Source organism: Coturnix japonica, chromosome 1 (genome assembly GCF_001577835.2).
Source record: "Coturnix japonica isolate 7356 chromosome 1, Coturnix japonica 2.1, whole genome shotgun sequence".
Taxonomy (NCBI): Eukaryota; Metazoa; Chordata; class Aves; order Galliformes; family Phasianidae; genus Coturnix; species Coturnix japonica.
The window spans coordinates 1,187,359-1,321,805 of record NC_029516.1 but is presented as its reverse complement, the minus strand read 5'-3'; the positions used below and the strand labels follow the sequence as shown (position 1 = coordinate 1,321,805).

The 134,447-nt window shown below is 44.9% G+C and overlaps 4 protein-coding genes across 11 annotated transcripts; 3 read left to right on the top strand and 1 right to left on the bottom strand.

The window, feature by feature from the left end:
- Positions 1-14,680: 14,680 nt before the first annotated feature.
- Positions 14,681-100,730, top strand: LOC107325293 (collagen alpha-1(VII) chain-like). 7 transcript variants are annotated; one of them, XM_032448635.1, is made up of 88 exons: positions 14,681-14,925; positions 22,872-23,005; positions 25,547-25,727; positions 26,181-26,340; positions 26,703-26,796; positions 27,880-28,053; positions 28,639-28,799; positions 29,875-30,004; positions 31,425-31,541; positions 32,013-32,168; positions 32,464-32,580; positions 34,248-34,394; positions 34,735-34,851; positions 35,471-35,629; positions 36,157-36,300; positions 36,594-36,743; positions 37,203-37,340; positions 37,831-37,977; positions 38,636-38,755; positions 41,056-41,202; positions 41,428-41,613; positions 41,686-41,825; positions 42,427-42,550; positions 43,872-44,015; positions 44,334-44,524; positions 45,097-45,228; positions 45,533-45,607; positions 45,875-45,955; positions 46,044-46,070; positions 46,186-46,230; positions 46,741-46,809; positions 46,920-47,015; positions 47,439-47,465; positions 47,632-47,685; positions 48,722-48,802; positions 49,336-49,395; positions 49,593-49,628; positions 50,096-50,131; positions 50,797-50,829; positions 52,134-52,205; positions 52,801-52,860; positions 53,715-53,750; positions 54,255-54,335; positions 55,007-55,042; positions 55,801-55,845; positions 55,966-56,037; positions 56,589-56,624; positions 57,178-57,219; positions 58,043-58,096; positions 58,954-58,992; positions 59,289-59,324; positions 59,721-59,846; positions 60,778-60,897; positions 62,201-62,329; positions 62,600-62,716; positions 67,817-67,897; positions 67,994-68,050; positions 69,014-69,049; positions 69,170-69,214; positions 69,922-69,966; positions 70,402-70,437; positions 70,566-70,601; positions 70,967-71,026; positions 71,431-71,556; positions 71,809-71,880; positions 72,048-72,083; positions 72,602-72,661; positions 74,204-74,248; positions 74,639-74,674; positions 75,475-75,510; positions 77,754-77,810; positions 78,002-78,073; positions 79,094-79,165; positions 79,466-79,501; positions 85,341-85,421; positions 85,756-85,809; positions 86,135-86,188; positions 86,979-87,041; positions 87,462-87,524; positions 88,256-88,372; positions 90,696-90,773; positions 91,035-91,088; positions 92,258-92,306; positions 93,366-93,404; positions 95,421-95,585; positions 98,002-98,073; positions 98,558-98,728; positions 100,398-100,730. In XM_032448635.1, exons 2-88 carry the CDS (start codon positions 22,939-22,941, stop codon positions 100,409-100,411), a joined length of 7,482 nt encoding a protein of 2,493 aa, XP_032304526.1. In that variant the 5' UTR covers positions 14,681-14,925; positions 22,872-22,938; the 3' UTR covers positions 100,412-100,730. The 7 variants fall into 7 exon arrangements, with proteins under 7 accessions (XP_032304526.1, XP_032304562.1, XP_032304546.1 ...); XM_032448671.1 differs by having other exon boundaries at positions 34,732-34,851; positions 36,157-36,285; XM_032448655.1 differs by having other exon boundaries at positions 34,732-34,851; positions 98,005-98,073.
- Positions 100,731-109,564: 8,834 nt separating this feature from the next.
- UCN3 (urocortin 3) lies at positions 109,565-116,876 on the top strand. Its single transcript, XM_015859981.2, has 2 exons — positions 109,565-109,795; positions 112,718-116,876. Exon 2 carries the CDS (start codon positions 112,727-112,729, stop codon positions 113,186-113,188), a length of 462 nt encoding a protein of 153 aa, XP_015715467.1. The 5' UTR covers positions 109,565-109,795; positions 112,718-112,726; the 3' UTR covers positions 113,189-116,876.
- Positions 116,877-117,309: 433 nt separating this feature from the next.
- On the top strand, positions 117,310-121,044 carry LOC107312375 (tubulin alpha-3 chain). 2 transcript variants are annotated; one of them, XM_015859862.2, is made up of 4 exons: positions 117,310-117,348; positions 118,791-119,013; positions 119,193-119,341; positions 119,924-121,044. In XM_015859862.2, the coding sequence occupies exons 1-4, from the start codon at positions 117,346-117,348 to the stop codon at positions 120,881-120,883; spliced, it is 1,335 nt and encodes a 444-aa protein (XP_015715348.1). In that variant the 5' UTR covers positions 117,310-117,345; the 3' UTR covers positions 120,884-121,044. The 2 variants fall into 2 exon arrangements, with proteins under 2 accessions (XP_015715348.1, XP_015715264.1); XM_015859778.1 differs by lacking the exon at positions 117,310-117,348 and having other exon boundaries at positions 118,785-119,013.
- A 2,246-nt stretch (positions 121,045-123,290) lies between these two features.
- LOC107312307 (tubulin alpha-8 chain-like) lies at positions 123,291-129,876 on the bottom strand. Its single transcript, XM_015859648.2, has 4 exons — positions 129,760-129,876; positions 126,968-127,211; positions 125,749-125,897; positions 123,291-124,722 (listed from the first exon to the last, which is right to left on the bottom strand). Exons 1-4 carry the CDS (start codon positions 129,760-129,762, stop codon positions 123,739-123,741), a joined length of 1,380 nt encoding a protein of 459 aa, XP_015715134.1. The 5' UTR covers positions 129,763-129,876; the 3' UTR covers positions 123,291-123,738.
- Between the last annotated feature and the right edge of the window lie 4,571 nt (positions 129,877-134,447).

Genomic DNA, 134,447 nt, shown 5'->3' with positions numbered 1-134,447 from the left:
TCCCTTCCTTCCCTTCCCTTCCCTTCCTTCCCTTCCCCTTCCCTTCCCCTGCCCTTCCCTTCCCTTCCCTTCCCTTCCCTTTTCCCTTAACCCTTCCCTTCGCCCTTCCCCTTCCCCTTCCTCTCCCCTTCCCCTTTCCCTTTCCTTTCCCTTTCCCTTTCCTTCCCCTTCCCTTCCCCGTTCCCCTCCCCTTCCCCAACTCCCAAGCTGATGATGCATTGCTTCCAAAGCTCCCATATTTAAGATCTGGGAAACCAAGACTGGTTGGGAACACGGGTTTTGATGGTGGAACTAGATGACCTTAGTGGTCTTTTCCAAACTTTATGATTCTATGTGACCTCAGGGCTTACACGACTTCTGGATGAAAGCTTAGAAAAAACTATGGCAATGACATCCAGGAATCCTTGAGTACCTGCCTGAGCTTGCCTACACATAGAAGCTTGTATTGCTTGATTAAAAGTAACCAGAGACCAAGCGAGTTCTGGGGTCTCTTTTGCTCTGTAGTTGGCTAAAGTTTCCTGTTCCCCTTTACTACAAACAGAAAAAACAACAGTGAGGTTTTCTGACCTCACTTCAGGTAGAAATGCCTCAGCTTACTTTCTCAAGCTTCCTATCAAGCCCTTTTAAATGGCTTATATATTATTAAAAAGCACCATGGTTCATTAGCAACAAACAAAGAAGGTTGCTCAGGCTTGCTGGCTCTCTGTAACATCTCCAGGGTTTTCCTGCTTCCACATCCTCAGCTGCTGCATAGGTCAGAATGATCGATTTTTATGTTTCCCTTCACTAATAAGATTTTTGCTACCGTAGGTGCTCGGCTTTCTTCGCCTTTCATTTGCTTTCTTTGTGCTTCAAAGGGTAAGGGGTGGCTGAGGTTGTTTTTCTGCCACAATAAATGTGCCGCACCTTCGTTGCTAAATGCATTAAGCCACAGAACAAATTGCTTCTTTTGAACTGCTCCGGTGTAACAGTAAAACCCAAATCTCAGCTCATAAAGCATTTTTGAGCTGTGCATTGTAGCCTGACACCTCTGGGAGGGCAGTTCTGTATGGCTTAGTGAGTACTCAACATCTTTTCTAATGTTATAACTACAGGGTAGGTTCTGGGATGAATTGTCAGGCTGAGTTTATGCTCTGATTCTTCAGGGATGGAGGCTCACATCTATGCAGAAACTCTGAGGTCATCTCAATGCAGGATGGACTGTGTCATTCTTGGACCTGCTTTGAAACCCAGAGAGGCTGTGGATGCCCCATCCATCCCTGGAGGTGTTTCAGTTGGATTCGGGCCCTGTGCTGCAGCCTGTGCTGGCTATTCAATGTGAAGGTTGGTGCTCTGCCTGTTGGTGGGGGTTGGAGCCTTCATGATCCTTGACGGATCCTTTCCAAACCCAAGCCATTCTATGATTCTTGCATACCATGATTAGACTATTGCTCTCAAGGCCATGTTCTGCAGCTGGAACAGTCTAAACACACAGACAAGCTGAGGTTTGTAGATCATAATAATATAGCTGAAAAATTAAATAAGCTTTCAGCTATAGGATAAAAGCTTTTTCTTTTTCTTTACTGTTTATCTGTATTTTTTTTTCCCTAACAACAGCAGATGCTCTTAGAAAAGATATTACTTTGGAAACAACATTGTGAGTGCTTGGCTGTGTTATCAGCAAGAAAATGGAAACAAAGCATGTAAGAAGCCAGTTCTGTTTGGTAGTTTGTTTGCCTCAATACACAGTCAGTCCTTGACTCCCAAGGACATAGATATTCAGTCTTTGCTTTAGGAACAAAATGCATGATGAACAAAACCAGACAAAGCTGTGAGCTTCAGTATGAAAAGTTCTTGTCTCATTTCCAGGGACGAATAAAAGAAACCCAAAAAACCAAAGTAAACAAATGTTTAATTGAAGCATCTCTGAGACAGTGAATTCTTCAGTCCTGGCCAGTCATGATTTCATAGATGCTTTCAGCTTTGATTTTGTGGATAAATGGATATACCATAGGATACACCATTTAGAGACATAGGATACATAAGGATATGCCATTTATAGAGCCTCTGCAAATGGAGACATTAACTGAGCAGCCTGGTTTGGTGGTTGGTGACCCTGCATGTAGCAGGGGGGTTGAAACTGGATGATCATTGTGGTCTTTTTCAACCCAAGCCATCCTATGATTCTATGATTTTATGATAGATGGTGTCATTCCTGGACCTGCTTTGAAGTTCTGTCAGTTTGGGGAAGAAAATGCAGAGGATGAACACATGGGTTTATTTCAACTGTTTTCCATCGCAATCATGTTCTTTGAATAGTGTGTGGCCAGGTAAGAGAGTGGATTGAGTAGGATAGCAAGCAATGGCGAGACCTGATGTGTTGAGAGTCTCACTCCAAGAGGAAGCATTACTCTCGTCTCCTTAGCACCTGTGAGCAAACACAGCCATCCTATGACCAAGATTCCATTACTCCTCATCTAATCATTTCTCAAAGGGCAAACCCTTCTAGTGTAACCCACTGTAGAGGGGGCTGAGCTGCATCTTTTTGTCTACAAACTAGGAGCTTCCAGGATATGGCAATGGAAACTCTATTTTCACCAGTTTTGTTTGAAATGCCCCCAACCTTTGGGCTTTGGCCAGGGGAAGAGTCTTTTCCTTCTCTGTTGGGAAGGTTTTTGTGGTAGTCAGCTTCAAATTTCCTTATCTTTTGTGATTTCACATCACTTTTTCAAATGTAACTAAAATAAATCACTGATGCATTTTAACGAGCATTACGAAGAGGCAAGGACTCTCTCCTTTCCTTAAATTGTCACATTCCTTGGATTTATGTGTTCAATCAACTTCCAGGTCCCCCAAACGTTCCTCCCTCCCCCAGCAGATATTTTCTCAGCAATTTCAGGTATTTGCTAATTGCATCCCAGCTCAGCAACATGCACATTTCCTGTACAGATCAGAAACGATCACCGTTTCTCTGAACAGAGCAGGAGATATTCCTGCTGGCTCAACCATTTCATTTTCAGTGAGTGACATGAGCTGGTTTGCTCAGAAATGTTTTTCTGCATGCTCAGAACTTGTCACTTAGTAGTGTAAAGCAGCAGGGATCCCTTAACAAAGAAAAGATGCTTCAGCTGAGGATCTGGTCCCCCTTCTCCTCTTGTCACTTCTTAAACTCCCTCTCCCTCTTTTCCTTTTCCTTTTCCTTTTCTTTCCTTTTCCTTTTCCTTTTCCTTTTCCTTTTCCTTTTCCTTTTCCTTTTCCTTTTTTCTTTTCCTTTCCCTTTTCCCTTCCTCTTTTTTTTCTTTTCTTTTCTTTCTTCTTTTCTCTTTCTTTTTCTTTTCTCTTTTTCCTCTTCTCCTTTTCCTTTTTCTTTTTCCTTCCCCTTTCCTTTCACTACCCTTCCCCTTCACACCCTTCCTCTCCTCTTCACTTCCATCCTCTTCACATCCCTTCCTCTTCTTCCTTCCCTTCCCTCCCTTCCTCCTTCCCTTCCCTTCCCTTCCCTTCCCTTCCCTTCCCTTCCCTTCCCTTCCCTTCCCTTCCCTTCCCCTTCACTTTCCCATTCCCCTTCCCCTTCCCCTTCCCTGCCAGGTTTTATGTGGGTGATTTCCAAGGCAGACCCACACCATCTAGCAGTACCAGTGCTGGAATTGCCTATATGTGTTTCTACATGTCAAAAATGGCAAAAGCTATAAACTCCAGGCATATTTGGGGGACTGCCTGGGGGTAAATAGCTTCTTTTTTTTCTTTAACTGGAAAGCTGGAAATAGCTTCTTTTTTTTCTTTAACTCTCTCCCCCTTCCTCCTCTTCATTCCTTAGAATCATTAACTTGACATCTCTTTACATGAGCTGGAAGAACTTCAACCTGAAGCAGTTCTGAGAATCTCCCTGCACTGAACGTATCTCTCGGTGCTGGAGGTGAATGAACATAACCTTCCAGAGGTGATTGATGGGACCTCATAGAAGTGTTCTTTCAATTAAAATAACCACCACACATCCAAAGATGGGGGAAAAAAAATGTGAGTTTTCACTATTACCTGGAAAGTAAATCAAAATTAGCTGCATCCAAACAATGATAAGTTTTCTCATCTTGTGGAGCCTCGCCTTTAACTGGCTTCCCTCCCAACACCCATTCCTGATCCCCAGCACTACCTGCTTTAACACATCTTACCCCTGGAAAGCAACACTTCAGTGAGCTCAGCTTATCCTCTCCATTAAGTCGTGCCAATGGGTCTCCTTGCACACAGCTGCTCCCTTTCTACAGCGAGAGGGCTGGCTGTTCATAAAGGGTTGCAGGCGCACAACCTTGAGTGATAACAACAGGATTCATATTTTTTCATATGATTTAAGGCTGAGTTTGGCCCCCCTCATGCCCTGAGAGGAAGAATAATGCACTAATTCACTATACCCTCAAGGCATCAGAGAATCATTATCATTAAACATCTAAACTATGCATTCACCCCGGGTAGAGCTTGTTGTTTTAAAAGCCTTTAGTGACAGGGAAATTTAAGAGAATACTTCTATAGATAGTAGGGAGCTGTGCAAGCTGTGGCATTGCAGTCCACTGCTCAGACCTTCCTTTCCTCAACGTGCTGTAAATGGTTGCCCCAAAATTCACTTTTTCTTCATTCAAAACCATGGAAATCATCACTAAGATGTCTTTCCAACCTTGATAATTCTATGATTCTTTTTATTGCTTCACTTGTGACTTCTGTTCGCTCCTTTGGTATGAACACAACTGAGGCTTCTAGGTTAATGGATGGTCAACTTGTTCCATGGTTAGCACAGTCCTTGACATGCCTTCGATCAAAGTGAACTATCACCCTCCCATATAATGCATACCCTAGAAAGGACCAAAGACCAGGCAGTGCCAATATGATTCCTGTTTGGTGCTGGTGGGATTAAGATAGTGCATTTCTATGGGCAGAAATGATACTGTGTCTTTTGGCCTCAGAGCTGGAAGACATTCCCTTACTCCATTTTCGCCTTGCAGGCAGTAGATTGCAGCAAACTTCATGAATACAGGTCAAGGTAGAGAAATGAAACATTCTCTGGGCTCCTATTGGCAAAAAGATGCCAGTTTCTCAGCCTTTATTAGACTCAAGAGAATCCATCCCTGAAAGAAAGAGCTGGGAAAGACCTGAATCTATTTCCTCTGAGCAAACTCAGTTTATTCACTTGTTGCTTTGCTGCTTGGAATTTCTCCATGCATGGGCCCTGAGTTTACTTGCGTGGGTGGGGGGTAACATAGAGGGGCCATAGGCAGTCTAGACATAGGTGGCCTCCTGAAGGCAATCCATCTTCATTAAACACTACAGAGCCCAGCAGCTGGGAGATGAGCCGGGAAAGGAGCTATCTCTGGGTAGCACTGCATTTAACCCTTCAGCAAGCAGTGCAGCAGCTCTCACGTACCTTCTCTTTATGTATTTCTTACCAAAATGGATAATTATAAGTCTATTTCCAGCATACAGCTAGGAAAATACATAGTGTGATAAGTGAGCAATTGGCTCAAGGAGTGATACCAAATGAAACCAAAGGTTGGACCCAATGATCCTTGCTGGTCCCTTCCAACTTGGGATATTCTATGGTGCTATGATTCACATGGGATTCAGCTAAGTACACCTCTTTTGGGGAACCAGCCAATCTGTCTTCTTGTGGGCTTTGGAAGAATCAGATATTCAGTAAAAAATAAGAAGGAAAGTTCACACAGGGTTTTGAATGCAAAGGTATTTCCAGGATGAAGTCTATCATGTGGCTTTAAACTAAAAGGGGGAAGATTTAGACTGGATGTAAGGAAAAAAAATTGTTTACAGTAAGGGTTGTGAAGCACTGGATCAGGTTGCCCAGAAAAGTGGTGAATGCCCCATGCTGGGGACATTCAATGTCAGGCTGGATTGGGCTCTGAGGAACCTCATGGAGCTGTAGGTGTCCCTGTTCATTGCATGGGGGTTGGACCAGATGACCTTTGAAGGTCTCTTCCAACTCAAGCCATTCTATTATTCTATACAGTCCCTAAGTTATAGGTCACTGGAGACTGGAAAGATGGAGCTGTCTCCATGAGCTTGTCCTGTTCTTACACTCCTGTTAGCCATTGGTCGCTATAGGAAGCACACACTGCACTGGTTGCCCCAACCTAGGACTGCTGCTCTCATCTCTTTCTCCATGCATTGCTCTCAATATCTGCTGTCTTTGCATAAATATTTCACTGGCACCAGCTGCAGCTCTCTGGCAGAATGAGAGCCAGCAGGATTGACACTCAGCTCTCTTAGCTTCCCCAGACTCTGCAGGATTTTCACAGCATCCTCCAGAGAGGTTGGAGTTTTTATCTTCTTTCTCCAGGCTTTGTCCTTGGTGAGGTTTCAGAGGGAGAAGCAGTCTGGAACACATTACAGGTGCATCAGATGCACCCTCTTATTGACAAGGTAAGTGAAAATGGAATATAGATTGTAGTCACTGTGAGTCACAGTCCAAACGTTCTGGAATAATAAACTGAGGAGATGAGATGATGTAATTCTCTTTGTGCTTCTTCTGAGTACTGCAAAACAAATATTGCCAAGGGGGGAAGTGAGGGGCATTCTATATATTGCTATTGCCACTGTACTGGAGTGTTCTGTGACACTGTAATGAATTTTGCAGTTTGGAAAGTCCTTCTTTTAGCAAGATATGTTTGGAAAAGGACAAAAATGAGGAGAGCTGTGAGGTCCACCTTTGGAAACTTGATTTCAGGAGATGTGAGCTGGTTACAATGCTCTTTTTGGGATAACTTGCTCCTCAGCATTAGATCCAATCTTACAGTTTAATACTTACAGAGTATATACAATTTGAAGCAGAGTCTTAAAATCTCATGTGTAAGAGTAGTTTTAAGCATTTTTAATAATCACTGCTTGTTATCTCCATCTTTATAAATGAGAACTGCAACCTATACACAGTTGAGCTCCTCTACCAGGTCTGTGTTGGGTCACTGTCATCAAGGCTATGATATCAAAGGGGATAGCAAGTAAACGACGGCCACAGTTAGCCCTGGAGTCATTCAGCATTCCTAAATCCCTGTGCCATCCCAGGAAGCCTGTGGAGGTGATGTCCTCTCCAACTCTTCATCCATGTGGGTTATGTGGCCAGATGTCTCTTGATGTTGTGAATACATGAGCTGAAGCAATACATGGACCAGTGCTCTCCAATTCAGGTTGTTGGTATGGAAGACTGGGGTCCTTTGTATCTGTATAGGATAAATCTGGGACTCTATACATATGACATTGAAAGGCAACTAGTGAACATGACACAGTATGCTTTTGGCCCTTCTAGGCAAGGTTATGCACAGCCCACCCGGGTCCAGTAATAGGACTGAGTTCTCTCTTCCCCACTCAGTGCCTTTCCTATCAGGTATTGGAGGACCACTCCTTTTTGGTCTGTCACTGCATATAAGTGGTCCCTTAACCATATGGAGCATCAAATAGCTGATAGGCGCTCATGGAGCTCAGCTGTGAGCAGAGATGAACAGATAGTCCAGAGGGGAGATGTTTCATAACCCCTTGGCAGTCTCCATAGCCATGCTACTGTTGCTTTAATAACTCAAGCCTGAGCAGAAAGGTTTTCAGAATGCCTGTACATACGTTTTGATCATTGCCTGTTGAAAATGCCTCAGCTAGTTTGTGACCCGTCACAGGCTGGAAGTGGTTGATTTGGTTCATGTACTCCAAACAATGTACGGGGAAGATATGAGATATTAAAATGTTGAACCTTTCATTTTTGCTGGATTTTGTTCTCTGCTTTCATCTGTGATCTTGACTCTCCTCCCTTTGTGTGCAGTTTCTTCTGTGGTCTGGAAAACATGGTGCATTGCCCTGAGTTGAGGCTGGTGCCTCCAGTCTTCTCTCCATCAAAAATGGAGCTGTGACCAGGGATTACCATAAAACTTGGCAGAGGAATAGTAGATTTTTCTCATAGTGCCAAGTGAAGTAGGACATGAACAGCTGAACGTAGTATAAATTGCTGAGATTTGGGATTTTCCAATGAGTACCAAATCCTCAGGTGATAAAACCTTAACATCTGTTGGCTGCAACCCGATTGCAGTGTCCTCAGACATAGGAAGCTCAAGAACATTGGAGGATGTGATTCCTAATCCGGATTTGACCTTCTGGTCTACATCCTAACCCAAAAAGGTACTGGTTGGACAGATCCATGCATCCTTTGTTGGAATGAACACAGACATGGCTTTGTTCAATGCAAGAACACATACAACAGTGGTAATTCTATTGGGAACATGATTAGATGTAGACCGTGTCCTGTGGGAGATACCCATGCCAAAGGGAGGCCTATGCTAAAACTTCATGGATACAACAGGTCTGCAAATGTAGGGTGATGAGAATGGCTATACGAGAACTTCTAGGAGCTGAGATACTCTCTTCAGATGTTGGGACCTCCATAGACGTATGTTCTGGCCTCCATGTACAACCATAGAGACAACATGGTGATGGTTGGACTAGTTGATCTTCTAGGTCTTTTCCAACCTTGATAATTCTGTGATTCTGTGATTCTGTGAACATGAAATAAATTTGGGAGAAGACAGTAAGAAGAGGCTCTTCTCACACAGCTCTGGCAACCTATTGCCAAGAGCACCTGTCTGTTCCTGCATGGTCTGGTCAAGAGGGCTGAGGAGAAAGGATTGTGATTATGGTCCACCTGAGACATGCCAAATCCTCTCCAGTTATGATTGTATTGCACAATCTTGAGGGCAAACCACAGTCATCAGTTTCTCAAGAGTCACTTCCCCATCCTCCCCAAGGGGATAAGTGAAGAAAGTGAGATGTGCGACCCTTCCTACCACTTCCACCCATGTATCCTAGAGCAAGAGGAGGCTCTGAGACCTTGGAGTCCCTGTTCATTGCTTAGGAGCTGAACTACATGACCTTTAAGGGTCCCTTCCAACTCAAGGTATTCTATGATCCTATAAGTGAACAGGTGTTTAATTCTTTCCTTTCAGGTGCAGGAATGGCCGGGGCTGTGGGCTGCTGAAACATGCAATTTGACAGGAAAGATTAATGGACTTACTGAGTGACATTAAATATAAAAAAGCCCAGGAGCTCCCATTTCTGCTCATGTCTCCAAATTGAGTTTGGAAGCTGTAATTTTAAGTTGGCACAGAACAGGAATGAATGGGAAGGTTGTCAAGTACAGGCAGTGTCTGATGCTTGAGGGGGAAAGAACTGATGTAAAATGTGATCTCAGTGATCAAGGAGCCCCAGGCTGAGCTATAATACACCAGCACATGCCTCCTTTCCAAGAAATGCACATAAAAAGGTGGGGAAAGAAAACCAAAATTGAGTAAAATGGGTGCTGTACTTAGCAGCATGTCCTTACAGCAAAGAAGACCGACCCCATTGTGTTAGGAAAAGTGAAGGCAACATGACCAGGGAAGTGTCCACAGGAGTTTAGATGATGCAAAGGGGCTCATGAATGTGAAAGAGCTTTTTGAGGTTGCTTGCTCATTTATTTCATTTATATCTGGTTTGCAAGCAGGGAAATAGCTCAAAATTTGAAATGCTTCCAAAGAACAGCTGTCCCAGCTGACCAGTGGCACTTCTTATGGCACTAAATGCCCGTTTTTAGGCAAAAGAACCAAGCCTGCTCTGCCTTAGGAAGTTGTTGGGCACCAGCTGAACCTACACTGCTGTGCACATTGCTATGTGCACGGTCCTGAGCTGTCCATGGCCAGTATGATTTAGAATCATGGAATAATTAGGGTTGGAACAAACCATTAATCTGAAGTCCAACCATCAGCCTGTCAAATCTAAAGCAGATGAGTTTGTTCCTATTCCTCTGTGCCTAAAACAGAGCACTCTTCCCTTGTATACACTCTGAGCAAGAAGCATTTTCCTGCTGCAATGCTTCCTCTCCACGTGGACATGACGTTTCATTAAGCCATGGCAATTTGCTCATGGATTTAAGACCTAAATCTCCCTGGCTTTTATTAAATGATACAACCCACAAAGATTTGATGTTGTTTTGGTTTAAAAACATAACATTTCCACATATTTAAAGTGCATAATGTTGCAGTGCTTGAGCAGATGCGGGCAGAGTCAAGGGTAGGGTTTTGACTGGGCCTCTGCCCTTCATTGTGTTGTTGGTACTTAAAGGCTTAACTTATAGGTACTTATAGGCTTAACCACAGTTGAATTCTCTGAGGGCTTTCCTTCATTTTATTTCCTTTTTCATTCAGTAAATGCTAAAAAGGGAAAAGGCAAATTTTGAACACGGTTTTGGCTAACTGCAAATGTACTTGAAATAAATGGCTGCACGTGACTTTATTCTATTACAAAAGCAAGGCAGGCAAAATTGCTGCTGAATTGTAAGCAAGGGGTCACCCTGCTCTGCAATTACCTTGGTCCCTAATGCACTGAATTGCAAATAATATCCGTTCCTGGAGTGTAATGCTATCTGGCTCTGCATGCCAGACGAAAATGAGCTCATAGACCAAAGCAGCCTTAGAAAACAGCTTTTAGAGGAGAAGGGAAAGTGGCCGTAATCTCCAACCCAAGTGGGAAAGTAATCACCCTCAGTTCCTTAACTCTGCAAGGAAGACTTTGTACAACATAGAGGGACAAAGGCACCACTTGCAAGCAGTGCTGGGTTAACAGCTTCACTGCTGGATGTTGCTGGGCTGCTGTAGGATGTGTCAGAGACTGATTTCCCATTGGTGTCAGGATGAAAAGGCTTGCTGGGAACATCTGAAATGATAGATTTCACCATCCTGGACTCAAAGATGTGTTTTGTAATGGTGAAAGTAGATGTATCACGTGGATAAAAAACTTTAAATGCTTCAAGTCTTCAGCCAAAGTTAAGGTGTCTTTTGGTTTGGTTTGGTTTGGTTTGGTTTGGTTTGGTTTGGTTTTGTTGTTTTTTTCAACAGCTGAATCTTTCCCTGGTATGTCCTGTTCCCATGATGGAGTGGCCCCAAATTCTTTCTTTACTTCCTATTTCTAAGCTAATGAATAATATAGACAGGGAACATCTAAAGTTGTTTCTAATAGGACACATAAAGAGTGTCGTGCTTTGGTAAGTACCAGTGTTGCATACCAAACCCCTGCCACATTTAACTTCCCTGTGCACGTTTGCCCTGATATCCCATGTGAGTGGCTGTGCTCAGTTTCTTACTGGAAACTTAATGTGGCTCACTGCCACAGACCACGTAGGGAAGTCACGTCAGTCATATCATCTTCATTTTCTAATTCTTTTTCCAATGAATTGAAGCAATCTTCCACCAAAAAAAACCAACATGTCACTGTTTTAAGGGGGGGCTGCTGTTGTCTCCCTTGGAGCTGGTGTCTTGTTGCCATCAACATTTCCCACAGAAAAAAAAAAGAGCAAATCTCAGCTAGTAATAAATAAATGAAAAGGTAACACATGTCTGCGGGGAAAACCATTTAAAACTGCACGGGTCAGAATGACCCACTTCTTGTATTACCATAAATCATACGGTCATCATTAAGATTGGAAAAGAGTCATCACTAAGGTTGAAAAAGACCACTAAGATCATCTAGACCAGCTGTTGACCCATCACCACCATATCCACTAAACCATCACCCTATGTGTATGTGTACGTGTTTTGTTGTCTGTATTCAATGCTCCAGGTTTCACTCTGGTTGTTTTTCACTCAGAGACCTTATTATGCATTAGAAGGAAGCTAAATATCCTCATCTTTGTTCTATGTCTCGGGTAATCCATGTTCATAGCATTGAGATGGTTTGCCATGATGAGACATGGAAGAGAAGCAGAGGTGTCTCTTCTGTTTACATTTGTTTACACTTCTTTTACACATGGCATTAATTGACATTTCTTCTTGAAAGAGGAGTTGAGGATGAAATAAGAGACAGGTCCAGGAGCTTCTTGAAAAGACTGTCTGTGTAGAAGTGCAAACATCTGTGAAAGGAGTGACCAAGTCTATGTTCCAGATAGTTAAAGACACTTATGGAGGATCTTGGGGCTGTATAAAGATGTTGAAGTGCCCTGGGAAGCTGAGGAAAGGCAAATAGAGAAGCAGAGGAAGAGGCTGAAGAAGTGAAGCTGTGGAGGACCTCTGTCAGGAGTGAAGCAGTGGATCAATGGGATCAGAGGGGTACAGTCTGCAAGAGGTAGTGGTGTGGTGGGAAAGCTCAGCAAGGAAAATTGTGAGGCTAATCTCGGAGAAGAGGAATAGCGGCTCCAGTGAATTTGGGGCTGAATTTATCAAAGCTGAATGAGTGCACTTAGCTTGAAGTGGGACTGGTAAGAACTACTCTGGGATCTGGGCATTCTCAGGGCACAACTGGTTTGGATGAGAGCTCATGTAACATCTTGTTTTCCTTCAGACACCTTGTCCAGACTCTCAGCTCAGTGAGGACATTGCTGTGTCCATACTGGTTCCATCACTGCTTCCCAGGCCTTGAGCCAATGAAGGACAAGGGCATGAGAAACACAATCTGATCTCTTTTCTTTTGCTTTTTGAGGCAAGAAGTGGTAAGGGATCAGAAAACACTGCTGGAGTGTTCCTAGCTTTTATCTGATGAATTATGTGTGAGTGCTGAGACATTTGGCTAAATATTAAGCCTGAACTTTAGAAAATGGAAAGTCTTTCCTCTCCAGAAAGGTTGGCATTAAGGTAAGTGACAATTACACATGAATGATCCTCTTTGTTTGCCTTATCTTACTTTCACTTGATTGCTTGAAAATATTGCTGATTGCTCAAGTAGATGAGAAGACTCTCCTGGAAATCTACCAAATATACTTCAGAGCAGGTTTTTTTTATCCTCATTTGGTCTGAGTTTGGTATTTTGTTCATATTTTATTTATTTATTTTCTTTTTTTACAATTAAGTAACTAATTTCACTCTGTACCCTTGCCCCATCCTTTTAATGGAGGCTGTAGGATTTTTGTAACGATATGCCTCACCATTCAGCTCTGTGTTTTCACATCACACCCACCTACTTCTCAATGATCCAACTCAAATCTACAACATGACCTGAGACCATTTCCTTGGGTAAAGGTAACCAGTGACATAAAGGTTAAAAGGGCCTCTTCTCAACAGCCCAATGAAGATGCTGGACATCCTTAGGTTCTTCTTATTGCTCAAGACTCTGTACATTACAACCCAAACATGGATGTGATACAAATGCCTACAGAGATGCCTTTTCTTATAGTCGCAGATCCCAAAATGTGAGTCGAAACTACAATAAGGCTTCTGAGTGTTGTGGCTTTGGTCCAGTGTTACATGCAGACTTGTATACTCAAAACACTTCACTAAGTCTCCTTTGAAGTTTCATAAATATGAGTTTAGAAAATGGGATTTTCTGTCCACCACTTAATTGTCTCCTCGTTTGTTCCCTGCTGCCCTATTCTGATGGGTTGTTTAGGCTGGAAGGGCTATGGCAGCCTGGAGAAACAAGGTCTACCTGGTTCTACAGCCAAAGCCCTGCTGGAACACATTCAAGATGCATGGTATAAATATGTCCTGTCTGCCCCACTCCAAGGATGTGAACAGATTTAATAGCTGAATACAGCAATTGCAATTGAGCCTATTCAGCCCAGTTACAAGGCATCCAGGGATTTAGGATTTAATTGAATCAATTAGATTCAATTGTTAAATCCAAGCCTTGTGGTGCATTCTCTTGAAGTTCAGGATCTTCAGGCAGTCCTACCTTGGTGTAATCCTAGAAAGCTTTGGGTGTTTTGAGGCAGGAATGGGGAAAAAATAATCTTTTTACTGATGTGTGTGAATTGGTCACTTATTATTGAGTCTGTGATGCTCCCATAAACCGTAGCAAGATAGAGCTCCAAGACCACTTTATGCATCACGTTTTGACTTCAGGTTGGGACAAGGTTTCACTCACACTTTGCTTCTCAAACCAATGGCCTTCCTTTACCAAAAGAGGTTCCCATTTTTTCACTCTTCTTCTGTCTTTCACCTTTTTAGCATGCTTATCTCTTGGCTGTGAGGTCTGCAGGGATGGATGGATCCAGCCATGGTGATGCATTGGAGATTTTGGGACACACAGCACTACAAAATAACCATCAGTGCAGGGAGATAACCTTGGTGATCACCAACTTCAAACAGCTCAACTTCTTGCAGTATGAAAGCTCTGGTTCTTCTGAATGTCTTCTGACATTCATGTCTTCTCCTATATTTATGTGCTGTGACTTCCAGGGGTGGATGATTTTCACCCTCAGATTGGGTAGCCATAGGATGCAGCTCCTATGGATGCAGGAGATGGTGGGAGTCTTCAGGGGGTAATTTCCCATATATGTCAACTGGACATCCCAGTTCCTTTCATCGCCCTGTACCTCTCAACTCCTTCTTTTCTATCAATAGCAATGCTAATGCATCTAAGAGGCAGTCTTGTAGAAAGCTCTCTGGTGCTGTGCAATGGAACAAAGTGCAATCACAATTTTATTTGAGATATTTTGATTCTCCATTTTAAGATGCTTCGACAGGCCTCTCGTACTTGAGCCATAAATTAGATTTGCACCCTTCTCCTTGGGTTTCCTTCCTCACCAGCAAGGGAAAAACTCCTTCACTGCCTGCAAACAGAGACTTTCCCCCCTCCCTAACCTTTTCCCCAACCCGGCCCCTTCCTTTTCAAACATCCCAGTTATTTTATTATTATTTTGTGCCCACGAGGTAAAGATATATATATATATATTTCCCCTCCCCTCACTTTTTCTCCCCTCCTCTCTCCCACATTCTTGCCAAGAGCACACAGGGCAGCATCCCATGCCCTGTTCTCGTCCTAACTGTGAACAGTGCAGAAGGAGCTGGAGGTGGGGGGATACCCACAGCAGCCCCTCCTCCTGCCTCAAAACTCCTTCCAAGTGTGCAGGGAGTTGCGCTACAGCCTGGCTGACGTGTTCACAGGCTCTTAGGGCTGCCAGCCCCTCTCACCCATGGGGAGAAGCCAACTTGCAACTGATTTGTGCAGGTAAGCAGTGCCGTCCGCCTGTGGCTGTCTGTCCATCTGCTCAGGTGTTGGGTTTTGTGTCTGGTTGTGGGGTTGTGTTTTTTTTTTCCACTCTTCCTGTTCTCAGGTTGCAGTTCAAGGAGCGATGGCGTGAGAATGGGCTGGGGGCTGTGGGGAGGGAGAGACGAGTGTGGATGGTAACACAGCTTCCCAAAGCACCTAAACCAGAATTTGGGGTTGACTTTGGGTTCCTTATGATGGCAAGTGACTTTTTGGCTGGTCTCAGAGGTGGTGAAGAAATGTTGTCTTTTTCTTTTTCTTTTGAGGGCTTCCTGGGGGGGGGGAAATTGGGTTCTGACTGTGTAATTTCATGTGCCTGGAGGGTCCAAGCATTGCATTGGGCAGAACACTTCCCTGATAATCTTCCTGCTGGTGGAGTAAGAAACCGTATTTCTCTTGTTCAATTGAATTGTGTGAGGTGGATGCTGGTAAAATAGCTAGCACTGAAAGCAAGTCCTGGATCAAAGCTGCGACAACAGAGCAGACCCCTCCAGGACTAGTTATAATTCCAGACACAGTTAATATTTCAGTGAGTTATGGGAGAAATAGCAGAAAGGGTTGGTCTGAGGCCATTCCTGGCTGGGGAAGATATATTCTTTCAAGGGGAGAAGCTGTATACACCTGGGCTGGATTCTGCTTTCCTACAGCTGTATTGGTTGTAGCATCCAATAAACTGCAATGAATGCAGTGACCAGTCAGATGCAGGTTGTGTTTATAAAGTTTCACACTGTGGGTCTGCTCCTTTCCTGATCTTTCAACTGGTCACCCCAAAGGCTTTCAAGCCTCGGCAGCAAGAGTGGTTATGGTGACTGAGATCCTTCAGCCCACCATTTTCCCCTGTCAGCTCTGAAATTGATATCTCACAGGGAACAGCAGTGATGAACAATTTCATTTGGCTGTAAGCCATCACAGGCCCAAAATAAGGTAATCTCTGCTTACAATCAGGAATTACAAGAAAATGCCTTCCTTCCAGGGAAAGAGAAAAACTGGCTAACAAGCAGGTGATTCACGGGGTGCCTGAAAAGTCTCTGTGGCTCTGACGAGGAGACTGGGTTGTCAGATGGAGTGTGCATCTCATTCTGTGTGTTTGAAGGAGCAGATCTATCCAAAAAGGGGGTGGATGGTGGATGCTGTTTGGGTTCCCTGATGCTCCTGCAAAATGGTCCCTTCTGTATGTCCTAAAAAACATCAGGTTGGTTATGGGTGAGGAGATGCATTGGGCTGGAAAGTGCTTGGGGTAGTTTGAAGGGATCACAGAATCACAGAATTGAGTTGGAAAGGAACTTTAAAGGTTATCTGGACATGCTTCCCTTCATTGAACAGGGACACCTACAGCTCAGTCAGGTTTCTCAGAGCCTGCACCAGCCTGGCCTTGAGTGTCTCCAGGGATGAGACATCCACAACCTCTCTGGGCAACCTGTTCCAGTGCTTCACTGGCATAAATAACATAAATATGGGGATATATCCTTACCCTCAGGTCCTGGCATGGTCTCACAGAAGGAGTTAACCTGGCTGAGGCAGGAGCTGAAGGTGTGATGTTTTATACAGTGTGAGGCTGGGAATATCTGGGGGGGAGGATATTTCCACACCAGAGACTGGGTCCAAATCTTCCCACAGACGCCATAGGTTGGTTGTTGAGAGCTCCAGGACTGGATGCTCTTGCACTGATTGGGGAATAGATGCTTTGTTCAATCACTCCACATTATTATCCAACAATCCTTCTCTGGTGTCTTTCTGAGCACAGACCCAGCAGGGACTTCTGTGAGAGAAAGATCCAAAATGGGATTAGCTGCATCTGTAAAGACTTTGATATGAGCACCTTGTGGTGCCCCACAGAGGACGGATAGTTGTTCTGGGGAAGGCTTGTACATCAACAGAACCCTCAGTCACCAGCATCTCACCAATTGATTTTGTTTGTACAGCCAGTCCATAAAAACCTAACCTGACACTAGACATAGAAGTGAAGCCAGTTCTCCTTTTGTTAACCATTAATGCCTGCTTATGGTGGACATAAAATATGATTGTACCAGATGGCAAGGAAGGGTACAACCAATTTTTATATATATATATGTATAATAAAAACATATAAGTGAGGTAAAATCATTAATTATGTCATGTGCTGTCTGTTCATCTGTCTGTCATAATCCAATTGCTCCGGTGCCCAGAGATGAAAGTTCAAATCAACACGGCCATCCCTTCGCACCATCATTGCAAGTCTGTGATTGGTGTTTGCTTCATGATCATGTCAAGAGATCCTAGGGAAAACTGAGGGTCAGTTCTTACTGTAGGGCCACAATCTTTGGTTCACCAAGAGCAGAACGAATCTGTCAGAGGCAATGAACCAGCATTGGTTCAGCAACAACAGGGGGGAATTCTTCCTGCCCCCAAACCGAGATTCCTCTGCTCTCAGGGGATGTGGCACCTGGGCTGGGATCTTGTTCTGTCTCTCCACTCCCCCCCAGCCATGCTGAGGGGCACTTTGCAAAGCGAACAGCCTCCTGGATAGCAGCCAGCCTGCAGAGTGAGCAACGTGAGAAATGCAGACCTGGCTGCTGGCCAAGCAGTCAATCCATTCATCCATTGACTTCCTTAACCCTTTTATGTTTAACCTCCCCTTCTATCGATCTCTTTGCCTTTAACATCTGCATGCCCACCTGGAAATATTGCTTTTCACGCTGCTGATGCATAATCTTGCAGGGCAGACCTTTTGCCTCCAGTATGGGAAGACAGATTAATGAGTAGCATCTCATGATGGCAATAGGATGATGCAAATAAGCCTCAAGCCATGTGTGCTGGGATACCTATTCAGTAGGCAGCTTACATCTTTGTGTCTTTGCTTGGGAAGGGATTCTCCTAACCTTGCAGCCTGAAGCAGGGTGCCTCATTTCAAAGCAGAGTGATAAAATGAAGGGAGGTGGAAGGAAGAAGCTGAATTGTTTTGGAGGTGTTTTCTGTCTCAGGTGATTTGTGCAACGATGGTTTGAGTGATGCTGTGTGTCTCTCTTCGCTTTCTTTGAGTGAATTTTTCACTGTTTAAGTAGGATCTGCATTGTGTTTCTAGCTCGTGGACTCCGCATTGGGAAGCCACTGGGGTCAAGGCAGAGCCACTTGTATTATGTGGACCTCTGGTGACCATCAAAACTCTCCTTCAGAGACATCCACACCAAACCTTTACTGCACCCCCTGCATTATTTTGCAAGGAGAAATTGAGGGCAGCCACCAAATAAATTCAGTCCCTTCCAAACAGGATCTCTTGTAGAAGGAGGTTGGGTGGAGACGATCATCACAGCCAACATCCAACTGCAGCTCTCTGAGCAATTCAGTGATTCGGCTTGGAAAGTTTTCTAGATTTAGCTGAGAAGGTATTTTTACTATTGTTAATGTGAAAACCTGATGTGCGGGGAAGTCACCAGGGTGTGGAAAAAAGCAGAGGAACGGTCTAGCTTTCATTTCCAGGGTTTGGGTTTATAAGATATTTTGCTGCTTTTCTCCTTGATTTTCAGCTTTTAAGCTGAAACCTTCTATCCAGCAGTCCTAAAAGCTGCATGAATATTTTCTGTAGGGTGTGGAAAATGGCAGAACCAGTCCCAATTGGATATACTTTCCAAGTTGTTCCATAGTAGAAGAGCTATGACCTACCCGTTACCTCCAGTTAGCTGCTTGTCACCATTTCATCAACTTTTCTACCCCCTTCCCAGAAAGGAATGCCCAAAATGTCCACTGAGGCCTCTCCTCAATGTGTTTTTGCCCCAAGTGGATGTTTCCACTGGATATGTGCAAATCCTAAGCTGTGCTTTGCCCTGTGTTGTGTGATGCTGATGGGAACAACTGCAGTGAGTTATAGAGAAGGATACTGGAGATGCACTGATGCACGGGGCAGAAACTCCCAAAAACACATCTTTCACCCTACAGAAAAGCTGTAGCCGGACCTTGCCAAGCTCTCAGTAGTCCTCCTGAGATGTTAATCTGTCCTCTTTTAATATCTAGCTCCATCTTTCCACAATGACATTCCCTAGGGAATCAGCAGCTGTGGGGTTTGAACCACAAGTCAGTGGGGCTGGGTAGTAGGCACAACCCTTTAATGTCGTTGCCTTTAGACAAAGCAAGCACGTTCAGTTGGGTGCTGAAGTAGAAAATAGGCTTCTTCCTGCTCTCACTTCATCTTGTTTTATTGAGCAGCCTCGCCGGATTCCCCCCCTTTTCTCTCCATCTCTGTTAAGCATTACTAGGCAGAGCAATCCCTTTAAATTTGGAAATCAATGATATTTATATTAAAAATATATATATATCTACAAAACACTTGCTCAAAGCTCTTGCTCTGAGAGAGGGAGGGGAGCTGTTTAGCCATTTACCCATTCTGCAAGAAGCAGCAGTTTCTTCTTACTGCTGATGCTGCTTTTTCAACAGACTCTGTGCTGCAGCGTGCGCTCCTTTCATTGCTTTAAATTTCTCCTGTTTCATGGCAGAATTACCTGGAGCAGAGAAATCAGGTCCTCCAGGATGGGAGAACCACTGACCCATCACCACCATGGCCAGTAACCACGTCCCTCAGTTTCACATCTCCACATTCCTTGAACACCTCTAGGGAAAGTGACTCCACTTGTTTCCCAAGCTGCCTGTTCCAAAATATGAGCATCTGCATGAGGGATGCCTTAATGTATGCTCCTGTAGAAGCTTCTTGGCTCTTCTGGTTTCCTTTGGGACATTCTTTATGGGGCTACCTTGACTAGGGATGGTGCTGGATCAAAATTTGAGCTTGGTCAAATACAGCCACCTGGGGTGAATGGATATGTGTTACCCAAAATGTCATCTGGCAAGAGTCTGAGTAGTTCTGGGGTGGAAGAACTGGGTTAGGACCTCAGCTACCTGTTAACACTGATGCCATCAAATCTTGGACCTTCTTCACATCCTTATCTTGCTGGCATCCTTCCTGCTTCCACATCCTGAAGTTCCCATTAATTCCTCATTTAGGGCAACCTCAGTGCTTCTATTATACTTCTCAGTGTGATCTCCTGTGGGGCTGCTGAGCTCTTTCTCAATAGATTTTGTGATGTCCCTGATAATGCTTTATGAATGGAAGCCCTAGAGTGCTGAGACTGCAAATAGGTGGAGGATCTACCTGGTTGTGTGACATGCACCGCGGCACAGTGGTAGGCTGTAGGATGATGAGTTTGAGTGGATAGTGTGGAAAGGCTGTGGGTGCCCAGATGTAGCACTGCAATGAGGGTTTTTTATCTGTATGCAACAGGGATAGTTATTTAGTAGATGGAACAGCTGCTGTGGGAGATCCTGGGATGGGAGAAGCATAGGATCCAGCTGGAAATGCAGCCAAACAGGAGGCAAGCATCAGCCAGATGGGTCTGCAAACCCACTGAGTCCCATCATTTTTAGACAGACCTTGCTGACGGGAGTTATTTATTTATCTCCATATTTGTTGGCAAAGCAAAATGGAATATGAGTTTATTACAAATATATGTGCAGGAAGGATAAATACAGAAAAATAGCTCAGCCTCTGGCACTGCTGTTTAGCACGTGAGACCTGTTCCTTCCTTCCCCCTCTTGTTGTGCTTTTCACTCTTCTGTTCCAGGTGAGGTAAAGGGAGAACCCAGTCTATCAGCTCTTTGGAATTTGGAGTCTATTTGTTCTGCTGGAAAACCTGGGGACATTTGCTCCTGTAGATTATTTACCAGGCACTGTAAAAGATCAAGGAAAATGCTGGGATTGCTTGCATAACCCTGAAATTTATGAGTTCATTGCCCTGTCCCTACCAAAGCTGGTAGCTCTCTGTGATGGTTTAGGAGGTCTTTAACAAGGGTGATGACAGTCAGTGTCTACAATGATGAGCTGAGAGCTGCTGGATTGCACTTTTCTAATATTTAATGCATAAAATGAGCATTGTGATTACACCTAAATGATAACTGGACTGAGATGCTCTAGGCTGGATGGTGCAGCAAATGGCAGCCCTCAATGGCTTTGGTCAACACAAAATGTTGCATCCCAAAAGATGGAATGCATGGAAGGAACAAACTCAGATGTACCATTGGAGTACCCAGCCCAAGTCCAACATGTTCAAAAATATAACATCTGAAAGCTCAACTTGCACATGGGAATTCATTCGTGCACATGAACATGTGAAATCCGTGGGATCTGGGCACCACTGTAGTAATATGGACCCCTTCCCCGTGGCTCAGCACTCTGGCAAGGAAGTTTTTAAGAACAGAACAATTTTTTCTTGGAATTAGAAAGAGGTAGAGAGATTTATGTTAGCATTTAAGCTTTTCTGGATGCCTACCACATACAAACCAGCAAGTGCATGAGGACAGGCTTCAGTCTCAGCCTGATATGTTCTCATGAGGTTGATGCATTAGCTGCCTTGGTACATAATATATGACATTTCTGATGTTATTTTAAATACCTGGATTCCCAGAAGAAAGTGTTGTAATTACAAACTGAATTATCTTTCTCTTGGTTTATATTTCTATGATGGAGTGATGGCATCAGTGGACAAAGGAAGGGCAGCTGATATAATCTACCCAGACTTGCACAAGGCTTTTGATATGGTCCCACACCACATCCTTACCTCTACATTGGAGAAATGGGGGTTCTAAGGGTGAACTATGCAGTGAATAAGGAATAGGTCATGGGTTGTGGTCAGTGGCTCAATGTCCATGTCAAGGTGTTGGTGAGAGTTGTGCTCCATGCTGGATTTGATCCTGTTGTTGGGGCCTTATTTGGACATTGTAAAAGCCTGCATTTGGTGGTGACTGTATTATTTTTGCTGTTGCTTTCACCCTGAAGTCACCTCCACAGCAACTGTACTGGAGATAGAAAGGAAGGATGCAGCACAAGTCAACAACTGCATGGCAAAGATCTCCAAGTACAGACAGCAATTAGAAGAGAGAGGAAAATTAAAAGACAGAAAACACCTCGGGGACACTTCAGTCCTTATGGTCTGAGAGATTGGTGTGTGATAGACAAAGTGACAACAGCTCTCTTGATTCTTTAGGGTCTTGTGGACTCTTGACCTTCCTCTTACATGGGGATTTCTTTCTGTTGGGCTACCCCACTCTCAGTCTTGTTTTCCAAATGGGACCAGATCTGCAGTGCAGTGGGATTTTGAAGCTGAATGTTGTTAACTGTAAGAAAATTTCCATCCATGGCAAAGAGCTTTTCCCCACATCTGCAATTTCCACCCTGGAAGTAGTCCATGTCTCCCTTTGAAGTCTGCTCAACCCCAGACATGCAGGTGAGAATCAGAACAGGAGAAAAAGCTTTTATTGCCCTCTAAAAAATGGAATAAAATCCCTTCTTGCAATGTTGCCTCTTCTGCAGTTATTACTTCATAGAGAGAAGTCACTGCTTTGCCAGGGGAGACTTCTGTAGCCCTAATGAGCTGTCAGCATTTGTTTGGGGACTTTGCTAAACTGTCTGTGAGCGGTAACCAGAGCTTTCAGCCCTCTTTGACTGCTCCATGATGAGAGGATGGATTTCCAGGGATGGGATTTAGGGACATGGAGGTTGTTTGCAAAGCAGGCCGTTAAAGACTTGAGTGTGGGTGGCTGATGTCTGAAATGATGCTCATGGACAGATCTTTGCTCCCTGTGTGTCTGAGGTAGCAGATGCTTCCCTCTTCTTTTGCAGTAGTAATATTCACCTTTAGGCTTAATTGCTGATGGCCATTACTGCCTGAAGAAGGGTGCTGTCAGGGAAAGGTGCTGGGGAAACAAAGCAGAGTTCTCCTCTGTTGCCAACCTCAGCAAAGTGATGGAGAAATTTAAGCAGTTTCAGGCTGGTTCCCTAAGTCAAGGTGAGCCTTGGTAGATGGAGGAAGGCTTCCCTTACCACTGCAAGCAGGTAAGAGCATCTCATTCAGATGGCATGATTTAAAGCCTCTTTTCTCCTGCAGATGAATGAATCTCCTGACTGGGTACTGACACCAGGAACTGTGTGGCCTCTTCCCAAGGGAAAAGAAAATGTATGCCCAGATCCTTGCCCTGGCAGTGGCTGTGGCACATTACAGAGCCATGGCTGCTCATGAAGGTATGTGTTAAATGGGGTAAATGTAAAAACTGGGGGTGATGATGAAACACATCCAGGAGAAAAAAACATTTTCCAAACAACTGTTTTTGCTAATGTGATTATGGGGTGCAGATGTAGTGCTGGTGCCTTTGACTTCTGCATTAGGGTTCTTCTTTTTGTTTGGGAATTGCTGGCCAACAGTGATCTCTGAAAGCTGGTACAAGCCACCAACCAGAGGACGTGAAGCAGAGGACCTCAAGGTAGCCTTGAAACCTCCTGCTGCTCTTTAGAGTTAAGACTAATCACCTCAATCTAGCAGTAGATGTCCCTGTTCATTGCAAAGGAATTGGACTAGATAGTCCCTTCCAACTCAAGTGACTCTATGATAACATTATCTTACCTCCTCCCTGAATCCATGTTGCCTGTACAAATCCACAGAGTTTTTGATGAGGAATAACCAGATCTGAAAGACAGGAGCCAAAAGGATCCTGGAGAAGAGCTTCAAACACTTACAGCATAATCAAGCCCATATCTCTGTATCTTCAGGGTCCTGAAGGGACCTCCTGAAAGGAGGACTTCTTGCAAGCTCCCAGGACTGCTGTGGGGCTGAGTATGAAACAGTGGGTCCCTTCCTCTTTTAATCCTTCTGCAGGAACAAGTCCATGAGTTCTGAAAACGTAAATTCATCTGGAGTAAATTCAGTGAATTCAACAAGGAGTTAATGGAAGCTTTGGCATCAAAGACAAAATTAACTTGATTAAGTTCCTGTCCGTCAATTAAGCCAATATACTCAAGTATAATGCTATTTAATTTGAAGCTGGGAACAGTGCAATAAATCAGTGTTTACAGATGTCTCTGGCAAACCTGTGATTGACGAAACGTGGTAATTTTGGAGGTGCATGGAAAATTTCAAATAAAATCATATTCCCTGGTGATTAATATAGCTGTCTGCATTGGTATTTTCTCCTAAAGGTACCGATCCAAATATACTTAACATAACGTGTTTCCAGTGACAGCTTCAGATATACCTGATCCAAGTAGTGAGTGAATTTGGGTTTCAATGCCAAGCCATCTCCCTCAGGTTGAGTATCTCACAGAATGGGCTCAGGTTGCCCCGTTGTCTTTCTCCTCATTATCCCTGAATGCAAACAAGAGTGGGAGCATTGTACAGGGCCAGCAAGACTCCCATGGACAAGTCATGGTAAATGGTGGATTCTCTCTAGGGTTTTGGGATGTAGAGGTAGATAGCCTTTCAATATCAACAGCATTCTGGGCAAGATTTCAAGACTGATTAAAAAGATGCAGCTCTCTGTGTGTGGAACCCCAAGAGGTGGGTGATTCTGGGAGAGATCTTGGAAAGTGTTCTCAGTCTTGTCCAACATTTGTTGGGGTTTTCTCATGATAACACAGGTTATGGGTAGCTTGGAAAGCTGTCAGGAAGCCAAGGATTGGCATTGCTTTCCCTCAGAGTCTTCTGGAATAGAAGGGACATCAAGGCCTTAGGAGAGGGCTTGATCCAAAAATAAGCTTATGGTGATCTGCTGTTAATGGCTGAGATGCCTCCAGGGCAACGCTGATATCTCAGCTGAAAAGCACTTATGGAGAAAGGAAAGGAGATCTTAAAAGAAGATCTCTAGAAAGGAAAATTGGAATAATTGTCTGCCATTTTTGTCAGGGAAAAGTGCTTTGTATTTCCAGCTGGGTAAGTTAAACCAAAAAAGAGTCAGTCATTATTTTTTTCTGTAGTAAACAGAATTGTTAAGTTGTAAAGAGCTCAGCATCAGGAGGCACAAAGAAAAATGAAGAAATGAAAAAACCCTGAGCAACAAAGAGCTGTGGACAGCTATCTGCAGCCAGCAAATGATGCTCTTTTCCTGCTGTGTGGCCAAAGGAATTAATCGAGGACAGGTAGAAATGAAGGAGGGCACAAAACCTGCTTTTTTTTAATCTCTATGGGGAAACCTGCTCTTAGGATTAGGGTAAGGCTTGGATAAATTACAGAGGATGAGCTAAAATGGGCTTTCTATTGTGAGAGAGCGAGAAAAACCCACCTAACACTTCTCCCTAGCAAATACTTCAACCTGGGTGAGTATGGGTTGGGTCCCCAGCTGAAAGTCAAGGCAGTGGTTGGATGAAGGTCAAAGCATCAGTGAAACAAAATGAAAAAATAAATGTGAAGAGGTTGACCCCAGTCCTGCTGTGCAAGCCTTCCTCCAGCAGTCAGAACACTCTACCTTTTAGCAGTCCTATAGTAATAATATAATAAATAATAATAAAGTCCCAGGCTTTCCGCATGCAAGCCTAGAAGACCTGGTTCTTTTAGGTGGACCTACAGGTGCATTGGATGACTTACAGTTGTCTTTGGGAGCCTGATGACAAGGTGAACAATGTCTCTCTTAGCTGTAATATTTCAGGTGTTCACATGAAGGGTTTCTTTCCTGGATGCCTCAGTGCATGGTGTGAGATCATAGAATCATAGAATCTCCCCTAGTTGGAAGGGATGCATAAGGAACATTGAGTCCAACTCATGAGATGGGCTTTGCTGCCCTTCTTCTCCTTCAGTGTGCAGGACAGCAGAGGTGGCCGATGTCCTGTTCCTCGTGGGGCATTCCCAGAGTGCAGGGAGAGAGAGCTCCCAACTGCTCAAGGACTTCATCATCAGCGTGGCCCGCTCCTTTGAGAATGTAGTGATGGGCAAAGGAGGCATCCGGCTGGCAGTGGCACTCTATGGAGAGAAACCAAGGTGGGTCAGTGCATCCTCTACCACCAGCACATGGGTTTCTATATCCCTGCTGCTCTAGATGGGGACAGTTTTTGCTAAGAAACTATCTGTCTTCATTAAAGAGCTCTTACTACTTGGGTGAACCACTGCAAGAACAAAGCAAGAGTTCAACCCATAACAACATCACCAGAGTACAGAGGCATTTGGCCATGGGGAACTCATCCCGGGTAGGGAGAGTGAAACTTAATGTAGCCACAAGACACTCCCTGCTCTCCAATCTTAGATGCTGTTTTAAGACAGAAAGCTCTGGGGTTGCCCTGACCATTGTAAAGAGTATTCTGACTACCCATGAGTCTTCTGTAACCATCTAAGTTTCAATGTCATTGTTGGTCATTGCCATTAATTATGCATCCTTGCTGCAATAACATTTTCTTGCCCTTTATTCACCCATACTCCCCCATTTCCCACTGCCAGGATGAGCATTGAACTGACAGATTATGTGACCATCGAAGAAATACTAGTGGCAATTCAGGAGATTTCAATCGAAGGCAGCAGCTTGAAAGTGGGGTCTGCCCTGGCATTTGCAGCTCAAGCCATGTCTCGCCCAGCCACACTGCGAGAGGATGCGGCAAAGGTAAGAAGTCTTCTGCTACCATTGCTCTGATGAAACCCTCAGTAGGGATCAGACTTCTGATGTTTCACCCACAGGCATGAATGAGCCAGTTGGGTTGTATTCATCCCATCTGTTGTTGTTTTTGGCTTTTGAGGTTCCTCACTTAAGAGATCATTCAGCTTCAGGTCTGAGATAGAATGAGAGGCAAGTCCAGATTTTCAAAGGACTCTCTCAAGCATCTCTGTGTTCTCCTTCCTTCCTAACCCATGTGGTCTAAATCTTAACCAAGACCTGGGATGTTGGTTTGCAAATCCTGCAGCTGACTCTTCAAACTCCTCATATTGTGCTCTTTCATTCTCTAGCTCTGATTCCAATTCTTGCAGGTAGTTGTTTTGATCACGAGTGGGAAATCCAGTGACTTGTTTGAAGACAAAGCCCAAGTCCTGCAGGATGCAGGAGTGACCGTGTTTGCTGTGGGTATGTATAGACATAGAATCGTAGAATTGTTTGATTTGGAACCTTTAAAGACCTTCCAGTCCAGCTCCCCTACAATGAACAGAGATATTTACAGCTAGATTATAGACATGCTAAGCTACCAAATACAGTGTGCACAAACAATGTACACACCAGGGAAGGCTGCAGGTGTATAACAGCACCCACCTCCAAACACAGCATCTATCCCCTGGCACAACCAGTAGAAACCAATGCATGAACAGGAAAATCACATCTGTGCTGTGCTTGGATATTGTTTGTTGTTGTCGATTATTCAGTAGATATCTGTGGTTTTGCATCTGTCAGAACGACTTGCAAATTCAGGGCGAGTTCAATAAGTGGTTCCATGAAAGTCAAAATGTTTTGATGTGGCATTTTCAAAAATGAAATGCTGGGGTTGTTTTTTTTTACTTTTGAAGGTTTCTCTAATAGGATTTAGAGCCTGACTTTAGCTAAATTGTCTATCAGAGTAATTCCATGGGCAAGGAAAAAATTTTAGCCCCTTTCCAAGAGCCAAATACGGACACTTATTACAAGTCAAACCCTTCTCTTTAGCAGGCAGTTTGGGGAGAAAAAAAGAGTTGGTGGTGTTTTATTATGGAGAGCAGTTAGGTTAACTTGGACCAATTCAAGCACATTTTGGTTGACTTATTTATTTATTTATTTATTAATTCAGCCTCTGGAAAAACCAAAAATTTTCACACAGCCCCCTCAAAGTCTCTTTGTCTGATTGTCTGTCAAAAGGGCAGAAATGCCTCTATATTTAATGGGGAGAATGAGGGCAGATCCTACCCTCCTCCCTTTCACTATCCACTCAAAGCATCCCATTAATGGCCAGGTCCCCTTAGGCAGCCTTTAATACGCCTCTGAAAACAAACCTGGCTTCTCTTCCCTTGTGCAAGAGGCCACACCTGCTCCACCACCCCCCACCCAGATTTTGGCTCCATTCCATTCCAGTACATTTGTCCCATTCGTTCTTCAAAGACTTTTACTAATGCTTGACCTACTCCACTGCAAGTCTCTGGGGTCCTCCTTTCTCTCTCTCTTTTTTTTTTTCCCTTCCTATAGGAATTAAAGATGCTGACAAGCATGAACTGAACAAAATAGCTTCGGAACCCACAGCAGAGCATGTGATTTACGTTGGTGACTTTCACCTGCTCCACAGTGCAGCCCCCAAACTCTCACGAAGGCTCTGTTTCACTGCCTCAGAGCCCCCACAGCCCATCAAACAACCCGTGCAAGGTTTGTTGAGGTTCTCCTTTTATCCTGCCCCAAACAGCCAACCACACTGTGGGGATGGGTCTCCCATAGTCTCATTCATCTAAAGGGAATTCTATGGGATGGCTGACCCTGGAGGAGCAACCAGCTCAATGGAGTATCTGTTGCTTAGGAGCAGTGGTCCTATGTATTTTGCTTGTGTCTGCATTACCACGGTTAGCCTCAGGTTGGGTATTAAGAAAAATTGCTTCTCCAAAAGAGTGGTAATGCATTGGAACAGGCTGCCCAAGGAGATGGTAAAGTCATTGTATCTGGAGGCATTCAAGAAACATGGAGATGTGGCACTGAGGGCATGAGATCTAGATCTCTCCCAAAAGATGCAGATGGCTGTGGCAATGAGTTCTTATTGCTCACTTGGAACCCAAACTCACAAAAAATATAAGTTAAAAAAGCTTAGAGCAGAGCTTGGGAGAACTTTATGGATAAAGCTCAACACCAAATTCTTTCTCTGCATTGAATATGGTGATTCCCCCAGTGAAAGACTTTCACACATCCAACACCGGTGCCATTGTGGTGCAAACAAAAGACCCTTCTTATCTTCTTTTACAGCTGAGAAGATTGTTGGCCCCCGAGATCTGCATGTCAGTGAGCACAGCCACAATTCAATGAGGTTCACGTGGATGCCAGCCACAGGGAGGGTGATGGGGTACCGTGTCCACGTACAACCTTTGTTGCCTTCGGGACAGCCAGTTTTGGAGGATCAGCAACAGGTAGAGATGCATTCCCACATTTTAGAGCCCCAGTTGTGCTCATAGTGTTAGATATTAATCCTCTCCTTGGCACAACCCAGCTGGGAGATGACACCATGTCACTCAGCCATCCAGGTCATAGCTGAGTGAATCCCAATGAATTGCTGGAACTGCTTGTTTGAAGTGAAGCTCTATAAGAGGGGATTGTGCGCAATTGTTTGCGCGTGGTGGCATTACTATTGTGGTGAGATGGGTTTTATGATGGAATGAGGCAGGGTAGGAAGAAAGGAACAAGGATATGATACAAGCTGTCACCAACTCTTTTGGGCTCAATAAGAACACGTCAATGGGAACCACTCCTTTCTTCCCTTACCTCTGTGACATGACCTCTCAAATAAGACCATAGCAGCTCCTATTCCTCTTGCTGCCATCCTTAAATCTTGGCAAGATTTCTGTATGTTTTTATTTTGCCATATCTTTGTGAGAAGGATGATGCTGTGTACCAGCTCACCCTGGGACAACTTGGTCACTGAACAAAGCAGGACTGAAGGATAGAAAATGTATGCCTGAAAGCTTTCATTTCTAATAATAGAACAAACCTATGAAAGCATAAAATATTAAAGTTAAGATTATTAATTGTATTAATTATTCAGATTGCATTTAACAAGAATGATCATCCTTGACTGCTTCAGAATCTCATAAGAACATTGTAAAAACACAGAAGTTATGTTTATTTCTTTCGCCCTCAGGCTATGTTAAAATTTCCCTATATGAGCTTCAAGAAACTCTCTTTGTCAAAAATAGTGGGTTTTCCTCCATTTTCTTTAAGATGGGGGTTGGGGAACACCCTCACCATCATGAATGTTCTTGTTTTCATGGAGTTTCTACCCCATGGGATCCAGCTTTGGCACTACCCTGTGCCAGTGACATGTCCCTTAAGAGCCTGAGTATCTTTCAACTATTGCAGTGCACTGATCCTGCTCATGGAAGCACCTTGCAATAGAGGAGAAGCTTTGTGCATCTAACCTTCTATGAATGTGGGAATCTTCTACCCTCACAGAGGTGTAATGATATCCCTTGTCTGCCTGTGTGACAGATTTTGGTGGATGGTGACAAATGCACTGTGCTGGTGAATGATCTGAAACCCAACACCAAGTACATCTTCACTGTCAGAGCCATCTACACAGATGCCCTCGGGGAGTCAGCAGCTGTCAAAGGGAAAACCAGTGAGTGTCTCTTGTGAAACCATCTTCTTCTTCATGTGGGAACAGGGAAAGAAACCACCTCAGAGCCATACATTCAAGGCATGAGGAATACAGGAGTAGGAGAAACACCTATAGAAATGTCCCTGGTGTGGAGTGAAGCTCTATGAGCAGATGCAGAGTATCCCAACCATGTACCATGTGTACAGCCCACTAGAAAGCTCATATTATCTGATATAATGTGGAATTTAATAAGTCCAGGCTGGGGTTCAATTACTGTAATTCCTAATGTACATGGGATGAAAGAAGTTTCTGAAGACTCTGTGTTTAGAAACATGAGTTTTATGGAGAGGTGTACGTTCTAAATATCTTGGGTTTGGAAGCAGATGGTCCAAAAACTTTGGGTTGGCATTGTGTACCACTTAGAATTTCACTTCACTTAATGGGAAAACCAAGGGAGCAAGATCATGGCCCTTAGGAAATTAGGACCCTTAGGACCCCCAGAGTAGTGATCTCTGTCCCATGAAATGATCTGGATTACAGTCTGCTATGCTACATTCCTTTGTTGTCATATTGCTGGCTGTAATGATGAGATTCTTGGAAACAAAGAAGTAAATTTACCCTTGGTTAAGCCCTGGAGTGCAAGACACTGGGTCAGAAGTGATAAATAGAGCAAGTTTTGACCCAGAAATCTCTCCACTACTTTCAGATGCTGTAAAGGATGAGGGAGTACCGTGGTTGTACTTCTCCCTGTTTTGCATGAAGAACCAAGTCTGCTTTGCCCAAGGGGTTTTGAAGAGAATGCATCCTTTTTCCTTTTCTTTTACTTCTTCTCCCTATCCCCACAGTGTCTAAATTGTTTGTCTTCTTGAAGGAAGATCTCTGACAGGATGAATAAATAAAGAGCCTCAATAAGGTTGACTCATATGTACTTGCCACAAATAAGATGGAATGGCTCTATGGGTTGAAATAAAGTCATTTGATCTCTTCCCTTATTATCCCCAACGTGAAGGCAGAGGCAGAAGCTATAAATCTGCCTGCCATGGCTGGCTGGATCAAAATGGGCTCCTCTTTGTAAGAGTCACATCCATAGGCACAAGTAACGTTTGATTCATGTGCTCTTGCTCAGTCTGCCTGAAACCACTGCAGAGTTGTCTCTGCTCAGGAGACAATGCCCTGTGGGTAGATACTTCACAGCTTCCAACACCACTCAAAGAGGAAGCCCCCCAGGCACTCTGTCATGGGGGTTTTATGCTCATTTTTCAAGTGGACAAGGGTGTGATCAAGGGGAAAGTTTACTTTTGAGGATATGGCTGACAGAATAGGGAGAAGTGTTGCTGCTCGCTCTTATATCTCTTTGCCTTTGAAGTCAAAAGCTTTTCCAGGTGTCTTTGATGTGGCTTTCTATTAAAGCATTGTTCCATCAATTTTTGTACCCCCATAGCACCAGTGCCTCCAGTCAGTAATTTCCGTGTGATTGAAGAAGGGCTTTTTAGCTTGAAGGTTGCTTGGACTCCTCCCCTGGGCAAGCTGGAAGGCTATAAAGTCTACATCCCCGGAGGTGAGTTTGGTTTCCTTGGAGCTTGCTTTGAAATGAGTAGTGACCTGAGGGAAGGAAAGTGCCTTTTCATCCAAGAAAAGAGTGATATCACTCCAGAATAAAGCCAAATTAGCTTCTTCCAGACAGTGTAGTTCCTCTAGAATGGAGGTCAAGAGTGTTTTGAAGGAAGAGATGGGTAGATGGGTATATTAGGTAGAGCTCTATCACCCTGGATATTTGTCATACTCAAATGCTTCTTTGGTGTGGATGTGGGATGAGTTCAAGCCTTTTGGTATAGCCAACACTCACCTCTGTGTGATTTGCAGGGCTGGGGACAGCACAGATGCATCAAGTCTTAACTACAGACTTGAGGCTTAGCAAAATTTCATAGGTCAAGGCATGCTCTTTGCTGTGTCTTGAGTACATTACAATGGGATGTGGACTTTAGGCACTAGGAAGGCTTCACCATCACCCTTGTCATTGGTTTTTCAGCCAACAGGCCTGGAATGACCTACGAGCGGGTTCTGCAGGGTGATGTCTCCTCCCATGTGCTGGATAACTTGCAGGAGGATAGAGAGTACAGCATCAGCATTTATGCCGTGTATCCCCAGGGTCCAAGCCAGCCTGTGACTGCCTTGGGGAGAACATGTAAGAGGTTTGACTCCTTGACTCCTTCTTGCCTTGGGCAGTGCGTTCACACTCTTTGCTGTTGATAAACACCCCACTGTTGGGCATGGCCTGTGTGCATCAAAAGAGGGTTGCTCAACAAATCCTTCCTAAGTCCACCCTTGAGCCATGCTCTTTCCTCATCACATATATGGATGTGACCACCCTCAAACACCACCACACTGGTCAGGAGGAAAGGAGGGAGATCTATTATGTGCTCATGCTGCAGAAAGCAAGCAGTCTTGGTGCCCATGAATGATCAGTCCTGTCCTTCCAGTGAAGCTCCTGCCTGTGAAGAGCATCTTGCTGCAGAATGAGACCACTGATACACTCCAGGCTCGGTGGAGTCCTGTCCGAGGAGCAACAGGCTACAGGCTCACCTGGACATCAGCAGGTAGAAGAATGTGATGCAGGCATTGGTGGTCAGGGAGGTGGGGAGGCACTGGAAGCACTGGCAAGTTTTCTGGCTGTAGCCTCTTCATGCCCTGAGCCCAAACATCGTTTCATTGCTGGTGTGGGAGAGCAGGAGTTAGAAATTCAGGCTTGATGGCATATTTTGGCCTTGAGAGATGGATGATTCTGTGGTTCAAAGATGAGATGGGTGTCGGGACGCCTGGACTCCATCACAAGCTTTGGGGAAAAAAAAACAGCATTCCTTCCTATGGCTTATGAAAGAAGAAGAGATCTCTCCCTGTGGAGGGGGGGATTAGTTGGAGAACAGCTCTAAGGTAATCAGAAGGGACAAATCTTTCCAGGGAAGGCATAACACCATTTGTATTGCTTTGTAAAGAATGGTTCTCTGAAAAAAGAAACCCAAGCACACCCCCAAATCTCAGCTCTTTATCCAGTCTTTGATTAATAAGCCAGAAAGAAACAGAGCACACTCAGCCTTCCACCTCATCGCAAGGGGAATGAGCAAGATGTGTTCAGCCAAAGTGTGATCACATCGGTTCTGTGCTGCGTTTATCGTATCTGAGCAACTTTTACACTCAATACCAGCCCACCCCTATTCCAGGAGTGGCAAAAATCCCACCATCACCACTGTTCTTCTCCCACACTCCATCCCATCCCAGGGTCATGCTGGGATCAACGCTGTCCATCCCCGTTCAGCCATCCCAAGTGCTGGAGGGTTTTGATTTTATTTCTTTGACAGAGAATAGACAAACCAACTCTTGATAACGTCCACGGTGTGTGGGTTGGGAAAGGGGGATGGGGCGCAGGGTGATGGTGGAAGCAGAAAATGGGGACATGGCACCCTCCAGTGACCAAACTGGAAATGGCATCCCCCACTCACCCCTCCTCATTCCCATCGTGTTGCCGATATCTCTGCTTCTTCGAACATCTAGGTATTAACTCTTCTGTGTTCAAACCTCCCTCTAGAGTGATGCTGAAAAGTCCTGCTGAGCGGATTCTAGCCTGTTGCGAGGATACAGAAATCATATTAATGTGGAGAAAATGTATTTTGTGGCATTAATTGTCTCCCATGTCCAGAAGGGAAGGAAGGATGGCTCCAGAACTGAGTCACCCAGGGCTGGACAGAGTGTGGACCCTGTTAGAGGACTGCTCTGTGCCCTATATACATTAAACTGGAACGGGCTGCCCAGGGAGGTGTTGGAGTCCCTTGAGTTGTTCAAGAAAAAGGTAGAGGTAGTATCAAGGGCCATGGCATAGTGGACATGGTGGGGATGAGCATGCAGTTGGACTTGATGATCTGAGTCATCTTTTCCATCTTTAATGTCTCTGTGGTTTATCTGTTGCTACTTGAGTTCTCTGACCTGTAAAGCCCTAAACCACCTTGACCTGTTGTTTAATGCTGGGCGATGTGGGTTATTTGCACACATATATACACTATCTCCTCAACAATGACTTGTGCTTATTGTGCCCTGTCCCTACTGCCCTTGGTTTGAGGACCTCATGGGCACAGGTGCAAGCTAGGAGGACAAATACCATTCCATCTCATGCAACCATGTCATCTCACCCTCAAGCGATGGTTTGTAGGATCCCAGCTGGATGGTTCTCCTTGGCCTGACCCCATTCATTAACCATCATTTCCATTTGCAGATGGCAGCATCCAGGATGTGAACCTCAGCAGTACCTACAACTACTACATGATCCAGGGGCTGCAGCCTGGCACAGAATACACTGTCACCATCAACCCCATCTTTGGAGATGTTGAAGGGCCAGTGGTGAGCAGAAAAGCAACCACAGGTGGGTGCCACACAGCAGGGGTATAGGCAGGGGAGGAAGCCCAAGAGGACATAGATTGGGGTGAGACTGTGATGGCAGCACCAAACTGGTGTCCTTTGTGGTCCCCATCTTTCATATTCTCTGATGTAAAATGCAGTTTTGGAGGTGTGACACATGAGGACATCATTTAGTGGGTCTGGTGTTGATGAGTTGATGGTTGGGCTTGATGATCTTAGAGGTCTTTTCCAACCTCAGTGATTCTATTCCATTCAATTCTACTCTAATAATACCTTTTTTGGGGGGGCGTCAATTAGAAGTTATGGGGTCCTTGAACTGAACATGCAAATCTTTCTTGCAGTAGCTTCAAGCACTGTGCAGATGCTGAACGTGAGTGAGATATCCACCAATGGTGCTCTGGTCTCTTGGGACTCAGTTGCTGGGGCCACTGGGTACCGAGTGGCTTGGGGTCCTACACCAGGTAAGATCCCACTGTCCTCCAGCCTGAATCATCCATCCCTCCTCCTTTAGCACAGGAGATAAGGCTCTGGGAACCTCAGGAATGATGGACATAGGAACAAGTCCAGCTCATTAATTGTTCTGAGCTACTTCAGGGTATGAGATGAAACCAGAAATTATTCCAGTGCCTGTCTTGCAATGCTGGCAGATAGGGTGTCTGCAACCTGACCCCATCCCAACTGATATCCCAGTGGGTACAAGGGTTCCACACCACCTTGCCATGTCCTTGGAGATGAGCTAAGTCACATCAGCAGTACAAGGGCTCTACAACTCCCTAGAGAGGCAGAGAACACATGGGTGCATCCAGTGACCCACATTATGTTAGCTGGGGCCTTGGGTATGAGAGCTGGTTCAATTCTTTTGGATCCTCTTGGTGAGTTTGGTTGCTTTGGTCATTCAAATTCCTTAATAAACAATCAAAGGAAAATTCTCTCATTCCAACAAACACAGGTGTCCTACAATGCATCTTCAGCTGAGTCAAAGATGGGGAAAACATGGTGCCTGTCCTAGTAGACAACAGAGCTACTCCCCAAATTCCAGTCTTTATCCCCTTCTATTTCTTTTTTCTCTCTTTTGCAAAGAATTCTTTGGGAAAGACCGACCTCGGCAGCTGGCCCTCAACAAGTCAATCACGAGCTACCAGCTCCGCAACCTGGCCCATGACACCGAGTACGTGATTTCCCTCTATGTGCTCTTTGGCTCAGTGGAAGGACCGGGGATCACAACCTCAGCCAGGACGTGTGAGTATGGGCAGTGTGTTCAAGTAACTACCGTAGCATGCATCCCTTGGGTGGATGGTTCAACTTGGTGTACGCCTACTGAGGGGAGGTTCCAGATTTTTCATCAGAGAGGTTGAAAGGTAGAGGAAGAGGACTGTAATCTAGTATGGAGATAATGGCCTGAGCATTGTGTTGAAAGGCTGACGTAGGCAAACACTCATATTCAGCATCCATGGGAGCTCCAGGTGGATGTTTTGATCCTGAAGATAAGATCCCATAACTGCCTGAATCCCCATGCTGCCTCTTTGGGATTCACAGAGTTGCTCCTACCTGAATCTAGAACAAAGGAAACACCTTGGTGCTAAGGGCCATAGGATGTACATGCAAGAGTGTTCAGACTAGTCTCCCTTCAAATGAGAACGAGGCACCAGGGATAAGACAAGATGGCACTTTTAAACATTATCCAGTTTTGGCTTTACTACACTGCCAACATGGAGCCCTTTGGGGCATCAATCAGGACACTGTCTAACACCAACTTCATCTTGCAGCTCCTCTTGGCTACATCTCCAATTTCAAGGTGACATCCTACACCAGTTCAAGCCTGTCTCTGGCATGGAGCGCCATGTTGGCTGCCACCAAATTCAAAGTCACCTGGAGACCTGTGGGAGCCAGCAATGGTGAGCAGAAAAAAGGTGCATATACTTCTTCCTGTCAAAGACCCATATCAGTGGCCATGGCCATGGAAGATTCCTTTCCAAAGCCCTGATCTACTGCCTGGAGCAAGAAAGAGACCTCACTGTTAAGAAACATAGTCTTCATCCAGCACCTACTGCTGATAGATCTTTCCCTCTTTGTGTTCATGCTCTTCTATTTATGAAGTTCATCCCCCAAAGCTCTTGAATTGCAGCAGGGAAAGGCTGTTTCCTTTGGAGAGGATGCCACCAGCCTCACTGATGAGCTACAAGAATCATCCCTTCTTTTACAGAAAAACAGGTGGCCAAGACTCAGTACCTGGGCAGTAGGTTGTTGGCTCACCGGATTGACCACCTGCTGCCTGACACCCTGTATAAAGTCAGCATTAGGGCTGTCTTCAGCAAGACTGAGGGACCAGAGGTGACTCTGACACACCGCACAGGTATGTCCTTATGGAACAACCTTCTGTGTTGGGACACTGGGGCTGGATTCATGGAGTTTTGCTTCTTTCAGTGTGTTTTTCACATGAGTTTATCAGAACACATAGTGTTTGAATGTGCCTTCAGTTTTTCTTCAGTGTCATGACTTAGAACAATGAGCACTTCATTGCTTCCAAAATCTAATCCAGTTTTGGCTGGGATGGAGTTAATTTTTCTTCCCAGTGGCTGGTATGATGCTGTGTTTTGGATTTAGGAGGAGAACAGCTTTGAAAGCACACCCATGTTTTAGCTGTTGCAGAGCAGTGCTTACATAGGTCAAGAACTTTTCAGCTCCTCACACTCTCCTGCTAGCAAAAAGCTGGAAGTGGACAGAGCCAGGAAAACTGACTCAAAATTGCCCTTATTTCTTTCTTATTAAATTGCCCTTAGTGCATCAATTCTTACACTTTTCTATTTTGCAGCATCTCTTGCAGATTCCAGCCCCATCCACACCATCCAAGATCTGAGGATTACCAACACAGATGTAAATAGTTTGAAGTTGTCTTGGAGAAGGCTTCCAGGGGCAACTCACTATAAGATATCTTGGGTGCCATTCAATGGTAAGTATCCTGCTCCCTTAGGTGCAGTGTGAGGATAAAGAAGATCACCAGAAAACAGAAACTTAACTCAGTCCTATTCCCACAGGTGTCAGGGTGGATGGGGGCTATAATATCTCCAGGGACAGATTGAAGGCCTGAAACCTAGCCAAGTTTTCATCTGTAATCTAGAGATAAGTTGAATTTAGGTGAGGTTAGATTTGAGAAATCAGGGAAGGGATTTCCCTACCAGCACTCTATATGGTTTCTATTCTAACCAGAGCAATTCTATGGCTCTATGCAGAGGGTTGTTAGTTAGGGTAGTATGGTTAGGTGTGGTTGGACTCGATGATCTTTTAAGGTCTTTTCCAACCTGAGCAATTCTATGCCAGGCCAGGGAGGAAAATGGCCGTAACAATAATTGTTAACAGCAATCATCGTTCTCTTTCTATGTAGTATCCTGGATTTATTTGTTTGTTTATCTGTTTTGTGGTGTTGCTACAATTGTGGCTAGGTGGCTTGGGAACCTCACATTTAGTTGGAGCCGAGAGCAACTCATTCACCATCCCCAAGCTGAAGGAGAGCACCACATACACCATTGGCGTGTCTGCAGTGATTGGAGGACAGGAGGGAAACCCCACACTCCTCACAGCCAAAACTTGTGAGTATGGACACCAGCAGGTGGGGGAATAAATGTCACTAGAGCAGTGCCAGGGATTGTGATGGGAGATGGGATTGGGCAAGGAGAAATATCATTGGGCAAAATCGATGGGAAATATCTTCACCATTCTCAGCAGGTAAATGTAAACATCATTCATGAGTTTATGGCATCATGTAATGTGATTGATGCTACAGAATAGGGAGATTTGGAAATCCAGGGGTGGAGAAGTTCAGGTGTGTAGACAGTCATGGAGGATTCAAGCAGTAATAGCATCTGGCACAAGTGAACAGGCATGAAGTTAATTTCCTTCCTCAACAACTCAAATTTAGTGATTGGCTGGAAGAAAATCCCAGCATCCAGTCTGAAAATGTTACAATGATTTGATAAAATTATATCAGTTCCCATTTAGGGACATGATTTAGTGGACAGTATTGATGGTAGGTGGACAGTTGGGCTAGGTGATCTTAAAGGTTTTTTCCAGCCTTAATGGTGAAGGTCTCTGAAACTCATCACAGATGAAGAAGTTTTTCCTAGCACACCCCTCACTGCACATTGGCATATAGTGAGTATGGTGGTGATGGGCCATTACTTGGTCTTGATGATCTCAGTGGTCTTTCCAACCTTAATATAAGGTTGCTTTCTTTATCTTTTCTAACAGTGGATTTACCCAAAGTGACGGAGTTTACTATGCAGGAAGCTGCAGAGACCAGTGTTTTGCTGACTTGGGCTGCTGTTCCTGGAGCATCCAAGTACCTACTAACATGGCGCTTGTCCTCAGGTAATATTTCTGTGGTTGGGAAAGGATGGCTTGCAGTTTGGACCCATATGGCATGAGATGCCTTAAGAGGATCTGAGGATGGATCATGGACAAGTGTGGCTTGGCTTGTGTTCTATTCTGTTCAGCACATTGTCTTAGAAACAGCTGGTGCAGCAGAAGATGAAAGTGGTGGGTAATATAGAAGAAATTTCTTTCCACCAACAGCTTTAATTGCCATCCAGAGAGCCCTAGGCAGGTACAAGCAGTGTGCCCAGGTGGGTTCAACAAAGCTTAGTGCAAGGCCTTGCACCTGGGTTGTGGCAACTCCCACTATCAGTACAAACTGAGGGATGATACTGTAGATGTTCCTGTTCATTGCAGGGGAGTAGTAACTCCATCATTTCCCTGTTCAATGCCTCACCACTCTTTCTGAGAAGAAATCTTTTCCTGACACCCAACTGGTGCAACCTGAGGTCATTAGGAATAGTTGCAGTTAACCAGTAAGTGGTTGATTTTGTTTCTCGTACGGCCTTAATTCCTTTCTGTTCAAAAGCTTTCCTACACAGCAAAGGTCTTTCAAAACTTTCCTAATCATTACTTATCATTTTTAGCATATATTTGTTTGGGTATTTCCCCAATTGATTTAGTCCTAATGGGTTTGCCATTTTAAACAACCAGGAGTAGGCTTAAACCTCTTTTGATATAGCAAGTTTCCTGACACCGCTCCAGCCACTAGCTTTACTCTTTTTGCTAGGAATCAGTTAATCTTCACAAGTCAATAAAGAAAACAGATCTGACAAAATTCCCCTGTGCTCCCTGCAGTGCTTTATGAGTTACCAGGTCATCAACTTTAATTTTTTTTTAATTCCAAGGACATTTTAGTATTGGCAGCCTAAGGCTTGCAGCATATGTCACTCAGGATGAAGTCCCCTGCGATAACATCATTTTTTTTCCCCACTACATATTATGGATAAATGATTAGGGAACAGAACATTCAGCTCTCTAGGGTGATTTAAGTGATCTAGTGTAACTGTTCCTCTCCTGTGCTATGCTGTTAAAGCATCGATTGGTAAGTATTCAAAAATCATTGGTTTCAGAGTTGTCAGGAGCTCAGAAATGGATAATACCACATCTGACAGTCCCACTGTGCCCTCACTCCATTGATCCTTCTGAAATAGGTTTATAATTATTGATTTAGCATCATAGTCCCATGAATCTTGCCACTGAGTTTCAATAGTACCAATGAAATTAAATTTATGCTCACAAGTAGTTCAAATTTCTCTTGTTTAATTATCCAAGCCTAGAAAGACAATTAAGAATTTTCACTTTTTTTTCCTCTTGGTGCCTTTATTAATTTTCTTCTCAGCAACTTGATGTTTTTCAAACTGAATGCTCATTCATTACCCATTTTCTTTCCCCTCAGTTGGGCTCATTTAATGCCCTCCTCCCTACCTGCCTACTCTAACCATCCTGCCCTATAAGAGGATCCCCTTCCACACAGCAGAAGGTCGTCATAGTTTTAAATCTCCATCTCTGGTACTATGTCAAACAAACACCATTCACCTTGATGGGTCTCTATCTATATCCAATCTTCCTGCCCTCTCTGACTGGAAGGACCTTGGAGATATTCAGCTACATGTTACAGAATCACAGACTCATTAATATTGGAAAAGGTCACCATCAACTCTTCACCTCGTTGCCTTCCTCTCTCTTCTTTCTCTCATCTCTTGAGTATTCCAGTAATGCCAAAGCCATGAAGTTTGTTTCTATTCAATCAATATCTTGCATTTATTCTTTGAAAACTGTCTCCAGAAAAGCAATCGTCCTTCTCTAGTGCTTGTAGACCCATAAGCTTGCCATCCTCATGCCATGTACCCAACCCTGGGTGTGATCAATTTCCTACCTCAGTCTGCTATCAATTTCAACTCGTGCCAGAGTGTGGTACCCTTACACTTTCTCATTATGTGAACAACCCATTACATGAAACAGAGGGTTTTAGTGCTAAATAATGGCACGGCCATGTTGTAAACGTAATTTAATGTAAATGAAACAGGTTATTTACAACTACTTAATTTATTTTCCTAGAAACTAACCATTATTCTTTGAAGGAAAAAATGTTATTTCATAGTGAAAAGGTACAAATTTCATTTTATACCTTCCATTCCCCACCATTTCAAACTAGAACTATCTATTGTACGCAACCACATTTCACAAGTTAAGCTTATTTCTCAGCAAGCTTTCCATTCATTAACAAAAATAACCCTGTTTCTACACACACCAGCCTTTGCAAACTATTATGGATATTTCATCCTTTTTTCCAGCTTCTGATCTTTCCCTGGAAGTGCTGTCAGCAGCTTTGAGATCGTACCGAGTGACAGGACTGAGCTCTGAAGAGACGTATTTGTTTTCCATAAGGCCGGTCTTTGGAGATAGAGAGGGACCAGAGACAACACTCATTGGGCAAACAGGTATGAAGGCAGGAAGGTCGTGCTGTAGTTTTTCCTAGCTAAATGCTATTGAAGTTAATTTCTTGTTGGTTTTTTAGTTTGTTTTGTTTTGTTTCGTTTCCTGAAGTTCAGTTGCTTTGTGAGGTAATACCATCATAACTAAGATGCTGACAGCAAGGGGTTGATCGATAGACTAGATGATCTGACTGTCCTTTCCAACCTTTATGATTCTATGTTGGCTGTCAGCTGGACTTCACGGCGATTCACCTCCACCAGTCTCTCCCATGACTTCTACAAAACTGGCTACGGTGAGATCCCCATCTCCAAGCAATGTGAGGACCACCCCTCTTCCATTAACCACCACTACGTTACCAACAACCCTGCTGTCATCTACCACAGCTTCTGCAACACTGACAGCTCTCCCTGGGCCAAGTGAGTGTGTATCTATGTGTGATTTCAAGGTGATGTAGAACAGCTTACAGAGGTTCTTTCTTCTCTCTGCAGTCTGTGGCAAGTTCAAAGCAGACATTGGGTTCCTGGTGGATGAGTCTTCAAGTATTGGCTGGAGTAATTTCAACAAAGTGAAGGATTTCCTCTTCCGGATCATTTCCTATTTCCCTAAGATTGGGCCTGAAGGGACACAGGCAAGCGTTTGTTATTCTGTTTCCTGAAGGTGATTCCCATCCAAGTGTTTACCCATTGCTCACCTCTGCAGTTTCAGCAGCCTGCTCACTCACGCTGAGATTCAGAGAGGTTAAACATTTTGACTAAAAACATGCATCTAACAAAGACCAGAACAGAAGTCTTCTAAATCTCAGCCTGGATCCCTATTCATTTGGAGATATTCCCATTACTTCCTTGTTTTTCTAAGACCAAGTCATTAGGAATAAAGCAAATCCCAAACCTACTTAAATACTCTCTAGTTTATGGAGCCCAGTGATGTATCAACCTTTAGGTGCCTTTCTAGGATCCTGTTTCTTCCCACATCCAGACCACTAATGAGAAGAAATCCAGATTCTCAATCCATGATATGAAACTTCTCAAGGGCAAAATGCAGCCCACTGTATTAAATTAAACCATGACCAAGCAAAGCCAGTGGAAGGACCCCATAGATATTTTATTTGTGATTAATTAATGTTATATGTAAATTAGCCCTTTGAAATGAGGACCTATGTAGTTTTCAGCTGAAAAGGATTGTAGGTAGCCTTGAAGGTTTAGGCATTTGATGTATTTTTTTTTAATCAGGTTGCTGTTGCACAGTACAGCGAGGAGCCCAGAGCAGCCTTCCACTTCAACCAGCACCAGGACCGCAACAGTGCTCTAAAAGCTGTCAAGGAGCTGCGCTATGCTGGAGGCAACACAAAGACGGGTGTGTATATGTGAGTCTATACGTGTTGGGAAGGTCTTCTGGGCCAAAACAGAGGGTTGAAGCCTGGTAAGGTGTTTGAATACTTTGAACAGGTTTACCTGGTTAGAAAGTTATGGTCTAAAGTACTGTAAAATTTGAGCTGAGAATTATATGTGTTTTTAATCCCAGGGATGGTCTATCCAGCTGGTCTGGTGTCCTTTATTCATGTCCTAGTTTTGCTGCTGGGTTTCTCTTCATTGTTTTATAGCCTTGAGGGAGATTTTTATACCTGGCTTGGAGACCTAGCCCATAAACATTAGATAAGGATGGTTGATGCTGAAGCATCCTTATTACCCTCTCCATGCACATTTTAATGAGCAAGTTCCAGTGGTTATTGCTTTGCTACCCTAACAACAAAACAGTGTACCTAGTCTTATCTTCATGACATGTCATCACATAAATGTCCTGTGTTCCCTCCTGCTGTACAAATAACACAGCTCTTCATCAGCTTAATATCTCAGAAATTCAGAAACTTGTCTTATGTTGTCAAAAACCCAGACAACACTTCTTACCTCCACGTTCCCAACAGGATGGGGGGGTGCACCTACTTCCTCAAAAGCAGTAGTATTATATTAGAAGTAATTGGTTTTAACATCTTAAAATGGCCCACCTAAATGTCTTCTAGCCGGTAAACATAAAAAGAAGCCTTGAGGAATGCACATATGTTAAATGAAGACTTGTAAACCTCATCTTGACTTAATGGCATTGGTCAGGAACACAGAGAGATGGTCTGAATGCAATAATTTGGATGGGAAATCCAAATGGATAGAAAAAGTGGCTGTGAAACTGGGCTGACTGCAGACTCTTCAGTTACCTTGACTCTAGTCCTGTTTTATTTTGGTTGGTTGGTTGTTTTTTTGTGTGGGATTTGTCAATGGAGGCATTTTACCTCCCTTAGAAGTCTTTCCATGCTATTTTGGGGCTGCTTAACCACTTCAGCTGGTGGGAGAGTTCTTTAGGAAGCATCGTTTATCTTTCTAGGGATATTTGGAAATGAGAATTCTGTAATTTATTTTCTTTCCCTAAAATGAATGGAAAAATCTTCACATCACCCAAATTTATCTTTCCTTTTCCAAAACTGTCTGAAGAATTCAACCTGAACCATTTCAACCAGCCTGATTTACTGCTGTCTTCCCTCAAAAGGCATTGCTCCATGTTAAGGTCCACTACCTATTTATGGGGCCACACTGAATGCCTTCTTACCTCCATGCATGGAACGGGAACCCACCTGTAGACCTAACACTTTCATAGATTTAATTTGTGTCTCTCCATGTTTACCCAGGTCGTGGTATAGCCTTTATGCTAAAGGAGTTATTTCAGCCCTCCAGAGGGATGAGACCAGACCTCCCTCATGTGCTGATGCTCATGACTGATGGGCGATCCCAGGATGATGTGTTGCCACCTGCCAGAGCAGCCCATGCTTTGGGTAAGAATCGCCCTATGGTGTTTCCCTAAGTTCTCCTCCATGTACAACCAGAGATTGACTTTCCAGAGGGCTGTGTGAATTGTCCACTTCAAGTGCACTGTTGGCTTTCTTCACTTCTTAATCCTTTCTTCTTCCTGTTCCTGACTTGAGTGCCTTTGTGTTGCTGTAACTCACACACACTGCTGCTGGTGAATTCTCTAGCAGCTAGTGGACTACCTAGCTCCCATCAGAGGTTGTTTACAGCAAGGCTGTGATGAGGGGTTTGGAAACTCTGTTGTTAGCCATTTTTGCTTCTATTCAGAGAGTGATGTGTTTCAGGAATCCGCATCATTGCTGTGGGTGTCTCGGGAGCTGACCCTGCTGAGCTCAATGACATTTTACTGCAGCAGAACCTCCAGAACGTTTTCTATGTGAGCACATTTGATGAGTTCCCCCAGATCCTCCGAGAGTTAATAGAAGTCATTTGTTCTGACCTTCAGCCCTCAGGGGCCCTGCTGCCATCTGGGGAGGTGAGCTACTTTACAGATCTCTGAATAAAAGACAAATTATCTGGCATAGGTCATGCACAAGGACAATCTTCTTTCCTAAGCAAAGTTTCAAAGAGAGGAAGTTTAGAATACTGGGTTCAATCCTGACTTCACCGACTGTTCAGTCCCAGACATAGAATCATAGAATCATTAAGGTTGGAAAAGAGCACTGAGATCATCTAGTCCAACCACCAACACAGCAGATCATCTAGGCCAACCATCAGCCATCAACCCATCAAGGTGAAGAACAAAAACTTTCAAATCAAGGCAGTAGAACTGGGGAAGACAGAACAGAATTTCAAATGTTTTGTCACATACAGTCCCTGCAGGGCCAAAGTATTTCAATGTATTATAATTATGTTACCCTCTTCTAATTCTGATTGATGGATGTTTGGTAGAGATGTGTATGATGGGTTATCTCCAACAGTGATGCAGCTGTTTCAATGAATAGGTTGATGACATGAAAGCACAGTAACCTCTAGAGATATACTGAGGGTTGATATGTGATGTCTGGCCCAAAACCTGGTCAGTCTAACTCAGACTCCATGTTGTAGGTTGCAAGACCTGAAGCTGACAAGCAATTGCCTTTTGATGACGCAGACAACAAGGTACACCTCCCCAGTCCATCACCAGCTGAGCCAGACATCCAGAAAGGAGTGGAGGCTTGTGGTCCCTGGTGTCTAAAGGTGAGAATTCCTTCAACGATTCGCAGGAATATAAATAATACATTGAATCTCAAAGTCCACTAGGTTGAAAAAGACATTCAGGACTGTTATGTTCAACCACCAACCAGACCTACTGAGTCCCATCACTAAACTATATTCCTTAGTGAGGATGTGAACCAGTCTGTACTGGAAGAACTTATTCCTCACTTCTTTACAATACAAGGGGTGTGCTAGCCAGTGTTTCATGGTCACACTGGTTTGGGTTTATTTGCAGTCTTTTGCTGAATCTAATGATCATTTCTTCCATTTTCCTTTTCCTTTTAAGAACTTTAGGGGCTCACCAGCTCGTGGAGGCCATGACCCATATGGGTTTACTATGAAGGGAGAGAAAGGAGAGAGGGTGAGTCCATTTTCACCTGCTTGTTTAATTAATATACAGTTAAATGATTAGTAACAACAAGGAGATCTTCAGATCTTTTTATGTTGGTGTTTTAACATATGTTGCTCTATGCTGGCTTTGAAAATCAGGCAAAAAGGAACTTTTACATGTTTGTATTTACTGGCAGCTGAGGATTCCCTCAAGCAGTGCAGAAAGCCAGTGATGCATGAAGACATTCGTGTTGGCAGGTCTACAGCCATAACTTGAAGACTATTGCTTTTCATTTAGGGTCTACCTGGGAAGGATGGCATTCCTGGACTACCAGGCAGACCGGGACGAACAGGTCCTCCTGGTCCCCCTGGTCTCATGGTATGTGTTTGCTTTAGCAAACCCCAACAGAGTGGCACTTAATGGAGAAGTGAGCATGGCTCTCAGTTCTCTCTCTCCTGTTTTGCAGGGTCTCCCTGGCATCCAAGGTGATATTGTAAGTATTCCGAACGCAGTGAATGTCATCAGTACAGTGGGAACCTAAAGCTTGATCATTTCACAGTGATGATCTTGTGGGTGCTGTGGTTTAATATTTCATTATTTAATTCCAGGGTTCTCCAGGCTATCCGGGACCAGTGGGGCCAAAAGGCGACAGGGTGAGTTTCATTCCTGGGTTTATTTGCAAAGAAGCTCTGATGTTGATGTGATGTTTTGTTTCTGAGCAGTTGCACAGGGACCTTTGGTGTATATGAACTTTGGAGTTACATATAACAGCTCTAGACATGGTCTGTGGGAGCTGTCTTTCAGCTTAGCTGGGAGATTTTTAATGTCTTAATGGAGAAAACTGCTCATTTCTTATCACAGGTCCTTGGCATGTTTCAGTTGGATATATCAGAAGCAGGTAGAGTTGAGTCATTCTGCACTTCTGAGAGTCTTCATTATGAATAAGCCTATTTGTACACATTTAAGACACGGAAAGCTAAGGTTTCAAGACCAGTTTTAGGCAGTTCCTAGAAGCAGCTGTCCTGTCCTTCCTTTATCCCCAAATACTTGTTTCTACTCCTTCCTCGCACTCACTTGAGCTGCCCATATGGCTGTACCATGCCCTGTTTTTACCTGGATCTCCCAACACAGCTGAATATGCATCTTTCTTTCCTTGCACACAGGGAGAACCTGGTTATGTCCTGGGAGGAGTGGAGGTGATTCCTGGCCGAAATGGGCATCCCGGCCCCCCTGTGAGTATACCCAGATGTGGTGAACCCTTCAGTCTGGGGAACTGACAGAGCAGCAAAGGGATCTGGGAGTGAGCTCACATCTCTATTTCACCTGTTTTTTGTTGTTATAGGGACAGAAAGGACAGCCAGGAGTTCCTGGGGTAGCAGGACCACAGGGTTTACCTGGACTACCAGGGCCACAGGGCCCACCAGGACTCTCCATCAAGGTGAGCAAGGCTATCTGCACCATGGCTCTGTGATGTTTATCCCAAAAAGGGGTAATCTGCCATAATCCAGAACCTCTAGATACTCTGTTTATTCAAGGGCCCTAAGAACACATATTTCTCCTCACCATTATGGGATTATGTCATTGAGATATAGAAGGATGAACTCAATATGGCTGTCCTTGCTACCAGGACCTTGCTGATCAACTCAATCAATAATGGAGCTTGTAAGGTCATAGTCAGCTTTGTCTGACATGAAACCAGACCAGACACCTCTACTGAAGCTCTCATTTCCTTTGAGAGTGGGAAGTTTTGGTCTCTTGGGCTGTGATCCTGCAGGAGTTTCTGACCAGGATCTAAATGCAGAGAGGACCCCCTCTCTAAATTACCACCCTGCAGTAATACTCCTTGTCTTTCATGTTTCAGGGTGAACCAGGGGATTTGGGTCTCAGGGTAAGTATCTGAGACTCACTTTCATGTTACTGTATGATGGCAAACTTCTTGTTTTAATTATTTATAACTCACCCAATAGGTTCTGATTTCAGTACTTACCAGTTGTCCACCCAGACCCAAAAGGGTCACTGGGACAAAATGTAAGATTGTTCTGTGCTTCACGCAGGGCCCTCGTGGAAGGAATGGCATCAAAGGGGACAGAGGAGGCATGGGAGAGCCGGTGAGTTGTCCACCAATGGTCAATCACTATAGAAGAGCCATTGGCCATAGCAGGAGGGGACCTGGGAACACCAGCTGACACATAGGGTAGGTGGGGAGGGACAACATTCACTGCCAGCTCATGTCAGCCGCCGCTGTGAGATGCTTTGATCTGCTGATGAGGGCTGGCACATGAAGCAGGGCCAATTAAGCATTTCTCACCTTGTAGTCTTCATCCTGCTGATCCGCCGCTTATGAGTAGCCAAAAGGAAAACGTTAGGAGCACAACACAGCCATTCATTATACTAAAAGCAAGGACATGTTCTCATGGCTCAGAGCAAACTTGTGAGAGCTACATCCATTACCATGCTCGCAATGACCACAAACCCTTTGGCACGATCAATCATGCTGATGGACAATAGAAAATGTTGCATGATGAAGGCTGCTCCAAAGCGGCAGTGATTCCACCTGGAGCCCCTGTATCACCCATGGAGCAGCTGAGTGTAGCCCGGCTCCTTTCCACATCCCGCCCCTCTCCCCCTCTCAGAAGGACAGAAAAGAGCTGAGGCAAGTCCAGAGGGGGCAATAAGGTGGCTCAAAAGTGTAGGATGCTAAATACACTGTGCAGGTGGAAGATTTGGGACAAAAAACAGTAAAAGGGAGGTGACTCCTCATACCAGAAGTCCCACATGGATATTTTCAGTGTCAGAAGAGAAACACAAGAAGAGAAATAGACCACAGAAACCTACTGAGGATAAAGAAATGATGTCTGGTTTGGAAAGTGTGTACTAATAATTCAAACCTGAGAGATGAGTACCCAGTCTATATCTTCCCATACAGTCAACACTTCTATTCCTGAGTGACCAATCATTGGGAGGGTGGAGATGGGGGACATCTATACATAATCATCTCTGTAAATCCTCAATTGCAAACCAACTGGTAAGACAGGTACATCAGGAAATATGTCTCTGTTTGTGTTTCTGCAGACTTTTCTTTAGAATAATTGGTAACAAACAGTTTGGAAGAAGAAAGACATGATAATGTATTTTCTTTTCCAGGGGAAACCTGGCTTGCCAGGCCCTGTAGGGCAGGATGGTGTTCCTGGACTGCCTGGACCAAAGGGAGAAAAGGGAGAAAAGGTCATTACTCTTTACAGATGCTTGTGAGATCCATCATCCCAAGAGGGATAGCTGAGATAAAGTAATATCAATGTAGACTGAATGAAAATGAAGTGGAGATACATAGGGATATTCCCCCATTCCCCTCCTCTCCCAGCTTATATATGCTCAAGTCTGTGCATGGTGGAGTAGATGCTTCCTCTCCATCCAAGCTCTCGTTTTCTCTCTGTTCTCTTTTTTCCACCCACTGGAAGATCTCTGCAGTTCCTGCTGCCTCCCAAGCCCTGCATGTTTCCTATCCCTGGATAAGACCACTTCTAGTAGTCCCTGAAAACACCCTTGCTTTTAATTCTCTTCTCCAAATCATTGCTTGTGCCTTGTCTGAGGTTACTGGCTAGATATACATCTTAGCCAAATGGTTAAAGAGCCAATTTCTCTCCTCCTCCTCAGCAGGATGGTTAAGAATAGAGCTCTGAAGCAGATTGCAGACAGGGTAGGATGTATCATGCTTTGCAGTTTAGCATTGTGTGCACAATGCTGTGCTTACCTTTCAGGGGATGGCAGGAATTGGTATTCCTGGCACTGCTGGCCCAAAGGGGGAAGAAGGACAGCAGGTGGGTTTGCCATTTTGCTGTGAGGTTTCTGCTAAAATCCCCCTGGAGTGTTCAATGTCTCCAGAGACTTCTCCAGTACCTCTTCTATAGATTGTCCCTGGTGGGTACATCCTGTGGTTGCAAATGGAAAGGGACAAAGAAGGGAAGAAAGTGAGTTTTAAAGTCTGAGCTTTCATTTTTTTTCATCTTTTTTTAAGGGGGTGATGGGCCCTCCAGGAGTACCTGGACCAAAGGTAGGCAACAAAACACTGAACCTGTGTCCCTGTGTCTGGCACTGAAAGTGTCAAAGAAAGAAAGCAGCTCTTGAGATCATCACAGATGATCACAACAGAATTTCAACAGAATATTTTTCTTCTTTTTTCTGTATTTTTGTTGTTTGTTTGTTTGTTTTATCATAAAATGGAGGAGGGTTGTTAGATGAAATATAAGGTCATTGCTAATGGTAACAGCCAGCTTGCTGTTCGTGTCTTGCTCTTCAATATAGCAAAGATCTCTTCAAATTCCACAGCCCTGGTCCACACAAACAGGAGTCTGTGGCCAGATGGCTTCATGGACTCCTCTTGAGGATAAGCAGACTTTATTAGGGTGGTCACTGGTGATGTTGGCCATACCCAAGGACTTATAAATTATGCTTGAACTTATATAGAAAGTATTTAATCTGTTTTCAATCTGGTGGAAATTCTCTTTTGATGTCTTACAGGGACTTCCAGGACCTCCAGGGCAGAAGGGAGTCCAAGTAAGTCAAACAGTAAGAGAATGGGTTTGACTGGCTCAGCTGAAGGTGTCTTAAATTTCTGTAGGCACAATCAGGTGTGTTCATGGTGGGGCTACACAGAGAAGAAGCCAACAGGGAGTCAAGTGAGCACTTACCCCTTACCATCCAACCGTGTCTTCTGCCTAGACCTATCACCAGGACAGACTAATGCATCCTAGATGATACTTTGATGATCAAGGGTATGCAGTGCTGGTTTATTTCAGAGTAGCATTGGCAGCATTGATTTAGAGACAAAAGGTAGGAAGCCAGCTTTATAGCCCCTAATTCAGGGTCATAGCACAGTCGTGAAGATTCATTGCCATCCAAAGGTCAGTCCTTGGTGTGTACAAGCACAGGCTAAAGCAGCTATTTACCAACTACTCTTTTCATAAGAATGATCTTTCAGTCTCATCCCTGGACCCAAAACCTACTGAAGAGGGTAGGATTCTGTCACAACCTTCGCTGAGTTTGGGATTTAGCTTATATCCCTGTCAGGCATTTTATGATACATCGTAGGCAATGCCATTTCTTATCCCATAGCAAGGCTAATATATCTTGTTTTGGAAGAGGCCATATGAGCCTCTCCTTTAAAAGGGAGACCCGTTCCTCAGTAAGAGAGTACTTCTGTGATTTCTTTTTATCCTCAGGTTTTGGGACCACCAGGCAAGAAAGGTGTCAGGGTAAGTCCATTAATTAGCACTGCTCGAACATTGCCTGAAAAAGCAAGGGATGGACTATGTTTCAATACCTGAATCATATATCCCTTGTGATAAATGGGAGAGGAGAGGTTGGAAAAATAGCAGTAATCTTGCCCTGCTGATAATTCTTTTGCTTTTATTAACATTTTGTGCCTGTCATTCTCTTTCTGTCTCTAGTCCATGGGGAAATCTGGTATTTCCATGTGCTAGTTTTAGGAGGTAGAGTTCGGAAGCACAGATCCAGCCCACACAGAGAAGTTACTTTCCAGACAAGGGAGGCATTGGCATTAAACCAAAGAATAGGTGAGGCAGGTGGGAACTTCTAGGGGTCTCTGGTCCTACCTCCTGCTTAAAACATGGCCAACTTCAAAACCAGGTGAGATTCCTTTGACCTTTTAGCAAGAACCTCCAATGGCAAAGTGTTCCCCACGTATCTGGTGCCCTGATTGGCCTTTCCATGACTGGAGGAATCTGAATTTCTCAAATGAGGAAGATTCCTGAGACAGAGCTGTTCCCTGACTGTTGGCCGTATTGTACATCTGCTTTATAGTGAGGTACATATACTTCACTTCTGCAAAGTCTTTGTGGTTATACAGGGCCTGGCATATTTCAAACATCTTTTTTTTTATTCTTTATAATTTATTGTCAATCTGCAGAGAAATAAAAGATCTCTCTTATCTTTGCAAGGAGTATTTACTGCAGGAGAAAATCCTCTTGGCTTTTTCACTCCTGGCATTCATGAAATTATCTTCATACTTCCCTTGCCCTTTAGAGATAATGAGTTTTGCCCTTCTCTCTGAACTTGAATGTTGGAGTCACCTCCATTCATTGGTTTTATTCCCCAGACTGCTTAATAGTGGTTATCAAAATGTTTCTCTTCTTTTAGGCTCGATGATGTTAGGTAATGACCTTGGGTCTGAATTTTATCATGCTTGATATCACTCTAAAGCCACACAGCAATTTGTAGTTGTGTAAAGTTACATACGTCACCAGTTGCATGGCTGGAGAGAGTCTAACTGTTGTGATAGGCTTTGTATAACAGAAGGCCAAGTACTAAGGGAAAGCTTCAATATAAACCTGAAGATGAATGGGTGGATTGATTGGATGGAAGGATGGATGGATGGATGGATGGATGGATGGATGGATGGATGGATTGGATGGATTTCCCAAGGGAATGGGTTTTCAGAGTGGTTTGAAAGTGCAGAATGTAGATTTAGCAAGCCACTTGAAAATGGTTTGGTTTTCCTGCGTGATATTACTAGCTTTTGGGATGTCTTTATACACAGGGAGATATTGGACCAACAGGGGCCCCAGGACCACAGGGAGACAAAGGAATACAAGGAGACAAAGGAGAGAAGGTAACATACTTGCTCTTGTTCTCTGAACATTTTCAAGAGAGGGGTATGTGTGGCACATAGGGACGTGGTTTAGTGGGCATGGTGGTGGTGGATTGATGGTTGGACTAGATATGGTCATTTCCAACCTTAATGATTCTATGATTTATGTCTTGAGCTTGAAAGAGACACTGCATCATCTCCCTTTGCATCTTGCTTAGAACCAAGCACAAGATTGGCAATTAACTCCAACAGTTATAGCAAGGTGAACAGGCTGGCCCTTAAGGGACTGCAAAGTGATAATGGGTTGGAGATAGCTAACAATTAATATGGCACAGGGCATAGTACCAAGAATGAAGAGTGGAGTGGGCTCATGTCTCCACAACTAATGAAAGGTAATGGAAGAATAGTAGCCACGATGTGCAAAATCCAGATGGGGAAACTGAGAAACTGGGTCCACCAAGCCATACTTTAGTGAAAGTGGCTCTCTGCAATAGCATCTCCTAGAGCTGGCAAGCAGTGCATCTAGGAGGGGAGAAGGACGTGATAACTGTACAGAGAACTGGAAGGTGAGACTGGCAGAGGGTTTACACTATGTCACTGTCATTGATTTTTGCAGGGAAATCCAGGTTTTGGCATTCCTGGTCAACCAGGGCTGAAGGGAGACACAGGGGACAGGGTAAGTGGGGCAACACACTGGGTGTGAATAAGGAACAGCTAAGGAGATGAATCAGAAACAGTTTCTCAGTAATCTCCATTCATATGAACTCACTGGCTGTCACTCACAAGGCCAGTCATCATCAAATTAATACCTCACTTATAATGAGAAGCTGAGCTATCTCCCGTCTTTGGTGCTCCCATGGTGTATTAAGGAGCAGCCTGCACCCAACTGTGGAACACCATGCAGAACACTCCTGATTCTGGAGGAAAGCATGGAAAGGTAAAAATTATCCAGGAAGCCCAATTTCCAATGGCTTTGTGCCCTGATGTGGTTTAGTGAGCATGATGGTGATGGGCTGATGGTTGGACTTGAGGTTCCTAGTGATCATTTCCAACCTGAATTATTCTATGGTTCAATGAAAGGAAACTTGACCTTTATCTTCCTGACTTATGTGTCAAAGTTGCAAGAATCTGGTGGTTCCCACTTGTGTTCACTAATATCTAGTGAGGGTTGAGTTTGTGCTTTCCCCGTGAGAATATTAATTGTCCATTTTGCTTTACTCCAGCAATGATTTATAAAATTCAGAATCTTTGAGATCCCCACCCCTCTATCAAAGTCAGTGGTTTTAGAAGTGGTGAAGACAGATGCATCTAGTCAATGTGTGCTTGCAGCAGCCCTTCTCTTGGGACACCATATGGTTTCTCCTTCTCTGCATCATACTAATCTTTTCCATCTGCTAGCACCTGCAATCAAGGAGTGGCTTTGCAGCATTAAGTCTGATGTGACCCTTTAGATATGACAAAGGACCCCTATCTGAAATTTTCCTCCCTCTGTCATTCTCAGCATGTGACTAACAGCGTCTATTTCTGCAGGGAAACGTAGGCTTGTCTGGCAGACCAGGTTACAAGGTGAGTATATGATGCAGTGATTGCAGCACCGTTTCGTGACTGATGTCTGTGTCACCCAACATAACTTGAGTCAGCAAGGTTTAATCTTTGCTGTGGGGATAGAGTCAAAATATGAGGGGCATTCAAAAGCTGAAGTCTGAACAGCTCCTGCTTTTCTGGAGTCTCCATGTGATGCAAGGAGCCTTGCACAGGTAAACAATGACAAGGTGACATGGAAAGGGGCACAAATTCTACAAACACTGTCTTGTAAGATTTGTGAGCAATGGCTGCTTGTGGGGTCTGAATGGACCAGTTTTAAGATGGATGTTTCCATCCGAGCCTGCTAAGCAAATAAGAAGAACACAGCCTTTCCTAGAGTAGGATAGATGCTCTGAGCCCAAACTTCAGCCAGCAGTGTGGAAGCAGTTGCATTGCCATGGTGCCATGAGCCAGCCTCATGATGTCTAAAATGAGAGCACCATGAAATACACAGGACGAACATAACAACTGCCTTGCTTTCTTTAGGGAGAAATAGGTCCGAAGGGAGAAAAAGGTGAACCAGGATTACCTGGGAAACCAGGCGAGACCGGCCTAAGAGGTAAAGATGTAAGTAGAAGCTACAAGTCCAGGTGGATGGTTGTGCTGACACGCTCTGCGCCAAGCCAACAACCTTAGGTTATGCCCTTGCAGAAGCAGGAGCAAGAAACAACATGGGACCAGTCAGAAACACGCATCTTATATAAGTCTGGCTGGGGAAGAGACAAGTCTCAGCCCTACAGTGTCCAACAACATGAATCTAGTTTGCTGCCTCAAACTAGGCACGATGGGTTGTTCATCAGGGGATACACCTTCTTATTTGCTCTGTCTTTTCACAGAAAATGAGAAGATGGATCCTCTTTAGGGTGTTTTTCAGGCTCTGTTTTGGGGTGAATACATGGCACCGTAGTTGATTTGCTATTCTACGTTGTGTGCTTTTGTCATTGAATCAATGCAGCATACAAGGAATGACCATGGTGTGCAGTCACACCAGCCCTGAAGGGCATACTCTTATTGCACAATACATGAGATTCATGGGTGGGTTCGGGTAAACCTCTCCTACTGGTAGTCACTGAAGACTTTCCTTTAGTCCAAAGAGCTGAGTTGATGCCTGAGCATCAGGTGGAATAGGGCAACCAAGAGAAGACTTGAGGAGGGGAAAAAAAAAGGAATTTATAGTGGAAAAAAACAACCTGGTTACAAGGCTAAATGTAACCTAGCATTTTTGCATTGTATTTTAGGGAGAACCAGGGAAGAAAGGCACCTCTGGGATGAAGGTAATCAGTGGGAAGTCCAAATATTCTGGGGTTATGTAGGTGCCAAAGACAACAGCTTCACTCATGACTGCAGTGCGTACAGCAGTGTAGGTTGGTTGTGTTTAAGGTGAAGTTCCTTGTAGCCCAGAATCTCTTCTACAGTTAGTTAAGCATGAGTAAATTGAGCAGCGTCTGCAAAACCAGTCTCTTTGATTTATTTTGAAACTAACTCCTACCTATTTTATTTTCTGTTGCCTTGCCCTTGAATTGTATGAGACTATGAAGAATCCTCATTGTATTTCACATGGCTTTATTTTGTTTCAGCTTTGTTTTCTCATCTTCTAAAGATAAAAGATACAAAATGAAAAGTGAAAAAGAATCAAATTATGTTTTCTTTGGGAGATAGTTCTTTATGCTCAGCAGCAGAAAGTAGATTTCAACTCATAGTGGGGTTTGGTGGAAATAACCCCATTTCCTCCATAGATATCAGTAGTCTGATGTTACCATATATCTTCAACTCTATTTACTCTAACACTAGGGCAGATCTAAAATCAACCCTAGTTAAGTATAATTCAGATCACCTTGACTGGTGATGGTACCAACTTTATAAGCATTAATACCAAAGAAGAAACCTTAGATGCTTTAGGGCTGTTGGAATAGTAGTAGGACTTGATTCTCACCCTCTAAAATGTTTTCTCCATGTGTAAAATTAGTACTACCAGTGAAGGTTCAGGCTTGAATGAAGAAGGCTTTTAGAAGCTTCTACTCTTCTTTTTCAGGGAGAAGCTGGTGCCCCAGGAGAACCAGGAGAGAGAGGAATGAGGGTAATAACTGTTATTATCATAATTTTCTGCCTAGGTGAGCATTTTTCTTGTTTGCTTCACTTTGTGGAACTGCTGGATGTGTTCTGTTTCCAATTGTTTCTCTGAATCCTTTCTCATTAGGGTCCACTTGGACTCCCAGGACGACCTGGAGAGCAGGGGATAAAGGGCGACCCAGGAGAACCTGGGAAGGATGTAAGGCAAATCCTGAAAGGGCAGTTGTATCTATGTTCAGTCTGATATCCCTCTAACTTCTTAGGAAAACACTGGCTAACATCAGCTATGTTTGTCAAAGGGACGGAGGTCTTAAGGACGTGATATTTCTACAGACTCTATGAAAATGAGCAACTGAATGGGTGAAAGTCCCTAATGAGCCTACCTGATGAGGATTACCCTAACCCTAACCCTGTGACAATTACACCCCTTATTAAATATTAGAGAGTTCCTCTGCAAGAGTGAGGGTAAATTCCAGATTTTATTAGCTCAGCTGCTCAAGGAGGGGTTTGTTAGTCTATTGAAGGCTGTGCCAGCTAGAAGATGCTGAGACCCCTCTCCCCTACCATAGCTTGTTCTCACCCTTCCTCTCTCTCCCCTTCCTAGGGAATTACTGGAGAGAAGGGAAATAAGGGCAAATCTGTAGGTTTGCATGTTCTCATTTATCATTTGCATGATAGAATGTCTGTTTGGTGGCTAAAATGCTGAGCTGTATCACTCACTCTTTTTATGGGGGTGTTTTATCTTCATAGGGTATGCCTGGGCTGCCTGGGACTCCTGGAAGCATTGTGAGTATTGCCTTCGTCTGCTGACTTATCCATTTGATCAGGAAAGGGATATGCTGATGGTTGGACCAGATGATCTTGTCTTTCTAACTATAATGATGCTATGATTCTGTGTTGAGATTTATCATGAATTCTGGGTACCACAGGGAACACACTGCCAGAACATATAGTATATGCTGTAGAGTCCTCTTAGCCTTATCAGAAGAGACAAAGCAGTGCAGCTACTTCCTCTGCATGTGTGGTCAAATGAATGTCACTCCAAATGGTTTGTCAGTGGTCATGCAAGAAGCTCATGACACAGAAGAGACTAAAACCTGGCTATGAACTTGGCCTCTGGAAATGTAGATGCAAATACCAACATCACAACCACCCTGAATCTCTGATACATGAGCATAGAGATGATACACTGGCTCCCTTTTGGTTTGAGTCCAAACACAACATGTCCACATTGCTAGTTGAGAGAAAGCAGCTGGCTTTCTGCCTATGGTTTATCTGGGATAAAATGCACATGGAGATAAGGCATCTTCCTCCACCAGATATCTTCCATTTTTTGCAGATGTCTTCTCTGGGGAATACCATCACTCTGAAAGGTGAAAAGGTATTTTGCTTAAAAATATTTGTCTTTAAGTTGGATATGTGGTTATTTTGCATTTCTCAGATGTTGTGTAACTTCTTTACTTTTATAAGGCAAAGTCTGCAAACACATCCTGAAACTCTCAAGCTCCATAAGCAAATTCTTGCTGTTCCCACCTTCAACAGCAAAGCTACTCCGAAATTAGTGTATCACTTTGAAGATTCCAACGAAAGATTAACATCAGCTATCCTTCCAAGACATTCATGTTTTTGCAGGGCAGACAAGAGTTAATTAGGGGAATACATTCAGATTGTGAAGTTTACTGTCAGCCTGACTGTTTGGCCTAAAGGGAATAAGATGATTTGGATGCTGGAATGACTCCAGTGTTTTTTTCTAGCAAAACAAGTATATTACTATTACAGAAGCTCCCTTGCTATAGCAATAGCTCTGCATCTGAGTGGATATGAGGCAATTTTGTCTAGTGATTGGGTGGGTCACAATGGAATGGATCCATCACAGATGGAAGTATCAGTGAGGGGTGGTAATGGCATTATTAGCTGAAATCATTATCAGGGCAAAGAATAAACAGAAAAGGTCTCTGAAAAGGCATGAGAACTCCTCTTGAAGACCTAAATAGTATATTTTGAGTGAAGGGCAGAGATACCCCGGTTTTTCCTTAGTTCCATGAGTCAGTAAGATAGTTAGAAGAAGATAGAAGAAAAGGCTGGTAGGTCCATGTTGGATTGTTGTTAGTCTTTGGCCAGTACGTGGGAAACACCATAATGTGCAATGATCACTGTGAATTTTAGAGGGGATGAAGAACTAATGTGTTCCTGCTGGCTTACAGGGAGATCGAGGGAAGGATGGTTTGAGAGGTGAAAGAGGTCCTCCAGGCCCAAAGGTATGTGCTCAGATGTATGGTAGCATCTTTGCATTGGTGCCATTGGGTTGAGTTGGCCAGAAGGGAAGAACACCTATCTCAGATCTCATCTCACTCTCCAGAACATTGGGTTTTTCAAAGCAGAAGTCATGAGCTGGGCTTGTAAACTTGTGGTCACAGCAATGCTGTAGTTCTACAACTCCATTTTGTAAATATACAACATTTAGGCAAGAAGATGCTGTTCATAAACTGGATGAGTTTATACTACTAGGGCCACTACTAGGGCCTTCCTGATGCCCTTCATTCCACCGGAATCTGTCAGTGCAGAAACCAGATTTCAGTGAAATGAAGCCCGTCGGAGGGGCAGCTCAGCTTCTGGTCTCATCAGATTCTCCTTCCCCTACCAGAAGGCATCCAAAGCTGCTACAGCTTATCTGGCATTTCATCCACATCAGCAGCCTAGAATCACTCACATGAAGACCCATATCATGCTGGGCAAGGAGACACAGACAGCCCTGAAGACAACCTGTCCTTAGGACTCGCATATGGAAGTCCATACTTAAACCTATCAGAGATATTTCACCCAGACCAAATGTGGTAGTGTGGAGGGCCACCAGGACCACAGCCACCTCCAAAAGGGACCACCAACACTGGGAGCAGCTTGCCCATCCTCTACCCTGCTTCCACCTCCACGCAACTGCTAATCTAGTGACAGCAGAGCGGAATTCAAACCCTCCTGTGAGCCAAGGAAGGGGATTCATTTGGGGTTGTGGAGCAGGATAGAGCAAGGGCCAGATTTCTGTGACCTCTGTGACTTCTGCTCATTCTTGATGCCAATCATTAATCAGAATTAATGAGTTGATCTCGTTCATTTGAAGGGAGAGCCTGGTCCACCAGGAAGAGGAGTCGAAATGAAGGTAAGGAAAATAAAAACTATAAAATATATTGATGTTGGGAACACCTTCCCTCTGCCTGTGTTCAGGATGTCAGAGGAGACCTTATGAATGCCACAGGCTTAGCCATCTCCACCTGCAGGACTGGCTCCCAGGTTAGAGAGGAAAGATATCACTGTGTTCAGTCCTTTGAGAAATGCTATTTGCCTCACACCCCATGTTTCCCAGAGCACTGGAGTCAGGCTCCTGCTGAGGGGGATATATTGGCTGCTCTTTGAGTAGAGCTTTGGTTGTGCTCTTACCCTTTTTTCTTCTTACAGGATCTGGAGAGACTTTTTGAAGAATATGGCATCAAGGTAGGTAATGCTCTCCTTCTGATGACTGTAATAACTTTTCCATCTATCCCCTATGCTCTTCTGGAGATGACATGTGCATATCCTAGTCCATCACTGGTACTCACAAGAAGTCAGGGTTATTAGATTTCACTTTACATCTTACCATGTGTATGTAAGTTCTTGGACAGCTTTGCTCCTGCTTCATTAAGGGGTTAACTGGGGCTTTGAGGCTCATATGAAATTGAGATCTTAGAAAATACCCACTTAAAGTTTGGTGCTACCACTTGGCTTAGCTTGTATGAAGCTCTATTCCCCTCTTGGAAACACATCAGTCATCATTCCAGGTTGGCTATAGCACTGTTGTTTCTTGGTGATGGGAGAGTGACAGTAAACAACTGTGTGCTCTGTTGGTTGCAGCTGGCATTGTTGAAGGACCTCTCCAATGCAATCCTGCAGGAGGGGCTGGGGTGGCTGATGCAGCACTTGGGCAGCTCCAAGACGTCTAGGAGAAAGCTGGCACTTCCTCACACACCCAAACATGCCGTGAGTATTTGTCATGTTCAGGAGATGGACAGACATAGAAGGAAATGAGACAGTGAAGGCTTCAGGGTCACCTCAGTCATCCAGCAGTTTATAGTGTCTTGCAGGCATGTTAATCTGAAAGAGGCTACTGGCTCATACCAGGAAGGTTTGTTGAATTGGGGTGGGGATTTGAAGAGCAAAGCAGCTGAAAACATGAGAAATGACCACAGGGTTGGCTTCAAAAGTAAAGGACACAGAACAACCTTGGTAGGAAGAGTTGGGGTTCCACTGAGATGCATCCTAGAATCCTGAGGGAATTGGCTGATGTAGTCACCAGATCACTCTTGATGATGTTTGAAAAATCATGGTGGACAGGTGAAGTCCATGGTGTAGAAAGGATGATTCAGGGGATCACCAGCCTGTCGGTATCATCCCTGTGCTGGGGAACATCTTGGAGCAGATCCTCCTGGAAGCTATGCTAAGGCATATGTAAGACAGAGGGGTAGTATGGGAGAACTAGTATGGCTTCACCAAGGGCAGGTCCTTCCTCACCAACCTAGTGGCCTTCTACGATGGCATAACTACAGCAAAGGACAAGGGAAGAGCCACCGGTGTCATCTATCTGAAGTTCAGTAGAACTTCTAACACGGTCCCCCATAACATCCTTCTCTCCAAACTGGAAAAGAAAGAGAGTGGCAGTCAGTGACTCAACATCCAGATGAAGATCACTGACATGTGTTGTACCTCACTGGGACCGATTCTATGGCAGTGATTCTCTGATTCTATGAAATGGTGAGAAAGGATTGCTTATTACAGTCTCCATCTTGGTATAAGAAAGCCAGCAGGTGGGACCAAGACTGCTGGAGTGCCAGGGTGGTGGGCAGAAATAAGCCATCAGAATCTATCTTTTTGCATTTGTGGTTCATGGGTGGTTGTTTTATTGATGTTACAGGGTTCATTGCCAGTTGATACTTCTCATGATGCCCTGACCAGCACTGGGGTGACAGAAGAACCACAGAGTCTGGCAGTGGACACTCCATTTAGGGTGCTGGTGTCTGAAGGACTCCCTAAGGTGAGAACAAACAGCAGAATTGGTGAAGTATAGTCATGTAGATCTGTGCTCTTGTCCATCCAGTTTGCTGCAGTGATAACATTAACAGTTCACACATCTGATGCATGCCAGAGCTTCCAGTCCATGCTCATCCCTCATCCCCCATTCCCAAATACATTTTTTTCTTGTCCCTGCCATGACTCCACAGCTCTCATTTGCTCAAGTAACCACGCTAATTGCTACAGATAATCTAATTGCCTACAGCTTTGGCAATTGCAAGTAACAAATAATTTTTTGTTATGGAAATTAGAAATTTACTAGTGATGTTATGGTTTATCTCGTCCTGAACACCAGTTCCTGTCTGCTGCAGTACATATCCAGGAATAAACATAGAGAGCTGTATCCAAGCTACCTCTCATAGCTGCAGGAGAAACCCTGGGTCTTAATTTGCCCATACTATACAGTCCTGAAAAAGGACAGTCTGGAACACAGCACTGGCAGCTGCAATTGTGTCTTTTCTAATCCTCTCTTATGACAGTCGAGAATTGACTCACCATAAACCTTTGTTAGTCATGGGTAGGAAATGTTGCCTGTAACTGGAGCACAAGAGATGTGGGAGTGTTTGGAGCCAGCTCATGGTGAATTTGTCTTCCTCTGTGGTTGGTTCATTGATGACCTGTTGTTCAGGCACTTAGGGTAAGGCAGGCTCATCCTTACTCTGCTCCAGGATCTTGCTGTGATCTTGCTTTTCCAGATCATAGCAGCCAGGATAACAGCATTTTAGGGCCTCAAGGGAGAATGAAGTGCTCACCAGTAGGTTTGTTTGCATCAGAGTTCCCAAAAAACCAAAAACTGACATACACCAGCAACCCTGGAGCCAGATTTGGGCAGCAGAGACACCAAAGTTATGACAATAAGGGAGTTTTGTCCATCTTAGTGGTCAGGGTTTTTCATAAATGTTGTCACTATCTCTGCCACTATGAATAGGGGTTCGGGGTATAATTAGATGGCTTGGGCTGTTTGTCCAGGATGGGGTGAGAGGAGCCAAACACTTCTTTCTAAGGACTTTGCTTGGGGTTTAAGGTAGAAGAGGCAAAACATTCACCTCTGAGTCACTGGGCAGCCCCCTGACCCATCAGGGATCTCTGTTGGATGCCACAGCCCAACATCATTGGCATTTCCCAAGTAAAGTGCAAGAGAGACCTTGGCAACTTGGTTCTTTAGGTTCATCCTCAGCCTCTAACAAGTGACAGTGTGGATAAAACAGTGTGTTGTGGATGAGGTCTTGACTTGGAAAAGCAGTAACTTTCTTTGGTCTCCACAGGGTCCACCTGCTGATGGTTCTGATTCTGAGCACCAACCCCTGGGGAACACTCCTGAGTCAATGGAGAAAATATCTGAGGAAAGAAGGAGTAAGGGAGACTCAAAAGGGACAAATATCTCTCACAGCAGTGTATGTAAATGCCTGTTCAGTGACTTCTAATTACATTCCTACTCGTGCTGATTAAATAGATGCAAAAGGATTACATTTTGAAGAACTTGATTAGATAAACCCTTTGCAATACTGTGGATTCTTCCTCTGTTTTACTGCAGTGAAAAGTTAATTTAGTGAAAGGATAAGGATTCCTGCAGGAATCAATTCCAGTGCCTGAAACTTTGCTTTCCATGTTCCATTCTGGTAATCATTAAGACTGTGCTGTCATTCATCTCCCACCTTCTGCAGAGCTTCTCTGTGCCCTCACCACATCTAGAAGGTGATCTGCAAGGAAACCTGTCCATAGAGCTACTTGAATCCCTGGAGGAAAGAGTGGAAGGACAGCCACAAGAGGACAACAGCCTTGTAGGTATTCCCCAGCAGCACTAAGTCACACTAAGACCAGTGTGGAGATCAGTGATAGACCGGAGGAGACTGGGATGTTCATCTTACACCCAGTGCTCTGAGCCTTGGAACAGCCCCCAGACACATCCACAAAGACCACTGCTTGGACATGAGGTCTGGGCAGGACACTGTTGGCCAACTGTGTCCTTTATATATGGCCAGGGAGTCCCCTAGAACCCTTGATAAATTTTCTTGGAGGTTAATTACACATTTTGTTGGGAAAAAAAATGACAATTTCAACGAGGAGACTGGAATTTAACAAACGTTGTGGGTCAATGGAGACAAAGTGACTGTCCCAGAGGAAACACGTTGTAGGGTGACACAGCTCTTCTTTCAAGATCTGTGTGACTTTTGTCTATTAAAATACTGAAGAGATGAGTTACTGAGGGACAACAACAAAGAGAGAGGCTTCTTCTATAGTCAGGAGGTACAGCTGCTTTAAAAGTGCATGTTCACATACCCTCTAAGTCATGTTATACTATATGCAGCAAAGTTATAGGGTACATTGAGGCTGATAACAGCTATCACAGGTGAGCTGATGAGTAATACATTGGCGTTTTGCTAAAGTATGGTTGTCTGTGTCCTACCATTCAAATTCACTCTTTATTTCTGCTTTCTCAGATATGCATTCTCTTCCAAGAGCCCATATCATGCTCAGCTTCCATCTACCAAACACAACATCTTTTTTGCTTTCACATCAATTATGAGAGCAGTGGGTCATGCTGGTAGACCCTTCCCCAATACCACATACTATGTGACACCAACCTCAGTGATGGAGAGAGGACAGAGACACTCATCTGGTGCAGTTTTAAGTAACACACCTTAAGTTGGATACTGGTGAAAACCTCTTTTCCATAAGAGTGATCAGATGTTGGACCAGGGAGATGTTGGAGTCACCATCCCTGGTGATAATAAACATGGTAGGGGGCATGGTGAGGATGGGTTGATGGTTGGACTGGATGATCTTAGAGGTCTTTCCCAACTTATTCTATTATTTCAATATAATACCTTCCCATATGAGCCACTGACCGCAGTTCTCTGGGTGCAACCATACAGCCAATTCCTTATCCAGAGAGTGGTCCATCCATCAAATCCATTCTTCTCCAATCTGATGAGCAGGATGTCATGTGGGACAATATAAAACACTTGGAGACAGGATGCCTACAACCTGAACAGAAAAATCCCTTGAGTGTTTGCTTACAGCAGCAAGAACTGTTTCTGCTATGAACTGCATTCGATACTTCTAGGAATAGCAACGTGGGAGGTAGCTTAAAGTGGAGATGCTCTGTCAAGAGGAAATCTTGCTCTGATTTGAATAGTCTGCTGGAAATTTGCCTCCTCTCCTATTGCAAATTACCTCCGCACAGACTCACGATGGTTGCAGCAGCCAGGAGAGGGCTCCCAGCACAAGCACACAAACAGGAGCATTCACGTGTGTTTGTGTGCAAGCTGCAGCCTGAGCAGTGAGCATCCTTCAGCTGCAGCCACAGTGCATGCAGTCAGGAGCATGCAGAGCCTGCTTCCAGCAGACAGAGAATCATAAAATCACAGAGTCATTAAGCTTGGAAAGATGTCTAAGATCAATAAGTCCAACCATCAACACATTACCATCATGTTCACTAAGCCAGTACCACAACCACCCTTTCCTTGTAGACCTCCAGGGGTAGTGACTCTTCATTTCTAATGGGTATATGACCCTGGCTGAGGCAGAAGCTCTGTGGTGCCCCATTGTCTAAAGTAGACAGAGCTCAGACCCTATGGACCTGCACCCACTATCTATGAATTAGGCCATCCCAAATCTGAAACTGTGGGCTTGAGTTATGCTGGATGCTTCTCATGAGCAACCTCATCACAGTTTCACACATTTGGACTTAATAAATCAGACAGAGCATCTTCCTCCTTAATGAAAAGGGACGGAACCCTACTGGTCTGTTTTCAGGGAACTACATGCATCTGTGTGCCCAAACACTATGGCCATGGCACTGGGAAGGAAGAGAGGTGTGGGGCCAAAGTAGTGCTGTCTTCGGTAATTAGGGGTGTCAGTAGTTTAATTTATCCCTTCATCTCTGCAGTGTTAGTAAATGAAAAATCAACACAAGCCAGCAGTGTATGTTTGCAGCCCGAAAGGCCAACCATATCCTGGGCTGTATCAAGACAAGTGTGACCAGCAGGTCAAGGGAGGTGATTTCACCCCACTATTCTGCTCTCATGAGACCCAATCTGGAGTATTGCATTCAAGTCTGGGGCCCCCAGCACAAGGAAGACACCAAGCTGTTATAGTGGGACCAGAGGAGGGCCACAAAGATGACCACAGGGCTGGAGCACCAATTGTGCGAGGACAGGTTGAGAAAGTTATGGTCCTGTGGGGACCTTATAGCAGCCTTCCAGTACCTGAAAGGGGCCTGCAGGAAAGATGAGGAAGGACTTTTTATAAGGGCATGTAGCTTCAAGATGAAGAGAAATGGCGTTAAACTGGAAGAGGGTAGATTGTGACTAGAAATAAGGAAGAAATGCTTTACTGTGGGTGAGACACTGGTACAGGCTGCCCATAGAAGTTGTGGATGCCTCCTCCCTGGAAGCATCCAAGGCCAGGCTGGATGGGGCTGTAAGCAGCCTGGTCCGGTGGGAGGTGTCCCTGTCTATAGCAGGGGGTTGGAACTTGATGGTCTGAAAGGTCCATTCCAACCCAAACCATTCAATGATTCTATGATCCCAAAGACCAAAATCAGAATTCTGCATCCCATTTGAGAAAGCACTTCCTAAAATTCTTTTTAAAACCCCCAGGGGTGGTGAGGAGCAGAGCCACAATCATTTATCCAAATGTTGGCACTTAGGGTTTACCAACTGCCCCATTTATCCCCTCTATCCTCAGGAAGAGAAAAAAAACATGGTCCATAGGCAGGGAGCCAGGAGCAGTCCCTTTCTCCCCACAGCACAGATCTCTGCAATGCAAAGAGAGCAAAATAGAGCCGCTTGTTTTCCCGTCAGCAGCAGCTGCAATCACAAATTTTACCTGTTAAAAGGTTCACAGGGCCCCAGAGAGAAGCAGTCTGTAATAGCCCAAGAAGCTTCATCTCAGAGATGCAATTTCTGGCTGGCAGGAGTTAATGGGGGAAGCAAATTAACTGATATAGAGACAGGATGAGCCTTGGTACACATGCCCATGCAAGAAGAGGCGGGTGGTGACTCTTTCTGTGGGTGAACCAATTCTTTAGCATTATGGGATTGGACAGGTCAATCCCCTCCATCTCCCAGCCTCAACTCACTCGTTTTCAGAGTTAATACAGATAAATGCCCCTTGTTTTCTCCATACGGATATACCTAAGGTCTCTCTCTCTCTTTTTTTTTTACCTGATATCTTCATGCTCTTTGCTGTTTCACTCTTTCTTTGGATAACTAGTTCTTCCTCCTCACTGTATTTCCATTTTTTTTCTTTCCAGACCTGATTACATCAGCTCTACTCCTTTTCTTTTCCTTCTCTTCTCCTTCTCCTTCTCCTTCTCCTTCTCCTTCTCCTTCTCCTTCTCCTTCTCCTTCTCCTTCTCCTTCTCCTTCTCCTTCTCCTTNCCTTCTCCTTCTCCTTCTCCTTCTCCTTCTCCTTCTCCTTCTCCTTCTCCTTCTCCTTCTCCTTCTCCTTCTCCTTCTCCTTCTCCTTCTCCTTTTCCTTCTCTCCTCTTCATCCTTTTCCCTTTTTTCCCTTTCCCTTTCCATTCTTCTTTCCTTTTTCCTGACCTTGCCACTCACTATCAGCAAATCACTGCTTCAGAAAGCAGCAGCTCTCACTCCTTTCCCTTGAGTTACCTTATTGCTGGCATCTTGGAGCTGGAAACTACTAAAATTGCAGAGGAATTGCAGAATGAAGGAGAGTTATTACCCCCTGCAATTTCCCACCACCCCTGTAAATGGCAGCGTTATGAGAACGCATGCAGACGGGTTGCCATAAAACCTCAGCAAGGTCCTGGCAACCCATGGGTGTGCCATGCCTTTTCCTTGTGATGCACTTCACAATGAACATGGACCCATAGCAAAACAGCAGCAGCATTTTGTATCTGCTTTGCATGCAGATCAGCTGCAACCCAGTGCAGGATGGCCAGAAAACACTCCAGATGAGCACCCCTGAGCAATGTGTGCCAGCACATCACTGGTGAATCTTTTCTTCCTCCTTCTTGCTCCTCACCATGATTCAGTAAAGAATATTAGTTTTCTTTGAGCAAAAAATATCATTTTTCCTCGTGTATTTTAGTGAGTCAGAAACTTCCTGTGTTTATTAGCCAGTAAATATCATCCACTTAGTTAAATCCATCAGAACAGAACTCAACACATGATTCTAGATTAAATTTTGAGGTTCAGTCCAGGTCTTCGACTCTGAAAATAATAATAATACAAATGTGGAAATAGTGCCAAATATCTGCATCCCATCCTAGTACTTTGCCTATGCTCCTGGCTGGGCTCATGGCTGAGGTTTGAGTGCATGGAGGTTTCCTGCCTTCTGTTGTTGTGAATCACTCCATTGCTTTATTGTTTTCACATCAATATGTTTGCCAAAGCTGCTCCGCAGTTCAACACCATGTGGGTCAGGGAATAATTGCTGTATACTGAGCAGGAATATGATTGTTTTTAGAACAGAGAGCAGATAAACTACTGTTGCTAGTATTACAACCAATTTACGATCCAGGCCAGTAACTATTTGTACAAGCTTTACGGTGTGTGTCTTAAATATGTATCAGCCAAAGCCACGAGCACTGCAAATGTCAGCAAGATCACTGAGTAGGGTGATCAAACATCAACAGTTGTATTACTGCAATCAGATATATTGGGTGCAATAAATGCGTATCACGTGTGTTACCCAGGCATGGATGCTGCAGGGAAAAAAAGCAGAGTTCAAAGTTGCATGAATTTAGGTATTATTCCCCTGAAATAACCATAAGTTATTTGCACGAGAGATGCACAGTGGGATGACTGGCTGTACAGTGTAATTGGTGGTAGGTGGACAGTTGAACTAGAGGTCTTTTCCAACCTTAATGATTCTGTGATTCTATTATACTGCTTTCTTTCTTGTAGGAAAACATGAATTCAGAAGATGGCTCTGCACACCCGAGGCAGCCTAGAGCCAGGAGATCAACCCAGCATGACACACATATGGTAAAGCCCCATTACATCCCAAAGGCTTTAGGCTAGCAATGTCTAAGAGAAGAGCCGTAAGGGAGTGGGGACCATTTCTTGTTGGCTCTATCATAGGTTCACCCTCCCGGTGCCCCAGGAGCTCCAAAATGGGGATCACCATCTGGATCCATGGTGAGTGAATACCTGATACAAGGTTGTCTTCAAACACATGGATACAAGGGAAGCCCAATGTGCTTCTTCTCAGTGTAGAGGGTGTATGTGAAAGGTTAGTGATAAATATTAATAAATAAAGCAAGGAACAGCCGCTGATGAAGCTGAATTTCTTGGCAGAGCAGAGTGTTCTCACTGTGTTTAGCAAGGGAAATGTGGTGCTCACGAAGCAGAAGTAGAGAAAATCAAACATAATCAATGAGGGAACATGATAACCCGATTCGTTTCTTTTTCATCCTGAGAGTATAGAAGATATCTGTAGGAGTATAGAAGTTATTTGTAGGAGTATATCAACAAGTAAATATGTGTTTATAAATACATAGGTCTAGATCTCCCCTGAGTTTGAATTAATTTAATTTACTTGAAAGTAGTAATTGATCATTGCCCTGTCCTTGGCAGTGGGCTGTGGTAGCACTGAGCTGAAATTATCTGTGCCATGTGGAGACGTTGCTTCTCATACTTGGTCTAGCTGTAGGTGTCCCTGTTCACTGCAGAGGAGCTGAACTACATGAGCGTTAAATGTCCCTTCTAACTCTAACCATTCTATGTCTCTATGGATGTCTGTAGAAGTTCAGGGTTGTGGTGGGATGTCTGTGCCATTGCCAGAAACCTGGTGCCAAGGCATTTCATGGTTTGTGGACCTTACAGCCCATTTCCAATGGGTGCAACCAGATCTCAGGTGTCCTATCCAGGCTGGAGTGGCTCAGAGTGAGCCTGGAGACCATCTCATATCCAACCAGGAGCGTTTCAATGAGGATCTCATGATCCCTGGCCAATATGGACTCCCTGCAAGATGCCTCTACCCCTGCTATAATGCAATGATTTGCTGTGCAACATCTCCCTGCTTGAAGACACGCTTTTCACGGCTCAAGAGGGGAAACATTTCCCCACCTGCTCTCATGCTTTCTTCTTTTCTTCTTCAAGACATACCCAGGTCCTCAGCACCCAAGGAGAATTAAGGTATAATATTCATGTCCAGGGCTCTTTTCACCACCACTGCGTGTGGTGAGGATGTGAACAGTCTTTTCTCTCATCATGCAGAATCCAAACTGTTTTGTACGTTCATTTGTTTTCTTACAGAAGGAGGAAATGGGCCCTCCAGATCCACTCTACCATTGCCAAAAGGTCATTGCTTTTGTTTCACCTTTAAGGCAGATACTCAACAGTGCTGGGGATGAGGGAGGATGGAGATTTATCTCCCCAGGGCAGTCTCATTTAGAGGCTAAAAGTCATGGGTAAAAATTGGTCAGGCTGATGGATTCAAGAGTTAGTAACCAATGGTTGGGACCACTGAGAATGAAGAGAGGACCCTACCTTGACTTATTCACATCTGCTTTAGACATATTTGTAGTGGTTTTTTGGCTGCTCAATAATTCCCTCCTCAGTGAACTTCTTCTTTCTCCCTCAAACTCACGGTATCTGCAGTATTATATGAGTACCTGTAGTATTCTTAGCCTGGGAGATTCACAGTACCACTCATATCTTACAATTACTCCACAGTTTGTTTTCTGTCTGTGCACTTCCACTGTGCAGTATAGGAGGGATGGAGGAGGGACAGTCCTAATCTGGTTGGACTCTGGTTGGACTTAGGAATTGGACTCAATGATCCTTATAGCTCCCTTCCAACTCAGAATATGCTATGATTCTATGTTTTGGATCTGGTTGGGATATCCCAGCTTGATGATCCATCAGAAATGTGATGGAATGGAGATGGTCCTTCATTACTGCTTCCTGAAATATGATGCAAGAATGAAGGTAGCACCTACCTGGATCAAAAAGGGAAGAAGAAGTCCCTTATACTTGAACTAAAGGGGCTGTTTGTTGTTTTCCAGGGAGAAACAGGAGCTCCAGGAGCCCGTGGAAACAAAGGAGAAAAGGTAGCGATCAAGCTTTTGTGAGCCTCTGGGACCTGGAAAAGACTCCCTTTGCTAATAGGGTCTGGAAGATAGGAATCTGGGACATCCTGATGGAGTGGACATTCAGGGTTTGTGGGAGATTGTGCTGGTGTAAACAGGGATAGAAGGAGGGGTCAAACCCAGCCCTAAGTTTCTTATGGCATCTTCTGCCATCAAAACAGGCATTCAGCCACACAAAATACCTCTTCTTGAACACTTCTCATAAGGGACAAACAGGAGATCTGAGGCGTTGAGACCCAGATATTCAAAAGAAAGGTGGACAAAGGAGGGCTGTTTCAGAGTCCAATGGAAAGAGGGTATTTTGCATGGGTTACCATGAATATCAATGCCTTCGTGCAGCGACCATGGGCATGAGAAGGGAGGTGGCTGAAAAATGGATCTTTCTTTGTCTTGCAGGGGCAGCCTGGGGAGATGGGGGAGCCTGGAGAAAAGGTGAGATGTGGAGTCGGGTTCAGCCACTGGCACAGGATAGTGTCACCACTCTCTTGCTTGGCGTTCCACTGAGGTTTACTTCACATCACCTCTCCAACGGGCTTGATAAGTCTCTCTTCATTTCACAGGGCACCAAAGGAGACAGAGGTGAAAGTGGTCAGAAGGTAAAGGACAGCACTGGTACCATAGGTGTCTATTCTCCCACCATGCCCCTTCTACCTTCCCAATATCTAACCTCTCATCTCAAGTTGAGGAGTCCAGATAAATTCCTGAGACAGTCACTGATAGACCCAGTATTTATCCCTCCTATGTATGGAGTCCTGATGGTTCATATGGACAGGGCACACATTATAAAAGGGTAATGTCAGAAGATATGGGACTATCTGGGCAACATGTTCTGGTGTTCCACCATCTGCACATGAAGGAGTGCTTCCTGACGTTGAATCTCTTGTGTTCCAGTTTGTGCTTTTTGATGGCCCCATAGTGCAAAGAGTGGCCTTGCTTCTTTCTGACTTTCTTTCCTTCACAGGGAGAGCCAGGAATTGGGTTCAGAGGCCCTGTTGGTCAGGCTGGGCCCCCAGGATTTAAGGTAAATCTTTCTTCTTCTCTAGATAGGATTTCACTTGTGGGGTTTTTTTGTGGGTGTTAGATTCCATTGTCTATGCTGATCATCCCACTGCTAGATGGGAAAGACACTGAAGATGGTAAAGGCATTGAAGCTTGACCCAACTTGCTAAGGCACAAACAGGTTTTGGGATGGAAGGAGTGCACTGTGTCCTCCAGGTGACCACTTGAGATCAAGTCAAATCCAGAGGCATTTACTAAGCCATGTCACAGCCCCTAGTCCATCCCTATGAACATCTCTTACTGGAGTACCCCCAGTTCTACATACCTGTTATGTGAATTCAAGGATACATCACTGGCTTTCTTCAGCACTTCTGGAGGGCTATTGATCTCACTTCTAATCTAAATTTCTTCTTACTCACTCAACAGGGTGAGCCAGGGGCCCCAGGACCTCCAGGAGCCCAGGGCATTCAGGGCATTCATGGCAACGCTGGCATTCCTGGCTTACAGGGAGACAGAGGGGCTCCAGGTCTACCCGGGACACCAGGACAGAAGGCAGGTGGTGTGAGGGCACTGTGCATGTTGTGTTGTCCAAGTCAAGGTGAGAATGAATGTGGTCCTCCTGATAGTGCCTACACCAATCCATTGAATTCCACCTCTCTTCAATGATGCCCCCACATTGGGAGCATCCCAAAGGCTATTGCTCCTAGGAGCACCTAGGGACACACTCCTGCTTTCAGGCTGGCTTGGGAGAAGTGGGACCTTTGCTTTGTGGTGTTTTCCTCCTTAAAGGATTTTGTTTTCAAGGGTGAGAGTGGGAAGAGAGGCCGGAATGGACTTGCTGGGCCTGCAGGACCATCAGGATCCCCAGGAAAAGAGGTAACTTTTGTACATCACCCTTTTGTCTTCTGAGAGACTGTTGAGACTTGGCTGGGGAGAGAGGCTGAGTCCCTGGTATCTGGGCTGAGTGTGCTTCTATACTTTCATTGGGATGGGAGAGCATCAAAGACTTGCAAAACAAAGTTGTGGGTTTTTTCATCCTATAGGGGATTCCTGGGACTCCTGGGCCCAAAGGCAACAAGGTGAGTACCAGCCTACCAAGAAGGGCACAAATGGCTGAGATCCTAGGGTAGTAATGGGACACCCCACTGCCATCTCCTGGCTTCTTATCCTTGGTCCTATCTAGATGCTTCATCCCCTCTCACCTTCATGCCCTTCTCTCCCCAGTTTGTTGGGTCATCCTCCAGAAAGAGCTGCAGAAAGTCAATGAAAAGGAGTCTCCTGACTCTTTCTGTAACTTTTAAATCATTTCATGTTGGACATTAGAAAAATCTTCTCTAAGAGAGTGGTCAGGCTCTGGAACAGGATGCCCAGGGAGGCTTCACCTTATTGCTGGAGGTATTCAAGATACATGGAGATGTGGCGCTTAGGGACAACATGGTTTAGAGGGCAGTACTGTGGTAGGTAGACAGTTGCAAGAGATGACCTTAGAGATCTTTTCCAACTTTAATGATTCTAGGATTCCATGGGTCAAACTGATCAGTAGTCATGGCATGTGGTGTCCTTCCTCCAATTAGACCTTTGTCTTTCTGACCTGCAGGGAGAAACTGGGATTGGAGCTGTTGGTCCAAGAGGCCCCCGAGGATTGCCTGGTTCTCAAGTAGGTTCTCTGTAAATGTTCCTTGTTCTGCTTGTTGCAAGCTACTCTCTTTTGGAGGCAACTTTATACCATCACTGTCTGTTCACTCATCATAGAAGATGCCAAAAGAGCTGATTACAGAGCCCACTTTAATTTTTCTCTGGCCATATTTGGAGGTGATAGGCACTGATACACCCAGCTGGAGCTGGCACTGACCACATTCTCTCCACAGATCACAGTTAATATCCCCTTTGCATTTAGACACCCTCAAGCACTGCATGTTGTGTTGATCAACATGTCTGTGCCCTTGCTGGCTAGATGGAAGCTTCAGTGGTGCATCTACATTCATATATCTGCATGTCTCAGTGAGGAAGGACCTCACTGGGATGTTACCTGCAGACTCATTCCTTCAGAAATCCACCTCCAGCTTTCTTATTCTTGTTCCCCTCTTCCCTCCTGACCCTCTGTCATCCCTGGGGAAGCAATGCTCACTTTTCCTCAGGCTGCTGAGAAGTTTTGGTACCCTTCTGGTGAAGACCCTGGGGAGACCCTCATTGAGTCATAATCAAGGGCCGTGTTTCAATTTGCTCCGTCTGTGGCTGTTCCATGAATAAACTGATTTTATGCTGCAATCCATTTAGACAATTCCCCATCTGCCAGCAGAACTGTTCAATGAGGCCCCTGAGACAAAACAGTTAATGAGAATGTCAACAGCTGTGAAAGGTCTGGGGTAAACCTCCCTCAAGCTTTATTATCTGAATGGAATGATGAAATAATGTTTCTGCGCTTCTGACTCCAGCATAAATCTGGAAAGAATCTCAGAATCACAGGTTATATTGAGCAGATAGGAGAGATTTGGCATCGCACGATGATGCCCAAGTCTACGCATCTCAAAGACTTGTATGTCTTGTGGGTTCTACCAAGTGAAGTCACTGAAGCACTTCACAGATCCACCAGCTTTCACTTGCAGTAAGGTCTAAAAAGAGTCAATGAATGCACATAAAAGAGCCCACTGATTGAGGGTGAGAATTCTCCTGGGACAAGAGGAACATCTCAGAACTCTGCCCTTTGCTGCCCATGCTTTTGTCACGTGTAAATACAGCTTGAGGAGGGACATGCAACGTCACCCAACCATAGGTTGCTTCTTCCAAGCCATTCTAACCAGTGCCTCCCTGTAGGAACAGAGAAGAAGCACCTTTTTAGAGTGATTACTATCATGCTGAATCAGGTTCAGATCATCCTACAGATGTGTTTCTCTTGAAAGCTAAAAAGAAGCTGAAGCTTGAAGCTGACCAGAGTATTTTCTAAATACTGAGAACATTGTCCACTTTCAATGTCATATGTGTGGTATGGAGCCCTTTAAGTCCTTTAAACCAGAACCATAGGACAGACACCTAATGCATGTAAAAATATGAATGAACAAGGCTGCAAAACTCCCTTTAAGGATCTAGGCTTCTGCATTCTCAATTCCTGTTATTTCCCATGGGATGGATTGTGGGGCTGGGACTGTGCATGTTGCATGTGTCTGCTGATGGCCATCACTACACCTCTCTTTCTCAACAGGGTGATGAGGGCATCATGGGAGTCCAAGGCCCTGTAGGTATGATGGTAAGTGTTAATGTAGCACAGAGATAAATAGAAACCTGGGGAACCCAAATTCTTACGTCATGTTGGAAGGGTTGAGTGTAAATCCTTTAGCCAGATGTGAGACATAAGTTGTCATACCAAGCATAATTGTTTTATCCTCTTGGCCACTTGCCATCCTAGTCTATCCCGTCCTGTCTATCCTGTTTGTTTTTGCATACAAAAGTCTTCACGTGAGGGTTCCAAAATAGGGCAAGTTGGCCAGTCTAGGTTCTGCACCCCTTCCACCAGCAGCTTCTCCTTGCTGAAACCTCTTCTTGAAGGTAGCTCAGTCTTAGATAGAGACTGCTCTTTCTTTCCTAATATCTTCCCTCACTCGTATTTATCTTCACATCTTGTTTTGTGTTTTTGCAGGGTCCAAAAGGTCTCCCAGGTGTGAAAGGCGAAAGAGTAAGCAAGAGTCACTGTCACCCTTTTCCTATGAAGCTCCCTAAGAGAAGGGCACCTTTATGGGGAATCTTTCTGGGACAGACTGTGGGGGGGGGTGGACTTTAATCAGTGTATGAAAGTGTGAAGTGACAAATAGTTCCCTGCAATGGGAAGAGTAAATCTTGTCCAAATGTAGGGATGTGCAATCAGACACATATAGTGCTGCTACTCAGAGGAAACTCAGTGCACTTTTATAGACTCTCTTTGGTCTCTTGTCCCCACCTGGTCCTTTTAGTCTCTCCCATCTGCTGTCACTTTGCCAGTTATGAGCACTGGAGAAGGGTATGAGATGCCATCAAGCACCAAATCCAAACCCTTCAGCTTCATTTCCCACCTCCTAGATAAAACCTTGAGGAACAGTTAGTATTTCATACACTTTTAGTGCAAAATCCAAGCTTTGAGAATGAAATCTGGGAAACCCTATAAAATACAGGATGCCTTCCCACCCTAGGTGTAGTACTGGCATATGACTGCAGCTACCATGCCACATTGGAAGGTGGAAATACAATGATAGCTCTGCACTGTGGACATGCTGAGCATGGAGTCAGCCAAAACACATCAGTCCCAGATCTTTATATATGGTCAGCACAATACATTTTAGTTGTGCACAATCTCTCATGATAAGCTTTGGTGGAGTGCTCAGGGAAGCTGACTCCCAGCTGTGATAGATGGGCTTGGTGTCAAATCAGTGGCCTGAGTAGCATAGAAAGGGTGAGTAAAAAGGGAAGCACTCACTGTCTTTATTTCTTGCTTGCTTTCAGGGTGATCGGGGACTCCTGGGACCCAAGGGAGAAAGAGTAAGGATGTTCCAGATTGTGACCTTTTGGGGCAGATGGGGTAAAAGGCTGTTAGGGTTTTATCATTGCACGTGAGCAGATGGACAGTTATTTGAACAGTTCAGTGATCAGACAAAGTAGAGACATAAATGATAAGAAACAGTGATATGTGTTTTCCTTCTGTCTAATGGGTGTTTCCCTGTTTACAACTGCTCCCTTCACTATGTGCATCCTAGAGTTTGGGTCCATTCTCTCTACATTATACACCCGTGCAATAGAATGCAAGATTTAGATACCTCCTTCCTTCATGAGATTTTCCAGTGGGTTCAATCCACTTTGTTGACCTCTTGCTTGCACTCTATGCAATGCTCAGAGCGGAGCTTGCACCGTAGTTTTAATAGGATCCTAAAGCAGACACTGTTGATAGCAGCAAAAAATAAGTCATTTCAGCAGCTGTTCTTTCAGGAGCACAAAAATGCTTCCTATGAGGTAAGGGAAGAAATAAAAGTTCCACTGATTTTTGTTAACCAGCTCACCCCAAAGCACACCCCAGTCTGGCTCATAGCAGGTAATGCAAAATAACCCCGTGTGCAGAAAGTGAGCAGAAAATGCTGAATTTCTGCCTAGTGTTTTGTTAACTTCCTCCCTTACTGAGGTGGCTTGTAAGAAAATGAGTTTTTGAAAACCTACATGATGATTCCGCTTTTGAGTCATGCGGCATTAAATGATTAGGGCCAATTTGTCTCTGAGGAGGCTGCTTTCAAAAGGGACTTGCTCCAGAGACAAATCAACTCCTAATCTGCTTCGTGAGGAGGCCCCAAAACATTTTCCGAGTTGAAGGAATGTGTAATGCATTTTCCAGAGAATACCTTAATAAAATATAAAGAGGCGTATGAGATAGAACCGGGGGAGAGGGATGATTGGCTTAGATTCATTCCCCGTGGTTACAGTTTGATTATTTTATAACTCTCTCTCCATCAATAGAATTGGAACTGTGTGCTTTTCAGGGCCTGTGCTGTGCATTGGTTTAAACTACAGAATCTTTGTGCTCCCTTTTGTCTGCAAAACTGATCGAGCCCCATCCCATCTCCATTACAGACTCTCAAAAGCAAGAAAGCAGGAAGTATATGAAGATAGACTTGGAGCAGGATCTGATAGTGATCATTGTATAAACTGCAAAAGATGGTCAAATTCCGGGGGATGTTGATTCATGGGTGTTTGTTAAGAGTCTAGCAGCAAAGCACAGTCTCCCTGAACAGAGATGGGTATCAAATAGGCTACAACTGCCAAAAGGGACTAGCAAGGAGAATTACCAGCCTGTAAGGGGTTATTTTATCTTTCAGAGGCAAAAAAAAAGATGAATAAATCAGTGCAGTGAGCTGCTAATAACAATAGCAAAATACTAACTGCAGGCTGCACTCAGCGTCCAAATCAGATGTAAAAATCTTCCACAGGGGAAAGGTGCTCCCTTCTGTCTCTGTAATAGGAGATCACCCTCCCTACCAGGTCTGTCCTGCCTCCAGAACCCATGCCTTGCTGCATCTGTGCCTGTCCTCCTTGTTTCTGTGTGGACTTTCAGGGTCCCCCAAGGATGCTAGTAGTACTCCCTGGGCTCCTTTTGGGGCAGAAGCATATTAGAAGCATGTATTTGTCAGCTGGTCACAGTGCCCTGACTTGCAGAATCAATGTTTCTGATGTAAAAAAGCCTAGCTCTGATGGGTGCCATAAGTACCACTCGCCAACCTCAGCTCCAACTGCACGTCCATTAATCAGGGCACCATGAGCCTACAACCGGGTCCTGCATGTGGGAGGAGATGCAAACCTTGACATCCCAGGTGATATACGGTGATGAAGGTGACAAGCCACCGTGTCAGATTCAGACCTGTCCTACCACTGGTGGCTTCAGATTGGGAACTGAACCTCAGAGTTCCACTTTCCCATGCACAGCTCCATTTCTCTCTGTGACATGTGCCATTGGGCCCCAAATTTTCTTAAGCAAGAGGTCACTGTCAAAATTCATAACTTATCATCTTCCATGCATATCCATCACCGAGCTTTTAACTGAGAATAAATTAAACTTACTTATTACTGTTCACCCATACCTTCCGTATGGGCCACAGTTTGGAAAATGCTCACCTTCACTGCAGATGTTTGTTACCCTTTTGCTGTTTTTCCCATCATAGGAAATGTGGTTCTATTCAATAGGAGCCATGAATTCAGGTACCACTTGTTATCTACATCTCTTCTGTATCTCCTTTCTCTAGGGTGAGACCATGACTGGTTTTGGACCCCAAGGCTACAAAGGCAGTAAAGGAGATCCTGTAAGTTGATGACCCTTATAAGCCTTTTCCAACTCAGGATATTCTATAAGTTTTACTATTATTGTGATTCAGCAAGGGGAACAGCTTGGGTATCCATTGCAAACCAGTTCTTTGGTCCAAAGCCACTGACTGAGAGCTGGGTACTTCCTTGAGAGAGGTGCAACCCCACTAATTTCTGTCCTATCATTCAGGGTGAACAAGGCCTGCCAGGTTTTGATGGAGACAAAGGCGAGAAGGGAGAGGATGGTCCTGCAGGAGAAAAGGTATCAACTTCCCAATGTGACAGAGACATATAACACTGGAACAGTCCCATTTCTTCTCTCTCCAAGAGCTGGACATGCTGCTTGAAACCCTGAAGCTCAGAAAGTGGTAACACATTGGCACAGGCTGCCCAGGGAGGTGGTGGAGTCACCATCCCTGGAGGTGTTCAAGAAACACGGAGATGTGGCACTAAGAGACGTGGTGGGGATGGGCTGGGGTTGGACTTGAGCCTTGACACCTGTGGAGGTGTCAGGTCTCAACCCATCACTCCACTGAAAGGAATCACATAACTCTCCCACTCTCAGACTGAGTCATGAATTAAATCTCCATGTACCAATCATCCCTATTTTTGTATCATGTTAATAGGTTTTGTTCTAAAAGTCTGACGCGGTGCAGAATAAATATAAGTGTCTACAACAGCAGCATCCCTGATTAGGTCCCCAGTGTCTGTAAAAGTGGAGAAGGTCCCATGGGTGATACTAGTGTTCTTGTCAGATGAAGTCCCACACACAGTATCTGTCAGACTGCTCTCTTATTTAATAATAGTAGTATTAGTAGTAATAATAATAATAATAATAATAATAATAATAATAATAATAATAATAATAATAATAATAATGTGTCTCCTAAAGCAACAGCACCTTTTGGCTGAATATCTGAGTGTCTTTAGATGGAGCACCAAAGTAGTATCTCCACCACAAGCAGTTCAACCAGGGTTTTGTACTTCAGCGTTAGCAAAGGGGAAACTTCTTTAAACCCTTCTCTGCTGATTTTCCTTCAGTCCCCATCACTGGGCACTAATTCTCTTTCAGGACAGAGCTATGAGGTTTCTGAAGTCGATGGCTTCCTTCCCTGGCACTGGCTGCCATAAAGATCTTTGAGGTCCTTGGAGGTCAAGCCTGCTATAGAAATGATTCCTGTTGTTCTTCACTCTTCTGTCTTCACAGGTTCTTTCTCAGGAGGGGCCTCTTCAAGAGCATGATGTATTTAGAATGTATTTGACAGGTATTCTATAATTTTAGGGAATCAGAGGTGAAGCTGGCTCCAAGGGAGCCATGGGGCTTTTTGGAACAAGAGGACCAGTGGGACAGAAGGTAAGTACACCCAGCACCTATCTTAAGGTATCCTCTCTAGGGACTAAACCATAAAATCACACATTCTATCACATTCTATCAATCATTCTATGATTGACTGCATGATTCCTTTGAAACTGCTGATTTAAATGTTGTGGAGCTACCAACAACGTAGAACTCCATTGTCAGTTGCCCATCTGAGATGTTTAAGGGATCCTATCTGCCCCTTCCATCTGCTGTAGGTTAAGTCCTATGGCAATCCCCAGTTCCAGAGGAAGTGCAGCACTTTCCCATTGTTACTCATCATCACTTTCCTTTCAGGGGGAGCCAGGAGAACCAGGCCTGCTGGGCTCTGCCGTGAGTTGGAGCATGTTTCTATGTCTTTGGGCACATAGCTGGGCTGGCATCTCCCCCTGTGGCCACATGTGTGGGTCATGGGGGAGGCGAGGTGATGTTGGCTCAATGCCTTTCCACAAAGTCCACATTCAGAGAGGTTTTGCTGGAAAATCAGCCTTGGGCAAGAGGGACCAAAGCCAAAGGTAAGTTGTAATAGGACGTTGTGTTTTCCATCAGGAGACACATGAAATATGCATCTACTTATTATTTTTAATGCCTTTAGCATTTCCAGGGGCATTTCCAGACGTGAGCAGATGACATTGCTCAGCTGATTACTTGTAATAGTTGTGTAGTATTTAAGAGCTCATGATCCAAACTGGTAATTACTCACTTAGAAAAATGCCTTCATTCAATTAAATATTTCCACCTCTGCTTGATTGCAAGCAACTGATGAGCACTTTACCAGAGCAATGAGGATGACATGAGACATCACTATGCTGTACCCCTCATCACTGGGGGTTGGTATTAGGTGATCTTTGAGGTCTGTTCCAAACCAAGCCACTCTATGATTCTCTGATCACCATGTGTAGACACTGGATTGAATACAGTTTTGAAACTGCTTCCCTGTGATCCTCTGAACCCATAAATGACAACTGTTAGCAGTAAAATTTGGCAATGCAGGGGGTGAATAAAGACGTTTGTGGAGCAGCAAAAGGTAGTTCAATTGAATTCCAGTGGGAATCCACCATCTTGACCAACTTGTGGCTGGGAAATGTGCAGTTTTCTACCAGAACCCATAAGGATCAATTCATGATATAATTAATGGCCAGAAATTGGCATCTTGTTAATCATTATCCGAGGAAAGCTAAGTAATCCTTCTGTGGAAAATATTTGGTGATTTTGCTGGTGCAGGGAATGCTATCCCTGCTATCCCTACTGTGCTTGGAGCTGGACTAAGAGCACTATGCTTGGTTTTGTTGTTTCATTAAATTTCTAAAATTGCAACTCTCACATCAAAGCCCAGGCTGTGACAGAGGAGCCATGATATACGACAGCCTGGATGAAATTCATCTGACCTCAGGTTAAATGTCTGCTGTGTTCACTATCCGCATCCGAGCACGCTGGACTGAGACTATTTAATAGAGAGCTTTAGGGTACTCTCAGACCATGACTCATGTCTATTTCAGACACCCGTGGTAGGACACGACATCCTGATGTGACTTGTTCTCCACAAAACCAGGTTGACGGTGTCTCACTTTGTCTTCAAAGTGTTCACAGATCCTTTGATTGTTTTCTTCCATGTTAAAGGAGACGGGTGTTTAGGCTGCTTCATCTATCATTGCTCTAGTCTTCTCTTTCCCTTTTCTTCAAGGCAGACATGACTTGATCCACTCTTCCTGTACCCAATCTCTTTTATGCAAAGCCTCAGTTGTAATATCTCACTGTCTTCATTTTCCTTCAGCCCCCTCTAATTCCATCAATTGTATCTACAAATTACCACCAACTCACTGCAAAAACTCGCCAATTGCTTTCCATCCTACTGAATTCCCTCCTGGCTGATATCTGAGGAGACTAAAGTTCCAGCATGGCCACAAATCACTCTTGTAAACCAGCTTGTACTCATCCAATTAACTTTTTGATTTGGTGGTCTATAGGACTTCCCAACCAAGTGACAACATTTGTATCCCCTCCCTATAATCATCGCCCAGAGAATCTGAATGGATTTAGGTGACTTTATAACTGATCTCAAGGCAAATGAGTGCATTCTTGGTATTCAAGACACTTCCTTTTTCCTTTCTTTTCTAAAAGCACTACAAACTTACATTTATATTCTTGCCCTGCTTCACCCTTTGATATTAATGTTCTAGTCTGTGTTATGCCTATTAAAGTGCAATCCTGATTATGTATTAAGGCTTCCAACTCCTCTTCTATATATCTCATCCTTCATGCATTAAAATTCTAGCAGATTAACCCATTACTCTCCCTAAAGCTGTATTATGAATACTCTTCTCCCCATTTCTTGCTACTACTCCCTATTTTGTGTTCACAATTGTGTTTACAATTTTGTGTCTACAATTACACGTTCCTAGGTCTTCTCTGTCCTGGATTGCAGTCCTCCTCACTAGCTTTACAAATAGGGTCTCAGAGATATTCTTCATGTCCTCTTGAGAACTGAGCTCTATAGCTGCCCAGCAGTCCTTGGATCCTTGTCATATATCTGAGGAAGCTAAAGCGCTGTTGACCCAGGTTCATCCCTGGCTCCAGCCCAAATCTATGCAGGAATTTTTGCAGAAAACCTCATTACGTTATGCAGAGAACTTCATTACGTTACAGCCAAGGCTCTCGAACTCAAGACTATGCTAGATTTGATAATACCCAACATGAATTTGACTTTATCAAACAACATAAAAGCACTAGAGCTCTTAAAGCAGATAAAGCTATAGAAAAGCTATTCAGGGAACCAACATGAGAGCCCTACCTCCCTCTAATGGCAGCACGAATCCATTTGAAAGCCCAGATGGTGAACCCACTTGGAAGCTCAGTTCTCCTGCCTGCTAACCAGTGGGTCATTTCAAGCCAGAGCTGAAAAAAGGTGAGGTGTGGAAATCCATCCTAGGACAAAAGGTGCCTCTGACTTCCCACTTAGAGTGGGAAAAGCCATTAACTGAAATTATTTTGGCCAAAGAGGGTGCCATGAGCATTTCTGGAAAGTCCAAGGTAGTCAGGAACTTGGTCAGACAGACCTTCTAGACACAGGTGGAAATCTTCGCCTAAATAAATTGGCATCTAGGCACAAAATACAGCAGGGAATGGGTAAAAACACATTTAGAACTCTCGCCTTGAGACTCCCACCTCCTTCAGATGTATCTTCCCATCAAATATCCAGCACTGGAGCCCAGGAGGTGGGAAAAGTTTTAGCAAAGGTAATAGCCTATGCCACAAGTCTCCAACTTTTTGGCTTGCTTGGGCCTTGGGCCCCATACACATAAGTTGCTCTGAAAGTAATGCCTCGTAATTATTTCCATGGAGACTACAAGAGGGCACAGCAGCACTGTTTGATAGAGCAAATTCTCAGCTGCAAACCACTGCTGCCACAGTTTAAATGCACCACCCGCTGCCTCACCTTGCAACACCCACTCTTTGGTTTCCATAAACACTCAGCAAGTGTCAGTGAATATCAGTGGGTGCAATTTTCTTCCACGTGGATGAATTCAGTGATACAGCTTTGTTTCATACGGACTTCCACATCAGGTGACTTTATGTGCCCCTGTGTTGCCACCTGTCACACAGCAACAAAAAATGTGAGAGGATATTGGTGGGAAGGTTCAACCTCTACTAACATACCGCCAACATCTGCCTCAGCCATTAAGGGCCAACTTAATAAAAACAGGAGGCATTACTTTCGGAGCAGGGATTTATTTTTTTTTTTTTTTGATGGAATTTCACTTTTCCTGCACTTCATCCTTGACAACTGATCACAAATGCCCCTGCTTTTCAGCAATGTGCACATGAATAAGGCATGACTGTGAAGCGAGGGATGTTTCCCTCTGGTATGGAAGTGATAAAGAGACATGATCAGATTTTTTGAGTTGAATATCTGATTGCAACACTTTACCTTCCAAGTCTTGCAGGTCTTGTATTGATATCAACTAAAAATGGTGTCATAAATGTATATTTATGATTTTTTTTTTCTTTTTTGCAATCTTGAAACCTGTTTTCAAACTCCTTTATCGAAATGGAAAGAACAGCTGCATATTCTTCTCTGTGTTTAGCCAGTGTACCAAAATGCATCCAGTTTTTTGCCATCACTTGATTCTGCACTGCACAGCACTGCTCTCCCCTATGCCTAGACTGAACGTGGCTGGCCTATATCATGGTTTGGAAATGCATTAGTCGTTTGATATGTCTTCCCTGCTGCTTCGGATTGATCTTTTCGGGTTGCAGTGCAATCCTGCGGATGGATTTGATGCTTTCCAAGGGTGACCCAGCTAATTTCCCAGCTCATCTGAATGGAGACGATGAGCCTGGTGACGACACAGGCTCCTCCCTGGCTCCAGCCCAAATCGTTGCAGGAATTTATGCAGAGAACCTCAGCTCAAAGTCATCTTTGCGTCAGGACTTATGACTAAGCTTCTGTGTTGCCATGCCTTCGTGCAACCTGGCGTCTCTATAGTTAAATGAAGCCTGTTCCAGCAACACTTTAATAACAGAACCAAACAGCAAAAGCCATTTCCAGTAGTCCACCAGTAATTACCTTTAAACTACCATTTTACTAGCTTTTATTGCCCGGCCTTTATTTGCCCTGGGAAAACACAGAATGTAAATCTCAGCTAACAAATTTCATCTTGTTTCCCTTGCTCAGTGAGTGCATGAACATTTTCTTCTCATTCTTATTTTTAAATCCTCTTCCTTCTTAACTCTTCCCAGCTGGGGATGTTCAGGTTGGTTACAAGGGGCAATTTCTTCTCTGAAAGAATGATAATGTATTGGAAGAGGATGGCCAAGGAGAGTCACCATCCATGAAGGTGTTCAGATATGAGGAGATTTGGCTCTGAGGGACATGGCTTAGTGGGCATGGTGGGGATGGTTTGATGGTTGGATCTGATGATCTTAGAGGTCTTTTCCAGCCTTAATGATTCTATGGTTTACTGGAGTAGGCACACCTGAGACCATCTACTCTTCTACTTAATAGCACACATTCTGAACTTTACTCTTGCAAAAGCCATCTGGGCTCTATTCAGGTTCAAGGCAAGAAGCACCTTGCAGTCTTACAGAAGGGCTATGAGTTAGAGTCAGGAAGGAGGGGGAAGCACAGGAAAAGACAGAAAGGACTCACTTTGACACAGAAGCCCCTATGGATTAATAAATTCAGGTGCTGAGCGGGCTATTAGAGCTAATTGGGAAGTTGATAACTAGTGTCAAGTTCCTTCAGGATCGGGCAGTATTCAAGAACAAGCCTTAGCCCATCCCCTTGGGTACAGGTGTATATATATAAATCCCTAGCCAGATGGATCTGTACCTAGTTCAGAGCAATCTGAAAAATGCCAGGCAATTGAAGGTATCCTGGGCTCTTGAGATTTAACCATTAAACCAAAAGGTTTATTACCCTCCAAACATGCAATCTGTCCTAACAAACAGAAATTCTAATTAGTTGTGCTTTTTATAGTCCATTTACTTCCTCAGCAAGAGCTTCATATTGATTGTTTCAATAAATAGTTACCAGTAAATAAAGAGCATGCATGAGATATTCAGGCCAGATCATACAGGCAGGGCTTGAGGAGCATGGACTTTACCCAGTCCAGACATGACCAACAGAGACATGGAAAAGCATGTGGTCTGTTCTCAAATACTTCCTTTACTCCAAAATATAAAGGGCAACCAGGGTTGGGAAGGGATTTGAAGAAATCTTATATGTCCCAGGCTGAGCTAAGCTGCAGAATAGCTCATGGGCCATAGCAAAACTGTGTTTTCATGGTGGAGTACCCCTGTCCTATATTGTCCATATGTTTGGGCTGGATGAGAATCTCTTTTATCCCCAGATGGGAGATGTTATCTGAACTGAAACAGTGAACAACCCCATGCATGGATCTGCACTCAGCAAGTAGAGTGGTTGCTCACACATTGAATTTAACCACATAGGCAGCTTCTGAGTTGCACTTGCTGGTAGCTGTCAGGTCCATGGGGAACGGTTGTTAACCCAAGCCTCATCTCTCAGTACTAGTATTAGGGTGGCTTCTGATCTCCAACTGTTGGAATGTGCTATTCAGGCTGTTATTATTGAGCTTTCATCCTGATGGCTGTACTCTGTGGTCTCTTTGCAAAAGTTAACACAGAAATTCATTGTGCTCCTCTTTGGCAGGGTACAGCAGGCCTCAATGGGAAGAATGGAATCAAGGGAGCCAAAGGTGACAGAGGTCTTCAGGGACAGAAGGGGAAGCCAGTGAGTAGATGGAAAGGACATGGTTGGTTTGGAAAGCAGAAAGATGCTCCTGATGTTTCTCAAACTGGAGCTCATTTCTCCTCCTGCACCCTGAGTTTGCCATTACTGAAATAAGGAGCAATAGTTCAGGACAACATTATCTAAAAGAGAGATGAAAGTTCTGCCTAAACTTTCTAATTTAACCCAGAAAAGTATAAATGCAAAGTAATGCTATCACCAGGGCTGCATTCTTAACCTGTCAGGATGTTTATTATATGTTTATTTTATTTTATTTTATTTTATTTTATTTTATTTTATTTTATTTTATTTTATTTTATTTTATTTTAATTTTTAGGGAGAAAAAGGTGATCCTGGGATCGCTGGGGACATTGGGCGGAAAGGAACAAAGGTAGGAGCTGGGTGAGATCCTATGAAATTTCCATATTCAAAAACCTGTCTGGATGTTGTTCTGGACAGCCATCTCTTTATGGCTCTGTTTGAGCAGAGTGGTTGGATAAAATGACCTCCAAAGGTCCCTTCCAACCTCAGCCACTCTGTCATCCTGTGAAACAAAGGTTAGGACAAGCAGAGAGAACTCAGACTCTACACTGGGGAGTGGTTCTGTGGGTCAGGGACATTCTTGCATTAGGGCTAACCAAGTGCACAGCTTTCATCCTACTTGCCCTCACCTTGATGCAACATCAATGGCTTCCCATGATTTGCTTTCTCCCCAGGGCTTACGTGGGCTGCCAGGACTCATTGGTGCTCCAGGAGCCAAGGGCATCAAGGTGAGCTCAGCATAACTCTATCTCCTGCTCTGGTAGCCTCATTTCCAGCAGTGATTCCTATTCTTACTCATTGCAAGGGTAACACCGTGCTTGAAGAAAATACGCTAGCTCATGCAGGAGAAGACCCTCTCCATGGTGGCGATGGATTGGTGGCTGGACCAGATGATCTTAGTGATCTTTTCCAACCTTAATGATTCTTTGATTCTATGGCTTGAAGCTGAAGGCTGCAGCATAGCGATATGTGGTCACAGTCTGGGGATTGACACTTTTTCTTTTTACAGTCTGAACTCCTTCTGAAATATCCTTCTGGTCTGTGGCTTAGCAACTGCCTGGACTTGATTTGCAATTACTGCCAGGCACATTGCTCTGATTGCCAGCACCAATGGTCCTTTCTCTATAAACAGGGATAATGGCCTTTAATGGTCTTTTTATGAAGGATTTTGAAAAGCTCAATAAGATGTAAGGGAGCACTTGACGACTGTACCAAGGGGATATATTTCTATTATTAATATTTTCCTTCATCTGCCTTGGCCTGTTGGGTAAATTAAGTACTGTTCAGTGAATTTCCCACCTACTTACATGTAAGTGGTTATGAATTCAGGGCAATCTAAAGTCTACGTCAGTCTGAAGTAGGAATTTTCCTGTATTTAGGGTTTCTCCTACCAGAAGTATCATCATTTCCATACCCTCCACAGCACCATTTACTCACCTTGTCATTTTGGAGCTAGTTGTCCCAGTGTTTTAGAGGTTGTATGTGCTTACAGCCCATTCATTGCTTTTGCATCCATAGGGAGAAATTGGCAGTCCTGGAAAGCCAGGAATCCCAGGATCAGATGGACCATATGGACCAAAGGTGAATACCAAAATTGCACATCTACCAGCAAATGAGAAGTTGCCTAAAACCTTTGGGAAACAACATGTGTAATGTGCTTATTTCTTTTTTAAAGCATAAACAGGGCTATTTTGTATCTAATCCTATAGCCTGACATATATCTGGGTGAAAATTCTTGGACATCTGGGGGTAGAGACCTCTTCACTCAACTCATCCAAGTTCATCCACCCCATCCCAGATGCTTCTCATGCACTACTGCACATGATAAGTAATGGGGCTTTTTAACATGATTACTCTCAGTGTCTTTGAGTACCACTAGTGCACAGGCTGAGTGTTCCACTTAATAAATAATACTGTAATGTGAAGGAGAGATGGTTTGTTCAGAAAACTGCAACCATGACAAGTCTGCATTGGCAGTAATTTTATCTTGGCTCCCTCCAGGGTGAACAAGGAGTACCAGGTGATGACGGTGCCCTTGGGATTCCTGGGGAGAAAGGAGAAAAGGTTAGTGCTTGCCACACTGCATCGAGCTGCCATTTATGAAAGAATGAATCCCACATCCATCAGGTCGAGTTAACAATATTATGCACTTTATGCATCATACGTACCCTTTTCAGTGGTCAAATGTCAACTGTCTGGAGCACTGAGGCTGGGACTGCAGGTGGAAAGGGCAGGAAAAGGAGGTCTTCTTAAATTCACCTCCTGCTGATGCATGAAACCCCAGGAGGGTGTATGCTTAGCATGAGGAAAAGATACCTAGACCTTTAAAGTGGGATGAGTTGTCAGAGTTTATTCAACCCAATGACTTGGACTGGATTATCTTTATGGACCCAACTTGGGATATTCTATAGTTCTATGATTTTAACACCACCCTATACAGGGTGCTGGGCATCTTGAAGAGAAGAGAAAATGGATAACACTACTGCTTCCTAGGCACTCTGGACATGGGAGTGGGAAAAGACAGATTAAAGGAATCTTCTTACATATTTAAAGAGAGTTTGGCATTAGAAGTTGTTGGGGATCATCCTAGAGGGGAGGAACATCCATGTCACCAAGCAATGAGTTGCTTTCTGGAAGGGTTGAAGTGGAAAGCAAAACAAAATGATCTCACCGTATTGCCAAGGCCCATGAAAATATTTGGGTAATATTTGATTGGCCTGACACACCTGACACAGGTGTTTTTTACCCGTGCTTGATAAAAAACCTCTGAATTGCTCTCTCCTGCTGATTCTTAGGGTTCAAAAGGAGTTCCTGGTTTGGGAGGCTTCAAAGGACAAATGGGATGGCCTGGAAAGGTCGGAGCTGCTGGACCAGATGGACCTCAAGGGCCCCAGGGCAAACCAGGACCACAGGTGAGCAGCAAGTGGTCCTTAATGCCATGTCACCTGTGCTCTCTAGGAACCCATATATCAGTGCTTACAGAACAACTTCAGTAAGGATCCACATGCATCCATGCTCCTCCAAGATCAGGAGGAGTTAGATGCTGCCCTAGACCTCATGGATTTATCTTCCATGGAGAGCTCTGCTAGAAGTCTCTTCTCCAATTGCCATCCAGGTGGTTGCATCTCACACCCTCATGTGACACAGAGCACCAGATGTGTCCCCCCATGTCACTATGTATGCAGGCTGCCCAGGGATGTGGTGGAGTTATTGTGTTTAAGAATCATGGAGATAAGGCACTTGAGGGCATGGTTTAGTGGGCATGATGGGAGTGGGTCAATGGTTGGACTTGGTCTTAGAAGTCTTTTCCAACCTTAATGATTCTGTGATTCCATACGTATCCTCCGCTTAGAAACTGGCTCCTGAGGTCTCCCAAACTGACAGAGGATGGCTGCAACATCTGCTATCTTTCTGTGGGATCTTGGTCAACCTGCTTCATCTCTTGGTGTATTTATCCCCAGAAGTATTTTTTCCTTTCCTCTCTACTTTTCCTATCTGCAGTGCAAGACATGACCTCTCAATGAAGGAAAGAAGGCTGCTAATTTCAATTTAGCCTCAAGTGCACCCCTCCTGTTGCTAATTATCTAGGGAGCAGGATGCCCAGGCTTCAGAAGGAGCAAGTGGCTTTCAGAACCCATTTGAAGCCCACTCCTTATTGGTGTCTCTGCATGCAAGACATGCTAGGCATCTTTTGAAATGTAACAAAAAGACTTGGAAATGAGACATGCTAATGCTGTTTATGAGTAGGAACATGCTGCATCCAGATTCTATGGTAATGAAGGATGTCTTGCTGCTGCCAACACAATGCAGAGGGACAATACTAGAGATTAATGCTAATCACCCACCCTTAGGTAGCATCCATTAAGTAACAAAAAACTTTTCAAGCACAAAAGGACTGAAAGTGAAAATACCTTTTTCAAGTGATGGAACTGGCTGAGTTTTAGGCTTGGACAAAAGAATATATACATTAACATGAAAGAACAGAGAACAAAAGAAAAGCTGAAGTTGGGTGACTACCTGAAAGATGAACTACATCATTTCAGCCATCTCAGAGATAGCCCTGTTTTAACTTGTGCCAGCCTCACTTGGTGTGACATGTCTCACTATTGGGTGATGTGTCCTTATAAAAATGCATCTAAGAATTTAATCCTTGTGTGTGTGTATGTAGAGGACACGTAAACATTCTGTCATCGAATCATTAAGGCTGGAAAAGACCTCAAAGGTCATCAAGTCCAACCATCAACTCATCAACACAAAGCCCACTAAACCACATACCGAATGGCAAAAAAGTTAGAAACCAAAACACAAGGAATACCCAGTGCTGGGGTTTAAGTCCTATGGAGGAATTAAGGTCCGTGTTGAAGTGATGATCAGGTTGAACGTCTGTATTGTGTCCTATGACATCAAATAAAGGCTTGACTAAGAGCAATCTGAGTACAGAGGAAGCTTTGGGACTCCAGCATTTCTCAGCAGCTACAGCTGGATCCCACACCATGTTTCATCATGAAACCATGGGTGATTATTGGAAAAACTGCCCCTAGGGTGGCAAGGTATAGAAACCCCCTTCTAGAACACTGAAGTAAGGACCAGATCCGGCCCCAGACCGTTGTTCTTTTCTTCCTCGCTCCCCAGGCTGCACCTTGTCATGAAAAATGTATGAAAAGAATCACACAAGGGAGGAAGCAGCCGAAAGTATGAGAGTCCTTCATGTATGTTTAAAAAGGATGGAAGTTTTTAGATTAGCATTTACAAGCACTGCATGCTTAGAAAGCCATGCATGAGATAATAAATGACTTTCATTTAGACATTGATTAACGAGATTAACTGTGAGGTGCTGCTTTCTACACCCACACTTCTACTTGTCTTTTCCCTAAGTAAAAAGAGAAAGTCCCTGGGTTTGAACCATTTCTAATGTGGGAGGGTGTTATCTTATTCTGCATGTCCTTCTCCTCCTGCTGAGACTCTGATTATTAAATTAGTGCTGAACAAAGATCTGGAGAAGGAAAACTTCTGCCTCATAGCATCTGCCCTTTCTGAAGGGTGTGACTGTAAGGAGATCCTTGTGGTTGCCCACGTGGGGCAGATGGCTCAAAGTCCAGGGCTCTGTTTCATCACATCTGATCTGTTTGGAGATCCAGAGGGCTACTAATACCCATGTAAAGCTTTAGGGGAAATACCCCAAGTCTCCATAGGTTGTCCCAGTACTATTAATGGAGCTGTTCTCATTTTCTCTAGGGTCCACGAGGGAGAAGGGGAAGACCTCAGATCTGCCTCAGAGGTCCTCCAGGCATGGATGGGCAAAAAGGAGTAATGGTCAGTATGAGGATGAACCATCCTTGTGTCCTGGTGAGGGAGCCTGCACCAGCCCTCTGATATACACTTTGTTTCACTGCATGTGGATGAGACCGTACCTTCCTGCTCACTGATAAACCTTAAATTTATGGGAAAACACGTGAGCATTTTTTCCCCATCTCCATTTCTAGAGCATCCTTTCCTTTCTAAGGTGCACTTATTCTTGAAGCGTTTAAAGTTCAATCTACTGAGCTTTTGTAATGACTTAAGTGTTTTTAACAGGGTGAAAATGGTCCAGCTGGTCAGAAAGGAGAAAAGGGAGATCCTGGTCTTTCTGTGAGTACTTTAATCTAAGATGACATCCTATTACACAGGGCTGAATAGAAAAAATGGGGCCAAATGCCCCTAAGAGGCGTAAAGGAGGAGGGAAATGATGAGAAACAAATTAATGCAGAGAACATCTGGGAAATTAGAGTGTTGGCCTTTACCCAGAGATATCAGATGTGTATGAGCTGAGGCAGGAGCAATGTGCTAGGCAGTAAACTATGACCCAGAGTTTGGGGTATATGTCTTCTCTTCCATCCTTACCATGATGTTTCAAACTCATTCTTGGCAGATATGGTTGATACCACACTGTATTTGCATCTTTTTAGTGTGTAGATGTCTGGCAGTATTAATTTTAGAGCAGGTGTTAATGGCAAGGGTGTCCTATGAATGGGATACTGAGTTAAGCTGCGCTTTCTACACAACAAATGCCCCAAGACTTGCCACCCTTAAAAGACAGTGATCTTATCATACAAAGTTACACTAGGATGCCTACCACTGGACATGGAGGATGCTCAACTTAAACTCACAGAATCATAGAACAAGTTGAGTTGGAAGGGACTTTCAGAGGGCATCTAGTCCAACTCTCCTGCAATGAAAAGAAACATCTACATCTCAATCAGGTGCTCAGAGCCTGGTCCACTCTGACCTTGAATGAATCCAAGTATGGGGCATCCACACACCTCTTAGTAACACCTTCCAGTGCCTCACCACGCTTATGGTAAAAATGGGTTGATGGTTAGACTGGATGATCTTAATGGTCTTTTCCAACCTTAATGATTCTGTGATTCTATGAAGAGAAGTATGGCTGGGACATAATCATAGAATATCCCCACTTGGAAGGGACTCACAAGGATCATTAAGTACAACCTTGACTCCACAGAAGACTACCTAAGCCCTATGTCTGAGCGTGGTGTCCAAGCACTCCTGCTCTGGGCCAAACAAGCCAAGGGACCTCAGCCACTCCTCATGCATCTTGCCCTCCAGAGCTTTCCCCACTTTCATATCCCTCCTTTGGTTGCTCACCAGCTGTTTCATGTTTTTATTCTATTGTGGCACCCAAAACTGTGCAGAGTGCTCAAAGCCAGGCTGCACCAGTAGAATGGGAAAAAAAAAAGCTGAGGGAGATGGAGCAGGGATAGGAAATCTCTGTTAATCACTTCTTTCTCCCTAAAACACAGGAGGAAGAGGTGAAGGAGGTGGTCAGGAGCGAAATGAGAGGCCAATGTGGTAAGTCAGTTGGTGAGCTGCTTGGGGCCGTCGCTCTGACTGCTGGCAGCAACTAAATTGGAGTAATTTGAGTGGCAGCACATGCTTGCTCGACACAGCAAATATCACCCCATTAGCAGTGAGCAGAGACACGTCACCTTGCTATGCTTGGAGATGAGTGTGGGCTTCTGGGCTGCAGAGTCTCTGCTGTAGCCCTGACCTCCTACACACACTCTTAATTCTTTCCCTTTAAACCCTCTGTCTTCACATTTCTTCCCAGTGGTTTTGTCAGCAATGCTTTCCTCCCCACTCATCTCCATTTCCCCACTGATTGGTGAAAGGTTCTGGGTCACGGGGGAAAGTTTGGAGCTGCATTTTGCTTGATAACAACACTTTAATTCCTCTCTGCTTCGTGGCACTTCTTGACACCTCTTCAGTGAAAGCAGAATCATGGAATCATTAAGGCTGGAAAAGATCTCTAAAATCATCCAGTCTAACTGTACACCAATGTTGCCCACTAACCATGTCCCTCAGTGCCAAATCTCCTCATATCTTGAGCACCTCCAGGGACAGTGGCTCCACCACCTCCCTGGGCAGCCTGTTCCATATCTGTCAACCAGGAACACAAAGGTAACAACAACAAAAAAAAAATAGCGAGGAAAACCATGCTTGGGGATTTTTTGACTCCAAAACCCCCACATCATAAAGGCTTTAGTCTTTTGTGGTCTTTGATTCCTTGCCCTGCAAAGGTCCAGCAGAGCTGCCCGACTCCCTCGAGCATTCCTATGGCCAAAGAGGATTGGAGATCACCAGTGCACTTGCCGAGATGATAAAGATGGAGTCACACTTGTTTCTGACATTAGGCACACTTGTTTCTGACATTAGACATTAGGAAGCATTTGAATGTCTTAAGGGGTAGAAATCGGATATAACCTATGGAAGCATGTGCTGCCTATAACAATAATCATTACATTTAATAAAGAAAAGAAGAAAAAAAGAACATCTTTCCAATGGCCAACAAATAAATAAACAAATAAATAAGAAGCAGCAAACAAACTCTGCCCTATCTTCTGTTTGCAGACTGTGGAGATGAGCTGGGAAGGATGCTTATGGAAAGGGGTAAGTCTGTTGATATCCACATAGAAACACATAGGAATGTGCATTGTCTTGAAGGATGTTTCTCCTTACCCCCTAGGCTGAGTGAAATGATGCCATTAAGAATAAATGCCTTTTTCTGAGTTTCAGCATGGAAAATGAGCCGGGATCACTGAATGTTTGTAGGTCCCAGCTTTTAGGGAGGCTATTTCTTGAGGGAAATATAAAGAAACAGGTTTAAGAGGGAATCCAAGAGGTCACCAACTTCCACCCTGTACTCTTAAGACAAAATACAACATTCCATCTCCTGCTATGGAAACCTATTTCTTATGGTCCATGTCATTTGGTTAATCTGATGATATATAGGAGACCCCTCATTCATATACTCATAGACTCATAGAATATCCCAAGAATCATAGACTCATAGAATATCCCAAGTTGGAAGGGACCTATAAGGATCATGGAGTCCAACTCAAACATTTGGCCAAGGGCTCATCCTCTGTGCTGAATTAAACAACACTTAAAAAAGTCACTTTCTGGGTGGGCAGTGCCCAAGGTGATGCATCCAGCCCCAGATAAGGTATGCATGGATGTATCTTATGCTCTGTATGTCATCATGGGATGTTTGGGGTCTTTGTAACACAAGGACTTTACTGACTTGGATGGCACCAGACACTCTTCTTGCAGCCTCTGCAGTTAGTCTTTTCCTACCTGTTCAGTGTTTGAAACAGGCATAATCAAAGGATGAGCAGCAGTTTGCCTCTAAAATGAAATTATCTTCTCCAGGAATTGATTTCCTTTAATTTTTCCTCCATAACTGTTTTGCTGTCGTTGTTTTTAGCCTTCGTGGCACATAGTTTCACAGTATATGAAAGCAGAGCATTTCATAAAGCCAGGGACTTACTTACTAAACAGAGAGATGGGTCAAGAAGCAAACAGCTGAGATGCTTGGCAGCAGCCTTGCTCTAGTTGTACTGAGCCAATGTAATCACAGACACAAGGAGCAGCTGGGGACTCCCTTGGCATGGGACATTCCCAATTACATTAGGAACAATATAGTCCTTTCCAAACTCTGCTTCCCCCTCTCCTGCTCTGTATTTAGAAAGCAAAACTATCAGGGTAGAGATCATTTCTCCCTGGTGTTTTCCATGGCCCCATCCCTGGGATCCTGCCCTTACACTGGCCTCTACTTGCTGCTATAATAAATCAGGGCAGATGAATCCTGCGTGCTGAATGCTCTTGGACACAGAAGCCTTCGTGCTCCTACAAAAAAAGCCCGTGTTGAAATGTTTTGCATTCATAACTCAGATGGGCTCTGCGTGTTATCCAGATGCTCAGCAAGAAGCACTTGGTCCTGTCTCCAACTTGTGTTCAAGGTATCATTTTAGAAATAGCAGTCAGTTTGCAAAGCAAGATCAAAACCACAGTAGACACGCTATGGAGTTGATATGGAATGGATTCAGTTTGCTGGTCCAGATTGCTTTACAACATGATTCTGGGTCAGCTTTGCGCAGCCAGGCTCCATCAGATCTACTGTCCTGTAACTGCCAACCTTGTACATACATAAAGCCAAAACCCATAAAATATCTGCCCTGCTAACATGCTGCCCATCCAGCAGGAAGACTGGCACAGCTTAATGTGTCATGAAGACGCTAAGGTCCCACAGACCTTTAATTATAGCTTTGATCAAAACTCCATCCCAAGTGACACTGTGAACACAGCCATGGAGGTACCAATGAGTTCCACCACACTCCTTGGGAACAGCTTCCTTTAAAACCAACCTTTATTCTGAATAAGTTTAACCTATCCCAGCCTTCCTTGAGAAGACAGGAGACAGAATGAGCTGTCTGCAAGTTCTTGCCCTTCTCTAGAGTGTAAATGATTTGAGAAATGGTTTCCTAACTTGATGCCATATCTGTGGTCTGTGAGTTTTTGTACCATCTTGTTGAACTACGATTGGTTTTTTCTAAGCAAGATACCTCAGCTGTCAAACTGTGGTTCCAGATTTCATCATCACTGACCCAGCAATTAAATCCACAGGCCTGAAAGCAATTGAACACAAGAGGCAGCTCCAAGGTTATTTTAAGCCTCAAAAACACCCTGGAAGGGATGGTGAAAACTGGGAAGAAATGCCCAACAAAACCCAGAGCATGACCACATGGATGACATCAGAGTCCTTCCTGGAGACACCTTCTCTTACAACGGGTAAGTACAGCTGCTTGGCTGATTGCTTTTGGTCTTTTCTATTGTTCAAAGTGATGCCTTCACCTCTCCCAGAGCACAGTATGAACCCAGTGCTAAATTCCTTTCCCTTGTGGTAGAAAGGACACAGATGTGGGATTCCCAGCAAAGGCTCCTACATGAGATCCCCCATGCTTCTCTATGGCTCGGGTGTGAGGTCATCCAATGTTCCAGTGTGTGGGTGAGGGAAAAGCCAAACACACTTGGTCCCATTGGTGATCACCACCTATCAAAGAACACATTTTTAAGTGCTGGAAGAAGGCAGCCAGTGTTTTCAGGCTGATGTTGTCCCCCTCGTGTCCTCTGCAACTTCTAGTAAGGCTTTCTACCAGCCAAAAATCACATCTCTGAGACCAAACACTCAAGCTATTACAGACTATTTCTGCCCAGGGCCTCATGAACACATTAATGGGTAAAACTCATAACTGCAGCTAATGGGAAAACAACTGGTTCTGTTTCTTTCCCTTTGTCTTGGCCAAGAGAGAGGGGGAGACAGAATAGCCAAGGTCCTGCTCTGAAGATGCATGCAGTACAGTCTTGCCTGTGCAGGGCTAGAGGGATGTTATGGCCTGGTCTGCAGGAACAGCTGATAGGATGAATCCCCAGTTTGCTCCAGGACCATCCACCATCCTGGGATTGACTGGGATGGTGTACTGGCAGAAAAGCTCAGGAGACAGATCTGTTGGATACCATTAATGCTTGGCTGAGAATGACCATCTCTCCAGGGAAAGGACAGGATGGGGCAGTTTCAGCTTTATTTCAGATCATCTACCCTTTTTTTCTGTGAACCACTGTAATGAGCATTACAGTGAGGAACATCTTTGCCCAATATCATGCAGACCTGATGACCAATAAGATCCCTTCAGTGCATACCAGTCACATACCTCCTTCTATCCCCATGGGCTAATTATTCATGGGTGGTTTTTCAAGGATCTCAGGACATCCCTCTGCCCTGCAACTTGATGGAGGTGAACAAAGCCTTTGATATCATTGAATTCAGGAGTTTCTGAGAATTTCTGCCCTGAATCTTAGCAGCAAGATGGAAATTACCTTCACCAAATGTGACCTATATGAACCACCTTCCCATGTATCCATTACATCTTCAGACCACTCCACATTCACCCGTGGTCCTTCTGACTTCATCTGCAACATTTGCCTTTTAGTCTTCATTTTTGGGAGATAGAGAGTGAAAGCACTGTGCAGAAATGCTGCTGGGTGATTACGGCCTTGCTTATGAAGTGTTTTCTTCACTCAGTACTCAAAGTCCAAGCATACCACAAGAAACTGCAGAATTCAAGAGAAGGGAGAGTTCAGTTGAGTCACATTTCATCCAGTTCAGAAAACCAGAAATTCAGATGTTTACACCATGACTGCCCAGATTTTGTCAACAGGAGGAGGAAGGTTGAGTTCAATGGATGGAGCATTGCCCATTGGTATGGGCAAGGGGACAGTCACTGCTTCAGCTCACAAAGATGGGTATTCACAGGGCAAGGTGCATTCCAAAAGACAAATGAGTTGACCAACCAATTCATGTAGTAATACATGCTTTCAAGTCTCAAAACAAGTGGCAGCCTACACATGTTGTTGGCCTACATTTTATATATCTTCACCTTTATTACGTATGATGGTACTTTCCTGAGCTTTGGGAAGAGTTTTAAGTCAAACCTAGTGATGATTATCTCTTTTTTTTTTTCCCACGTAATCCACTAAGGAACAAATAATCCTCACATATCCAGCTAAACCTGGAGCTGGCCTCAGCCATTTCCACCTTCCTCCTTCCCATCACTCAAGCTCTCACCTAATATCTGTGTTGCGCTTGGGAAACATCATCCATCTGGCTTTAAACTCACTTTATATCAAGGCAGCATTTGGGATCGGGGCGGTTTGAGATCGACAGAGCGTACCACACGTTATTGAATCACAGCTGCCGCCGTCGCCAGCCGACAATCCCATTAAAGCTTAGGTCTGAGGCAGGAGGGCCCATAAATCGCTCCACTAAGTGATGAGTGCCGATAGGCGCTGGAAATGTTAACAGGATTCTGCAGTCGGAGGGTTATTACTGCCAGATTACAATCGCCCCTGGCTTTTCAAAGCTTTCAGATTTACAAAACTCCAGCCTGACATTTATCTCTTGCAAGCAACCACAAATACTTCCATTTTCTCTGACTAACACCCAACCTTTTTGACTGAGTTGTTTAACACCATTAAGAATTTTATTGCCTCCAGTTCCTCCCCCTGCCTCACCAATAGCTCTATGACATTTATTAAGGGAACTTGTTAGCCAGTGGAAAGCCATGTAAGGTTCCAATGATCAATATTTAAATGATGGCTAATTTGTTTGCATGCCCTTATTATGTGTGATTTCCATTTGCTTCCCCAGCAGCTCCCAGTGTGCAGCCGATAACAGGTCTTCCTCTGTACAAGCGCCGAGAAGCTCACAATCAATTACCAGGTGAAATAAACTGAATTAAGTGACATTTAGAGAAGTCACTTCCCGGGTGAGAAGTGCTTTTTGGCTCTGAGATCAAGGGGATGTGGGGCTGAAAGAGCTATACATGCCAGCAAGCAGAGGTTCAAGTCTCAGCTTCACACTTGGCTTTAAAGTAGCTGCATTTGTTCTGGTGGTGTACAAACTAGGGAGTGTTTTCAGCCCATTCTGTGTTATCCAACCATACAAGACAAAATGAATGGTGAGAGTCTCCTGTGCAATGCCCCCAAAAGCAACCAACCCTACAGTGAGGAGCTCTGTGCTCATCCCACTCTGGGAATCCATCCTTAGTCCTTGTTGCCTCCTTTGCTCTTCCAGCCTCATTGTGATGACCATGGGACAATGGGAGCCATTGCACCAGCCCCATGTGTTTGTCCAAGGTGGAATCACGGTGATCTTTTCCCACCTAAATCCCATGTGTGAGTGATTGTGGGGTTTCTCCCTGCAGCCCCCTGCCTACAGCCAATGGATGAGGGCTCCTGTCGACACTATACTCTGCGTTGGTACTTCCACCCAGCAGCAAACGCCTGTCGACCCTTCATCTTTGGGGGGTGCCAAGGGAACAGCAACCGCTTCGAAACCAAGAGGAAGTGTGAATGGCGGTGTAAAACCTCAGCAGGTGAGAAATCCCCATTGACCCTCTGATCCTCCAACCAGGAGGAAGCAGGAAAACACATCCAGGATATGCCCATCTCCATTGCCTTATGGCGTGCCACCAAGGACCAGGCTGCAAGCCACGGCAGGATGAGGGCAACTCTACTACCCTGCTTCATTTAATAAGCCAGGATGATAGAAGGATGATTTGGAGCAGCATGGGAGGAAGGTGGACAGGTCAGACAAAAAGGGGAGAAGGAGAAGGTTTTCCTCTCACCTATAGTGAAAAGGGATGTTTTCAAGGCAGAATTGCCACTTTGAATGGCAGCAGAGGCCTTGAGGAGACCAGTTTGCCCACAGACTTCTCCAGGATGGGATGCCCAGCTGTTGTGGCTTTTGACATACCCTGCCCCCCCAAGCAATCCTATAACCTTCCCCATCCATACCTCCAAGTTTCACTTGTTTCTCTAGTTTCAAGGTCTACTTCTCCTCTTGTTCCCAGTTCACTTCCCACTCAGATCCCCTCCAGCCCATCCTGAGAGCTCCTGAACATCTTCTCCCTTGGCCTACATCCATTGATGAAACAGGGTGGATGTGAGGGTGATCTGAAGGGTCTGTACAAGCACTGGGGAAAGCTTGCCATGGGGGCATTCAAGGCCATGTTGGAGGGAATCTTGGACAGCCTGATCTGATGGCTGGCAACCCTACCCATGGCGGGTGAGCTGGAACAGGACAACTTCAAAGTCCCCTCCAACATAAGCTATTCTATGACTGTATGAAAATAGCTCCTGCTGGCCCTGATGGTAATGCAAATGCCACTGCTGCCAAGCAGTACATGAGCTGCAGCTGAAATGCTTCCCTAGAAAGGTGCTCCTCTCTCAGCCTTTTCTCTAAATGGAAGAAACCCTTCTGAGCAGCAGAAGAAATGTATTATTTTTCCAAAACAAATAGTAACGATAATAATAATTCTGATGAGGTTCAACTGTTACTTGGAGCCCACTTAGCCTGGCTAGTGCTCACATTTAGTGATCTGCCTCTATGGTGCCTCTTTGCAGTGCACCATACCTGGGTGGGAAGTCACTCTCAATGCTTTAAATCCCTGAGTAAGAAATGAGCCTCTTCATGCCCAATGCTGCAAGCTTGGGGCATGAGCATTAAATGAGCACATAGGCTCCCTGAAGTAGCTGTAGATATCTTCAGCTCCATATCTCACTTAATAGAGAGAAGCAGACACTGTGGAGTGATAGTCCTACAAATCCAGGACAGGTCTATGTCCTCCATGGATCACCATAAGGGTAGTGAAGAACTGGGACAGGTTGGCCATAGATGTGGTAGATCCACCATCCTTGGAGACATGAAGAGTCAGGCTCAGAGCTCTGAGCAACCTGATCAAGCTGTAGGTGTCCCTGTTCATTGCAAGGGGGGTTGGATTATATGACCTTGAAGGTTCCCTTACAACTCAAATGATTTTATGATTTCTCCTGACTGACCCTAAAGAGTTCCCAAAGATGACCCGGATCAGGATATTTGCTGTATCAGTGTCTGGCATGTCACAATATGACCAGGCATGGACACCCCATGCTGTCAGAGACCTCCTCAGCATTTCCAGACCTGGGAGGTTCAAGACAAAGCCCATGTTATAGCCAGCCTCCAACATCCCCTTTGTTTTCTCTTTCCCTGCTTTCCGACACCAGTCAGAGGGAGGTGATCAGCTGCAGTGGCTGTGCATAAATCGAAGATAAACAAAGCTTCAAGAAGTTTCTCTGGGACATCTTGGAGACTCAGCAAACAAGACAAACAGTTTAACATGAAGAAGAAGCAGATGCTGGGCAAAAATAAAAGATGTTGAAATACTTGTTATTATGATCAGGAAACAAATTGGTATGAGAAGAGGGAATCATCTGAGTGCTCAGGAAAGCCCAGATGCTCACAACTGCACCCTTTGCCCGCAGCATGACTGTGCAAATCCAGGTGACACCTACCCGTGAGTTTATTTTTGTAAAATAAAAGTATGTTAATGCTGCTGAGTATCGTTTCTAGCTTGTAATTCAACTCGGGACTGATGACCCTATTAAGAAAAGAAGATGGAAAAGTAGAAATTGCCATTGCTCCATGTCCAATCGAATAGGCAGATTGAGCCCTATCCTGTGGCAGATAACCAGGCAAACTCCCCATGGTCTTTAGCAAGTCCAATTTCTCTGTCCCAGATTGTATGATAAGAAAGCAAATGGACTTCTCCTTACAAATGCCACCTCCAAGTCTTCAAGGAGAGATGTGGAAATCAAGTGGGAAGGTAAACCTTTGGGTTTTGTTGGCCTTGTGGGCCCAGATTAGAGGGGTCCTGTCCAATAACATCTCCTCCAAGTGCACATCATGGGACAGCATGGACTCCTAGAAGGGCCAAAGGAGACCCAACAGCATGAAAGTCTCTCCTGTGTCCTCAGATACTCATAGTTTGCCAAAACAACCACAGAAGTGAAAGATTCTGTCTTTTACAAGCACTGTCATGATGAGGTAGGAAATGCAGTGCCCGAAAACAGCACCTCTCATTGCAACATGTCTTCAAGGATTGCACTGGAGATTGCTTATCTACCTCCAAACAGCCTTGGTGGGAATGTAATGGTGAAATGAGGATTTATGCTGGAGAGGAACAGGGGGAAATAATTAGGAAATTATCAGGGGTGTTTATTAAAAGGTTGAGCTCAGATTTCCCTGGCTGAGCAGGGTTGCCTCATCGCTACAGGTAGGACACCAAGATTTCCCTTGCTCACAGTGTCCCTGGTTGCAAGGAGAGTTTAGCAGAAAAAATCTGTGTTCTTTATACCTTCTGCAACCAAAATAAAAAATAAAACAAACAAAAAACATGGAATTTGGTAAATGCAAGAAACAAGAGATGTGACATTTTCAGACCAACGTTTCCAGTCTCTCCTGTACTTCGGCAAGACAAAAAATATTCAGGCAACTGCATCACAGCAAAAATAAATAAATAAAACCCCTCAGAGAAGAAACAAAATGTTCCTGGCTGAGGCAAAATATTGGCTGCAGCCTCATCCAAATTAAAGCTTCGCTGTGTTTCCAGGTGAAGCTGCAGCATAAAGTGGGGTACCCAGCTGTGCAGGTGCTGCAGCCCAGGAGGCATCGCATTGAAAAAGAGCAGTCACCATACTCAGGTAGGAAAATTTATCTTTAGGTGGAAATTTGCCAATAGGAACAATCTGTTGAGATGCCACAGTTTTGCAAAGAGAACATTTCAGAGCCTTAAAAGAGATGGAGAAAAGGGACTGGGACATAGGAAGGGCATCTCCATAGTGGCTCATCCACATTGACTTGGGCTGGGATGTCTCTGGCTGCAACATCCCATACCCTGAGTCATAGAATCATTTGAGTTGGAACAGACTCTTAAGGGCCATCTGGTCCAACTCCCCTGCAATGAACAGGGACATGGAATGATCCTTTCTGATGCAAACCAGCCCACATCTGGATTGGAACAAAAAATATTTATATGGGCAGATCAAAAACAAGGCAGGAAGATTTCCTCCATCCCTTGGCTGCTCCCCCAGAGGCCCCAGGCCCACATTTCTTTGTCCACCTATCAATTTTACCAGGGCATTGGAGAAGAGGAGGGTGTATTTCTGTGGGCCAGCAAAGCACTTGGCAGGCATGTTATGCTGACATCAAGTCTGAGGAGGAGATAAGCAGTGGTAATTGCATGAAGATAATTTTTATGGCTGTGAATCAGCAGCACAGTGATGGTCAGGAGGCGGCTGTGTGTGAGCCAATGAACCTGGGACCATGGATGTGGGACCATGGATATAAGATCTGGGACCCACCTGAGAACACAAAGATACCCAGAATTTCTTTTTCTGCCTCATTATTCCCAGGACACTGAAGGAATGGGACAACATTTTTGCTTTTAAGTCTATTGCCATCAACTTAAATAGGGCTTCATCTCCTCACATGCAGAATTTCTTGGCAGCTTTGGGTTCCATGCTTGGCCAGGAGTGAGCATATCTCAAAACTAAGTTTGGTGGTTGGCTTGGCCAGGCTGGATGGGGATTTGAGCAACTTGGTCAGGTGTCCTTGCCTATAGTAAGGGGATTGGAACTAGACAATCTCAAAGGTCCCATCTAACCCAAATCATTTTATGATTATATGATTTAGCCACCTGGTTTCACAGTTAAGGAGTCAGGTAGAGCCTTTTGGGGTTGATTTTGCTCAGGACCCTTAAACCATGCTGACAATACAGGCCAAAGCAGCAGCTCACCAGGGAGATGGGGGATTTAATCCAGTCTCCAAAGCAGCTTGGAAGAGTTGGGGAGTAGAAACCAGTACTGTAGGCAAGTGTATAAGATCGAGCTGTTTGGTCCTCTGCTGGGTGTATTAAACACAGCTTGAATTTCCCATCAGTGCTCTGGGAGCTTAGGCATAATGGGAAATTGATAACTTGATTTTTATTTATTTATTATTTTTTAAATACATCTAACCTTAAACATTTATTATCGATTTGCCATCTGAACTGCTTTGGCAGGGCCAAAATATTACCGGAATGCCTCCTCGGTGTTTCCTTGGAAATGTCACGTTACTCTAATTGAGTTTCTTGAAATGATTTGATTGTGGGATCGGGGAGACTTTTAGGGCCGAGTGATTTGCTGGCAAGCCCTTGGCTTTCCAGGTGCAGGGAGCTGGAGCTGCTCCAGACGGGGAGAAGCCAGAAGATTCCTGAACATCGCACGCTGGAGAACAGCCATAAAAAGCAAAGAGCATTGCTATGAGACCCGAGTATAGGAGGAGAGGTGCACATTCAGGTTTTAATATATATCAAGCCAGTTTCAATAACCCTCATGGAGTTTGCAAAGTGCTGGGTGATTTCAGAGCATGGGTGGCCACACTGTTCCTTTTGCAGCTGCAGAGCTGAGTCCGTGGGATATATGGCTATACGTGTACCGATAGCTCAAGCACACTCAGCCTCTTTGCACTGGGATTTCATCTCTGTCTGGCACATCTGGTCAGTGAAGCCTTGCAAAGAGGTGCAGGGGGAAGAAACTTGCCTGATTGAGGCATCCAAAGTCAGCAGGTAGTTCCTTAGCAACCTTGACAAAAGAAAATGGATAGTGAGAAATGAAGAGGCTGAACTGGAGTAATTGAGTAATTCAATAATGATACAGTCCCTGAAAGGGACAGAATGCTGACAGCCAAGCCCCGAGCATCATCCAGCATCCTCTGGCCTTGCTGGCAGATGGAAGCAGACAGGTTGCTTGGGAGGGAGCTGACAGAAGACCCATTTTCACTCCTGCCAGAGTCAAAAGCAACAAAGAAGTTCACCACTATGTCACCAGCCTGAATTACATCCAGCGAGGTAAATTAATTACCCAGTATTTTTAGAGCGAGAGTAATTTAGGTTCTGGAGATGCAATTGGACACAGAGTTAATGCAGGGCTGGACCCAAGAATCAGCAAGGTGCATCTTGCAAAAACATCCATCCTCCTCATCTGGTCTGTGTGGTGGAGGCGACTTTTGAGTGGCATCCATTGCTTTTTGAAGCAATAGCAATCACGCAGCCACTTGGCAGCACTGCTGGTGAAGGTAAGAATGCTGTCAGTGAGCACCATCCCCTGCCCGTAGCAAGGGTGGAATGACAACCCAATGACTGTGACATTGTGAAGAGGGAGGAAAAATACTGAAAATTCCTGAAAATCCTTTAATGTTGAGCAGGCAGCTCTGAGCTGGGGTGAGCAAGAGCAAAAGCTGGGATGGATGCACCTCCAGCATCATTACTGCATAGGTTAAGAGTAAAACCAAGGAGAAACACTCCTTGTATAGGAACTGGTGATTGACAAGAATTGTCTCGGTCTCACCCCAGAAACCACCAAGGAAAAATCGTTCTGGTCCCTAAGGTTTTGGTTCAACCATTTGGTGTTGGGCATTTCCTACACAACACTCTGAGTCCCACCAACAGGTTTCCATATCCCCCACATATGTTCCACTATGCCCCTAAAACCACCCTAAGTACCTCCATGTAGCCCATGAAACTAAGTGTCCAGCCCTTGGCCATGACACCTGCAGCAAAGAAGTGCTGTAGAGGCAATATAACTCAAACACAGGGATGTAGCTACAATATTTCTTGCATTTTTTCTTCATTTCAGAGGTTTATTCCTACTGGAGGTGTGATATCCACATAGCTGCAGGCACACACCATGCACACAGTGTACAGGATATGGTTTAGTGGGCATGGTGGTGATGGGTTGATGGTTGAACTGGAAGATCTTAGTGGTCTTTTCCAACCTTAATGATTCTATGATCCTATTATATGAAATGCCTATTTGGAGAACATTTGGTAGGAAATGTGACACAGAAATAGCAAACAAAAACCACAGGTGAAGGCTATGTGGAAGATTTAAGATTAATATTTCTTTTCCGGTGCTATATTATTCTTTTTCTTCTTTTAGAGGGAAATCACCAAGAACCAAGATCCATTTCATGCCCAAAAAGCTGTTGGTGGTAAAGCTTGGTAGCTCTTGAAGAAGTGTTTTAGTCAACAAAACTTTGACTCAACTACCAAGGTCCTACCTTAAAGTGGTGGGACTTTCCAAACCATTAACCTGACCTCTACATCCCTTTTGGAGCTGCCAAGCTGTCAGCAGGATCAAAAACCACTCCCAAAATTGTGTCATGGAGTGAAGAATCCCACCAAAAATGAGCTCTGTGGGAGAAGAAGAGTCCTTTGCCATTGGTTAGAATGAGATGGAGAATAGGCAGTCTTGAGTGTCCAACATCCACAGCCCTTAGAGCGCCAATTGAATCTCAGAGGTTATTAAACATGGGACAAAGCAACTCAGAAAATACATTTTTTGCCCACCTATGGACCTACAGAGCATCCTCTATGCAGCCCTGGTGTAAAGTTTGAGCAAGCCAAAACTTTTATATGGGTATTCGGGATGTGAGTTTTGCTTCTGGTGTTCTACGACCATGAGACGCTGTGTCTTATTTTTCCCAGTAGTGGAACGTTTGTGGTGATGAAATTTTAATAAGATCCTCTCCAGCTGCCCACGTTTAGACTTAAACGATGATTCACAGAAGGAAATTGATCTTGGCAAGAGTGAGAGAGGCTGTGGAGAGGTGGGAAAGTGTCCTGCTCCTGGAGATACAGACGCAAAAAGGGAGACCTGCGAGGACACTCATGACAAAGCCTTCATTTTTCAAAGTTTGGTAATTCTTTAGAGAAACTTTGGGGAGTTTGGGCGACGTTTCCCTCCGCCAGCTGCGAGCTCCTGAGGGTGCCCTTTCCTGAGGTTCATTTTTGTGCTCGGATATTTTCAGACTGTACAGGAAAATCTTCTCTCCGAGTTCTGCAAAAAGCAAAGAGTAATGCAAGGATCGGTGAGCCACAGTAGCCAGACGGTGACAGCTAAAACAGCCCAATAGAGATGAACCAGACAGCTTGACTTCTTTCATCTCTCTTCCTTAAGAACTATCCTCTCTTTCCTATTTTCCTCTAATAAAATCACCCTGAAGTCTCCATGTCTAGCTTGCAGATTTGCCTCCTTGCCCAACAGTGAAGCATTTCATGGGTAAATAGCCGCAGAAATATGCCCCATCATCTGCTGGCGGTATGGGAGATGGAGATGGCTTTCACTACATGGCTCCACCAGAATCTGCTGGATGATAAGTGCATTCATCACCATGCTTTGGCTTCATTTTTAGGTAGTTTTCATCATTTGGGAAAAAAAAAAAAAAAAAAAAAAAAAAAAAAAAAAAAAAAAAAAAAAAAAAAAACCAAAAAAAAAAAAAAAAAAAAAAAACAAAAAAAAATGCCACAATAACACAGTATTACATTGGTTATTAACACTACAGGATTGACTTGATTGACTTTTGAACAAGACCCATGTGTATACCCCATTTCCTTCCAATGTAGTATGTCTTCATGTCTTTGATTGCTTTTCACCCAACAACTTTATAGTCATGGGGACAATCCATCTCCAGCCTGCAGGCCCAGAAAAGCAGGTTATTAATCATTAACTCCTTCCTTGTTTTTACCTTTGGAAACTGCTGCCACCACATTTCCCCAAACAGGGATATGCTCAACCATGATGGACTCATGCTTGTTGGCCTCCCATGCAAAGCTAAAGTCACCAAAGAGCTCAGGTGAAGTACTGCCAAACACCTCTTCAGGGTACACAAGACCTCCTTGTACTGAGGAAGACTTTTCACAATGTCCCCTTCATCACACACTTAGCTCCAAGAAAACATTGGAGTGGAAGGACATCCACCCCATCACAAGGGGTAGACCAATTGAAAAGCACTGATCACTATTGTGAAAGCAGCTCAGCAGACCTTATCCACTCCCAAACTGCACCTTTCATACAGTTAAATTCACTTTAGTGATGCACTGAAATGAGTTTAAGGCCCCACCACCTCTGGAAGAAAGTGGACTTTAAGATGGGTCAGGTAATCTAATTTAGCATCATACCACTCCCTGTCCCATAACAAAGTTCTGGCAATGGAATAGCTTTCATTCTGACCTGAAGATCTGAAACTCCTGGAGATGATCAGAGCCATGAGGTCCTCGTGTCAGAGAAGTGCAGCAGGCTTTGATTTTGGGGATAGCAGTACTTCTCCAGTTTTGGGTCCATGTGATGCCAGACCCATGCCTCATGCTAGAAGAAAGAGTTCCCCCATTGATCTCCAGATTGAAGAATCCAAAATGCCCCTCAAAAGACTTCCAGTGGTTTCCTTCTGCCCTAGTGAGGCATGGGATGGTGACATCTCCTTCTGATAGGTAGGGGGACAGAGGTGCCCACACAGCATTCATAAAGCAATCATCAGCCGACCAGTCACCAAGAGCCCCCATCCCACATGGCTTTGCAAGTTCAACCCCTTTTTTCCAACCTCAGCCCCAAAAAATCAGGGGTAGGAAGTGGGTGGATCATCCCTAACCCACTCTGAAGCATGTGGAGTTGTCAGTGGTATGAGCCCAACAGGACCTAAGGGTCTCCCAAGCTTTTTGCAAGGACCACAGCTGGTATCTTGGTCCTCAAGGATCAAGAAGATACCAAACGTGTCTCTCCAAGGAGGCACAAGGGGATATTAATCCCAGCCAAGTCCTCACCACTCACTCCAGACACAATACGTAGGAGCTGGACCAGTCCCCCATTGATAAATAAAGTACCAGGTAACAGGGCCAACCCATGCCCTTCTCACCTCACCAAGGTTGGCCCAAGGAAGCCAAAGGTTGCCAAGAATCAGCACTCCCACGTCTGCAATGAGAGTAAAGGGAAATCATTTTTAATGGAGCTCCACCACGAGGGATGAGCTGGAAATAGCTCTCATGCATCAATATTTTCACAAAGCAGTGAGATGCAGGATTTCAACAGCTCAGGGATCCTGCAGCCCTTAGAGAATGCTCATCCCTCTGCAATAAATGAGGTTGGAAATGTTTTCTGGAGAGTGAGAATTGTGGGCCAGGTGGTGGTTTCCCTTTCTCTTTGCTAGGAAGGAGTCCCTCCAATGGTGTTTTTCATTCAAGTCCTTGCATTGACATCTATAGGCAGGTTGGTTTCTGGTGACAACCAATGTTCCCAAAGGTTTGGATAACAAAACTGTCTTCCAGGTCTTAGTGATGGAAATTGGAAGTTGGAAGCGTAGGGTGAAAAGAGGAATGAATTGCTGCAGTGGGTGCCAATGTGTTTCAGCCTACAGCTAGTGGTGGTTAAGGGGAAAATGCTCAGCCTGGGACAGAAGGCAATGGGGAGCTCTTGCTGTTGATAGCTGCTATATCTCAGTTTCAAGGGAAATTTCAAGGGCCTTGTGAAAAGCTCAAAGGTCTTCATCCAAGAAGATCCACAGCTTTACTTCACTCACATTTGGGAGGGGACTCAGAGATCTTTCCCCAAGTTCAACAGGATTTGTTCTTTTCCCAGACAACGACAGTTAAAGACAATGGGCTTTAAAGCCATTCAGGAGCCCACAGCCCATTCAGTCTGTGGTGGGTTTTGGAGGAATTCTTTCCCAGAAACGTGACTTTTTGAGGTCTGTCATCCCAGGACCACATGGAACAGTCCTCATTTCCAGCAGGAATCATAGAATGGCCTGTGTTGGAAGGGACCTCAAGGATCACGGAGCTCCAACCCCCCCCCAACCACAGGCAGGGCCACCAATCTTCTTATATAACACCAGCCTAGGTTGCCCAGGGCCCCATCCAACCTGGCCTTGAACACCTCCAAGGATAGATGGGGCATCCACAGCCTCTCTGGGCAGCTGTTCCAGCACCTCACCAATCTCTCCATAAAGAACTTGGGGAAGACCTCCAATCTCATTCTCTTGGTAGTTCCAAGACTACACCAGGATTAGGGCAGTGCTGAGACTATGGACTGACTACACCAGGAGTCCTGGGGCACTGGGCTGAGGTTTTCTTTTTGGCTGCAGACTTGGAGCAATCTGAATTTGTTCTGCTGGACCTCAGTGGGTTTGGGGAGTTTGAGGGGCTGTGGACAGGGCTTGTGGGCAAAACCCAGCCAAGAAGATGCACCAGCTCCACACTTTGAGAATAAATGACTGGGATAACACTGCTGAAAACCTTAACAGGCATCCTTAGGGGCCACAATAATTCTTTGCATTTAAAATATCCTTGCACTAAGTGCAGGAAGAGTGGGAGAAACGTATCTATGTGACCCTGCAAAGCCCCAGCACTGACGACAGCCCCGTATTTGGGTGAGTCTCACCTGCTCTTTGGGTTCAGAGGTCTTTTTCTCCCCCCTCCTGTTTCTTTTTTACTTTCTGAATGGGGAGAGGCACTGCAGCCCCGTGACGTCGCCAGCTCCTTCTGATTTCATTTTAATGCAATCATGCCCAAACGAAGGCTCCACGTCTGGAGTTACGACTCAAACCCCGTGATCGCTCATTTTTATATATACACGAGGGAGGGGAAAAGCGTTTCCATAGAGAGAGGGGAAAAAAAAATATATCACAGCCCTCTTAATAACAATAAAAGAAAAGAGAGGGTGCAGAAGTTGAGGGGAAGGCGCTGATGTCTCTCTGCTCGGAGTGAGAGCCGCACGCAGCAGCCCCTTCCCATCCCAGCACCGAGGACTGCCAGGTGAGTGCCTGGATTTCATTTATTAACCAGCTTCGTTTGCACAAACTTGAAATATTTCAGTGCTCGGGAGATCAGGTTCCACATCTTTCTGCAAGAAAAGAATAAAAATGGGATAGGGAAAAGTAGTATGACTGTCTCCAGAATAAATAGATTTGGGGTTATTATAGCAATTTTTTTGGAGGGAGATCAGGCAGGGGAAGGGTTTGGATATGCTGGGAGATCAGAAAGTGGGAATATAGATCACTGCTGTGGGTAAAGGGATGTGGAGAGGAGGGCGCAGCCTTATCCTCACCAGGTCAGCATGGGTTTGGAGCCCTGGGAATCAGCATCTCCAGGAGAGGTTCATTGGGGAAGCAACATCAGACAGAAAGAGTTTAAAAGTCTACAAGTCTCGTTTGCAGTATTACTTTATTCCAGACTTACATTTCTGATGGGGAAAAAAAATCAGCTTTATGCTATACCTCTGCTGTGGATGATACAGCTCTGTCCCCACTTTGCCGGAGCTGCCGTGCTGCAGTGATTCACTTTTCTCTTTCAAATCCAAGAGGAAGAGTTGTCCATCGATGGGCACCATCCCATTATAATGCCTAGAAACTGCTCACAGGGTTCCAGCAATTCCCACTCATGGGTCACCCTCTGGCAGCAGCAGATTTCATTCCAAGTTTCTCAGGTTTGCTGCAGTTTTTCTTCTTCTTCCTGATCTTAGGAAGGAATGACCCATTTCCAGCTATTATTAAAAAAAAAAGACCACCCAAAAAAAAAAAAAAAACTTTCTGGCAGGGGAGAAAAACCCCCATGCAAAAACAATAATAACAATAATAAGCTTAAAATCAGATCTGCTGATCAAGATGCTTCATTTCTTTGCTGCTTCGCTTTGATTTCTATCCTGCCTTCCCCATTGCTCAGCCAAGGTCCCCAAAGAGGTTTTTTTCCAGCTGTGGAGCCCATTTCAGACAGGTGGGATATACCAGGGAGAGGTGAAGAAGACGGTGAGATGCTCAGCAGCAGCTTCTTATATCAGTGCAGTTCGCTGCCAGCAGCCTCACTGGCTCTGTGAGCATTTTCAGAGCTATTCCTGCTATTCCAATAGCAGCCTGGGGATGTGTAGGGTAGCAGGAAAGGGTTGAGGAAGGATGGCAATTTCCAAATTCATGTCCTGAGCCCCTCTGTTCTTCTAGGAGTTTGATGGGGTGGTCACATCATCTGGGGCTGAAAATCATCTGTTTTGGGGTGGGAGAAAAGATGCTCGCCTTGATAGGATTTGTAAGTAAAGCCCCAGGATTTCAATGTCTGACTTGGGACTGAAGGAAAAAGATCTTCGGGTCCCAAATCACATTCATGTGGGGGTTGTGCATCTGAGAAGGGTTTTGCTCACCATCCTGCAGTAGCAGTTTTGATAATGCTGCCTGGGTCGTAACACAGCTGTTTCACACCCTTCCTTTCTCTGGATGAAGGGGATAAATCCACACTTAACCCCTTCCACAAGGGACAGCAAAAGGGCAGATTTAAGATATAAACCTGCCTTGATCTCCCTCTCCCTCTAGGGAAAGAAAGGGCAAAGTTAAGGGGATAAACTTGCCCTGATCTGCTCCTCCAAAGGGACAGCAAAGGGCAGAGTTAAGGGGGTGAATCTGCCCTGGTCCTCTCCTCCAAAGGGCAGCAAAGGGCAGAGTTAAGGGGATGAACCTGCCCTGATCTGCTCCTCCAAAGGGACAGCAAAGGACAGTTAAAGCGACATCAATTTCACAGACTCACTTATTGAAGAGCAGGTCCAAGATAGCAGTTCTCGGGGATAAGGGGGGCTGGTTGAATTTTGGAGGACATCCACCCACCCAGAAGACCCCAAGAGATGTTCCTGCATCCTGGTGACTTGTCCCGATGGCCAGAGCTTGCCGTGAGATGCTCTTGCCACAAGATGGGGCCAGAAGATTGGGAATGGAAGTCCACCTCGAGGCGCTTGCAGGGTCGGGGTGACATCGGGGCTGGCCGTAGGGATGCTTGTACCATTGTTGATAAAGTGAAAGAATTCCTGCCTGGAAAAGGCATAAACCTTTAGATGAACAGATGGGTGCGTATATGGACTTGGAGATGGGAAGGTTTTGCAGTACGGAGGTTATCTAAAAAATGTTAATGTTTTTTTTTAATCAAGATTATGGGACATTAAAATGATCACATTTCAAGTAGCAAGTGATGCTACTGTGTCATGATGTCGACAAAGAGATGGATGAACCTTCCACAGAGGTTTCAATTTTGGATAACACCTTGGCCATCCTACCTAGTACTCCCAAACCCAGGGTTTGGGGGTTGAACCTTAGAGGAAGAGGTCCTAAAGCAATTTGTTCCCACTTGCCCTGAATGTTAGATGGGACCTTGGGGGGGACTTGTTAGATGAACCCATGACTTTAGGATGTAAGAGGTGAGTTCTGGACTTTGGGATACGAGAGGTGATCCCATGAGTGTAGGATACAGGAGGCAAACCCAAGGTTTTGGGATGTGGGAGGTGAACACAGGATTTTAAGATGTGGGAGATGAACCCAAGAGTTTAGTAGGGAGTAGAAGGTGAACCTGGGAGTGTGGGATGAGGGAGATGAACTCAGGAGTGTGAGACATGAGAGGTGAACATAAGACTTTGGGACATGGGAGGTAAACTCAAGACTCTGAAATAAGGAGGTGAATCGAGGCTGGATAGGGCTTTCAGCAACCTGGTCTAGTGTAAAGTGTCCTTGTCTATAACAGGGGGGTTGGAACAAGGTGATCTTAAAGATCCCTTCCAACCCAAATGATTCTATGATTTTGGGATCTGGGAGTTGAACCCATGAGTGTGGGACACTGGGATGATGAGGGGATGGTGGTGCTCTGCCCCATGCCTGCTGGGAAGCTGATGCCCATCTCTGCCCTCCTCTTACTCTCTCCACCGGGCAGGCAACCACCATGTCCCACGCCAAGCTGCTGCTCCTCCTCGCCCTCCTCTGTGCCACAGAAACCAGCAGGGCCTTCCGCCTCTACAACGCCGCCTCCATCTTCAGCTGCCTCAACGCAGCCCTCACCGAGGCCCAGAAGAGCCTCCCAGAAGAAAATACCGTCTTGGACAAGCGTGGCTACGACTACCATCCAGCAGAGGAAGCATCCGAGGAGGAGGAGGAGACAGAAGAAGAGAGAGGGAAAAGGACATTCCCAGGGGAAGGCCATTACAAATACACCTCCCAGGCGCAGGTGAAAGGGAAGACCTACCAAAACCGTGCCAAGAGCGACCGCCGCACCAAAGTCACCCTGTCCCTCGACGTCCCCACCAACATCATGAACATCCTCTTCAACATCGCCAAAGCCAAGAACTTGAGAGCAAAGGCTGCCGCCAACGCACATCTCATGGCCCAAATTGGGCGGCGAAAGTGATGCTAGCGGGGCAGGGGGTGACTTGGAGCAGGGATGGCCACACGGGGCCAATGCCCAGCGCCAACCAGTTGGTTGGAGGGGACTGACAGCCGTGTATGATATCAGTGTTGTTTATTTTTGACCCATAGAGCTACCTAACTTTCATATCTCTTTTTCCTCCTCCTTTCCTTCCCAATCTCCCCTATTCCTCCTCCCAGACATTTCCATGCGTGGGGAAGAGGGTGGTGTCTTCAGCAGGGCAGGGGGACATGTTGTTTTGGAAAGGTCCCTATTAAAGCTACGATCTCTTGAGTTTTCAATGCTTGGTTCTCCCATCACCTCTAGAAGCTTCTCATTCAGGTCCATAGCCTTTCTAAAAGCTCCCTTCAGTTCAACCTTTATTACAACAGCCCTGGTCGTGCTCTCTCTCAAGTCTTCAAACACAGGTTGTCCCCATCTGCAGTCACAACTATATTCGGAAGGGAAAACCTTGACTGGTCAGAGGTTCATGCCCCATACCTGGAGACATTCAAGGTCAGGCTGTACAGGGTTCTGAGCAACCAGCTGTAGATGTCGATGTTCATTGCAGGGGAATTAGACTAGACGAAATTTAAGGGTCCCTTCTGACTCAAACTCAAATGATACTCTGGCCATGATCTCAGGAGAGATTTCCCAATTTCTCCTGCTGGGAACTATAGATTTTCAGGTTATTTTGCAACCACTCTTTTCTCCACCAGCACTTTCATCCAAGAATCCATCACCTTTCATCCAAATTATCATTTATAAGCAACCACAGAATGCAGCGTGGATTTGCCTCTCTCCCACAGCTCAAGGTGAGTTTGGACCCCAAGAGTCACAAATCACTTCCCAGTCACTCCAGAACTACCTGCAGGGCTGTCTGTATTGCCCAATCTACCCCCACCCACATCCCCCACCATCCATCAAATCCAGGTGCTTCATTCCCAATGTACACCCCTGGTCAAACCATCCCAGCTCACCTTGATTCCCTTTACCCACTCTCCATCAAGCCCCAGATCATCAAGCACCCACTTTACCTTGGGCTATATATCCCTTCCTCTCAGTCCTCTCCTCTCTTCACCTCACAGCCCAGTTGCAAGATGAAACCCTCTCCTGACCTCCATCCCAGCATGTGGAGAGAAAATTGGGAGACAGAGAGAAATCTGGCCCTCTTCCTCCAGAAGAAATTTACCAAGAGCAGCAAAACAATTCCCACCAGTCCCATCCATGTCATAGCTACAGGGAGTTCCAGGTGGGATATTACAGAGGACAGGTCTTTGGTTGAAGGGTTGGCAGATAGACCCACAAGCAACACAGCTGAATTCATCCCCAGAGAGAACACTCTTGGGCAGACAAGGCTTCTAGCTGACCCCCAGTTTGGGGCCTTAGAACTAGATCAAAAAGCAAAAATCAAATAAATCCACAGATTCTCCAGCATCTTCCCCTCCTAACACATCTCCAACAAAAAACACACCAGTGTGCCCGCAGCATCTCTGTGCAATAACCCCCTCCTGCCTGCACCCTGAAGCTGAGGATGGACTGGTGAGCTTATTCTTTCTGCTAGAGCCTTAGTCTACATGGCTCTACATAAATATCTACATAGCTTTGCACATCTTATGGCCCAACAATCTACATGTCCATCCCCCATGAGTATATTGAGCTGTTCAGTGGTAGACAGTGTTTGTGCCCATTTAACAGATGGAAAACTGAGACACTCATGCTCACACATATCTCCCTGGACAAAGTAAGGTCAGATATAGTCAGATATCCTCTTGTCCCTTTGTAGGTTTGGCCAGAGATGTCCAAAGATCGTCCATGCTATCTTTACAAAGCACAGAGGTTGTCTATAGGTGTTTAAATGTGTATGCTAGAACCAGACCATGACAACAAGCTCAAAGCTGAGCCAGGGACAACAGATAGCAGCTGATGGTGAGTGATGGGGAAAGCAGAGATCCTCCCTTTTCAGCTGCATCCCTTTGGGGACTCACCCACAGCCAGCACCGGTTTGAACAAATCTTTCCAAAATTAATCCTCCTTCTCAGCCTCTGCCAAGCGAGGCAGGAGGCTGCTCAGAGGGGCCAAGAGGCAGGCAAAGGTCGGAGGAGCCGGATTTCCCAAGGAAATGGGATAGAAATAGGAGAGCTGAAATCTCCATCAGCCACCACCTGGCTCTGGGAGCAATTGGAGCCAAAGCTTAACAGGGACAGCACTGAGTTTCAGACAGCAGTTTCCTAAAAGCTGGGTGAGGATTTGGTCTTTCCTGCCACACTTTGTGCAGGGATGGAACACAATTTCAGGTACTGCATTCAAAAGATATTGATCTCACTTTGCTGGGCAGTCAAGCGAGGGTCTACTCAGACCATCATATCCTTCTGTTCCCACTGTCAGCTCCCTTCCAGCCTCTACATAATCCTTTCCCCCAGGCATCCCCTGGCCTCCAGGATCCCCCTGACCCTCCTTCTCCTCCTCCTCCACATGCCAATGCTCTTTTATCATATAAACGCAAACCAGAGATGTTGCAGGGATTTTGGCAATTCCCCAAGGACAGTAGGTCCTGAATCCCTTCCCAGAATCAAGGAGGCCCCATGCCCATCTGACTGAGGAAGGAATTCAGGCAGTATAATGTAATGAGCATTGAGCATCTGGCCAAAAATACTCTCCTGCTGTGTGGGAAGGTGCCCGTGTTCACATCTATGAGATCTTGGCTGGGAAAAAAAAAAACAAGCTGATTTCCAGTGCTGACCACAAGAGGTGTATCCCATATATCCCAGAACATAGAGCACCAGGAACACAGAACAACGGGATCACAGGGATCTTCCATAGTGATACATCAGAAACCACCTTCTGGGATTTCCTTCTCTGCTCTTGAGATGTCCCATCTTGTTTTGAGACATTCTATCCTACCTTTGAGATGTCCCATTTTGTTCTAGGTTGACCTGTCCTCCTCTTTGCATGCCTTGTCCTGGGATGTGCTGTCCCACCTGTGAGCTGTTCTGTCCCACATCTCCATGCCCTATCCTGCTACTGGCATATCCTGCCCTGTTTTGAGCTGGGCCAAGAGAGGCTGTGACCAGGGACAGAGCCAACTGCAGCAACCCACATAGATCCACTGCAGCACATCTGGTGACATGGGCAGGAGCACATCAAGGCTCAAAAGTCAACCCCACACTCTTGAGAAGGATGAGAAACTCCCTCACTCTCAACAAGTACCAACAACTCCAAAAATCTGTCCTCTTCCCTTGCTGCCAGTGCCACATCCTGGCCATTCTTTGAGGAAAAACAGTTTTTTGTGAGCCCCAGAGATGTTTAACCTCCCCATTCCACCTCATTTTCTGCTCTCCCCTTTCACAGGCCCCACCACTCCTACTGAACCCAGAAGGGGTGGTGAGATGGAGGTTCACAGAACCACAGAACTGGAGGGTTTAGAAGGGACCTCTAAAGATCATTGAGTTTAACCCCCTGCTAAAGCAGATTCCCTATGATAGGTAACCCCATAGTTGGGTTGACCAAACTATGTCCAGCGGACCATACAATAAGGTTTAGTTGCCTTCATAGAGCCAGTCCCCACACCTTAGGTATAGTTCACATTTTAATACCTGTGTTGCTGGCCTCTGGGACATTCCATGTCAGTGAGTTTCTTGCTTTGGTGTATGATGTATAGAAAATAAAGCATTTTCCATTTGCAGAGTGATGGTCTGATTGGTGCCTCTCAGTCCTGGTGTTACACAGTGTATCATCACCTCTCCCCACAGCTGTTTCATGTTCTCCATCAATCCCACAATAGCCTTAATATCTCTGATCAATTTTTTTGCTATACCATATCTCATCACTATTTTGAAGGAGGGAAACTGAGGCAGGTAACAGTCCTATTTTCCACCAGCGATGAAAATTTAAAAGACCAAAGAATCTCCAGACCTCCAAGGCCTGCAGGTGCAAATCCTTCAAAGCACCTCATTACCCCACATTCACCTCCCTCTAGAAACAGAAACACCTGAACACTTTGCCCACAGGTGAAAGAGGAGGAGGAAGGAGCCAGCAGGGAGCCCTCTAAGTGCAAGCCTGGTCCTCCCTCCCTATAAAAGAGTCCCCAACAGAGAGGTCAGGTATGCTCTGAGTTTGGTTCTGTGATTTTTGTTGAGGAGCTTTGGTGGTTTAGGGTCATGGTGAGTAGTTTTGGGGCTTGGGTTTGTTTTCTAACAAGTGAGGGGGAGGTAGGAGCTGGAGGTGTCTTCTTTCTTGCTGTGGGAAGGTGTTTTGCCCTTGGCTTTGGGGTTTCCTGGAAGGAAAGTAGCTGTGAAGTGTGGAAGTCTTGGAAAAAGATTTCCTGGGGTGGGTGCTTAGCTTTGGGAGGACTTGCCTGCTGATGTCTTTGCATCTTCTTCTATCTTCTTATGAGGATAATTTGGAGGTTGTGCTGGTAGTGATATTAAGGCCAAGCTGGGTGCCACTCTGGCCCTGCTGTAGGGCTGGGGTACATCAGGAGTGGGGGAGTGAAGGTCTACCCTTGAGGAGATAGTTCCAGCATCCATGTGTTGGCCCTGATCTGGGTGTTACGGCTCTACTGGGTCTCCAGCCACAAATCCTACACAGGCCATAACTCAAAGTAGGTAGTAAAGGCAAATCAAACTTTAGTGAGGCTGTAGACCAAGATATTTAAGGTAAATGTGATAGGAAAGTTCATACCAATCTTAAGTATCTTGTAATTCATGGCTTTCTTGGCTGAATACAAGATTTTCTCCATTAACCCTCTTTGGGTATCTCTAGTCTCTTTGTAAAGTGAAGTTTGATGCTTGTTGTGTTGGCCTTTTTATTGCATTCCTCCCAAAGTCTCCTCTGTCAAAGAGTTCGACACCTTGGCTACATCCTGTGCGTGAACTCTCCTCCATATAGCTCAAGCCATGCACAGCTGCTTCATGGGGTGACTGCTACATCTTGTAGAGAGATGAACCTTCAGTCTTTACTCGTCCTTCCTTTGATTCCTTCTAGCTGGATCTCCAGAAAGTTGATCTTACACTTAATCTAAACTAGGTTGAGAAATTGCTCTGCGAGTCAATAACTGGGTCCTAACAGTGAAAGGACGTTTCCTCATCAACTTCCTTATCAAGAGATATTTTCTGAACTTAACTCATCTGCAATATGGAGGGGTGTCTTTGTACTGTTGCCCAAGATCAGTTGGGCTATGAGAGCACCTGGGAAGGCTGTGGTGGTGCCCTGCCTTCTGCCCCATGACAGAGAAAAGAAAAATCATCAGCAGTTTGACTTGACAACAACATTGCTGTGCTTTAATCAGCTCTGTGGCCTGTTCCTGGGAACAGAATCATTGTGCAATATAATAACAGTGCTGAGGTACAGAGGGACCTACTACTAGGCTCTGATCTCTGCATCTGCAACAACTCTCTGAAGGGTGAATGTGTGGTTCCTGCTAGATCAATATATCTTTAGTGCCTGCTATGGAGACAGTGTCCTGGCTGCCACTAAGCTGGGATAAGGCTCTTCTTGCACATAGAATGTGGGCTGTGTGCTCCACAAATGCAAGAAGAAATGTCTTCTTTAGACTTCTTTAGTGCATACTCATAACATTCTTCCCTCTCCCATCCCAATGCAGAGGGAGTGTATTTCCATCCACATTGGCCAGGCTGGTGTCCAGATGGGCAATTCCTGTTGGGAACTGTATTGCCTGGAGCATGGGATTGAGTCAGATGGCACCATCTCCTCCATGGCATCCTCAGGGCAAACAGACTCTTCCTTTGGGACCTTCTTCAATGAGACAGGTTCAGGGAAGCATGTGCCCAGAGCAATGTTTGTTGACCTGGAGCCTACTGTCATTGGTAAGTTGTTGAAGGTCCCCCAAACCTCTTGTTGGGGTGACCCTTGCTGTCCTGAAGAGTGGTGTAGGTAACCTCACTAGGATTTTAGGTGGCCAGTTTCAATATGGAACTGCACCTAAACTAGAGCAAGTAACCTGACAGACAATGCTAGCAGCAGCCTTAAGATCTATTTCTTCCAGATGAGATCAGGACTGGGACCTACCGTGCACTCTTCCATCCAGAGCAACTCATCAGTGGCAAAGAAGATGCTGCCAACAACTATGCTCGGGGCCGCTACACCACTGGGAAGCAGATCATAGAACAAGTTGTTGATAGAGCCCGTAAAATGGTAATAATACCATGGGGAAGTCCTCTGCACCAGACTGGTTGCTGTTGCCCTGACTGTCAAGAGGTGATGGTGTGCATGGATCTCTAATAGGTTGATCACGTCACACAGAGTGATGTGATGAGATGTATATGGGTGTGTGTTAACTTTCTTGGGAAGTAAGAGGGAAACAAGGGCTTGAAGATGCTCTAAGAACTCATTCCAACCAATGTCACAGGTCACTTTTGGGCTGGTATCTTCTCCTTATGCTTCTCCTTCCCTATACCGTCTTCCTTCTGTAGAACCTCAGAAGTGCTGTGGTAACTCTGGAGTATGCCTGATTTGGGTAGAATTTCTCCAGGTCCTGTTGACTGCTGAAGTTATGAATCTCTATCTGCCCTACAATGCCATGGCCAGAACCGTCTCTCTACTAAGAAAAATAATAATTTATTGTATTTAATGTTTCCACTATTAGAAATGGAAGGTATGTGAAAGCAGAAGTGAGACTTCTGACCATGAATTTCATGGTTGAATGTGTTACTCTTAGCTTAAGTCCACTGAGGCCCCAGTAATTTGGTTGTCCTGGCTCTTTCTCTGGTGTTACAGGCTGACCAGTGCAGCGGCCTCCAGGGGTTCCTGGTCTTCCACAGCTTTGGGGGAGGCACAGGATCGGGGTTCACCTCCCTCCTCATGGAGCGGCTCTCTGTTGAGTACAGCAAGAAGTCCAAGCTGGAGTTCTCTGTGTACCCGGCACCACAGGTCTCCACGGCTGTGGTGGAGCCCTACAACTCCATCCTCACCACCCACACCACCCTGGAGCACTCGGACTGCTCCTTCATGGTGGACAACGAGGCCATCTACGACATCTGCAACCGCAACCTGGACATCGAGCGGCCCACCTACACCAACCTCAACAGGCTCATTGGGCAGATCGTCTCATCTGTTACCGCCTCTTTGAGATTTAATGGTGCCTTGAACGTTGACCTGATTGAATTCCAGACGAACCTGGTGCCCTACCCACGGATACACTTCCCCCTCACCACCTATGCACCCATCATCTCAGCAGAGAAAGCCTACCATGAGCAGCTGTCAGTGCCAGAGATCACCAACGCTTGCTTTGAGTTCTCCAACCAGATGGTGAAATGTGACCCACGGCGTGGCAAGTACATGGCGTGCTGCCTGCTGTTCCGGGGTGACGTGGTGCCCAAGGATGTGAACGCGGCCATTGCAGCCATCAAAACCCGCCGCTCCATCCAGTTTGTGGACTGGTGTCCCACGGGCTTCCAGGTTGGGATCAACTATCAGCCTCCTACAGTAGTTCCTGGGGGAGACCTAGCCCAGGTTCAGCGAGCAGTCTGCATGCTCAGCAACACCACAGCCATTGCAGAGGCCTGGGCAAGGCTTGACCACAAGTTTGATCTTATGTACGCCAAGAGAGCCTTTGTGCATTGGTATGTAAGTGAAGGCATGGAGGAAGGAGAATTTGCAGAGGCTCGAGAGGACCTGGCAGCCCTGGAGAAGGACTATGAGGAGGTTGGAAGAGATGGGGGAGAGTTTGAGGAGTAACTGCACCTACGGGAAGGCAGCTTGGGTTGTGAATAGCTTTTGTGTATTCTATAGGAGTTAGGGACTAGATTTGAGGCAATGTGACTGGCAAACTCCACAGACTGGCCAAAAGCATCTCTTCGTTAAGCATGAATTTGAATAAATGGTGATCAGCAAAAATATCTTATTGAAGTGCCATAAATTCTTGCTTTTTGTTATATTGGGGTGCCCTGGTGCCTTTGCTTCTGCAGCCCTACCCATGGAGCTTTTGCACTTGTATGTGCTGGAGTGGGCTTGTCAACTGCTCTGCTAAAATGCACCTTGAGAAGGTGACCCCCACTTGGGCTCAGTTTTCTCCCTATTCCAAATTGCAGCTGGCTCTGTTTTTCCAGGCTGCTCTCCCCTATGAGGTGCAGCAGGGGCTGGGATCAGGTTTCTCTAGTCCCCCACCGCCACACAGAGCCCTGCTAAAGCAATCCATGTCTGGCTGCCAGGGCTGGGCTTGCCTGGAAGTCTAATTGGAGTCTGGAGCTGAAAATTTAAATACTCTGCTGTCTGTCAGACCTCTCTGGGGGTGTTTGACCTGTTTCTAGCTCATTCCAGGCATTAAATCAAGAAGCTGGGTGAGGGTTGCCCACCTTGCGCTGTAGAAGAATCTCTGCATGCACCTAATTAGCTGGAAAAACTGATTATTATTAACCTGATCTCTGGTCTGGAGCAGGTTATGACACCACTGGGAGTCTCCTCTCAGTAAGTGATCTGAGAGAAAGAACTGGCTGTGATGCAGTGGGGAAGCTGGATCTGTATTCACTTGAAGGGCTGACAGTGCTGGCTCTGGGTTGCACTGAAGGAAAGCTTAAACAACCTGAGATGATAGGGGGAGTTCTTATTAAATCCTGCCACATCTTGCCTTTACACAGCTGGGCTCAAAGGAATGGCAGTGTCCCAAGGTCAACAAGTAAAGGAGTTCCTAGGGGCTGTCTCACCTCTAGCTGCCTTGGGGTTACAAAGCTGCCTGGTTTGGTAGTGCCACTACTGTAGAGTACTGGTGTATGGCTCTTCTATGCACCAGGGATGGAAGAGAAGTCTGGCTATTGGTCAAGGGAGGATTTAGTGGTGGAGCTCTATGTACTCTCTGCTGTAGGACACTGAGGAACAAACTTGGCCTCCAACCCTATAGTCTATCCTTATTAGTTAACAAATGGGCTGGAGCCACACATTGGAAATCTCAGACCTGAGGGCTCTGTGTGTTGTATTCCGAAGGACTCTTATTTTTTGTTTATGACCAGCACTGCTATCTCAGTACACAAAAGATACCGTACAACAAAGTGTGCATCGCTCTTAGGAGAGAGGCTGCTGTAGGATACGTTGCTAATGGAGGGGACAAAGTGCTTCCTACAATCATCAACAAAAGATACTACTCCCCCAAAAATCACAGTACTGTTACCCCTGCAAGGAAAATCCTTCCCTCCCTCCCTGTGTTCATAGGATATCTGGAGCAGGGCCATGCTGACGGATGTACCCAAGTAGTTGACTTCATTAATAAGTGACCTTTTCAATGACATCAGCCCTGGAATTGAGCTGATTGCTTTCTTAGGTGCAGGAGTGTGGCTGTGCTCTTTCTCTGGCTCATAGATCCAGGCAGGAGTGATGTTCAACCAAGTCCACACTAATATCATTTTTCTGGGAGGGAATTTAACCAGCACCTTTAAACCCTGTTGCTTGTAGACACTGGAGTCATTAGGGAAAGGTGGCAGCCTTTGACACCCTGTTTAGAAACTTCAGCACCTGTGGGTATGGAGTTCATTGAGTTGACAAGCTTTGGGGATCCTCTGCCATATGAGAGCTGGATGAGAAGCCATCTTAGATGTGGTGGGATCTGGTTTCTTCATAGAATCATTAAGGTTGGAAAAGACCGCTAAGATCACCCAGTTCAACCCTCAACCCATTTGTACTTGCCCCCATGAGTACCATCATTTACAATAGCAGTGAGACACCCCTAATAATTTTTTAGCTTGGTAAATCTCACAATGGTGATTTGAGTACAGAAGCTTCAGACCAACAGGAATGTCTCCCTAAGGTTCCATTTACTACCCATTCATGCTGCCAGCTGCCAGATTTTAGGCTCACAGCAGCCAACAAAGAGCTCTAGCACCTTCCAATTCCATCTCCTGAGCATGGCAGCTATCCCTGGGTGTTCACACTGCATCACTTTGAGGAATGTGATGAGGCAGAAAAACTACAGGACACAAAGAGAAGCAATATCCAGCTCCAACCAGGCAAGCTCCTGCAGGATATAGGATATTTCCCATAGCAATAACTACGACCAGCAACATTCAACATACTCAGACCCTTTACCACTTCCCCCAAAGACAACATCCCCAAACTAAGGACTCTCCATACAAAGTCTGCATTAAATCCAGAAAACTCAGAGCAATAGAAAGTCTTTATTCAAATACAAAGGACAGTTGCATAGAAGTGTACTGGTACATTTTAATTAAAAGGTGCTTTTGCAGTAAAAGCCAGAGCAAGAGTTTGCTATGTCAACCAAAGCAGGCAGCTTGCAACATTCCCCAGGGCTAGCAAGCAGGGTTCTCTGCTCAGGCAGGATGCATCCCCAACACTGAGCCAGGCACCTATTCAGCTTCACTCATTGATAAACAGCAGTGTGATAAAGCTCAAGACACCCATGCTACAGAAGTGCACTATGAGCACGTAGACTATACAAGCAAAAAAGGTATAATATGTCAAACAGTAGCACTGAGGTTCAGGACAATCCTCTGGCACCTCCAGGTACTCAAGACCAGTTTAGCCTGATGACAGAGAGTTTGTATTTCATCTGAGGTTTGACTTGAAGAAGAATAGACAGAAGTTTGTTAATACTCATCCTCATCAGCCTCATCTTCTTCTCCATCTGCTGAGTCCCTTCCAACCTCCTCATAATCCTTCTCCAGGGCAGCCAGGTCCTCCCTGGCCTCTGAGAACTCCCCCTCCTCCATGCCTTCACCAACATACCAGTGAACAAAGGCACGCTTGGCGTACATCAGGTCAAACTTGTGGTCCAGGCGTGCCCAGGCCTCAGCAATGGCCGTGGTGTTGCTCAGCATGCACACAGCCCGCTGCACCTTGGCCAGGTCCCCCCCAGGCACCACTGTTGGGGGCTGATAGTTGATGCCCACCTTGAAGCCCGTGGGACACCAGTCCACAAACTGGATGGAGCGGCGGGTCTTGATGGCAGCAATTGCTACGTTGACATCTTTGGGAACTACATCACCACGATAGAGCATGCAGCAAGCCATGTACTTCCCATGGCGAGGGTCACACTTCACCATCTGATTGGAAGGCTCAAAGCACGCATTGGTTATCTCAGACACAGAGAGCTGCTCATGATAGGCTTTCTCTGATGAGATGATGGGTGCATAGGTGGTGAGGGGGAAGTGTATCCGTGGGTAGGGCACCAGGTTCGTCTGGAATTCAGTCAAGTCAACATTCAAAGCACCTTCAAATCTTAAAGAGGCGGTGATGGAAGACACAATCTGACCAATGAGGCGATTGAGGTTAGTGTAGGTGGGGCGTTCAATGTCCAGATTCCTACGGCAAATGTCATAGATGGCCTCATTGTCCACCATGAAGGCACAGTCTGAGTGCTCCAGGGTGGTGTGTGTGGTGAGGATGGAGTTGTAGGGCTCCACAACAGCTGTTGAGACCTGTGGTGCAGGGTAGATGGCAAATTCCAATTTAGACTTTTTCCCATAGTCAACAGAGAGGCGTTCCATCAGCAGGGAGGTAAAGCCTGAGCCAGTGCCTCCTCCAAAGCTGTGGAAGATAAGGAATCCCTGGAGGCCGGTGCACTGGTCAGCCTACAGTGGAACAATGCATATTTACCTCTCTATTAAGGATTATTCCAAATAACAGAGCAATACATTCTATTTGGATCACCTTCTCACCAGAAGATAAGTAGCTAAACAATAATAAATACAGGTTGTGGCCTTAAGCTGTGCCAGGTTGGTTCTTGTTGGACAGCAGGAAAAAATCCGTTTTGATAAGAGTGATCAGGATGGGGAACAAGTTGCCCAGGAAAGTGGCATAATCACCACACCTATTTGTTTTCAGGAAGAGGGTAGATATCACACTGAGGGACATGGTTTGTTGGGCATGATTGTGTTGGGCCAATGATTGGACAGGATGATCTTAGTAGTCTTTTCCAACTACAATGATTCTATAAATACCAAGCTCCATCTAGAGCATTTTCAATCCCTAAAGTGAATTCACACATTTTTTCACCCTATTACACCCTGCCCTACATCTTTAAGTAGATGCAGAATATCCACGTTGTCAAATGATAACTCTGACCAAGTTCCTCAGTTATCTGCTCAACGTACCTCCAAGCATCTGAAAGGAAGAAGGAGGCAGCCTGTGGGTCCTGGACCCCCAAAAGAGATCTCAAACATGTTTTGTCAACTGGCATCCAAGTGCAGTGTTAGAAACTTGCCTCACTTTATCAATCATGGAGTTTGGTCTTCCCAGCCTGGCTACCAATTGTCCACTTAAAATTAATCTCTGCAATCATATGATCCCTCTGGTCAGAGTTCCTTCCATTCTCTCTTACATCTAATGTTTTCTCATTCCAGCCCCTGATGCATCTATGATGTGCAGTGTTAAGTGTAGACATACATGATCAGATGGCCCCTCACTTTATTGAGTCTCATTCACAAGACCACAGAATCATTAAGTTTGGAAAGACCACTAAGGTAACCTAATCCAACCACCAGTAACTCTTGAGCTCAGAAGAAAAAAAAAGCCCTTTATCTAAGTCTATTACTCCAAAGTCTAAATGGCATTGACCTCGACCTGCTGTTTTAAGAGAAAGGCTCTTTTCCTCTTACCATTTTGCGAATTCTGCTGAGGACAGTGTCTATAATCTCCTTCCCAATGGTGTAGTGGCCACGGGCATAGTTATTGGCTGCATCCTCTTTGCCACTGATGAGCTGCTCTGGATGGAAGAGTCCATGGTAGGTGCCAGTCCGGATCTCATCTACAGGGATAAGCAGTCATGGAGAGCAGCACAGTCACAGGTTCTGGACATCCATGTGGTACAGCAAAACACACTCATGCCAGATCCATCCCTCCCAGCTTCAGGCATCTAATGGAGACAGGCATTAGGAGTAATTTCTCCAGGCTCCATTCAGTCAATTAGGTTGTGAGACACCCCCAGAGGTTATTTAGACCCACTCAGACAAAATGCTGGATACATTTCATATTCTATTGGCTCACTAACTTGGTTCCCAATTTAGTGCTTTGATTGGGTGCCTGAAATTAAGTGCAACCAAAACAAAGTCTACATTCCTTCCATTAAATAAAATAATGAGTCACATCTTAGATGTTAAGATAGGAGTAGATGCATTCACCCACAGGAGAAGCCTAGAAGGCAGATTGGATGTGCAATCTAAAGTGGATGCAATTTCCACCAGGTCATTTCCACCAGGTTATTTCCACCAGGTTCTAGAGGAGTAAGAATTTGTCTAGGAAGGTATTCTCAATTCAATCAAAATGCCAAATTGAATCAAACCCTCTGAGATCACTAACAGAGCTGGGGATGAAAGGGAAGCAGAAATGCTGCTGTAGCAAAAGAAGCATGAAATTTAGAACACCCATCTGCTCAAAGAAGCTTCAGAGGTAGTCTTAAAAACAGATGGGCTGAGTAAGTCATAGGATAGTGCAATTCAGCCCACAGCTACCGGGGCTGACAAACCCACACCTCTACATCTGCTGAGAATTAACATGCAGGCCTCTTAAAAAGAGAGATTTGTAGAATCATAGAATTGTTTGAGTTGGAAGAGACCATTAAAGGCCATCTAATCCAACTCCCCTGCAACAAACAGGGACATCTACAGCTAGATCAGGTTGCTCAGAGCCTGCACCAGCCTGATCTTGTACGTCTTAGGGATAAGGCACCCACCAGATCTCTGGGCAACCTATTCCAAGTGAAGACAAGTCAGCATATGAGGAGTAATGGATTTGTTATTTTCAGGTCCATTTGGAAATGCAATCCCTGCCCAGGATTCCCATTTTACAGTGCCACAACACCCACTTGACCATTATTACCAATGACAGTGGGCTCCAAGTCTATGAACACTGCCCGAGGCACATGCTTCCCAGACGCTGTCTCACAGAAGAAGGTCTCAAAAGAAGAATCCACTTGCTCAGACTGTGGCTCCACAGGTTTCACCAGCTTGGAGCCAGGAATGGTCCCATCTGCCTGGATCCCATGCTCAAGGCAATACAGCTCCCAACAGGCATTGCCCATCTGCACGCCGGCCTGCCCGATGTGGATGGAAATGCACTCCCTCTGTAAGGGGAAACGGCTTGTTAAGGTGATTTTTTTTAAGACATCCTGTGGCCTAGCATTAGCCCCTGTGGTTCTTGTTTGAGCCATTTGCTGCTGCAGATGATGAGGGAAACAGGTGGCTTCCTCCCACTGCCACGACTTGGAGCAAGGATCAGACTGTGTTCTGTAGGGCTGTTGGACACACAGCATCCCTAGGAAAGACTCTCCCAGCCCAAGAGAGAAGGAAGGAAGGAGGTGATGGGCTTCATGCCAAGGCAGGAAGCAGCTAAACACTGCTGGCTCCATCTTGCTGAGCGTTCAGCTGGTTTCATTACAGAGCAGTGAATCCACTGGGTCCCAGGGCAATGGGGACCCAAAGACAACAGCTCCAGGCTCCCTGAGCTAAAAAGCCCTTTACCAAGCAGGGAGAAGCCAAGCATGGAGTCACACCAGGAAATGAAGCCAGAGGAAACCAACAGCTGCCCAGGGCAAGCAAACACCTGGGGAGAGGCTCAGAGTCCTGATGTAACCAGGTCACCCTCCAGGAGCATCCCAGCAACCCCCAGGGTGGTGGAAGCATTGACATCTTCAGGAGACTTTTGATGGTTGTACACTTCCTCAGTAATTACCATCTTTGCTGTTTCCACCACCCCGAGATCAAAGTGCTGCAGCAGCAACAACAGCTTGCATCCCAGCTCCCAGTTGTAGCTACCCGTAGCACAGGGATTCCCATTGAAGAGAGATGGTGAGCCCACCCAGGAACAGCCAATAGGGCCATCATTTCTAGTGTTGATGGTTTCCCATTGAAAGGAGCTGGTGAGTCCACCTAGGAGCAGCCAACAGTACAGTTTCCCCTGGTGTTAGTGGAGAGGACACCTTGTGTATGCACACCCACAGACATGACTGCCCTTAAAGTCATAACCCTAATGCTAGACAGCCCTGGGGACCCATTGCTCATGGCACTGCAACAGTCATCAGGAAACAGATGCAACACAACTTCTCCCCTCTTTGACTCCATGGATGTGCCAAGAGATTTCTCAGCACTCAAGCAAGACTGATGGCCTCCATGTGTCCAGGTCAACTGCCGTAAGGTTGGACACCAACTGGATGAATGCTCTTTTCAGAGAGACACCGAACCCTTTTCCCCACAGCTGGGAGAACAATCTAATCCAGGTCTGGGCTGGGTGTGGGGGGTTGTCTTTAAGCCCTCCCCCTCTCTCAGTTGATATTTGCACTATTTGGGAAATGCTGGCTGCCATTTGCCCATCCCTCCCAGCAAGATGGTTGCAATAGCTCCTCGCCACACTTTGCAAGGGTCACCAGGACCCGCTGGGACAGCTGCTCTGCTCTCTGTCCTCTCCCAGCTTGCAGACCCAGCACCTGCTTCAAGGGGCACTGGTATTTGCAGCATAGGGAATGGAGAGGGGGGCTGGGGGGGAGGAAGAGGAAGAAAAAAAGCCTATTGGAAACAGTGGGAAAGAAAAAGAAGGAAAGAAAAATAAAGACATCTCATATTCTGCAGGTTTGGGGCTTTCTAATCCCCACTCCAATATGCTGGAAGGTTTTGGGGTTTTTTTTTGAGATCCCAGACTTCCAACTTCTGCATCCTGATAAATTGCATTTTACAGACTCTGGCTATTGTTGTCCAGCTGATTTTCCCCCCCTTTGGAAATCCCATGTAAATCTTTAACTGTTTTGTAACCAGGACAGACTCCTAAAAAGTCAGCAGATAAAAGGAAAAGTTCAAAAGCTGCCTCTCTGGGTGCTACTTTGAAGTTTCCTACTTGCAACATGCAAAGGGACACCATCAGATTTTCCAGTAAGTTGTCCTTTTGCATTCACAAAGTGACAGTTGTGTTACTCCTCGCTAAAAGTTTCAGCCAGTGCTGTTTGGAGTCACAGGTTTTTTAAGCAACCAGATCAGTCCACTTCAGTTTTATACAGCTGCAAACTCCTAAGAGCAAAGATTCAAACGGAGGAAAGAAAAGAATAGAAGCAGGAGGGAGGGATTTCATTCATTTAATATCTAATCAGAAGGTTTTCTAGAAGACAAAGGCAACATGGCAGCTCTCTCCTAAGGAAAAAAGAAACCCTAAAAGTCTCTGCAAGTTGTACAAGTTCTCTATGGCAGTGTGAGAAACAAAGTTTGCAACTCAGGAATGGGGCTGACAGTGTCAAACTTTCAATGTTAGTGCATCATATAGTTGTGTCTCAAGATATGCTGATCTCCCCCCCACACCTCAAAAAAGAGTAAACCCCAACTTGCATTAAAGAGCCAGGCACAACCCAGACCCCATCTCAGGAGCTGCAAACTCAGAGCAAAAAACAAAGCAGCAAGAGGCCGTTGAAAGAGCTGCTCTGCACATCCCTCACTTTTCCCTTATAAGGAGCAAACGCTGAATCAATAAACCAGAAGGTAATTGGCAATTAAACAAAGCTGCTTGGAATTAACATCCACAAGAGAAAGGCGAGAGAAAAGAGCAAGCAAGCTGTTCAGCTCAGCAGGTTTGGAAAACAAACAGTCGGTATTTTAAGTTCAGGCTAATACAAATGTAAGGCATGCTCTTACCATGATGAGACTGGAGACTTGCTAAGATCTAAGCAAAACAGCTGCTACCCCTGCCTCTCCCTGCAACTTTATAGCCCAGGAAGGCTTGACTCCACCTGAATATAAAGAAGCTTTCTGCTAGCTTAAAGGAGCAGAGATCCTTTTCCTGTGCGTTCCCAGAAAGAGCAAGGGATAAATGATCTGTTGGTGTCTGCATGGTGTGATTTCTGTGATTAAACTGCCTTGGGCACAGTGAAGCATTAGTTGGTTTTGTTTTTGTTTTCCAAACTGCCTCAACTGGAAAAAAAAATAGAACAGTAAAATTATAGCATCATAGAATGGTTGGACTGGAAGGGACCTTAAGGATCAGCTATTTCCCACCTCAGATTCAGGTGATGGAAATCCAGACCCAAAAAGTAGTCCTGCCATTTTGGTCTTTGTTCCATATCTCCACTGACCCCCATGGGAATCCACTGATTTTTGTACCTCCTTGGCATTAAGGATGCAGCCTCAGGACCCCCATTTGCTGGCCACAAAGTGTTCATTTTGCCCTTGGCTGTATCCTGCACATGCATAGGAACATCTTTATTTACCTCTTCATTCTGCCATTAAAAGATTCCTAAACCTGCTTTAGTTAAGCCATTGTTGCCATAAGTTGGCAGCTCTTGGGGTCAGGTGGGATAATCATGTCCCAGACAGAGACAGACATGAATGAACCCAAGGGTAGTGAGTTTCCCTCTGTTTTGTGAGATGCTCTCCAATGTTTCCATTGGCAGACTGCAGCAAAATCAAACTGGTCAGGCTTGGAAGACAGGATGTATCAAGAAAGGGTAAGAGAGCAGCTCATTCATTCCCTAAAAGGGCAGAATCCTTTCATTGTATCCTGAAGGTGGTCAGGCATTGGAACAGAGACTTAAAGATGGAGGAATTTTCTTCCTTGAATATATTCAGTATTCTCCCCACACAACCTGAATCCCCAAATCCCCAAGATGAGTGCAAGGTATTTGTATGAAGTAAAATTCACCCTTTCACTATGGATCTACATGCATCTGGTGATTATAGGAACACGGAATTAGAGAATCATGGAATCATAGCTTGGGTTGGAAGGGACCTCAAGGGTCATGAAGCTCCAACCCCCCTACCACATGCAAACTCCATATCTAATACTAGACCAGGCTAGCACATAATCAACAATAAGGTAACTTTCTAATGTCAACACCATATATGCTCTCAGCTGAGCCTAAAGTGTGGGATATCCATCCTCCCACTCTTTCAAATAGATGAGCACAAGGCTGCAGTTTTGATGGGCAAAGAGATGAGTTTTGGGAAGCATGGATGGAACAGCTCTGCTCAGCACTGGTGTGTTGTGCCCAGCCTCTGTCTCTGAGGGCAGATGGGAGCTTTACCCTACTCTTGCTCAGGGCTATGCCAAAGGCTTAGAAAAATCAAGTTAAGCAGGTTGGGTGCATGGTTGTGCCTGTTTTGGAAGTGGGAGAATTCAGACCTAATTGGGTCAGGCTGGGTTCTTTTGTTAGATACAGCATCATGCAAACACATTTGTCAGCAGTGTGGCCTCCAAACCTCTGCTGGGAATAAAAGTGGCCTCTGAGGACAGAGAAGCTATTTGTTTGTGAGCAGCTCCCAAGCACGCCAGTCAGACAAGATCTTCTTTTTTTCAAGGGCCATCTATTACTCAAAAAGAAACTAAAAAACAAATGAGGAGCTCCAGCAGTTCAGAACAGAAAGTATTCATTTGCTGGAAGATGTTGGGACAACCCAAAACTGCTCATGGCTCCAAGTCCATATTTTTGGGTGGCTGAATTCCATCTTTCTAAAGAAATGGAAAGTAAAGGAGAGTAGTACTATAGGCTGGTGGTGGTGACAACCTGGCTGCAGTCTCAGCTCCGGGACATATTTAGAACAGCATCAATGAGAAGGACAGAGGCCAACCCCCCTGTAGACCCACTGCAGCAGCTCTCAGCCTTTTTATAGCCAGACCTCACAGCTGCTGCCTCCTTTTTCCCACTCCAGCATCCTAAATATTGCCTCCTTGTCCTCCTATTGCTGTCTACGCCACACAGTCCGGCACCAGCTGCTGTTTGCTTCTATGGAGCAAATCTTTACCCATAAGGATGCAAGTGGTGTCCCAAAAGAAACAGAGTACTCAGGTGGAAGAAAGAACTGTGGCCAGCACTTGAATCATCAGGAAGGATAAAAGAATCCTCATTTTGCTTCAGGCTGAGCCAAACATGGGGTTTATGTGTGTATGTGTGTGTTTTCTGGTAGAAGAGATTTACCTGCCTCTGAAATCCACCATTTTAGGAGTAATTTGCTCCTGTCTTTAATTGCTCAACTACTTCAGTTTGCTCCATTCTACACGTGCACTTGCCTAGCATCAGCTTTCAGTCACTGGCTCTCATTATGCCTTTTGCAGGGGAGTGAAAGCTGCCAACTTTCCACACCCTCATCCCTCTGAAGGCGGCTGTTGTCTCTTTAAGTGAATTTAGGGCTGGTTGAAAATATTCAGAACAATAGTCCTAAAAATCACCATCTTTTCCATTAGCCTGAACTGCCAGATCCCATTCTCCAGCAGCTCTCTGTCTTTCTCCATTGTCATCCAGAGACATAAAGACACTAAAACCATGACCACCAGATACCAGTATACCCACTACCAAGCTTCCAATAGGGAAAGAACTCATCCTACACCAGTAGTTCACAGAGCTCAACCAGTGGCTGGCTGGCACATCTCAGGAGACATTTGAGACCCTGATGGCCATGCAAATATTAATACAAGGTCTTTTAGCACCAAATCCAAATGGCTCCCATCTATTGCTGGGCCACCTAGCCACAGGACACTGTGCTTCTCCCTCCAGGCTTTAAAAAAGGCCTCAAGCCACAGTTACCCTATTTTAGGTTTGCCAGGGCTGAAGCTGAAGTGCTGCTCCTGATAGTGGTTGTCCTTTATCTATCACACAGTGAGGCCCCAACCTCAGCTCAGGCATCTGTTACTGATAAGCAGAGATGATTTATCCAAGCATTAGCCTGGATATCTCTAGCATTTGTCTGTGTGTGCCTCTGTTCATGCACGGTTTGATTTTATACTGCTGCTTCTCTGCTTTTCAGCTTGAGAGATATAACTCCACTTCTTTTGCTTGCATGATATCCTACCCCTCCCATCAACACACGATTTAGTTCTGGCCAACACCATCTGAAAATACATCCTTGCAATGCAAGGCAAAAGGAGCAAATTGGATGCAAGGGGATCCTTCCAGATATACCTTTAAAAAAGGAATATCTGCTATTACAAAAACAGTCAAGAAAAGCATTCAGTATCAGTAGGAAATCTCAGCATTCTCTATTATAATGCAGAAACGTACAGTAAAAAAGTGGTTAAAACTGAAAACCTTCACTTCAGAGCTATCACGATGGGTTGTTTTGACGTTCCAGGTTCTCCCCTCCCCGTCCCCTCATTTTTCTTTCCAAATAAAACCCTGGCAGACCCATCCCCATTCTGTGAGGCAGCTCAATTGGAGTGGAACTGCATATTTCAGCAAAGCATGCTTCCAGCAGAATTCCCCCAACCAACTCTGCCTCAGAGCTATTCCCATAACCCAGGGTGGAGAAAGCACCCTCTATTTGTGTCTGCACAGCTGTGCTTCTCTTCTTCATTCCCTAAAGCAGATAGCAACCAGCTGTGGGGTAGGGGCTTCTTTGTGGTGGAGTTGGGCTGTAGCAAGAATATATTCTTATTTATTCTCTAGTTGCAAAGGGTTATTTTTTTCTTCCTTCCTTTAAATTGCATTAAAAGTAACAAGGCAAATGCTTTAAGGAAAAGCATTATTCTAAAGTAAATTGGACAAAGATGGACTTCTAATCTTTAATGAGACAAAGGTCTTCCTCTCGGTGTCCTGCTCCAAGCCATACCCACAAGCAGCTGCTTAGAGATGTGCAGAGGGCATGGAAATGCATATAACATCCTTCGTAGTTTCCCTGCTGATTTTAATTCAGCTCAGGGACTTTCCAAACCACGTGTGGTTTCCACATACTCAACAATTCTCAATGCATTTCTCTGCCATCAATTCTCCTCATGCCCTTGAGTGTTGTCCAACGTTAGCATCAGCTCATGGGCACTTTTACTTTCAATTTGTTCTGCAGGACTCCAAGTAACCAACTTCCTGCATTCCCCTGGCTGTAAAGCTGAAACCATCTAATCCAAGATGCAAGAGCATGAGCATATTCCTTGACGAAAGCTTGTGTCTTTTCCCCTGCCAATGATGTGACTTTATCTGGTTCTGGAGGGTATCCTAGCAGCTCTCAGCCACCTTAATGGCTGACCCAAATGCCAGTCTTCCAAGCTTTTGGTTTAACACAAATGAAGACCTGAGCCAGATTCCTTATTGTTCACGAGGACGTTATTGCTAATACTATGAAACTGCCCCAATTCAGCATTGATTCGCTTCTTCGCTGACCCTAATAGAATCATTAAAGTTGGAAAAGGCCACTAAGATAATTTAATCCAACCATCAACCCATCCCAACCATGCCCACTATACCATGTCCCTCAGTGCTTCATCCACCCTTTTCTTGAGCACCTCCTTCAGTGAGAGTCATCTGGGAGATAACTTGACTTCCCACAGGAACGTAAGAGGTAGAAAATCAAAGAATCATAGCATATCCTGAGTTGAAAGGGATCATCAAGTTCAACTCCAT

Coding starts and splice junctions, on each gene's coding strand:
- UCN3 (XM_015859981.2), top strand. CDS start 112,727: ATGTCCCACGCCAAGCTGCTGCTCCTCCTCGCCCTCCTCTGTGCCACA.
- LOC107312307 (XM_015859648.2), bottom strand. Junction 125,898..126,967: donor CTTGGAGCCCACTGTCATTG/GTAATAATGGTC, acceptor TTATCCCTGTAG/ATGAGATCCGGACTGGCACC. Junction 124,723..125,748: donor TCAGCAGAATTCGCAAAATG/GTAAGAGGAAAA, acceptor GTTCCACTGTAG/GCTGACCAGTGCACCGGCCT.
- LOC107312375 (XM_015859778.1), top strand. CDS start 118,785: ATGCAGAGGGAGTGTATTTCCATCCACATTGGCCAGGCTGGTGTCCAG. Junction 119,014..119,192: donor CCTGGAGCCTACTGTCATTG/GTAAGTTGTTGA, acceptor TATTTCTTCCAG/ATGAGATCAGGACTGGGACC. Junction 119,342..119,923: donor TTGATAGAGCCCGTAAAATG/GTAATAATACCA, acceptor CTGGTGTTACAG/GCTGACCAGTGCAGCGGCCT.
- LOC107325293 (XM_032448621.1), top strand. CDS start 22,939: ATGTATGCCCAGATCCTTGCCCTGGCAGTGGCTGTGGCACATTACAGA. Junction 47,686..48,721: donor GAGGAGGCATGGGAGAGCCG/GTGAGTTGTCCA, acceptor TTTCTTTTCCAG/GGGAAACCTGGCTTGCCAGG. Junction 90,774..91,034: donor ATGGGCAAAAAGGAGTAATG/GTCAGTATGAGG, acceptor TGTTTTTAACAG/GGTGAAAATGGTCCAGCTGG.